The sequence below is a fragment of the Cnephaeus nilssonii genome (assembly GCF_951640355.1).
Source record: "Cnephaeus nilssonii genome assembly, chromosome: 11".
NCBI classification, from domain to species: Eukaryota; Metazoa; Chordata; class Mammalia; order Chiroptera; family Vespertilionidae; genus Cnephaeus; species Cnephaeus nilssonii.
In genome coordinates this window covers 33,108,957-33,250,968 of record NC_137082.1, presented here as the reverse complement: position 1 = coordinate 33,250,968, position 142,012 = coordinate 33,108,957, and the positions used below count along the sequence as shown (strand labels likewise).

At 50.1% G+C, this 142,012-nt stretch overlaps 3 protein-coding genes and 1 pseudogene across 6 annotated transcripts; 2 read left to right on the top strand and 2 right to left on the bottom strand.

The window, feature by feature from the left end:
• Positions 1 to 22,006: 22,006 nt before the first annotated feature.
• Positions 22,007 to 61,063, bottom strand: HM13 (histocompatibility minor 13). Of its 3 annotated transcripts, none has more exons than XR_013814190.1 (13): positions 60,772 to 61,063; positions 50,846 to 50,944; positions 45,730 to 45,812; positions 39,997 to 40,085; positions 37,885 to 37,970; positions 37,655 to 37,780; positions 36,911 to 36,968; positions 33,931 to 34,014; positions 31,650 to 31,686; positions 29,649 to 29,751; positions 25,076 to 25,161; positions 23,247 to 23,449; positions 22,007 to 22,424 (listed from the first exon to the last, which is right to left on the bottom strand). XR_013814190.1 is itself a non-coding variant. In XM_079784142.1 (13 exons), the coding sequence occupies exons 1-13, from the start codon at positions 60,997 to 60,999 to the stop codon at positions 22,325 to 22,327; spliced, it is 1,326 nt and encodes a 441-aa protein (XP_079640268.1). In that variant the 5' UTR covers positions 61,000 to 61,063; the 3' UTR covers positions 22,007 to 22,324. The 3 variants fall into 3 exon arrangements, 2 of the variants coding, with proteins under 2 accessions (XP_079640268.1, XP_079640267.1); XM_079784142.1 differs by having other exon boundaries at positions 23,303 to 23,449; XM_079784141.1 differs by lacking the exon at positions 23,247 to 23,449.
• On the top strand, positions 51,861 to 57,684 carry LOC307107404 (small ribosomal subunit protein uS15m-like; annotated as a pseudogene). The gene is made up of 4 exons: positions 51,861 to 51,896; positions 52,135 to 52,205; positions 56,102 to 56,181; positions 56,317 to 57,684. The product of its transcript is annotated as a small ribosomal subunit protein uS15m-like (transcript).
• Positions 61,064 to 89,510: 28,447 nt separating the features above from the next.
• On the bottom strand, positions 89,511 to 98,513 carry REM1 (RRAD and GEM like GTPase 1). Its single transcript, XM_079784996.1, has 5 exons — positions 98,404 to 98,513; positions 97,033 to 97,411; positions 95,931 to 96,013; positions 92,051 to 92,252; positions 89,511 to 90,852 (listed from the first exon to the last, which is right to left on the bottom strand). The coding sequence occupies exons 2-5, from the start codon at positions 97,373 to 97,375 to the stop codon at positions 90,581 to 90,583; spliced, it is 900 nt and encodes a 299-aa protein (XP_079641122.1). The 5' UTR covers positions 97,376 to 97,411; positions 98,404 to 98,513; the 3' UTR covers positions 89,511 to 90,580.
• Positions 98,514 to 101,995: 3,482 nt separating this feature from the next.
• On the top strand, positions 101,996 to 105,255 carry DEFB124 (defensin beta 124; the record flags this gene model as incomplete). Its single annotated transcript, XM_079784638.1, has 2 exons — positions 101,996 to 102,053; positions 105,098 to 105,255. The coding sequence occupies 2 exons, from the start codon at positions 101,996 to 101,998 to the stop codon at positions 105,253 to 105,255; spliced, it is 216 nt and encodes a 71-aa protein (XP_079640764.1).
• Positions 105,256 to 142,012: the final 36,757 nt, after the last annotated feature.

Below are 142,012 nucleotides of genomic sequence, written 5' to 3'. Positions count from 1 at the left end.
ATAATTATTTTGAGATTCATTCAAGTTCATTCATTTTATTGCTTAGTAGTAGTGTATGGGTATACCACAATTTGCTTATCCATTTACTTTGATAGACATCTAGGTTGTTTATTGTTTTTGGTTAGTACAAATAAAGCTGCTTTGAACAATTGTATACATGTGTTTATATGAATCTGTGCTTTCATTTCTCTTAGGCAAACAGTAGTGGAATGATTGGGTCACATAGTAGGTATTTATTTAATTTAATAAGAAACTATTCAAATGTTTTCCCAAGAGGGTGTATCAGCAGTGTGGAGAGCCTAGGTCCTCCACGTCCTCTCTAACGGCTGAGGTGGTCAGTCTTTTTCACCAATTCTAATAGATGTGTGTAGTATCTCGCTGTGGTTTTTTAAAAATATATATATATTTTATTGATATTTTACAGAAAGGAAGGGAGAAGGATAGAGAGTTAGAAACATTAATGAGAGAGAAACATCAATCAGCTGCCTCCTGCACACCTCCCACCGGGGATGTGCCCACAACCAAGGCACATGCCTTTGACCGGAATCGAACCTGGGACCTTTCAGTCTGCAGGCCAACACTCTATCCACTGAGCCAAACCGGCTACGGCTCTCGCTGTGGTTTTAATTTGTATTTTATTTTTTAATTTTTATTTTTATTGACTTTTAGAGAGAGAGGATGGGAGAGGGAGACAGAGTGAAATATCGATTGGCTGCCTCCTACACGCCCCCTTCTGGGGATGGAGCCTGCAACCTGGGCATGTGCCCTGACGGGGAGTTGATTTGGCAGCCTTTCAGTGCATGGGATGAAGCCCAGCCAACTGAGCCACACTGGCCAAGGCTTTAATTCGTATTTTCTGAATGACTAAAAATGTTCATCATCTTTGTATGTGCTTATATGTCATCCATATATCTTCCCTGGCAAAGTGTCATTCATTCTTTGCTCATTAAAAAATTAGTTTTAGATAATTGTAGATTCACGTGAAGTCATAAGAAATAATAGAGAAACCCCTTATATCCTTTACCCAGTTTCCCTAATGGAAGCATCCTGCATAAATATAGTGCAATATTACAAGAAGATTTCACATGAAATTCAGATTTCACCTGATTGGCATGCATCCATTTGTATGTGTATTTAGTTCTATGCAGTTCTATCACGTGTAGATTCCTGTGAGCACCACCAGAGTGAAGACACAGCACAGCTCCATCACAAGGATCCCTCGTGCTACCCTTTAATCTTTTGTCCATTTCTTTTCACTTGGTTGTTTGTTTTCTTATTGTTGAGTTTTGAGAGTTCTCTATGTTTTGAATACAAATTCTTTATCAGATATATGAGTTACAAATATTTTCTCCAGTGTGTCTCATCGTTTAATCTTCTTACTGGCGTCTTTCGACGAGCAAACGTTTTAAATTTTGATGAAGTCCAATTTATCAATTTTTAATATTATGAATCATGCTTTTCTTGTCATATCTAAGAAATCTCTACCTAATCCAAGATCACAAAGATTTTCTCCTATATTTTCCAGAAGTTTTATAGCTTAGGGTTTTTATAGTTTTAGGTCTCTGATCCAATATACATAGGTATTTCTTGAATACATTTCTTAAACAGAAGTGTATTCGTGAAATATTTTGTGTAATAAGAGCCAACTTTAAATGTTTAGTATCTCTCACTCTGGCCTGACTGATGGTTGGGATGAGGTGGAATGTCAAAGGCACTTTGCACACAAGTAGGAGAGAGGGTCAAGGAACAACTAGGACCCCCCAAATAACATTCGTGCGCATCCACCTCCTGCCAGGTCCTGTGCTAACTACGTCAAGACTCTATTATGGCCTGGCCAGTGTGGCTCAGTGGTTGAGCATCGACTTTTGAACCAGAAGGTCCCGGTTCAACTCCAGGTCCGGGCACATGCCTGGGTTGCAGGTTTGATCCCCAGTAGGGAGCGTGCAGGAGGCAGTCGATCAATGATTCTCTCTCATCATTGATGTTTCTCTCTCTCTCTCTCTCTAATAATCAGTTGGGAAAATATCCTCAGGTGAGGATTAACAACAACAACAACAAAATAAAAATAAATAAAAATACTTTATTAAAAAGAAGGATTCATTGAGATTAGGGTCCCAAAGCTCCTGTGATGGTCTTGAATGTAGTAGGTGCTCACTAAACAGTAGATAGGAATAGTGTCTGTTCAATTTCAGGCCAGGCCCCCAGAACCCGATATGGTTTGCAGTTTTACTTCTGGGTTTTTTTTAGCGAGCCATGTGAGATGAGCTTTCAGACCCCATGAAATTTTCCCTTCACAGGGTTCCCCTCAAACTTTCCAAGTGAAATAACGACACCCCCTATACACATACCCATCCTAGGTCTGTGGGGGAAAAAAGGCTTCATTTCATTCCAGAAAATGTTCAGTACTTCCAGACATGATTTTTATCTCTTACATTTTTAAGGCCTGACAAAGAATTTAAACAAAGACTGTCTATTTATCTTGTTGCCAAATAGGCATTTTTCTGGCCCTCTCTTGGGCAGTGTGAACTGAGTGAGCATTTGCCTCCCGGTCCTACCACCCCTCCTTTGGTGGCCAGGAAGTTTAGAGGTCTCTTTATTTTTATTTGATTATTATTTTTTTAAATATATTTTATTGATTTTTTACAGAGAGGGAGAGAGAGAGGGATAGAGAGTTGGAAACATCGATGAGAGAGAAACATCGATCAGCTGCCTCCTGAACACTCCCCACTGGGTATGTGCCCGCAACCAAGGTACGTGCCCGCAACCAAGGTACATGCCCTTGACGGGAATTGAACCTGGGACCCTTCAGTCCGCAGGCCAACGCTCTATCCACTGAGCCAAACCGGTCAGGACTATTTTTATTTTTTAAAATATACTTTTATTGATTTCAGAGAGAAAGGGAGAGGGAGAGAGAGATAGAAACATCGATGATGAGAATCATTGGTCAGCTGCCTCCTGCGCGCCCCCTCCTGGGGATCAAGCCTGCAACCCTGGCATGTGCCCTTGACCAGAATGGAACCTGGGACCCTTCCGTCTACAGGCCGATGCTCTATCCACTGAGCCAAACCGGCTAGGACTGGAGGACTCTTTAAATGGTCCTAAACCAGGATTCAAGCTAGGAGTCTCTTGGGAGGCCCTTGACACACACCTGGCACCATCTGATTTCCACAGCTGCTCCCTGACGCTGGGGGCAGCTGTATCATTATAGCGCACCATTTCACAGATGGGAATACTGGGGCCCAGAGAGAAAAACGGACCAGCCCTTGACACCTTCAAATCCCGGCTCCATCATCGACAAGCTGTACCTCAGTTTCCTCATCTGTAAACTGGAGTTGATGTTCATTGTTCTTTGTAGACCGGTTATGAGATCACATAAGCTATGCCAAGAGGTAACGGCAGCACCTGGTGATGAATGGACATGTCTTTTCATGATGTCTCTGTCACCACGTCACCTTTTCGGCCTTTACGAATAAGACCTCTCCTCTGGCCTCCAGGACGCAAGGCAAAGGCTCCCATGTTCTAAGTGCTCACTCTGTATCAGGCAGAGCTCCAAGCATTAACCTACGACTGGCAGTAATAGGTATGTTCCTTTTACAGTTGAGGCCACGGAGGCCCAGAGAAGTTGAGTGACTTGCTTCGGATCACACCGCGGGGATGTGGCATTGAACCCAGGCGGTCTGTCTCCCGAGGCAGTGGCTGTGTGGGGCGGAAGGCTTGTGTGCATGTGTGTCTGCACTGCGGAGTACATCCTTGTGGACGCGTATACATGTCCAGCATGTTCCCCACTGCCCCTCCCGGGAGTCTTGGCCTTGCAGGCTCCAGGGCGGGCCTGCCCTGTGCCACGTGACCCGTTCTGGCTGCTCTGGCCCTGGCCCGGCAGCTGCTCCCCAGATGTGCCCGCAGCGCGGTCTTCCAGCCGCCAGGCCGGCGCCTCTGGGCTGGGACTGCCGGAGCTGCGGGGGAGAGACCTTTGGCTCTGGCTGTTCCCACCCCCCCTTCCCGGCTCCTTGTAACAGGAGACCACAAGCGCCCCCTCCACACTCTACCCCAGAAGTCTGCGCTCAGCCAACACCGCCTCTCTGCCCATCACACCGAGAATAAAAGCCAAGCCCCTCCCCAGCCTGCAGCCTCTGTCCACACCGCCAGCCACATCTCCTGCCCTGCCTTTCTCTCACCAGCCATGTGGCCTCCCTTCCTAAACTAGCTGGGTCCCACCTCAGGGCCTTTGCCTTTGCTGTTCCCTCTGCACACTCATCCCAGGGCTTTCCAAGGCTTCTCATTCTTCAAGTCTCAGGTCAAATGTCACCTCCTCAGAGGTCTTCTTAGAACCTCCTTTGGCTATTTATTCACTTTCTTTCACATTCCCCTGGTCTTAATTATTTATAGAATTTATTACCATCTGAAAAGATCTTTGTTTCCTTGGAGAGTGTCCAATCCTCCTCCATCCCCATGCCTGTCCCCGGCTCCAGGAAGGCAGGAACCACGGCTCCTTTGGCCGCTGCTGTGTCCCTGGAGCTGAGCACAGGGCCTGGCCCAGAGCGGGTGAAGGACTTGCTCGAGCCTCAGAGATGGCAGCAGGATAGATAGTTTTGTGCCCTTCCGGGGGCCTCATTTTCTAACCCCCAACCCAGCAGAAGCCTGTATATGGGCACTTGAGGGGTGTGGAGGCTTCAAACGCTCTGTCCTTAACAAGCTGTGAGACCTCTGCCAAGTCTCTTATCCATTCTGGACCTCAGTTTCCCCATCTGTAAAATGGGGATGGTCACTGGTCCTCCATCTTAAGGGTTTTTTGATGGGCTCTTGGGTCATTTCAGGGAGTGTAGGGGGGTGCAGGCTTGGGTCCATCTTTTGCCTCTCATCCTGTTTTCCAAAGAAGGCCCAGAACAATGGACAGGGAGGCGGGAGCTGCAGGGTGGACCCCTCCCAGGGTTCCCTGCAGAGAGAGGGTGTGGGGCCTCAGTAAGGACCACTGCTGCCCTGGGCCTCAGGGGCCAAGGGGAAGGGCAGAGTCAGGGCCCAGGGGGCCTCCTTCTTAGGTCACTCAGCACAGGCCACACTTGAAAGTAACACACACACACACACACACACACACACACAAATGCACACACCTACACAGCCAACACAGCATATACATGTCAACTGACAACTGATGCATCTGCCAGCAACTTTAATACCCACACCCAGCAAAGCAGCTGTCCAAATGCACACCACAGCAATACACCATGACATACAACCCACACTGACATCCAGGTACACAACCCCGCCCCAAACGTGCACAGCCAACTCAACAACCAAAATACAGAGACCAAGGAGGCAACACATCAAAACACCGAATTGTCTCTCCTAACAGAACCACACACACTAAAGCTACAACAATCAACACAACACACAGATACAGTGCAATACACTGTAGTACACATTTACTGAACATAACACTTACACCCATATCAGTGCTGCTCACACAAAGATGAGACACACGTGCCCACATCCTTAGAGAAAACAACCAAATACAAACCAGCTTCCCCTATGCAACCCACCTTCACCAGCTCTAAGACTGCCTCCTACCACCTCTCAGTCTTTTTTTTTATATGCATTTTATTTTTATTTATTTTTTACAGAGAGGAAGGAAGAGGGATAGTTAGAAACATGGATGAGAGAGAAACATCGATCAGCTGCCTCCTGCACACCCCCTACTGGGGATGTGCCCGCAACCAAGGTACATGCCCTTGACCGGAATCGAACCTGGGACCCTTCAGTCTGCAGGCCGACGCTCTATCCACTGAGCCAAACCAGTCTGGGCTCAAAGTCTTTTTATATATAGAAATCACTCCACAACACACACAATTCAGAATCCTGTATAAGCCCCAAGGACTCACAACTACTCAACCACACCCATCCAGACCCCAGGAGCTCATGCCCAGAAATGCAGGCCTGAGCCCTGCCCAGGGCAGAGGTACAGGAGTTGGTCTGACTCTGGCAGCCCCAGAGGCTGATGGCACCAGCCAGGAAATCCCAAATCAGGGTGCTCTTCAGGGCCCAACAGAGAGCACCCCCATGCTACAAGGTCCATGACAGGGAAGGAGGGAGACTAGGCAAGAGGCCTCCTGAGGGGGTTTCCATGGTTTCCTCACACGCCCACTGGAGGTGGACAGGAGGCTCCTGAGGCCCCGCCCCTGCCTCCTGCCTGGTGCCCCATCCGGCCCTCCCTTGACTCACCTGCCTCCCTTACACCTGGCTCTCCCTTCTGCCCTGGGGCCCGGAAGGGGAACCAGCTGAGGGTGCATCTCTCAGGGCCTGCCCAGCTCCCAGCCCAGGAGCAGGGAGCAGGCCACACCCCCTTTGCTCACCCCAACCCTAAGCACTCTGTCACCAGGGGTGGCACCTCTAGCTGCACCCTTGCCTCAGGCCACAGGTGTGGCTGCTCTCCTCAAATACTATGACTCATGACACACTCTTTTAAAAAGTCTTCCATTTTTTGCTGATGCAAACGCAGGGCTGATCTAGTGAGAGGAAGTTGACAACTGAGAAACACTCCGTGAAGAAAGGGGTCTCTTTCCTAGAAGTCGGGAGAGCGAGGTTTCTCAGAGAGCCAACGAGTCCCGGGTTCTCGTCCGGTCCCCCGCCTCGGAGCCGTGTGAGTGTAAGTCACTCCATGGCCTCGTGTCTCAGTTTCCCCACCTGTGAAAGTGGGGAATGGTGGAGTTCCCATCTCTGTGAGGACGGAACGAGTTAAGTCACGCAGAGAGCTTAGAACAGTGCCCAGCGGAGTCAGTATTCAATAGACACCTCCAGCAATTATTACTATTCTTACGGTGACTGGCCGTTCCACCTCTCCTAAAGGTAACCCCTGTTAAATAACCGGATGCATGCTCCACCACTGAATTTCAGAACTTTGGAACCTTTAAAGGCCAGCTATTCACCCCGTAAACAATTAGTGCACCCCCACTTTGTACTAGGCACAGCGGTGACGGAACTAGAGGCGAGGCAGCCATTATCCGCTGGAAGTAACCAAGTGGGAACAGACAAACACCACTGGTCAGGGGGCTAGTCCCTGGAGACTCACTGCAGTCTGTGGGTTGCGGTCATCCCAAGGGGCACGTGTTTAGGAATTGGAGAGAGAAGCCCCTTACTCTGAGTAGATGCAATGCGCCTCCTAGGAACATGCTCGGTAGCACCTCCGTGTTCCCCACAGCGTGCTCAGTGGCCCTGCAAACAAGGTTGTTGCCCGAGGAGTTCCCTGTTACTAGGAAAGGCCATCACCCCCAGGTCCCCAGCGCTGTGGCCGAGAAGCTCGGGGATTGTGCGAGGCAGGGGTGGCGGGAGAGACCCTGTCCGCTAAGGGAGGGTCAGGAGGCCTTCCTGCAGGAGGAGGCGCTCCCAGCTGAGAGGAAGAAGCAGTGAGGAAGGGTGAGGCGGCGCTCCCGAGGCCCAGCACTGCACATCTGGATGCGCCAAGGACACAACGGCCACGTCGAACGAAAAGGACTTCAAAGCCTGCGAGTATACAACGTGGCGGGGCTGTGGGGAAATCAGCCGCCGCTGGTGAGTGTGCAAACTGGTACGGTCACCCGGGAGCTGGCTCAGTGTGGCGATACGGAGTAAAAGTGAACGCTGGATCACCCTGTGACCCCGCAATCCGCTCCCACGGTCAGACCCTGGAGGTCCTGCGGGCAGGAGCACCTCGCTGTGCCTGCGGCAGCAGCAGCCATCGGAAACCAGACAGCGGGACAGGGAGATAAACCGACGGGAGGTACAGCCGGTGTCAGGAATGAGCTAGACCTGGGCACACGCAAGAACAGGGAACGCAGAATCGTTTTTTAAAGTGCCAATTTGAAAACACACAAAGATGCTAATGCATTTATGTGTAGTAAACGTGTAAGAAAACATGGGTGGAAGGACACACGCCCAGGTGGGGGTGCATGAGTAGCAGGTGGTCTTGGAGCGAAGGCGGGGCACGGAGACAGAAGGCCGGCCTCGTGGGAAACGGTTTCTTCTCCAGAGGAAAGCTGGGAGGAGCGGCTCAGCAAACTGCCTGTGGCGTTAGGTCTGGGTGGTGCGAATATGGGACTAGGAATACAAAACAGTGTACTTTTAAAAATCATTTTAATGTTGCAAAATAAAAAATCAGGTTAGCAACGAGAAAAGGGCATTTCCAGGCGAAGGCCGAGCGAAATTAAAGGTCTGCGGGCCAGACATCCGGGGTGCGCAGGGGCCCCGCGGTGGCGGGTGCTGGAGGCCGAGGGGGGGCGGGAGATGGCAGGGGGGTGGGGGGGGGCCTGGGGAAGAGCGGGAGTTGGGTGGGGGTGGGTGGGGGTGGGGGTGGGGGGTACAGGGCCCCCTTCGCCAGGGCAGCCTGGGTCCTGTCTGTGGGCCCAGCCGGGTGGGGAGAGGGCCCGCACCCCGGGCTTTGTTCGGGGCGCGCACCCCTCTGAAAGACATTCCTGGGCTCGGTGTCCCGCCCCTGGGGGACGCCCGGCGGCTGGACCCGCTGCGCCGGACAGATGGGCGGCCCCGGTTTCCCGCGCCCGGCCCGTGGGAACCGAGCCCGGCGGGCGGGGGCGAGGGCGCCGGGAACCGCCCCCGGGAGCGGCGCACAGATGGGGCGGAGGCCGCGGGCGGCGGCAGATGGGTGCGAGGCCTGCCTGGGGCCGGGCGACAAAGGCTGGGGCAGATGTTCGCGGCCAGATGTTCGCCGGGTGGGGGGAGCCTGGGAAAACCCGGCGTGCTCTCCAGCCGCCGCCCTCCCCCGACGGCCGCGGGGGGCGGGGGGGCGGGCCGCGAGAAGGTGCCGCTGGCGGGGCCACGGCCGGGACTCGGGCAGCGGGGGACAGGGTCTAGCTGGTGGGAGCATTCCACCGCGTGCCGTTCCATCACCCACACCCCAGCCCCCCGCCCCCCCCCCCCTATTCCTGCTGGGAGGTACCAGAAAGAAAGGGAGAGCACCTTCCCGGCGCGAGAGCCTCCTCCCCCTGTGAGCACCCCCTGCCCCCTCCTCCCCCTGTGAGCACCCCCTGCCTCCTCCTCCCCCTGTGAGCACCCCCTGCCTCCTCCTCCCCCTGTGAGCACCCCCTGCCTCCTCCTCCCCCTGTGAGCACCCCCTGCCTCCTCCTCCCCCTGTGAGCACCCCCTGCCTCCTCCTCCCCCTGTGAGCACCCCCTGCCCCCTCCTCCCTGTGAGCACCCCCTGCCTCCTCCCCCCCCTGTGAGCACCCCCTGCCCCCTCCTCCCCCTGTGAGCACCCCCTGCCCCCTCCTCCCCCTGTGAGCACCCCCTGCCTCCTCCTCCCACTGTGAGCACCCCTTTCCTCCTCCTCCCTGTGAGCACCCCCTGCCTCCTCCCCCCCCTGTGAGCACCCCCTGCCCCCTCCTCCCCCTGTGAGCACCCCCTGCCCCCTCCTCCCCCTGTGAGCACCCCCTGCCCCCTCCTCCCCCTGTGAGCACCCCCTGCCTCCTCCTCCCCCTGTGAGCACCCCTTTCCTCCTCCTCCCTGTGAGCACCCCCTGCCTCCTCCCCCCACTGTGAGCACCCCCTGCCCCCTCCTCCCCCTGTGAGCACCCCCTGCCTCCTCCTCCCCCTGTGAGCACCCCCTGCCTCCTCTGACATCAGTGTGGAGCCCAGCGCGTGCGGGTGTCAGCACACACCCGCGTCTGCATCCCCACCGCCACCACCTGCAGCATCACAGCAGCGACGACGATGCTGGCTGACACTGGTTAGGCACCTAGCGGGGCTTTAAGTCCTCCTCGTTTCTCGCTCACGGCCGCCCTGTGCGGAGGAAGAAGCTCTCCCTGTCACTCCCGACTGAGGAACACGGAGCAGGGGAGGCCCAAGGACACGGACTCCTCCATGGTCACGGCAGAGCTAGGTGTGGTTTCCATGTCCTCCCCGCAGCTGCCTGTGTACGGAGGGCTTCGCACACCGTCCTCCTTCGTGCAGTCAACAGTACTCTCTCATCCGGTGGTAAACACTGGGCAAGCAGGAGTCAGGAAAGGAGGGGTAGGGAAGGTTAGCGTGGGGGTGGGTTGTAATATTTTATTTTTTAAAATACATTTTTATCGATTTCAGAGAGGAAGGGAGAGGGAGAGAGAAACATCAACGATGAGAGAGGATCATTGATCGGCTGGCTCCTGCACGCCCCACACTGGGGATGGAGCCCGCAACCCAGGCATGTGCCCCGACTGGGGATCACACCTGACCTCCTGCTTCAGAGGATCCAGGCCCAACCACTGACCCGGCGGCCTGGGCTGTAATCTTAAGGGGGTTTGAGGGCAGGTCAGCAAAGGCCTCTCTGAGAAGGTGATGTTTCAGTAAAGAACTTGTGCCGAAACCGGTTTGGCTCAGTAGGTAGAGCGTCGGCCTGCGGACTGAAAGGTCCCAGGTTCGATTCCGGTCAAGGGCATGTACCTTGGTTGCGAGCACATACCCGGTAAAGAGTGTACCGGAGGCAAGTTTCTGGCTTTCTATTCCCTCTCCCTTCCTCTCTGTAAAAAATCAATAAAATATATTAAAAAAAAAGAACTTGCGCTCTCACTTCCTTCAGCTCCTGGGGGAAGAGGTCTTAAGGCAGAAGTGTGTTAAAAAAATAAATAAATAAAGAAGTGTGCCTGGTGTGTTCAAGAGGCCAGAGTGACTTCAGCTGGGTGAACCAGGAGGAGGGGGCTAGGAAGTGAGGTCAGGGCGATGTGGGTGGGGGAAGGGCGTCACCAGGCCACAGAGAGGCCTTCGGCTCTTCCTCTGGGTGAGGCAGCAGCCCAGGAGGGTTCTGGCAGCGGGGACTCAGGGCCTGACCCTCAAGGTCATTCTCCCCCCTGTATGTGAGACACGGCCCTGCCAGCGTGGGCCTCGTGTCTCTCCATTTGTAGAACGACAGCAGTTCACTTAGACCAGAGTTCCTTAACTTGGAGGCTCCTGGGTGGGTTTCAAATTTGGGTGATTGGATGCATTTTTGGAGAGGGGGGTGGGAGAGAACCAACAGCGTCTAACGCATTGCCACAGGGGCCTGGGAGGAACAGAGGATGTGTTCACAGCAGCCTTCTCCCTCCCCCTCGTTACAGTCACCAGTTAGAAACAACCTAAATGTTCATCCAAAGCAGAATGGCTCAATCAACCAAATAAACCACATGGCCCTGGGAAATCATGAGATGGCACTTCCACTTTCAGAAATTTATACTAAAGATACCCTCAAACGCATGAAGTGATGCCGGCTGGGAAAAGCCTGTGTGTCCTTCCCGTGGGGACTGGTTGCAGGGAGGCCGTTTTCTCCGTGTAACAGAACACACGCAGCCAGGAAAGCGAACAAGGACGCTCCCTGCTACCCGGGTCTGCTAAGGTCTCCGCGGCACATTGTTAAGTGGGGAAAAAGCAAAACAAAACAAGTTGCGGGTGGTATACCTAGACTGCCATCACTTGTGTTTAAAACAGGAGAAACAGAAAAGAAAAAAGATCAGACACGCATTTGCTTGTATCTAAACAAACACTGGCCACCGGCTGCCTGTGAGGGGGACAAGCGAAATGCCTGTGCAGTTTAAATTTGGTTCCAGGAGCTTGTCTGACCTATTCAAAAGAGAAATTGAATTGGAATGAAAAGGAGAGAGGTCTGGACCCATAAAAGTTTAAGGGAGAGTGCGATGCCCTTGGGGCTTCCCCCGACCTGAGACCATGTGATTTCAGGAGGGGGGGAAACTCGCCTGGGTGCATGATGCGGCCTGAGAACTGCTCACCCTCATTGCCCCCTGGAAGAGGGAGCGGGCTTGGACGTGTGAGCACCCTGTCCCTGGGCGGGGAGCTCAGAGACAAGAGCATTTCTAGAATTTACTTTTTTTCTTTTTAACAGCTTTGAGATTCTTATTATATTGAGATATAATTCATATGTCATACAATCCACCCATTTAAGTATACCATTCACCCAAACAATGAGTTGTGCAATCATTACTACAATTAATTTTCGAGCATTTTCATCACTCCCCTCTCGCCCCCCCCCCCCAAAAAAAAAAGCCCACACCTATTAGTAGTCTCTATAGACTTCCCTATTCTGGACATTTCATATAAGTGGAATCATATAAAATATAGTTTGCTGTGACTGGCTTCTTTCAGGTAATCTAATGTGTTCAAGGTGTCTCTAAAACATACTTGTTAAATGCCCAGGACCCCAGCAAGCTGTAGTAGGGGTTACCTGTGGGGTGGGGGTGTGGGATCAGGTGGAGGATTCAGATGGATGGTGTATGTAGGATTTGCTTTTTTTGTAAAAATATATTCCTTGTATTAAAGCTGTGTAAACTGACAACACATTCATCACAGAGCATTTGGAAATATAGAAGGGTTCTAAACAAAATTTAAATACTCCTTAATTTTATCCCTATACCCATAAATGCATAGAGAAAGCCTCCATTTAAATATTTAAGGTGGGGGCTGGATTTGAACAAGGTGCAGGAGAGGAAACTTATACACTGGGGAGCAGCAGTGGTGGGGTGGGGGAACCTGTGATTTCCATGATTCCATTTAAAGAAGCAATGATCTGCCCAGCCTGTGTTGCTCAGTGGTTGAGCCTCGAACCTTGCTCCTAGAGATAGCCAGTTCGATTTCCACTCAGGGAACATGCCCGGGTTTCAGGCTCGATCCCCAGTAGGGGGCAGTGCAGGAGGCAGCGATTGATATTTCTATTTCTCTCTCCCTCTCCCTTCCTCTCTCTGAAATCAGTAAAAATATATTTTTAAAAAATAAAGCAGCAGTGACCCGTTTTCTGTTACTTGCTGTAATTGGTAAATATCCCTCTCCCCAGACACCTGCGGTGAATGCCTCCCTCTGCCTCTTCCCCAGCCCCTGTGACCTATCACAGGTGGAACTGTGTCTTATTAGGGGAGCATTTTGGTTCCCGGAGGCTATAAACCAATAGGAAAGAATCCCAGCTTCACTCAGTGAAAGAGTCAGCATGTGGTCAAAGTTTGAAGTCAGCCAGGCACAAGTCCTGGCAAACAGTAGGTGCCTCGGGCCGCAGTGTCTCCTTCTGCAAACGGGGTCCTAGCAGCGCCACCCTCGGGGTGTGGTGGGGACACACTGTGACGATGATGCAATGTGCTGCACCCTATGTGGTCCAGCAGGAAGCGGTGGTGATGACGGACAGCTTGTCATTGAGCTCACTCCCCAGGTGTCTGCAGAGGGCCTGTCACCACCGTTCCCTGTGGCATCCTCCCCGCCGCACTGCGACTCGGGGACCATCACCTCCATCTCGCAGACGAGGAAACGGAGGGTGCCGACTGCTGAGGATGGTTGGGGAGTCCAGGACAAGGGCGCTCTAACCGTCTGACTCCCAGGATCAGGGTGCAAGTGGGGCTGGGGGCTGGGCGGAAGGAGCTCTTCTCCCCCCTCCCTCCCTTCCCTGGGAAAATCCAACAGGTGGTGGGGCCGAGGCTGGGGGGCCATTGTGCGCTGGCCTGGGAGGGTCGGAGGGCTCAGTGTGTGTCTGGGAGAAGATGGATGCCTTCATTACCATGTGAATCCTGGGAAACTGCCGCTGGGGCTGGGTGGTGGGTGGGCGTGGGCTGCAGGGGGGTGGGGGAGGGCTCCGAGTTCTCAGGCCTGGACCACACAGCGCCTGGGATGGGGGTCCCGTGGAATCCTGAGGGACCCATTAAGAAAAACCAGATAATGGGATTTCCCCTCTTGTTTAATTTCTTATTTTAGTTCATCTCCATCCTTTGGGGCTCAAAAGAGACACAGATTGAAAACAAAAAGATTTTTTTCAAGGAAGAAAAACCCCTTTTCCCCCCTCTCAGTTGCAACTTTCCCACCGATTGCTCTGAACATTTGGGCCTGAACAGTTAAAGTCCCAGCTTTTCCCAGCCTGCACACTAATCAGCATCTCCATGGGGCATTTCCCAGCGCCATTTACTGAATGGCTTTTTCATTCGTGTAAAATATGTCCCAGGTAAATCCAGGGTGATTAGCAAATAGTTGCTGAAGTTGCTGAGCAAGTTGGGGGAAAACAGGTTTTAGACTTAAAACATAAAATTGTTATCAATTTAGTGGAGGAGAGAGGACTGGCCAGTGTTTACAAAGGAGGCAGGCGGCAGAAAGAGAATAAGAGTAATCTGAGTAACGACCATAACCAGTAACTAGGTACCCCCATTTTACAGATGAGAAACTGAGGCTTCAAGTTAGTCGGCTAAGGCCACACAGAGAGAATGGCCGAATTATAACTTCACACCCAGTTTCTCTAACTCTGGAGTCTGTGCTCTATCTGGAGTTTCCCCATGAAGCCAGAGAGCAGAGACACAGGGAGGCCCACGGAGACACCAGGACTGGGGAGTGACCGGGCAGAGGGGAGTACGGACCACAGAACGAGACCCGGGACACAGACTCACACACACACACACACACGTGGGCAGAAAGTCGAACAGCACACATTCACCTGCTCATATAAGCAAAGCCTTTCCAAACTCAAACACTGCCACACCAGATCTCCCTCTCACACACACGCCAGCGCAGGCACTCGCTCACAAATGTTCTCACAAACACACACGCTTAACGTATCAAGATAGATCCAGACACGTGGGCACACGTTCACAAACACAGCCAGGGAGAAACGCGTTGACGACACGCTCCCACGTAAGATTTCAAGACTCTGACACTTACCCCTACACTTGCACTTACACATTCTCACACACACACTCAGAACTGCACAGAGAGCCTCTCATGCAGAGAGGACCCGGGTCAAGCAGAAAGAGGCACGGCCCCTCCCAGCAACTCCACACCTTGGCAGCTGGCTTTCCAACCTGGGCCCCTGGGTTTTCTCTGCCCTCTGTGGCACGTGTGTCCAAGTGCTTTCAGCTCCCCTCCCCCACTCCAGGACCCCAGATGGACCCCCGAGTGGCCTGAGAGCAGGTGGGCAGCCAGCCCTTAGCAGCCAAGTGGGGCGGGGGTGGGTGTGTGCCTGCCGGGGACAGGCACGTGGAGGCCTGGAATGCAGCACCGGTGGCCTCAGTCTTCTCTGGGTCTTCTCCCCCATCCCCTCAGGGCTGGCACCAGGCGGGCACAGTGTTCTGCCCTCACAGCTTTGAGGATGGCAGGGCAAAGAGGGGAGGAAGGAAAGGCCCTCAGTAGACCCTGGCGGGCCTCATCGGCACGCAGAGGTCTGCCTTCTCGTGCAGATGGGCTGGTTGCTGTCCTTTCAAATGACAAAGCGGTTGGCTGCTATCTGGGTATTACAGGAGAGGACAACGGACCAAAATGGGAAGCGGAAGGTTGTTTGACTGTGAAAGCAAAATCAATATAAAATAATATGCACCATAGATGTGATTTGCATTAAAAAAAAAAAAAGCATGGTTGGTGTAAAAGAAAATCTGAAATCTATGTAAAATTGTTAACAGCAGTAATCTCTGGGTGGCAGGAATTTGCTGTTTTAGTTCCCTCCCCCTTTTTAAACACATATTCTAATTTTCTACAAGGCACAGATGTAGTTCCTGGATGATACGAAGTTTTTCTAGCCCTGGCAAGGTGGCGCATTGGCTGGAACATTGTCCTGTGCACCACAAGTTGCGGGGTCCATTCCCAGTATGGGCACATGTCTAGGATCCTTTGGGAGGCAACAGATGTTTCTCTCTCTCTCTCTCTCTCTCTCTCTCCTCTGCCCACCCTCCGCCCTTCCTCTCTCTCTAAAATCAATAAAGACATATCCTCAGGCGAGGATTTAAAAAATTAAAGTTTGTATAAATGAATATTTAATGCCATGAAAAATGACAAAGGGGGTGGTGGCCTCCTGTGAGCCCAGCGCTTGGGAAGGCTCTCGCTTGCTGTGTGGACAGGTCCCCTCTCTGTGTCCTTATTCCTTCATCTGAGTAATGGAGACTCATGGGGAGCGATGTGAGTATGAAGGATGCAACGCATGCAAACACTTGAACTAGTGCTTGGCACATAGTAAATGCTCCGTAATGGTGGCTGCTGTTCCTCGTTGTACAGATTGGACACCTCCCGCGTCCCTGCAGGGACGGGTCTGCACTGTGCAGTTCACATTCATGGAGGTCTGCGTTTGCGCGTGGGTGCCTCGTGCACACTGAAGTCTGTATGTTGCGTGAGGCAGATTGCACTTGCGTGGGGCATCAGGCACAAATGTGTGCAAACAGGATCGCGGGCACTTGGCTCTGAGAACAGCATTCTGGGCGGGGGCAATCTAGTCCTGTTTTCTACCCAGCACTCTCATCTCCCTGGTTCCTGTCAGCTCAAAACAGCTGGGAATTTAGGCTTCTTCCTGGCACCTGACCAGACCCAGGGACCTTGAGGGATCATAGGACATTTTAAAGGTTGTCAGTGGTATGGGTTAAACAGCCTCCAAAGAAGAGGAAATCAGTAAGTAGAATTGGGGCACCTGGGTTTGTGGCCCTGCCATGCTGCTGAGGGACGTCTGGGCCCGTGCTCTGGCCAGCTCGAGTCCTCAGTCTCTCTTGTCCATCCACCCCCATGGTCCTTGCCCTTTTATCACTCAGAGCATCACCATCAGTGGCCTGGAGCCCCCTCCCTGGCTTCCTGGTCTTCTCCATTTCTTTCTTTCCTTTTTAAAAAAAACAGTTTTTACTGATTTTAGAGAGAGAGAAAGAGAGAGGGGGAGAGAGAAACATTGATCAGTTGCTTCTCACATGCACCCTGACAGGGACCAAACTTGCAACCTGGGCATTTGACCAGGAACCAAACCAGTGACCTTTTGGTGCGCGGATGACACTCCACCAGCTGAGCCACCCTGGCCACGGCGGTCTTTCCCATTTCTAACGCTTAGAAAGGGCTGGTCAGAGTCCTTCCTCGGCTCCCCACGGCCTCCAGGATCAAACCCACGTTCCTTGCTTTGCCGTGTGGGGTCTGCTCACCTTTCCTCATCTCTTACTCTTCTTCACTCTGCTGGTCTCGTCCCTCAGCAGACTGCGAGGCCTGCTGGCAGCAATGATGAAGCGTAAATGATGAACCCTGGCTGGTTTGGCTCAGTGGATAGAGCCTCGGCCTGCGGACTGAGGGTCCTGGGTTCGATTCTGACCAAGGGCACATGCCTGGGTTGCAGGCTCGATCCCAAGTAGGGGGCATGCAGGAGGCAGCCAATCAATTGTTCTTTCTCGTCATTGATGTTTCTATATCTCTCTCCCTCTCCCTTCTTCTCTGAAATCAATAAAAATATATTTTAAAAAAAAGTAAATGAGAGAGGTGAACTTCTCCTCCTCACTCCTCTATATTTGATTGGGAGTCCAGCAAATTTGCATTCAGATCTCATCTTTGCCATTTCCAAGCTCTTTGTGACACTGGGCAGGTTTCAGCCCCTCCGAGTTTTACTAGGGGTACCGGTTAATAATGCGGATTTAAAAAACATAAGTGGAGTTACACATATGTTGATATATATATATACGATTTGATATGTATGCTATTTTGTTGTATTGCTCCTTCAGATTACCACTTGTTCCGATCGATGGCACACACACTTTCTGAGCAGCACTTCAAAACGTACAAAGAAGGGGAAAATTGGGTCTCTGAATGGTCTGCCTCAAAACAAGAAAAATTCTATTGGGACGGTATCCACAAATTACCTGAAAGATGGGGGAAATGTGTAGCTAGCATGGACATTACTTTGAATAAAGCACTTTGATGTTTCTCTTGAAATTATCGTGTTTTCTTTGATTACAAAATCCACATTACTGTTAATAGTGTGGATTAACTATTAACCGGTTAGTAATACAGATTTTGTAATCCAAAGAAAACATGATAATTTCAAGAGAAACATCATTTACGGTCACAATTCGATGCAAAAAAGACTTTCTTTCGTGCCGTTGAAGCAACATTTTACTGATGACTTTTAGGTTTTCCATTCGTCTTTCGTTCAGTTGATGTGGCACCCATTTTCCTTCCTTTAAAATCTTTCCCATTGCTTGTAAACGATCAGAAATTGTTTGCTGGGCAACGTTTAATCTTTCTGCAAGTTGTTTTTCAGTTTGACACACATCTTCATCCAATGCCTGTAATTGTCTTCAAACTTTTTCGGTTGACCTGTACGTTCTTTGTTCTTCACATCAAAATCATCACTTTTAAAGCGTTTAAACCAGTGTTCACAAGTGTCTTGAGATGGAGCATGTTCACCATAAGCTTTCCGAAGTATAAGACAATTTTCAGCAGCACTTTTCTTCAAAATAAAGCAATGAATTAAAACTTCCCGCAAATGGTCTTTTTTTGGCACGAAATTTGACATTTTTAAGCATAAAAATATCTAGGATATTAACACCTTCAGAAAATTTGACATATGAAGTTTTGAAGCTTGTTGTCAATACAACAAAATAGCATACTTATCAAATCGCATATATATCAATATATGTATAACTCCATCTATTGAAAAAAATCCGCATTATTAACTGGTACACCTAGTAGATGCCTCCTTTGCTAGATGGAAGTAAGTTAATATTTCTTTTTGCTAGAGGTGGATTCATTTTTATTTTCAATTGTATTTGTTTTTAAAAAATATGTTCACTTGGCTCAGAACTCTAGTGATATATACAAAAGATTACACATACAGCAAACATTTCTTCCCAAGACGCCCAGTTCCTTTGAGTCTTTCTTAGCCTCACATCTTTTACACATCTTGTACACGCTTCCATAAGTGTCATCTACCGAGGACCTATACTCTATGTGCTCTCCATGGATCTGTCACTCAGTGCTCACAGCCACCCATCAGGTAGATGAGGAAGTTGAGGCTCAGAGACGGGAAGCCACTTGCCCGAAGTCACACACTGGTAAGCAGTAGACCCAAGACAACGTGAGCGTGTCCATTTGTGAAGCGCCTACTATGTGCCAGGTCTCCAGGACTGTCCCAGACTTGGGACCTTCAGCAAATCCTTCAGCTGATAATGAGTGCCCTCCCTCACCTTTTGGGCACTCGGCTGGAGACAGCTCATCGCGGGAGCCATTTTCCGGGTAAGAAAACCAAGAGACAGAAGGGGAAAACCGCTCTGAAGTCACAGAGTGATAATCCGCCCGTTTCACCGGTGGGAGACGGGCACAGAGAGGGCAGTGACAGGCCCAAGGACACCCAGCCGGCAGAGGCAGAGCCTGATCGAAAAGCTCAGACGGCTACCCGGCCGGTTTCGGAGTGGCCCCGCCCCGTCGAGGGGCGTGACCAAACCTGGCCCCGCCCCGGCCGCCCCGCCGGCCGCGTTCCAGGCAGCCCGGGCCGCGTTTCCTGCCGGCACCGCTGGGCGGGCGGCCGGCCCATCTGGCGGCCCCACGGGGCGGCGCGGGGAGGCGGCCCAGACTCGCTGGAGCCAGGCGCGGGCCGGCCCCCCTGCCCGCCTGCGGAGCCCAGGTGTGGCCGCGGCGGGGGAGGGGGTGTGCCTTCCTTCCCGCTCGGCCCTTCCTGACGCACCCGGGCAGGATGCAGCCGCTCCCGCCCCTCCTCGGCCTCCGCCTCCCACAGCCCGGCCTGGGATCGTGGAGGGAATCCGAGCTCTGGGAGAGCGGCTGTCCACTCCGTGTGAGACCCCGGTCAAGGCTGGCCCCTCCTGCGGGGAGCTCAGTTTTCTCATTTGTGCAAGGACAGCTGGACTCTGACCTCCTGGGCTCTGGCCTCGCCCCTCAGGAACCCCAAACAGGATTGTGGGCGCTGGGGGCCGCTCTTCTGTCTTAGGGGTTGACATTATCCATTTATTCACCCATTTCAAGTCGGTCTCCCATCACAACTCCGCCCCACGCTGGCGCTTGGCCCGGGTTCCCTGCTGTGCCCAGCTCACACCTGGTGCCGAGGCTGGAAGGACAGCCCAGGGCTTGACCTCCCTAAGGTGGAGCCTGCCCGGAAGGGAGGTCCTCCATTTCACGGCCGAGGAAACAGGACCGAGTGGGCAGGCCCCTTCCGCTCCCATCGTGGCAGCCAGCCCTTCTGTCGGACTCGGACTTCCTTCTCCGATGTGCCCCCAAGATTGGAACCCAGAACCCAGTATCCTGTCAAAGAACACCTCTGGTGAACATCAATCGTGGTGATGGAAGCCAGGCACCCTGGGTTCAAGTCCCCCCTGGGAGCTCCATGTCTCGGCTTCAGCTCCTGTATGTGAAAACGGTGGCGCCTGCCTCCCAGGGTTGCTGTAACAACGTATTTCTGAAATACACAGCTTGATGCTAGACGCGGGGCAAACAGGAGGAGCGGCGCACTGGGGCTCTCAGCAGGGCTGGTCTTCCCCTTGCAGACTCCTCCTATCTCCCGCAGTTAAAGGAGACTGAGGCCACGGAGAGGGAGACCTAGCAAACCAGGGCAGAACGTGGGGGTTTCCGAGCCATTTCCCAAGAATCCACCCCCATCCTGGGGTGAGGCTGGAGCCAGGCCTGTCCAGGGCCCCGCCCAGACACCCACCCCTGCTTCTCGGCCTGCAGGCCCAATCTGTGCCCAGCCTGGTGCCATTTTTCCACGGGACTCTGGCGGTGGCAGCTCACATCTGGAGTCTAGACTCAGAGGCTCTGCGGGCCGGGCCTACCGCCCAGGCTGGGCCACCGCTGCCTGCTGTTTGCTCAGCTGAAGCTGGTTAATTGGAATTAGAGTGGCCTCTGCGGTGCCGGCTGGCCGGGCGGGCCCTGGATGGCCGCTGCCGAGGTCTGTGGAACATCTGGCCCGGCCAGGATGGTCATTAGGTGGCGGGCGCCCGGCGCCACTGCCACCTCAGCCTCCGCCGGGGGCCGGTGTGACTCAATGAGGCCTTTGTGGGCCCTGGGCCGCAGAGCCAACCGCACTGTGTGCCTGGGCTGCCTGCCCCGTATGCCGCCCTCAGAGGGGCCTTGTTCCAGGACCACACGGCCTTCCCTCCGGAGGCGGCTGGAGTCGGAAGAGATCCGAGAAGCCCCTGAAAGGGACCCCCTGGCCAGGAGAAGCCTTTGAGATTTCCTACCCTGGCTTCTCTTTCCATAGAATCCTAGGCCCCGAGAAGCTGGGTAGATGGCTCAGAGGTGCCCAGCGGACCAGCCAGTGACCCAGGCCCAGGAGGAGAGGAGCTGCACCGTCCTTAGGAACTTCGGAGGACTGTCTCAGTCCACTGGGCACCCCCTCTCATCTCAGGTTCTCTGTGACCCCACTCCTCACCTGGTCCCCTGGGGCTTTTCCTGCAGGCCATGGAAAAACCGTTCCTGGGAGCTGCAGCTCTTGGGCCTAGATGCCCTCTTAGGCACCGGGCCCAGCCCCTCCCCATGTTTCTCTAATGGCTCTGGCCCTTGTGTTGTGACCAGCATTGCTGTGGGGAAGGGGGTCGCTCCTAGATTCAGGATCCTTCTGGCCTTGCAGGAGTAATTTTGGGCAGAACCCCAGGAACGACAGTGCTGGGGCCTTGCTCTCCAGGACATGAGTCCAGGTGCTCTCCAGATGAGGCCAGGGGTGCTGGTTCCTGCCTGGCCGGCATGGCTCAGTGGTTGAGCGTCAACCTATGAACCAGGAGGTCATGGTTCGATTCCTGGTCAGGGCACATGCCTGGGTTGTGGGCTCGACCTCCAGTGTGGGGCGTGCAGAAGGTAGCCAATCAATGATTCTCATCACTGATGTTTCTCTCTCCCTTTCTGAAATAAAAATATATTTAAAAAGAATTAAAAAAGCAACTCTTCCCTGGGGACCAGGAGCCCCTGCCCATTTCTCTGCTTTACAGATACTGGTCCCTTTGCTGAGTGAGGTCAGCCTTTTGGTACCAACCCCTCCACTTCCCTTGATGGGGTGAGTGGTAGGTGCAACATCCAGCACCTGCCTATCCTGCTTGCTGCCCCCTAGTGTTGTGAGGACAGTGGTGAGGGAAACTGGATGGCTAGTGGGAAGGAGGGCTCGTGGGCACCCTCTGCTGGCCACATGGCATCCTTGGGGTTCGGAGCCAGGCACTGGGTAGGCATCCAGGATGGGACAGAGGGGCCCAGAGGTCAAGGCACCCCCCATGTTGCGACAGTCCAATCCCCAAGAAGGGGCTGCCAGGTCAGTTTCTGGGGGGAGAGAGCGAGCCAGCAGACCCACTGTAAGATGCTAGGAGCGCAGCGGTCTGCCTGGGCAGCGGGATGAGTTTTTAATGTGAGGCAAAGTCAGTTCATAATACAAAAATCTAAAAACCAGACCCATTTTCCCGCCTGGCACCTGGGGCAGAGGGGCGCTGGGGCTTCCTTGCCTGCAGGTGACAGGGAGGGGCAGAGGAAGGCCAGAGGAGGGGAAGAGGGAGCCGGGCACCGAGGCGTCACTGCGGGATCCGGCTGCCCCGCCCTCCGTGGGGCTGCCAGGCCTGCGGCACCCTCTGGCTGTGCGCGCCTGCGCCGGTCCATCCCCGCCCGCCTGATCCAGCCCTCAGAGGGTCAGGCACCAGCACATCATTTCTCCTTCTTCTCCAGCCCCTCTGATGCTGAGGCCTCTGCTCCCTCTTTGGATTCTGTCACGGCTGATGGATCCTTAGGATTTGACTCTTCATAACTGACAAAAAGCAAAACAATAAAAAGAAGACATTTAGAGGCGAGGGAAAGAACCTGTGCCCCGCCATCCCCCCATCCCAGGAAAACCCGGGGCTCAGAGCAATGCCAGCCCTCTACCCACTGCCCAGTGTGTGGCCCGCCCGCTCTGTGCCCTTCCCAGACAGGCGGCTCTGCTTCCCAGCGCCCGGTGGTGCCAAGAGGTGGCAAGGGCAGTGGCAAATGGAGGAGTGGTTGGGCTTGTGTGAACCAACTTTAAGCTTCTTGAACCTTCCGCTGGAGTCAGTGGGGGAACAAAGGGGCAGCCAGGATGCGGCTCTGGGAGATGGCTGACTCCCAGGCCACATGGCAGAAGTCAAAGAACTCAGCCCCAGGGGTGCGAGTGGGCAGAGGGCTGCTCTACTGGCAAGTGGCAAGGCACCACTCTCGAAGGCGGACACCCTGGCTTAACTCTTACTATGGGCTCCACTTATTGAGCAACCGAGTTCATGCCAAGGACAATGCCCACATTTCCTCACTAGATCACCCCGAGGCAGGAATATGCCCACTTACCGATGAAGAAAGAGGCTTTGAAAGGAGAAAGTGACTTGCCCAAGATTATATATGTACAGCGAGTAGTAACAGTATCTACTGCTGTATGACAGAGGTGTTGACACCCACTCTCTCAGGAGCCCCGTATTCTTGGTGAGGACACCGAGGTTCGGGCTGCCCGGTTCCCTGGCTCCATAGCTGGGTGCAGGGACTGCCTGATGGTTGTGGAGGAACAACCTTTTGCCCCTGGCAATGCTCCCTACCCCACTCACTGGGGCCGGGGTATGTGCCCTACCTTGGGCCCTGGGGCAGTGGGGGGAAGCGGGCAGGTGGGCACCCGCTGGGCATTACATGGCGCTGGGATTCTGCGGGCGCCGGCGGTGAGGGCCAGCTAGCTTCTGCTGCATGGAGTCGGCCAGACTGGCTGGGGAGCCCGAGATGGTGGGGAAGTGGGTGAGCCTCGGGGTATGAGGCAGGATTTCCGCTGAGGACTCGTAGCTGTGAGAGACAGACAGAGACAGAAAGGAGAGATGGCGAGGAAAAGACTAAAGGAGGACAGAGCCTTCTCTTCCAGGAGCAGCGAGCAGAACTGCCTTACTTTTACCTCTCTCTGCACGTTCAGCTTCTCTGGACAGAAGCCGGTGTTACTTGGAGAACAAAAAAGAAAAGATGTACGGATACAAGGGGATACATCTATGGGCTGCTGGAAGCATTTCTCTGATATGCTGCCGGGTGAAAAATCAAGATGCAGATGCTCCGAGATGCCACCGTCTGTGCAGGAACACGCACCCACACTTGCTCTTAGGTGCAGGGTGTCTCTGAGTGCAGACACTGTGACAGAGCGGGCCTGTGGGTGTCTGGGCGTTGAGGGTGTTGTCCCTCTCTGTTATGGAATTTTGTTAGCTATTTGAAAGTAAATAAATGAATGAAAAAAGGGGGGGCATAACAATAAAGGGAAAAGTAAAACAAAGGATAAGGTGGAGAATTAGGGAGAGGTGGACAGAAAGAGAAGAGAGAGACCCCCTCAGGGCTGGGGGTGGGAAGGGGGGGCTGAAAGCCTCTGTGGTGGAACTTTTAGGGAAACCAAGTATCAATGAGCGAAGGGACCCCCTCTGTTCTAGCTGGGGTGTTCAGTGGGACCGGAGAGGTTACCCCAAGGGGTGGGTGGGGGTTGAGATTGGACAAGAGCCAGAGGATGAGGGCAGGTGTTCAGCTCAGAGATCAGGTCCCACCTCTGCCCCCAAAGAGCCCCTAGATCTGTTCCCAAGTTCACCTGCAGTCTTGTCTCAAGAGTCCATAGACTTTACCAGGCCAAGAGATAAGGGCAGGCAGGCTGGAGCCTGAGGCTTCTAGGCAGGGCAGGCACGGGGGAGGGGTGAGTCACAGGCTCCCTTGGAGGCAGCCAGGTGCACGGAAGGCCCTGGCGGGCGCTCGAGGGACAACTTAGAGGCCAGGCAGGTGGAGCTGGGTGGAAGGCCCGAGTGGGCAGCTGGCAGCTATTTCTGGGTCCCTGGCAGGCAGGGTCAGTGGTGCTGAGGAGCAGACACCTGTGGGAGTCACGCAGGCCTTGGGGTGTGGGTGGGGCTGTGCATGGGCGTGGCTGGTGTGCAGATGGGACTGAGACAGAGAACCCCAGCTAGCTGTGGGTTACAGCTATAGGGGCGGCTGAACGAGGACTGACACTTGACTTCTAATCTGGGGCACTTGCCACCACACTGGACTCCTCCCTAATACTGTCTGTGGAGACTGAGGCCAGGGGAGGGGAAGGACATGCCTAGTCACACGGTGGCACAGCACAGGTGGCACGGCACAGCCCGTGGGAACGCAGGACTCCTGACGGTGAGGCAGCCTGGGGGAGAAATTCTACACCAGCCAGTCCCTTCTCAAGAGCAGCTGGCCTTTGGCTGTGGGAGCTGTCTGGAGAGGCCCAAGGCCTTGCCCTCCCCTGGCTCCGGCCCACAGAAAGGCTCTTGCGGTGCCCACAGGCCAGGCACCCACCTGCTGGTGGAAAGGGCGAGGGGTGGGGCTGGTGGTGGGAACAATGCTCCCCTGGAGACATGTACAAACAGCTCCACTGGCTGCCTGCAGGTGCACCTGTGCTAACGTCTGCTCCCTGCCCCTTACCTGAACATCTCTGTCACTTCTCCCTTAGCCAGTGCCACCAGGACGGGAAAGCCGATGCAGGCGGGGACCAAGTACAGGAGGGCAGGCTGCAAGAGGACACAGGCTGTGAGGCAATGCTGGGCAGACACCTTACCTTCTCAGGGCCACGCACCCTTTCCTGGGCAGGACAGGGACAGCTACTGCCCAGGTTCAGAGCCAGTCAGTGTCTGGGCCTGAATCCGGGCTCCTGGACTGGGGCTGCTCCTCCCTAGGAGGGAAGGCAAGAAACCCAAAGAAACTCAAGTTTGCAGGGCTTTAAGGGTGCCCAGGAGTCTGGCTGGCAGCATCCCAATCACCTAGGACTTTAGGTCAAACATGTAACCTCTTGGTTGGTCCTATTTCCAGAGACCCTCCTTCCCTAGGGTTAATTAAATTAAATAAAATATTTAATTAATAAAATTAAACAATCAAATAGTATATTGAATTAATATGTATAATTAAATCCTCACTTGAGGATGTTTTTATTGATTTTAGAGAGAGAGAGAGAGAGAGAGAAAGAAACATCGATGTGAGAGAGAAACATTGCTCGGTTGCCTCCTGTATGCACCCTGACTGGGAGTCGAACCCACAATCCTTCGGTGCAGGGATAATGTCCCAACCACCTGAGCTACTGGCCAGGGCCTGGGAGTTTGCATTTTGGGCACATGCTCCAGGAGATGCTGCTTCAGTAACAAGATGATGATGATGATGACACAGCTGCTATGGGTGAGCCCTTGCTGTGGCCTGTACTGAGGTCACCCAGAGAGTCGCTGGCTCTGCCAGGATTCACACCCTGGTAGTCTGGGCCCGAAGCCTGTGCTGAGACTCCAGGTGAACCTGGGTTTGGAGGACGGCCATTATTCTAAGAACCCTTGTTCATGGAACACCTTCTGTGCACACTGAGCTCAGGCCTCCCAGTCCATCTCCTCCTTCCCTATGAGTGTCCTCCTGGGCATAGAAGGCTGATGCTTTGGGAGGAGAGGGGGGACAGTCTAGGCCTCAGAGGTCTAAATAGTAAACGGGGATTGAGTATCGGGCATACTAGACTCTAAAGCCATTCTTTTCTCTGCAGCATCTGAAAGTTGGATGTCACTTTACTGTTCAACCCCCACAGCCCCCTATGCTCCCTTCTTCATTCTCCACCTTCGCCTGCCCTGTCCTGCTCTGGCCACACTGGCCTCATTTCAGTCCTCACACCACCTTCAGCCTCAGGACCTCTGTGTGTATAGTTGCTGCTCTTCCCCCTTTGCCTAGATCTCTCCTCCTCCTTCAGCGCTCAGCTCAGCTGTTACCTCCATGGGGAAGCCTTCACTCGCGTGGTCAGGTCCTCTTGTTGGACACGCTCAGGGACCCCTGGAATTCTCCACAGTTGCCTGCTCATGGCTGGACCCCTGGCACCCAGAAGAGGGCCTGGCAAATACTAAGCAAATAGTCTTCCTGGACGCTCACAGTCAGGAGGGTGCTTGGAGATGGCTGGGTGAGGGGACATCCTTCCTAAAGCCGAGCCAGCCCCTGACCAGAGAACAGGGCTCCACAGCCTGTGAGTCTGACCTGCAGATCATTTTTGGGCAGCCTTCCCGGGTGGGCTGTGAATCACACACACTTCACAATTATATTATCCTTGAATCCAATAACACCATAAATATTAGGATCTGAGTTTTATAGACGATGCTACTGAGGTTCAGATGGAGGTAATGACTTGCCCAAGTTAACACGGGGGGTCTATAAGTGGTTGAGCTTGGATTTGAACCTGGGAAGCTGAGCTTCTCCCACTGCATCAGGTCTCTGCTATGAGCTAGGCTTTGGGCCAAGAGCAATAGAAATCACAACAACAAAGGTCTACACCAGAACTTGTGAGGCAGCTAAAGCAGTACTCAGAGCCGATGGGAGTGGCTCCTTTGGGAGACAGGGAGTTCGAGATTATCAGGAGGTCACAAGTGTACTGTTTTCTTTCCTCTCAAGGCATCAGGGAACCTCTCCAGACAAAGTCAGTGCTGAAGAGGCTAGGGTGTACAAGCAGCTCAGGGCGGTGAGCAGGGGTTAGGATGCTAAGCCACGCCCCCCTCTCTCTGAACAATGAGGTCACTGATCATCTCCAAGGGCCTTTCTAGAAGGTGTCTGGACCCCTGGCTTAGTGTGGCTTTTTGGTAGAGGTTCAGTGGGTTGAAGACTGCTTAGGCAGAGGACACCCCTACCTAGGGAACCGCTGGCACTGGGACTGCCTGTGTCTGGGAGAGAGAGAGAGACCTCACAGAAAGGCCCCTTTTGTCCTGGATCCCTTTCTCAAGATTTTTAGGGAGATGCCCACATGGATGACCTGGGAGAATGGCTGGGCTGCTGCTGGGGAGTAATACAGGCCTGAGCCTAGGGGACAAAAGTCCAGGGTTCCAGCTGGGGCCCAGCTTGACTTGCTGTGTGACCCAGGAAAAGCTCCTTTTCTGTCTGGGCTACAGTGTCCCCCACAAAGAGAAGACCATTCTCCTGCCTCTGCTCAGCTGTGAGAGCTCCCAATGGAATCCTCTAGCCAAGGCTGAAGGCAAGCCTGCCACCTGGTGGCCGCCAGCGGAATAGCTCTGGGCTTGGAATCTAAGGTCTGGGAGAGGGAGAAGAGAAGTCCAAGCTCCTTCCCCAATCCAGGTTCAATCACTCTCTGCAACCTCCTTGCCAAGTGTAGGTCACTCTCAGCTTGCACAGACCCAAGGCTGTTTAGAGCAGAAGAGAATGAGAGATGGCTCCGCATTGGTTCTTGGTTTCTTCACCTATGGGGTAGAGGACCTTGGCTCTTGTGTAAAATAATACTAGTATCTACTTCATGCATACTGTACATATGCAAATACTATAACAACTAAACAAGTGAATGAGCGAAAGGGTTTAGGAGTGCCTGGCACAGAGGAACTGCTCAACAAACAGTTCTTGGCTGGTGCCCAGGAGGGTCAGGGAGGTGGGGACCAGCAACAATGACAGCTAATACTACGTGGGCCAGGCATGATTCTGAGCACGTTACTTATATTAACTCATTTAACTTCAAGCAACTCCAAGGCGGCTGCTACTATTTACCCTCATTTTCTGTTTTTATCCATCTACTAGTGGCCCGGTGCATGAAATTCGTGCATATTAAAAGGGAATTAATTAGAGGAAATATTTTAATATTGCTATTTGCCCTTTCTCTATAATAGAAGTGTCAGAGAAGAAAGAAAATTAGTAAAATGTATATGAAAATATTCCTCCTGTCAGAGTCTGGGGCGCACCGTGGGACACAGAGTCAAGTCCCCGCCTACCCGCATGCATGCGTCTAAATCGCGCGAGATCCAGACCCGGCTGGCCCCACCCGTCAAGCCCCACTGGGCAGGGGGCGCGACCTGAGGTCCCCCGGCCTGGCACTGGGGCAGGAGGCCCACCTTGAGGTCCCCCATCAAGCCCTACTGGGCAGGGGGTGTGGCCTGAGGTCCCCCGGTCTGGCATTGGGGTGGGGTATGTGGCCTGAGGTCCCCTGTCAAGCCCCGCTGGGCTGGGGGGCATAGCCTCAGGTCCCCTGGCCCGGTGCCACACAACCTCAGGTCCCTGCTGATCGCTAGTTACAGGAACCTCACCTCCGCTGTGGGTGCAGCCATCTTGTGATGGCATGAGGGTTAATTTGCATATCACCTCTTTATTATATAGGAGGATGAGGAAAATCAAGAATAAGTTCAGCAACCTGCCGGAGTCCCACAACCGCAGACGGTAGGGTCTAGATCCCCATCAGGGCTCCTTTAGCTCCTTTCCACACTGCCCTTCCCAGAGCTGGGGGCTCAGAGCCTGGGCTTGGTTTCCCCGTGACACAGGTTTGAATCTCAGCTCCACCACATACCTTCTGCCGGGCACCTGAACTCGTTTCATCTGTTCACAATGACCCTCATGAAGTGCCGAGCAGAGCCTGGCCCAAAGAAATCTCTCATTTCCAGTAAAGAGCACTGTCTGCCTGCTTTGCCTTCCCAGTCTCCCCCCTCTTCAGGTCACACGGACAATGGCTCCAGCCCCCACCCCACCCTGGTTCACTCTGTGGCAACTCAGTACCCATTTTGGTGGGACAAGGAGGCAGAGCCTGGCCAGGCTTGGGGTGTGAGGGAGGGGACCTCCAATACCCTATCACTCATCTGGCAGGGCGGGCTCTGGGCTGACACACCCAACACACGCCCCAACCCCATTCTCTGTCTCCCCCCACTGAGGCTGAGGAGTCACCCCCACTCTCAGACTCCCTGCAGCTGGGGCCACGTGACATGGATCTGGCCCAGGAGTGTGGGCAAGTCTGCTGGGAAGGTTCTGGGGAAGGTGTCGCCCTTCTGATGAAGGCAAACAGGCATGGCTGGTACTGTTTCCTCCTCCTCACCACTAACGTGTGTGCTGCCTGAAGCAGAGGCATCATCTTGCAAGAACCACAAGTGAAAGGCGGAGAATCAGACATGCTTGCTTTGACAGCAACGGGTAACGCTCACCTCTGGATACGACAAATACCCCCTATGACGGCCCCGTTACCTGCGTGAAGCATTCCCGATACACTGAGGCCGGCCCTGCTCACCTGGGCGTGCTTAAAGATGTGCATGATGAAGATGGTAAGGCCCAGGCCGAAGATATAGGCCGCAAAGCTGGTGTAGAAGTACGTGTGGGTGTTCTTCTTCAAGCTTCGGGAAAGGATGGGAGGAAGAGGGAGTGTTAGATGCAGCATCCTTTAAAACAGGAGCTGGGAAGACCCTGGAGGCGTTGGGGTGGCTGAGAGCTCTGGGCTGGGATTGTCCAGAAGTGGGTGCACCTCTGGAACTGCTCCAGCTGTGTCTTTGGACAAGCCACTTTCCTTCTCCCAACCTCAGTTTACTCATCTGCAAAATGGGGATCTATCTACCACAATCTATCTCCCTGATGGCTGTGAATATCAAATGCTATAATCTACGACAGTGGCTTAAGATTCTAGCCGGCCCAAAATCACCTGGAAACCTGGTAAAAAAAACACACAAAACACCACAAGAGTTCTAGGTCAAATTACCAAGGAGTCTGAGCTAATAGGTGTGGGGCAAGGTCCTGGAATCTGCATTTTGAAAAACCCAGGGGAATCTGATACAGGTGGACCATGCTTTTAGAGAAACTGTAAAACTATTTTAAGTGCAGTGCACATAATAATTCAGTTCCCTGTTGTGAATAATAGATGGTGACTGCATAGATAAAATGCCAGCGACTTCCTGGAGGGGATTCATCCAAGATCAGCTTCAGAACAGCTGAATCACAAGCAGCCTGGCATTGCCATGACAGGACTTTCCTTTCCAATGCCAGCTTGCGACCTCTGCGTGTCACCAGCACTTGGGACAATGCCTGGTAACATCTGTGAAACGAACGAGAACTTCTGACCCCCTTCTCTCCTTGCCTTGGCTGCTTCTAAGCCTTGAGCTGCAAGTACACTGAGAGCCACTCTGTTTGGAGGCCTGGGGAGCAACTGACTCCCTTTGGGAATGTTGCACAAATTCTGGAACCAGCTCTAAAGGGCTTGCTTATCCTGAAGTCCAGGCGAGGAGATCTGAGGTTACTGGCAGCTGAATGTGTGTCTCCAGCAAAGAGTCCAGGGACTTTTGTGGGTTTCTCTTTATGTCACCTCTGAACAGCCAAGAGTAGCTGGCTGACACAGACGTGCCTCAACTTACAAACTGGCCAGGTCCTTTCCAAAGGCTGGCTGTAAGTCTGTGTCCGTGAGGTCCAGAGGGGCACCACACCAACAGCCCAGATGTATGCGAGTGGGGAAGTGAAGTTTCACATGCAAACTGGATTTCAGTGATGCTGGTACTGAGTTTCTCATGACCACTGTTAACACAATTATTGCCTTTGCAATGACTGGGCATGAGGAAATGAAGAAAAGTTCATAAACCACCTCAAAATTACGGGCACACACTGCAAGCTCCCCACTGGGGTGACTGAATGCCACCTGCTGGCGGCAGGTCCAGCTGGCCAGGTGCATTATTAACTCAAGCGCGACCTTCCCTGTGTTTTAACTGGTGACTCAAGCGGGCCCCTATCTCCCCCTTGTGCTCACTTTCTACAATGGACTGAAAAAGTCTGAGAAGGTGAGGGTGGGGACAGCCGGAGCAGCTGGGCCATGGCGACCTGCCCCAGGCTGATAAACGCGAGGGCTGACTGCAGCTGGATCTTCCCGGGAGCTCCCGAGGTCAGACTGTGCCCAGCGCTCTCCAGATCTGCGATACTGAGGCAGAAACTTGTTTACCACTAACATAAGGATGAAGAACCTTAGCTCAAAAAGGTCAGGCCACTTGCCAAGGTCACAGTGGGAGAAAGCACAATGGGTTTAAATCCTCTGGCCTGTGATTCTTAACTTTTTTTTTTTGGTCACAGGCTCTTTGAACACTTAGAACCTCAAAATGCAAAAGGCAGATAAAATCAGAATTACTCTGGCTGCTGGGGGGATGGAGGGTCCCCTGAGGTCCCTTCTCTGGGCTCCTGAAAGGCGATGGAGAAGTCCCCGCTAGGGGAAGGCCCCTCACTCACGGAGCCGGATGGTTAGGGGTCCTAAGAAGCTTACCTGATGTCAAAACGCAGCAGCAAGGCAATGAAGATTCCTGTTGGGAGGAAGCTCGGGTTAGACAGCGGCAGGGAAGCCAGCACCCCAGAGCTGGAGCCCTCTGTCTTGGCCAGGGAGGAACGAACACACAACTGGGTCCCCAGCCTGGTGTTCCCAGCCACGGATAGTCACGGAGCGATCACTGGGACCCAGGGAGTGGCCAATACGCCAACTGCCAGCAGAAATCCTGCTTCCCTGCCATCAGGCCACTCAGACCCACGAGAAGGCCCCAGGACTTTGCTTTGGCTGGGACCACACTGATCTGGCACCTCGAGCACCATGCTGTGCCACACTGGCTCCTCTACCCAGTGTTGATCGAGGGCTGCTAGTACCAGGCACCACAGGCAAGAGAAGGGCAAGCAAAACCACCGCACCCCGAGTTCAGCCAAGGGGGCACGGGGTACACACTCTGCTCGCACAGAACCAGAGCCGATGTGAGATTAGAACAGTGAGAGGGCGCTTCCTGCCCCAGGGGAGGTGTATCAAGATGAGATCCAGGCTCGGGGGAGGGTGCGGGAGGGAGAGTTCTTTGAGGAAGTGACATTTGCCAGGGAGAGGGAACAACATGAGCAAAGACCCTGAGGAAAGAAGGCTCAGGGATGTGGCAGAGGGCAAGGACAGCCAGTAAGGCTGCAGCCAGAACAGGAGATGCAGGGGACAGACCAGGCATGCAGGGCCCACGGGGCACGAGGAGCTGGGTCTCTATCCTGAGTAAGGGAGCACACTGGAAGAGTTCCAAGTGGGAGAACAACTAAGCATATTTAGAAAAAGACCGTGCTCACAGGCTGCAGGGAGAGAGTGGATAAGCAGATCGTGAGGAGGCTCTGTGGGCACTCAGCAGAGGATGGTTAACTCTGTCCATCCACTGAGCTTCTATTTGTACTTGAAAACCCAGCCCAGACACCCTTAAGTCCCAGGACACACGGTCCACCTCTGTATGTTGAACACACACCACACCAGTTCGTGTCTGTCTCCCTGACTGGTCTTTGGGCTCATTCAGGGCAAGGGCTGAATCTCATTTAGTTGAGAGCAAACTCCCAGGAACCAAAACATTCTTTGCTAATCAGAAGCACCGACTGACAACATACACTTCATTTTAAAGAGGGAAATGAGTTAGTCCCCACTGTAGACTGTGTGAGTAGGGAGTTGGTGGGTAGAGAGCAAACAAATGTTGCCTTTCTGTAAGCAAAGTGGAGAACTCTGTAAGCAAAGTGGGGAACTCAGTGCCCCCTGGCGGCTGAATTCTGCAACTGCTGCAACTGTTCCCCAACTGACCCAGGGGTCAGAGCTTTGCCAAGAGCTTCCACTATTCCTAAAGCATCTGGTCCTCAAAACAATCCAGCGACCTGTTCTCTGAAGAATATCACCGGGCTCTGTGAGGGTACAACCACCTCCCGTTCACTGTGACTGCTGAAAGACAGGTGTCTGTGGGCACACACAGAAATGCAGCCATGTCCCTCCCTTGCAGGCCGCAAGCCCAGATTACAACCAGCACGGACACTGGGGGAGTCCGTGTGGGTGCCTGTGACAGGCCATGCTGCAGTGACCCGAGTGCTTTATGGACTCGATTCTCTGTCTACGGAGCTGCCTCGTCCCGGGAGGACGCCTCCCTGCCTAACAGCACTGCACGTTATGGAAACACTTGGGTTTAAGACCATGATCAGCTGCCTCCCACACGTGCCCCGGCCAGGGCCGGGGATCGAACCTGCAACCTAGGTACGTGTCGTTGACCAGGAATTGAACCCTCGACCCTTCAGTCTGTGGGCTCTAACCACTTAGCCACACAGGCATGTTCTGCTGGAGCCCTCCCAGCACTGGGAGCAGAGGACCACGGGGACTGTGGCGGTCCCAGCACCTCTTTAACACCTGCAAACATTGGTGAGGGGAGTGTAATGTGTGGGTGTGAAGGGTCAGGTTCTTTCACCACTGTCATGAAATGTGCCTTTTCAGTGTACAGTCAGTCTGTCATACACGTTTATTTTCGTAGCTCCTGAGTAACATCTGTTCACCAAGCCGAAGCTCAGCGAGGACGCTCTTGGCACTGCTGCCCCTCCAGTGCCCAGCCCAGGCCTGGCACCCGACTGGTGCTCCACCATGTGTGTTGAGGTGGATTCCTTCACCAAGCCCGGGGCTGAGCCAGGGCTGGGGAGGTGGGTCACCTTCCTCCTCTTTCCCACCGGGGAAGGCTGTTTCACAGTATTCCTCCTTGGTCCAGGGAACCCTCCCCACCCCCGCCTGGTACCTGGGATGACGATATCGCCGAGTCCTAGCATGGCGAAGTTGTCCGCCTCGAGGCCCTTCTCCAGCAGATCCTGGGGAAACACCACTGTAGGGGAGGCAGGGAGGCGAGGAGTTGGTGCTGGCCCAGCTCGCTGACTCCTAGCCCACCTCTGCTGTAGGAAACTCACACCTGCACTCTGGGTGGGGTGGGGTGGGGGCGGGGACGAGAGGATGCTGACAGGCTGATGGGCAATGTCTTCATCTGAGACCACAGCTGGTCAGAGCAGGATCATCTGGGTCAAAGGCTTAAGGCCCTCATGGAGTTACACAGCAATGGAACCCTTGGTTAAATGGGACTGACCCTCAGACAAGTAGGTAAAAGAGCCCACAGTGCTGAGGTGTGACAGGCTTCCCTTCTCACTACGACAGGGTGAGGGCAGATGGGTTTCTGTTCGAAAGCAGCGAGCCTGGGCTCTCGGCTCTTACTGTACCTGCTGAGGGAGAAAAGGTCACACACCTACACTTTCCGTGCTGAAAGCCTCCCACTCAAATCCCTCTATGGGCTTTTTTGGATAAATACAGATTGAGAGAAATGCCCCCCTCCCCGCCATGTCCAGTTATGTCTAGAGGCGCTGTAACTGGATTTTACCCTCAGGGCCGTGAGAGCAGAGCAGTTAGGTGTGAGCTTCAGGGTCAGAATCTTGGCTCTGATGTGTGACTTTGTACAGGTTACCTAACGGCTCTCTGCCTTAGTTTTCTCACCTGTGAAATGGGCGTGACAACAGAAGTGAGCCCATAGGGTTGTGGTGAGACTGAGATGATTGGCACACTGTTAACTGCTACCTCATGCCTTCTTTACGAACCCAGTCCGGCTTTGGGTGGGGCAGCCTTTCCAGGCGATGCATCAAGTGTGCTGTGGCCAAGATGACAGGACAATCCTGGTCCTTGAATTCCCGACTTCCCTTGCTGCTGGGGGTGGTCAAGTGCCCCAGCTCTGGGCAGTGATCCATAGGCAGAGGCACGCTGGGGGCTGTGGGCAAGCTTGTGCTCCCCTAATAAGTGTATAGACGCCCTTCCCTCCCTGCGGACTTCCTCCTGCTTTGAATGCAGCTACGATGATTTACAGATTTCCCCATTCACCCTTAGTCCTGGTACCATTCAGTTCTGAGTGGCACATGTGGAAACCAGGGCCCAGAGAGAAGTCTCTTTCCTAAGGCCTCTCAGCCAGCAGGTGTCAGATCTGGGATTCAAGTCCAGGCAGCCTGACTTCAGCACGTGTGCAGGCAACCCGTCTGCGATACTGCCTGAGCGCCACTCCCAGCAGGGGAGGAACCGCCTTCCCCCGCCGGAAAGCCACTCTAAGCACCAGAGACCAAACAGGACAGTCGTACCCCTGTTCGACTGTCATATTTCCCCTGCTGAGCAGCGTCCAAGTCCCTGGCACGATATCCTTGCTCTCCCCAAATCTGGCCTCTTTCCTGCTGCTCCCCTAACTCATCCCCTCCCTCCCAGGGCCCTCCATGCAGTTTGTCTCCAGCCCTTTGCTGAAGCTGTGCTCATCGACCTTTCGAATGCCCACACTGCCCCTGCATGCTTGGTAAAGGCACATTCCTCCTTCATGACGCAGGCAATCTTTTCCTAACACTTTGGCTGGTTCATCCATCAAAGCACGTGGGGAACTTCTCTGGGGAACTGTCCTCACCCACACCCTGGGTTCTGGGAGGCTGCTAACTAAAATACCTCCAGGAGGGCAGTGGCCCAGGCCTGTCCACCTGACCCTCCATCTTCCCAGCAGGAGTGCCTGGCTCAGGGGCCAGGGCAGGCTCCATACATTTACTCAAGCTAAAGCTGGGGGAAACGGGTTTTCCTCGGGCCCTGAGCTGGGACCAGGGCATTTAGAAGCGGCGTGTGGCCATGATTCCTTCTCTGGCTCACGCAGATGTCCTGTCTGCAGTAGTGGAGAATGAGACTGTGGGAAAGACAGTTCTTAACTGACTCTCTGAGGCCGACTTCACTCTGACTGCCGAGCCGATGCTTCCCATGGAGCCCACTCCGTGTTCGCGCCTTCCCCACGGGACCCCCCCTTCACCCTGCTGTCATGGCTGGTGCAGCAGCTTCCAGTGTGGGTCTCCTGATCCCCGGAGGTGACTCTTGAGTAGTCTAAGGCTTAAACTCTAAGCTAATCATGCTTTCTCTTGTCCCCCTTGCTGATGACTGGTTTGGATTTGGGCCGGTGACCCAGTTCTGGCCAGTGAAATATAAGGGAAGCTGCAGGGAAGATATGGGGAAAACATTCCTCTTTGATGAAAGAGAGACAAAACTCCCCCTTTCTGTCCCTGCACATGGCTGTGAGGAATCCACACTGGGAACTGTGGCAGCCACCTTGGGACCATGAAGGGATGAGCGTAAGGGACAGGCGGGCATGCTGAGAACGGTGGGTGGGAGGAATGCAGTCACCTTGGCTCTTGGTGACTCCACCGGGGTCATTAACCCAACCCCGAGACGCTCTACCACTGGGCTTGCCATAGTGCGCATTAACAAAATGTTCACATTGCTTAAAGATGCTTGCAGCTGGATTTTCTAATATTTATAAATGATGGGTATATGAAGAACACGGCCAGGCAGTGTGAGACACATGGGAGATGGTGCCCAATTGCTGGCACTAAAGGGATCGGCGAGGAGCTGCAGGTTTCTGGAATGCCCCTGTGTGCCCGCCACACATGCATGAGACCCCCCCTCTATGCTTACTTCCATGCCAGCCCACCCCACAGCACACTGCACGGTGACCAAGTGTCTAGAGGCCGGGCTTGGGCAGAGGTGGCCGGGTGAGAACACGGCCAGATGAACATGGAGACAAGGAAAGGAGGCTGGAGATGCAGGAGAGCTTGAGGAAGACCAGTTGTGTGGGGAGAGCTAACGGACCGGCATGACCAGAACAGGGACCACAGGGGAAGGGCCACTAGGGTGGGGGCGAAGGGACTCCCCTGTGGGTGGTCACTTACATTTTATTGGTGCTTCAAAGGACCTGGCCACTGTCACCATTACATTGGTGCCAAACACCTGGAAGGACAAGAAAGGAGTCTAGAAGGGCATGCGGGCGGGCGGGACAGAATGGCTGACCTCAGGCGCCTCAATGTCCTGCTGAGATCTGCAGGGAGTGGGCAGGGAGCTGGGAGGGGCTCCAGAGCAGAGGCGAAGTTGAGTAGGTGGCCCCCGAAACTGGCCCTGGGGACACTCCATGGGGCTCCTGGTTCTGGGCAATTCAAAGGTGTCGGAAAAGAGCCTCTGACGTCCCTGACCAGGCACCCTGTTTGCCCCTGCAGTATCACCCACTTAAGAGAAGAGGCTGCCTGAGGCTGGAGAGAGGGCACCTGCATCAGGCTGCCCACGACCCCACAGCAATGCCTCTCGGTGTCAGTGTGGCAGGTCTCAGCCCAGGGCTGTGTGCAGCCAGAGCCTTCAGTCAACAGCAGCCTCTGCTTCACAGATCAGTGCCCGTGCCAGGCCCGTGAATCAGCACTACCCACCCCTGCCAGGGCCACCATGAGAAAGAGACGAGGAGGGCTGCAGGCACCGGGCACAGGGTGGGCTCTCAGCCAGGGGGGACCTGCTCTCTGCTCTGTCATGGATGAAGGCAACTGAGCCCAAAGGGACCTTCTCTGAGGCCTTGACTTCCAGGCCACGCCTGCTGCCCTCCGTCAGATGACCGCTGCCCAGGAGACAAAGGGGAGCAGGGGGAGCCTTACCCAGAAGATGTCGTAGACGAAGAGGCCGCCCAGCAGGATGCAGCCAGTGCTGACGTTGTTCAGGTGCAGGAGCTCCACCCCGTTGAGGGAGAAGGCCAAGCCAAAGAGGTTGTTGGCAATCCAGTGCTGGGGGAAGGTGGGAGTGAGACCAGTTCGTGTGCCCCTTGCCCCGTCCCATCCAGCGCTGCCTCTGTCCCCCACGGACCGCATTTCAGGCCCTGGCTACTTACTTTCCTCAGCAGGTACCAGACGCCAACGATGCTGCTCAGGCCCAGGCACACCAGGTCCTTGGTGTCAAACTCATAATTGATGATCTCTGGGCAGAGAGGCCGGGTAAGTCCACTCCCCGGGGGCGGGGCTGCCCCTCCCACCTGTCAGCCCCTGGACGGAGGAGGGCATGGCTGTGGGCACTGTCAGAGGCTCAAGGGAGCCACCCCCAGTCTCTCCATTTTCCTAGAGGAGGGAATGGAGGCTCAGAGAGAACACAGGCCAGGCCTGTGCGGGGGCAATGGGCGGTGGCCGGAAGCACAGGTTCTACATTGTAGGTGGGTGACCCTCGGGGAGGCCCTTCCCTCTCTGAGCTTCAGTTTTCTTAGCTGTAAAATGAGGATCACATCACCTCCCTGATAGGCTGCTGTGGGGAGCAAGTGAGATGGCCCTTACGAAGCTCCCCGCACGGTGCCTGGCACACAGTGGGAGGGCAATCAATGCCAGCTGCCAGCAAGCCCAGGTCGTTAGCAAGGTCCCAGTTCTTTCAGGAACCTTTCTATTTTGCCGCCAAAGGAATCAGGAAGGTGGCTGGCAGCCCTACGTCACTAGGAAGGAGGAAGAGAGGAAGAGATGGCGCCTGGAGAAAAAGCAAGGGCGAGTCCCTGGGTCGGCTCCTGTGGGGAACCCTGTGGCAGAGACAGTCTCCATCACTTCAAGTTTCCTAACAAGGAAGCCCAGGCCACCGAGCACAGCCCTTGTTGCAGATTTCAGCGGGGAGGAGGCTGCTGCTGGGCCCCAATTTCCGCTTTCCTCTGTGGTGACAGCACCCTGATGATTTTTATCTGGACACCAGGCCAACCAGCTCCTGGCCACAGTTTCCAGCTTCCCCTGCTGCTGAATGGGACTGTGATACAGCTGCCTCTCCTTCCGTCTGGGGGGACTGGGGAGTGACGGTGCCATCGGAGACCCAAGGGTCACGGCATGAGGCAGAGCAAGAGACAGACAGCGCCTGGGACCCTGAAGATTGTGTGTGCAAGCTTAGCCTTTCCTTCTTCTTTTTTTTAAATCAACAGATGCACTAGGGATGCAAAAAAGTCACATAAAATTGCTGTTCTTTAGAAACAAGATAGAATGTGCTAGGCTCCAGTAGGAGAGCATGACATTCACAAACTCAGACTTTTACATGTGAGACACCTTCCATTTGGTCAAGCCATTGTAATCCTGTTACAACATTCGAACCCACAACCTAACGAATCCCCAAAACCCAGGCTTTCCCCAATTCCTTGCAGTTTTTACTTTCTTTTTAAAAAATGTTTTTATTTATTTATTTTTTAATAGAGAGAGGAAAGGAGAGGGAGAGAAAGACAGAAACATCAATTCGTAGGCTCTGGTTGCCTCCCACATGTTCCCTGACAGATCAAACCCGCAACCTGGGTATGTGCCTGACCAGGAATCCAACTGGCGGCCCTGCGGTGCATGGCATGACAATCAATCAACCAGCCACTCTGGCCAGGGCATAGTTTTCACTTTTTAAAAAGCCCTGGAGCCCTGGACAACAGTGTGGCTCAGTTGGTTGAGCGCCGTCCCATGCACCAAAAGGTGATGGGCTCAATTCCTGGTCAGGGCACATGCTCAGGTTTTGGGTCTGACTCTGGCCGGGGCACGTGGGAGGCAACCAATTGATGTTTCTCTCTCTCTGTCTCCTTTCCTTTCTCTCTTTAAAAAAAAAAAAAAGTCATGGAACCTCCCTTTCAAATCTTAGGTAGGAAAGTAATCATACTAAAAATAGCTACAACAGACAACTTTTACTGAGTGCTTACTACAGCCAGGCAGCGTGCTGAATGCTTCCCACGCATCTCCTACTTGCGTCCTAACAACATACCTAAGTGGGAGGTAATAGATCATCACTTTTATTTTACCGATAAAAAAACAAACAAACCCCCAACAAAAACACCCAAGGCTCAGAGAGGTAAAGGCGCTCACCCAGAGTGCCCCAAGCAGGCAGTGGCAGAGCTGGGCTGTGAACCCAGGCAGTGTGACCCAGAGCCCACCTTCTCCATCACTCGCTCTACCGAAGAGCCCCAGCATCGGAGAGACAAAGGGGAGTGGAGGAGGAAAGCGGCAGCACTGACCTTCCTTGTTCTCCCCAGAGCCCTGCGTGAAGAGCAGCTGGTACTGTCGGTTTGGGAAGTTGGCTGGAAAAAACTTACTCATGAAGGGGCTGGAAGAAAAGACAAAGCAGATTAGCAAACAGAGCCCCCGTGGGCAACCACAGACCCAACCACCCCAATCAAGCCCCCACTCACAGCTGTGATCTCCAGCAGCCTCACAGCTGTCCTGACAGGCAGGTGTTATTGTGCCCATTTTACACATTTGGAACCAGAGGCTCTCAGAGGGTAAGTGACTGCCCAGGGTCACACAGGGAGTCAGTCTCTGAGCTGAGATGTGAACCCTGGGCTCTGGTGCTTCCAGACTGCCTCTAGGCTGTCACCCAAGAAACACAAAGCAGCAGGCTTGCATGGAAATCGCAGTTTTAAGGAGAGCAATGGATCCCAAAGTCTGGTCCACGCACTGCCTGTATGAGTCCCTCGTCAAGAATGCATATTCCTGAACTCCTTTTCCGACCTACTAAGTTAGATGACCTGATGGTCATCCCACTCCCTTGACTTGTGAGGCCTGAGACTTTTATGAACTTGTTGGACTTGATCAGCCGGACAAATCACAGCCCCATGGGTGGCAATTCCCTCACGTTAACCCAGCATGGGCTTGGCCTCTTCTCTTGTAATCCAGCATACTCTGCTTCCTGGCCAGGCAGGGAACAGACGTTCTTTTCTGGATCACCCACAGAGCAAGATCAGCTAGCATATTAGGCCTCCTGGTGCAGCCTGGGGTGGCCACAAGCTTGGGTGGCCCAGCCCTGAAGCCTAATCTGCCACACACCAGCTGTGTGGCCCTGGGCGAGCCACTTCAGCGGCTCATCTCCTCAGCTGTGTGTGGGGATGCTACCATTTGTCTCAGGTGTTGCTGTGAAGATAGGAGAGAGGGCAGGGAGAAGCTAGGCCAGCAGTGCATCCACAGCTGGAATGTAAGAACTGTGAGTTTCCCTCATCATTGGAGCTTGTCTAGACCCTGAGCTCGAAAGCATTTGGCCATGCCAGACAGACTGACATACTAACGAGGTGGGCAAATCTAGAACGGTGCTCCCAATGGCAGGTAAATGGAGGCAGGCCAAGAGGCAACTAGGGCACAGTGGTAAAGGCAGGGGAAAGGGAGCCCTCTTTCTAAGACCCTGGGGCTTGGAGAAAGATGTGGCATTAAGAATGATCTCTGGGCTCAGTTTCCCCACTTGTCAAACAGCCAATCCCTCCCAGTCTGCAGGCTGTGGCATGAGGAGTGGCAGGCCCCAGGATGGAATCGGGAGTGGGCTTCCACAGCAGGCTCTGAGGAGGCGGAGGCGGAAGCTGGGCTGAGTGAGGATGATTCAGCTCAGTTTGCTGAATCACTTTTGGGAAAGTCTAAAGCCAGAGTGTTATGTGTGGAGGCAGAGAGAAGGCCCAAGGAACTAAGCCCTTCACTCCAGTCTGGCCTCTTCCTTAGAAGCTTGATGCTTGCCTTCTCAACCAGCAATTAAGAACATGGACTCTGGCCAAAACCGGTTTGGCTCAGTGGAGAGAGCGTCGGTCTGCGGACTGGAAGGTCCCAGGTTCGATTCCGATCAAGGGCATGTACATTGGTTGCGGGCACATCCCCCGGTGGGGGGTGTGCAGGAGGCAGCTGGTCGATGTCTCTCTCTCATCGATGTTTCTAGCTCTCTGTCCCTCTCCCTTCCTCTCTGTGAAAAATCAATAAAATATATTAAAAAAAATAAATAAATAAAAGATGGCCATTAAAAAAAAAAAAACGAACATGGACTCTGGAGGCAGACTTCCTGGGTTCAAATCCCAGCTCTGCCACTTATTAACCTTGGGCAAGTTACTTAATTGCTCTGTGCAACAGTTTCCTCACTTGGAACACTACAATATCTTCCTGATAGTCGCCTGGTACCAGGAGGCTGCTGGCAAATGCTTGCTTGAAGGCCTCCAAATGCAGACTATTGTTCGAGGCAGATTTTTTTCTGGTCCTCGATGGCTCACGTCAAAGCTAAAGGTCACTGCTTCCTGCAGGGAAACCACATCCTGCTGCCCTCTCCCCTGGGGGTGGAAAGCACAGGACAGAGAAACTGGTGACATGGCCTCCTGTTCCTAGAGTGGCAACGTTTGGCTTTCTGACTCCTTTTCTCCTCTAAAGGTGAGCTGGGTGGGGATGAACTCACAGGTGATACAAATAAGTCGAGCTTCCTTGGCAGAGAGGATTTTGGCATGGGCTCGAGTCTCAGTGATGGTGCAAGGTAAAGGCAGGCTGCAGGCCCTGCCTTCCCCCAAACCCTAACCTGCAGTTTCTTCCCGCACAGGACTGAGGTGGGCCAGGAAATGGTGGTGGAGATGGAAGGAATCTCACAAGCCTGGGCTGACAAGGCTCGGGCTCAGGTCTTATAGCCTTTCAGCAGGTCTCCTCTGCCAATCCCAAGACCGACCCCCTCTTTAAGCTCTCTTCCCCCTTTCATTCATCCCAGTTTCTGATCCATATCACATTTTTCAGAGAACAGCTTTGGCCCTATATGGTGAGAACACCTCTTCTGCCCATGGCTATCCATTGTTATTTTATTATTATTATTATTTTTTTGCCTGGCCAGTGTTACTCTGTGGTTGAGTGTCGACCCATGAACCAGGAAGGAGGTCATGGTTCAATTCTTGGTCAGTGCACATGTCCAGGTTTCAGATTCGACCCCCAGTAGGGGATGTGCAGAAGGCAGCTGATCGATGATTCTTTCTAATCACTGATGTTTCTATCTCTCTCCCTCTCTCTGAAATAAAAAACCACACGTCTTTAAAAACTTTTTAAAAAAATTGATTTAGAGAGAGAGGAAAGGAGAGAGAAAAATACCGAGTTGTTGTTCCACCCATCCTTGCATTCACTGGCTGACTCCTGCATGCGCCCCAATCGGGGATCAAACCCGCAACCCTGGCACATCAGGATGGTGCTTCAATCAACTGAGCCACCTGGCCAGGGCTTCATTGTTTTTATAAATTCTAATCTTCCCAGGTCATACTTTGTGCTCTAAATTTTATCAAGAAAAGGATTCTTCTTTATATATTGATTGATTTTAGAGAGATGAAGGGAGAGGGATAGAGATAGAAACATTGATGAGAGAGAAACATCGATAGGCTGCCTCCTGCAAACCTCCCACTGAGGATTGAGCGTGCAACCCGGGCATGTGCCTGACCAGGAATCCAACCACGACCTCCTGGTTAATGGGCTAAGACTCAACCACTGGACCACACTGGCCGGGCAAGAAAATGGTTCTTCTGATAATTTTTAGTCACTCACAAATTTTACCATGTGCAGTTTTAGCTGCTGTTGGTTCTATTTGCTGTTGATAATTTTTTATCAGTAAAAATTATGAATTCGTTAAAAGGCAGATGGATAACTGTTTCTTAAGATAATCCAGGACTAATTTGGGACCATGCTCCTCAGTTATTGTTCCAAAGGGAAAAAATGTCATTGTAAAAATGATATAGGTTCAAAATATTCTGTTTGGGCAGTTGGATGGAGCTCTCTCGCAGGGTTATTGAAATAAAAGTGAAATAATCAATGCCGCAGCACATGGCCTACCAGTGGCTTTCAAAATATAGTGTTCTTTTACTCTGTGATGGTGGTTGGGCTGTGGGTTTCAAGCTACTCAAAGACGCAGGGGTGGGATGGGTGAGAACTGGAACTGGAATGGGGTTTGGAGTGGGTAAGATGCTAATCAGGATGGGCCCAGTGTCTGGAAGTGACTTCCTAGACCCCACCCCACCCAGGGTCTACCAGGAAGGGAGAGTCTGTCTTTGAGGAAGAATAACTGGGTTTGCCACTATCTTGCTAGGGTCAAACTACAGAGGTGCCTTTGATTCTGTAGGATGGGGCTGGAGTAGAATCCTCCCCAGGTGCCTAGACAAGATTTTGTGGGTGAAGGTAGGTGTAGCTGAACAACACTGAACTCAGTTAAAAGACCAGAGTTCAAGCCCCTGCCAGTGTGGCTCAGTTGGAGGAGCATTGTCCTGTGCACCGACAGGTCGCTGGTTCGATTCCCTGCCAGGGCACATACCCAGGTTTCAGGTTCCATCCCGGTTGGGGTGTGTGTGGGAGGCAACTAATTTTTCTTACATTGGTGTTTCTTTCTCTCCCTCTCCCTTCCTCTCTAAAATCAATAAGGAAAAAAAAGAAAAAAGAAAAAAGACCAGAGTTCAAGTCCCAGCTATGATCTTGGGTTGGGAGCTCACTCATGGTGGGCTTGGCACTGTGCTCTAGGCATGTTACAGATTTGTAACATGCTAGATCTGTCCCACGCCCCTACCAGGAGTTACCTGGAGGATCTCCATCTTATAGGTGAAAAAGCTGGTGCTCAGAGAGCTGGAGTAGCTTACACAAATCATGGAGCCTGCAGAGCCAGGCCACCTGCCTCTTGAGCTCACAGTCTTCTGCTAACAACGTGCCTAGAGGAATGAGGGCAAACTCACCTTGGCTTTCAATGTCCCTGTGAGCAGATCCTTCTCTTTTTTTCTAGATTCTCTCCGACTGCTCGGGGAAGATTCTGACTACCCCCTCACCATGCACAGACCTTGCAGCTCCTGGCCTCTCCCTCCTTCACACCTCTGCCAGGTTTCCCACCTTCCAAGCTGAGTTCAAGTTGCGTTCTTTCCTTTTGGAAACTTTCCCTGGTCGGCTGCCCACCTCATGGTCTATCAGTGGTTCTCAGCCCGAGACACTGCCACTTCCAGGGGCCAGATGGAAACAGATGGGGATGCTCTCGTGGTTGGGCGGGGGGCACACTCCCATTTGGTAAGAGGGCGAGGACTGCCAAGTGTTTACAATGCACAGAGAACTGGCATGTCCCAAATGCCAGCAGCAGCGCCCCCTGCGGATCACTGTCCAGGCCCTTCATCACCAGTGACCTGACACCAGCGTGCGGCAATCTAAGCAGGTGACAGTGGGAAGAGGCTGGGCTCTGGGGCCACACAGACCTGGCTTTGGATCCTGGCTCTGCTGCTTATCAGCTGTGGGATCTTAGCAAATGTGTTAACCTCTGTGCGCTTCAGTTTCCAAATTAACACAGGATTAAAAGCAAAAGCTAACCGTATAAGGTTTTCTGGCAGGTTAGCGCAATAATAATAATAAGATTAGTAGTTGTTGGGCACAGTAAGTGCTCAGTAACAGATCCTGTGATAAAAGCTTTCCACACGACCCACGAGGAAGGGTACTAGTATTTCCCTACACATTCAGGTGAGGAAATGGAGGCCAGAGAGATGAAGTAACTTGCCCAAAGTCACAGGGATATTAAGTGGCAGAGTCTGGATTCAAAGCCAGGCAGTCAAATTCCAGAGCCTGCACGCCTACCTTCTCACTCACCGCCCTCCCTCATGAAACAAGATCACGTGCGAGGCGCCTTGCATAGTGCCCGGCGCAGCGGGCTCTAACAGCTGGCAGGGACACTGCTATTACCCGGCTCAGGACTGTGACAAGTAACATGACATCACTGCTCACAAATGCTACTTTCCCAGCAACCGGGGACACTCTCATCACTCCCGGTAAGGGAACTGTGGCCCAGAGAGGCTAGGATTCTTGTCCTAGGTCTCCCACGGGGTCACACGGGGAGAGATTCCCTTGGGTCTCTCAGCCAGGATTCAAACCTGGCTCTGAATGATGCCAAAGGTCAAGTTCTCATCCAGGAGCCTGTACTGGCTCCTGAAAAAGACGCTCCAAAGGCTGCAGAGATGCCTTCTGACCTGATGGTGTGGGACAGGGCCAGGATTCCAAGCACGAAGAAATACATGGACAGCAAGAGGTTGATGTACTCCTGGGAGAATATCTGAGGTGGAAATACAAAGAGAAACAGAAAGTCAGGGCTGCCGGCGGCTGGCAGGAAACCGGAGTCCGCACTTCTCTTCTGAAGGCTGGTCACACCCCTCTGGAGCTGGGGCACAGCATCGGGGAGAATCTGACAGTGTGGGGGACCTTTCAGTTTCTGTGGCCATGGGGGAAAAAGAGAGGACCACCAGATGCACCTCCAACGGAGCCTGTGCATTTGCATTTGGTGGCCCCATTACCTGGAGACAGGCAACATTAGGGTTGTGGTCTAGAGTCTTGCAGAGGAATCGTGGGGGAGGGAATGTGAGGTTCAGAGTCCCAAGAAGGCCATCTGGACCTAAGGAACTACCCTCCAGCTTCCTTCTCCACGGTCCTGAGACGCTCGTATGAGTCACCTGCGCCCTGCCCCACTCTCCCCATCACACCCTCTGGACAGCTCCTCCATGGTGATGCCCGAGTCATGGCAGCCAGCGCTGACAGCTGCTTCTTGGTCTTATGGTGTCAGTGACCCTGAGAAGCTTCTCTCTCACAGTGCTCCAAAGCCAACGGTCACATGCTGCTCATTCTAGACTTTGGGAAGGCTCTGCCATGTTCTGCCCCGTTCACGGCACCGTCTTCTGAATTTGTTATTAGGAAGGTCTCTACCTGGGAGGCAATAATGTGCTGTCGTGTGGGCCACAGGGACACTGGGCTCTCCCAAGCGGGGCTGTTCTGGAATCTGTTCAAACCTGCCCATCTGATCATGGTGCTCCCTGCTCACAGCCTCTCAGCAGCAGCTTCCCTTTGCTCTCACAGCTCAAGGCCTCCATCCTCACCGTGGCCTCAGGCCCTCATGGTGACCACTGCAGACTGCTCTGCTGCAGCCCACACCACGCCTGCTCTTGCTCTACATGCCGCCTGGATGATCTCCTCCTTTCACCTAGGCCAGTGGTTGGCAAACACATTAGTCAACAGAGCCAAATATCAAAAGTACAACGATTGAAATTTCTTTAGAGAGCCAAATTTTTTAAACTTAAACTTCTTCTAACGCCACTTCTTCAAAATAGACTCGCCCAGGCCATGGTATTTTGTGGAAGAGCCACACTCAAGGGGCCAAAGAGCCGCATGTGGCCGTGAGCCGCAGTTTGCCGACCACGGACCTAGGCCAACACTACTCACCGTTCTGCTCTCAGCTCAGAGCAGCTTTCCTTGACATGGCAAGGAAATTCCTCATTAATTCAGCTCATGTTTACTGCCTCCTACGTACAGGGCACCATGCTAACCACTGGGATTCAGCGAGGAATAAGGCAGAAAAGTAAGTCCCTGCCTCATGGAGTTCATGTGCCAGTGAGGGAGAAAGAATCTCAAAAGAAACCCATGTGCACTATAACGTCAGGTGGTGCTGGGAGCCAAGAAGAAAAGCTAGCAGGGCAAGCAGATGGAGAGAGAAGTGGGGAGAGCTGGTATTTAGACAGGTGGCCAGGGAAAGCCCCCCTAACAGGACAACACTCACTTCTTTTGGGATAGAACCCTTAATGAAGGGAACAGCTGTGAGGATATTTGGGGGAAGAGCATTCGAGGTAGAAGGAAGGGTGAGTGCAAAGGTCCTGAGGTGGGTACATGCTTATGTGTGCAGGGAATAGTGAGGGCCCGAGTGTGGAGCTGAGAGAGCAAGGGAAGATTGTCAGGGGATGAGGCTGGAAGGCAGGAGGGAGACACACTCTGCAGGGCTGTGGCAAGGCTGTGGATTCATCCGGGTGAGACAGGCTGGAGCTGGAGGGCTATGGTGTGAGGGCCTGGGAGGATCCCTCTGCTGCCGTGGGGAAGACAGTCTAGAGCGTGAAAGTGGAAGTAGAGCCTGTGAGGAGGGCACTGCATTATCCCGCGGGGGGAGGATGGTGCCTGGGCTGGATGGAGGGAAGGGAGCAGCAGTGGTCAGATGCAGATCTGTTCTAGAACTGCAGGTGCAGGATGTGCCGAGGGGCTGGCTATGAGGCTGAGAAGCAGGGAGCAAGATGGCTCCCGGGGGTTTTGGCTGAGTGGCGATGTGTTTGGAGGTGCTGCTGTCTAACATGGAGGGTCTGGGCAGGAGCAGGGGTTCACTCCAGGATGGTTCTGTGCTTCCCTGGTGCTACAGACCTTGACTTCACAGACCTGTCCTGTTCCCAGGACTCACCTCCCATTTACCTATGTGATCACGTCTGAGTGTCTGTCTCCACCGCTTGACAAGAAACTCCTCGAGGGCAGGGATGGGTTGAAGGTTTTTCTCACTCTGGTGTCCCCAGCACCTAGCACAGGGCCTGGTGTGTAGCAGGTGCTCTATCGATGTTTATAGATTGAGTGGATGGATGGGCGAATCAGTGCCCTACATTGTGAACACTATGAGAAACAGACCTATGAACACAGACACGTGGATTGTGTTCTACTTGACGATGTGGTGTGCCTCTCACATTGAAATATATGCTTTCAATGGGGGCCCTTGGGAAAATGTCTCTCTGGCTGCACCTTCGAGCTTCTGGTTGGCCTGTCTGTGTGGACTAGGAATTGTGCACCAAGTCTCGCTTTCTTTGTGCGCTGGCTGCCAGAAAGTTTAATTGTCATGAGCTGCCTCAAAGCAATCAGTTTTGGATGAGATGGGATCAAGTAAATTTCATGATTTGAGAAATGTTATAAACTCCAGTGCCCCACTCAGGAGAGGAGGAAAGGGGCAGAGAGACAGCCACTGTTAAACAGACCAACCAACCAGCTGGCGGTCTGGAGCTCGGGAGGAGGCTGGGGGCTGTGTGTCCAGTCAGAAATGTCCACGTGGACGCGGAGACATGGGGAAGAGGTTTACTGTGCCCTCTGGCACTAGGCTGGCTGGGGCTTGCCCGGGGAGGAGGACAGGCATCCAGAGCCTTAAATAAAAATGCGCGTGCCTCTGCTGCCGGAACCCCTTCCTGGGAATCTGCCTAAGGAAGGAATCCTAAGTGCTAAAAACGTTAGAAGGTCTTGAGGCAAGGCCCTGGATGTGTATTCCTGGCACTTAGCACAACAGAGACCTGAGAAATGATCTGCTAAAAGCAAAGTCAGAGGCAACGGGCTAAATGTACACAGAGCCCCAGAGGGATCTCAAAGGTCCAGGGGAAGCAAAAGGAAACGGAGGGAGATGTACTGCACAGCTCTATTTATGGAAACCAGACCCTCATCAATACACAATGATGCACCAACACCATGTATTTTACAAGGAGACACACATCTAAGGACACAAATCAAACCATTAGAGCAGGTACCTCTGGCAGAAAGAGAAATGGAGGTGGAAAATGGAGGTGGGCACCAGGGGTACAGGGGAGTGGGGGTGGGGCGGACAAAGAGGGGAACCTGGCATGGATTGATGCTGTTGTGCTGTGAACCAAAGCATTTGATAAATGCTTCACCTGAGGTCCAGGAAAAAAAGAAAGAAAAAACACACAAAAAACAAATACAAAAATGGATGAATACCTATTGTTACTCGATTCACTCTTATTTATTGGTAAGAGTAAAAATCCAAATGATTTTTTCTGTTTAAAGTGAGGGGGATGATACAAGTCATCCATGGCGGATAGGCTTGGGGGGGATATTCTAAAACCCTTAAGAAGAGTAGTTCTGATCCAGCAATGCCGGAGCAATGGACCAGGAAACAGGCTTTAGCAATTCCATTTTACTGGTAAAAACAAAGACTCTGGCTGCGACCCAATGCAGGAGAGGGTACAGGGAAGCCAGCACGCTTGGGACTGTGGGAGGGAATGTAAACATGGCACAACCTCTTTGGGTGGATGTGGCACTATCTGTCCAAATTACAAACAGAGATGCTATTTGACCTGGTAACCCTACTGCAGACACCCTTGTCAATACACGCACGTGCCACGATATGTGCACGAAGGTGTTCCCGGCAGCACTGCAGGGATGCCCCAGCACTCAGCGCGCCTCAGGACACACCCACAAAACAGAACCACAAGCAGCTGTTACAAAGAATGAGGCAGATTTGATTGTCTTGATACAAAAATATCTCCATGATAAAAATCGTATTAGGTTTGAAACATATTTGTTTTTAAATTTTAACATAAATATAGAGCTATACAATCTTTTATGTAAAGATTCATAAGGAACTATATTGAGGAGAGGATTATGGCTCATTTACACCTTCTCTGAGATTGAAAGAGATTTTTAACCATAGACATGGTATTTTGAAATTGTAAGTTAAAGGTTGTCCTTGAGGAATTTTCACTGATCAGGCAAAAAGTGCTTGTGATGTACTATTAAAAAATATGCTTATCAGAAGCCTGAAAGGAGACAGGCTAAAATGTCAAAAGGGATTACATTTGTGTATTTCTCTTGATATTTTCCCCTCCTTTTCTTTAAGTTTTCTATTTATATTACTTTTATAATTAGAAAATAAGTTATGTTATATTAAATATAGTTTAAGGAGAGTTTGCAGTAACATGAGGAAATGCTTATGATGTTATTAATGGGAAGTGAAAAAAGCAGCTACGAGACTGAATACACCACATGGTCACAGTTACGGCCAAACCACACACGGAGAAACAGTGGAAGGACACACCTCAAAAGGGACTCTGTGAGTGTCTCTGGAAGAGGGGTTTTGGATGACTGATGTTTTTCCCTTTTTACTTTTCTGTGTTTTCCAGGTTTTCAACACTGAGCCTGTGTAACTTTTATTAGGAAAATAAACCTCGATAAATTAAAAAAAAAAAAAAAAAAGCAATTAGTATGGTAGAGGTATGTCTGAGACACAAGCTATACCCCATCCCAACATAAAGAGCACCATGAAACCAAACGGGTATCATGCACAAAACCCCAGAAAGCTTCACGCAGAAAAGAAGTCAAGATTGGTGGGAAACAGTCCCAAAGGATATGTGGCTGTCTCTGGGAAGTGGCTCTAGGGGAGAATTTTAAGGATTTTTTCCTGCTCTTCATTTTCTACAAACGAACATGCACGTCTCCTGGGATGGAAAAAAATAAAACAAAAGGAAATCAAGTTACTGAAATCAAATGGCACAACAGGTGGCAAAGACTTACTTTGAAAAAGAGGTAGAGCCCCAAGAGCGTGCAGCTGGCGATGATGGGGAAGCGGGCGGCGTCCCGGCTGGTGATGGTCTCGGGCATGTCGGAGGCATTCTAGAGGAGAGAACGAAGGCGCCCACTGAGCAGGGTGTGGTTCTGGCCTCCTAGGGCGGGACGCTGGCGAGGAGCTGATGCCCCAGGAGCTCATTAACCTCCCTCCCCCTCCCTGCCCCCCCCCTCCGCCCCCGCTCAATTAGGTGCTGCAGGAGCCCCGTGTTTTCTTAACTCCAGGCTCTGTTAAGGCTGTTCCCTCTGCCAGGGCTGCTGCCCAGCCACTCTGGGGCAAGATGCTCTGGTGCCACTATTTTGCCATTGAGGAAATCTGGACCCTGACAGGGAAGGCCCAGGGAGGACCTGTGCAACATGTAGCTTCTCGGGTAGAAGATCTATGGCAGAGGCAGCCACTGGGAATGTAATAACTGAAAAACAACAAGAACAAAAACCAAAAACCTTGGGAACTGGTGACAACAGAGTTGTCCTAGAACGCATGAGAACGATTTCCAATTTTCTTATGGATTAGCTAAGAGGTAAATAGGATTCATCTCTTATCCTGCAGGTAGTGAACACTGAGTGGAAATAAACCAACAACCAACAAAACGGACAATGGGAAGGCACCAACAGTGAGAAGAATCTTTTTTTTGTGTGTGGTAATCCTCACTGGAGGATATTTTCCCATTGATTATTCTTAGAGAGAATGAATGGAAGGGAGGGGGATAGCCAGAGAGAAACATCGATGTGAGAGAGACATAGATTGGTTGCTTCCTGCTTGAGCTCTGAGTGGGGCAGGAGCCTGCAACCAAGGTATGTGCCCTTGACCGAATGGAACCCAGGACTCTTCAGTCCGCGAGCTGACGCCCTATGCACTGAGCCAAACCGGCCAGGGTGAGAAGCCAATCTTGACAGCACTTAAAACTTAAGAAATTTGGGAAAACCGAATCTGGTAAGAGTGAAAGCCGCAACTAAACTTACAATGGCAGATGCCGTAGTTGGCAAGAATGTGATCTGGGTAAAGAGCTGACAGAGGATAAATGTTTACATGAAAAAGAACTGAATGCAATAAAAATAATTTCAGTATTATAAATATGGAAAAATTGGAAATGGAGTAATAGTGCAACACAGGAATTAAACAGCTCTGTAGAATTCATACCAAAAGACTCTCTAATGAAAACTCATCAATAGTAGAATATTAAAAACACAAAGTGAGAAGCGTTCTGAATCACGATGTTCTCCATGCCCTCTGCTAGGCAAAACCCCCAATCTTCAAGGACCCAGCGAATGTCCCTGCCATGAAGCTTCTCCAGATTCCCCCACTGGGGTAAGCCAGCTTCACAACTGCAACTCTCACTGCACTTTATGCCTAATTCTATTTTATATCATAGCGACGGAAGGTCCTAGCAACACCAGATTAGACTTCTGCTCATGCCAAAGAGAAGTTCTCTCCACGAGAGCCACACTCATCAGGGTGCCTGAGATTCCACCATCACGTCCATCCTGTGACTAAGGCACCAGAATCCCTAAGAGAAGGGATCATGTTCAGCTGCAGTCTCATTTATATTTTGGCTCACAGCTGCCTCTTAAAAACCAACAGGACAGCCCTGGCCGGTTGGGCTCAGTGGATAGAGTGTTGGCCTGGGGACTGAAGGGTCCCAGGTTCGATTCCGGTCAAGGGCATGTACCTTGGTTGCGGGCACATCCCCAGTAGGGGGTGTGCAGGAGGCAGTTGATCGATGCTTCTCTTTCATCGATGTTTCTAACTTTCTCTCCCTCTCCCTTCCTCTCTGTAAAAAAAATCAATAAAATATATTAAAAAAACCCCCCAAAAAACCCCAACAGGACAAAACAAGCTGAGGGGGAAGCTGCCTGGAGAGGTATCTGGCCCACGGAGGCCCTCACGCATCACGGTGGAAGGTTTCAGAAGGCGAAGGAGATTGGGGCATAGAGCAGGAAGCCCATGAAATGATCACTAGGAGATGGAGGGGTGCTGAACTGGGATGCTTACATGTCCCTCATTTGTGTACAAACTGGTCCTCTGGGGGAGGGCCACTGGGCAGGTTTGTCAAATTGTAACCTGCACATGCTCAAGATACAAAGAGAAGATCCACAGATCAGGAACTACAAATGGTTCTTAATCACAGGAAAGATGTTCATCTTTACTCTTTTGGTTTTTTTTTAAATCCTCACCTGAGGATATTTTTCCATTGATTTTTAAAGAGAGAGGGAAAGACAGAGAGAAACATCAATGTGAGAGAAACACATTGATCGGTTGCCTCCTGCATGAGCCCTGATCAGGGCCTGGTCTGGGGAGGAGCCTGCAACTTAGATATGTGCCCTTGACCGGAATCTAACCTGGGACCCTTCAGTCCACTGAGCCCAACTGGCAAGGGCCATCTCCACTCTTAATAAGAGAAGCTCAAATTACAGTACACTGAGAGTCCATTTTTCATCATCAGAATGGCAAAATCCACGTTTGATAATACACTGAGTTGGTGAGGCTATGGGGAAAACAGGCTGACCCACACTACTGACAGGTCTTCCCGTAGAGAGCACACTGGCCAATAGCTGCCAAAAGCACAAATGCACATACCCTTTGACCAAGCAATTCCACTTCTGGGAATTTCCCGCCCAGTTATTATTCATACATGTGCAAAATGATGCATATGAAGTATAGCCAAGGTATTCATTGCTCTCTTAATGGCTTGCTGGGTGACTGAGACAAATCACTTACCCATCTGTCAAACTTACTTCTAAAAGGGGCAAGGGGCTTAAACCAAATGAGATATGGGATGTGTCAGAGCCTGGCAAACTGTAAAGTGCTGTGAACACGAGGAGCTGCGATTATCAGGGAGGCCCCCTTCATCCAACCCCCACACAGGCATGGCTGAGAGCCCAGGCACAGGGCTAGAAGGAAGAAGCCTCCCTCTGGAGCCCCCAGAGGCAGCTCTGTGGGAGTCACTCTCTGGCAGCCTTCCTGCGGGGGGAGGGAGGGTGAGCAACACTGGCACTGAGAGGCAGGGTTATCTTCCCTCCCTCTTCTCTCTCAGCCCTTGGTTTCTGCTTTTGGCAGGGGTGTGCTTGGGGACTTGGCCAAGTTCCTCACCCGCTCTGTGTACCTCCACAAATTGTTTCCTGTGTAGCAGTAGTGTGAGCACACACTCAAAAAAACAACCCCCTCCACCCCCCCAAACTAGCTCCTGACCTCAGAGTTCACAGGCAAGTTGGCCAAGACCTTGGCAGCACACAGAATATCACCATACACGGTGACACGTGACAAAATAAGACACGTATACGGGTCTGATACATGGCACGTATGCCAAATAGTTGAGAGGGCTCTGATGTCAGAAAGCCCAGTCTGCTTCCTGCTCTGCCTCCCCAGCTGTGGGACCTTGGGAGTTCCTCTCTCAGAGCCTCAACTTCCTCAGCTGTAGTATGACTTGTCAGGAGACTAGGATTTTTGCACTGGAAGTATTCAGTGCTGAGCCTTGAGCATGTCACTCAAGCTGTCTAAACGCTTTGTAGTATTATACACAAGGGGATCGTGAGAAAGCAAACAGGACACTACTTCTGCATGGAAGTAGGGGCGTATCAGAAGTGGTTGGAGCAGATGCCACTTAAGCAAGGCCTTGAAGGCCAAGCACACTGGTGTGAAAGTATCCAGGGGACTCTGGCTTCGCCTACCAACGTTAGGGCTCATTTCCACATATTCCTTTCATTTCAGCCCAGTATCCTGGGCGGGAAGAGGCTTAATATTATTTGATGACAAACCAAGGTTGAACAGATGCTCCACCATACAAAGGAATTAGGTCTCCTCCGTGGGTGACTGTTATAAATAACCCATGCCGTAACGCTGAGTCAGAATGGGAGACTTGAAATTCGACTGACAGTAACAGTAATAAGGATAACATTTACTGAGAGCTTTCTAGGGGCCAAGCACTGTTCTAGGCATTTTACATGACTTCATCCTCACAAAATCCCTACAAAGCAGGTACGCTTAGTAGCTCCATTGTACAGATGAGGAAACTGAGGCTCAGAGAGGTGAAATGACTTGCTTTGAGGTCATAGAGCTGGCAAGCAGCAGAGCCAGGATTCACACTGGGGCCATCTGGTTCCAGAGCCCAAACTCTTAGCTATTACTCCCTAGGTACCCTCTACCTTTCCTATCTAGAAATTTCTGCTGGAAAGTTGTGACAAGATGCTCAGGGAGCCTGAGACCTTTCTGAGGAACAGATGCTGGCAACAGAACAGTTAAACCTCATAGTTACAAAAACACTAAATGTTGTTAGGATTCTCTCCTAATTCAATTTGGATTTTTTTAGACCAGACACTCCTGTACGAATGCAATAGCTCCTGACACATGAAACGTTAGAGTGGGGGGAACGCGGACACAAGTAGCAGACATAATTTTAGTTTCCAGTGACATTCTGGACGTTCAGTTATCAGGGTGGAAGCAAGAGCAGCGAGGAAAGACAGATGCCCGGCTTCCAGCCATTGGTTCAGCTCAGGCTCTGGGATACAGCTGCCAGCCAGGCCCTAGAGACGCTCTGGAACTCGTGGACCCTTCTGTGACTCTGCCGCTCCAGCTGGAGACCGAGGGTCTTCTCTCCTCGTTACAACGTCCACTCACCCACCCTGCCACAATTCTGCTTCCTCAGCATTTCCCGAACTAACCCCTCACCCCAATCCTTTGCCTCCAACCACCTCACCAGCCTCTTTCCTTTCTCCCTCCTGCCGATGACTGCCCTGCCAGGAGCGCTTTCTGAAGCTTAGACCTGATTGTATCACATACCTGCGCAAACATCTCCGCTAACGGACACTTGGCAGTCATTACACAGGAATCCAGGATATTGGTGGTGGGAGTCTAAACTGGTATAACCCCTCTGGTGGATAATTTGGTAAACTTAAAACACTTTGCCTTTGACCCAGCAAATCCATTTCAAGGAATTTATCCTACAAATACACTGGCAAGTGTGAAATGACTGCACGAGATTGATTCCAGCCTGGCTTATAACAGCAAAGGACCGACACAACCTCAATGAACCACGGAGGACTCTGAGTCAGGGTTCTCACACTTCAACACACACCAGATCCACCAGGAGGGCTTGTGAAAGCAGACTGCTGGGCCCACCTGAGTTTCTCATTCTGCATTTGCATTTCTCAGCCCATGTAACCGGCCTGCACTGCGAAGGCCACAGCGCAGCTGCCCGCTGGGGGCAGAAGCCACCATGCTGAGGGCGGCGTGGAGCGTGCCCGTTCCATTCTGCCCCAGGCCCCAGCCCTTGGGCTGCTGGGTGGAGGTGCGCCTGACTTCCATCTGACCCGGGGTCCTCCCCTCGCCTCCCCAAGGTCTTGTCTGCCAGCCGCCTGCGGATATGCCATCTAGAAACTAGTCTGGCCCAGCCAAGACGACCTGCCCCTTCCACGCTGCTCAGATTACCAGAACGTCCTGGAATTGAGAAGGCTGATGTCGAGAAAAGAGTCTTGTCTTTGGAAAAGGTGAACTGGAAGGAGAAGCTAAAAATCAAGCAACAACAAAAATCACACACACACAAAAGTCAAGCAAGAGCAACTGATGGACAAGGTTGTGGCAAACCCTGAGGACACCAGCTCCCTGGAGGCCCGAAGCGTTGCCTTGCCTGTCAGGATCCACAATTATGAAGAACACATGTAGAAACATTGAAGGGACACAGCCCACAAGTGCTATCTGCTGATGAGCATTGCTCAGAGGAAAAAGATGCTCAAAAACCTCCCCAAGACCTACTATGTCTTTGAGAAGATGTGCAAGGAGCTGGGGATTGAGTACACCTTTCCCCTCTGTACTACCGAAAAGCCCACTGCAGCTGGGTGACCAAGAAGGCTCTGTGCAGTTGGGTTTACCAGGAGGTTTAAAAGCTGAAGAAGCAACCAAGGGCTTTAAAAGCAGCAGCAGCCCGGAAACGAGGCCAGAGGAACCAAAAAGCTCTTCCAGAGTCCATCAAGGAAAACCAATACATTTTGTTCAAGTTATAAAAGAATTTGCATTTCTCACAAATCCTCAGGTGATGCTGAGTCATGCTTTTGGCATGCAGGCAGGACCACCATTCCATAGGTACTGATACATTTATCACCAATACATATTTAATGAAAAAAAGAAAGGTGCAAAAAAGTGCATATGTAATAAAATATAACAGTTATATAGCAAAAGTGGGGAAAAGCATGTTTATTTGTAAAGGCACAGACTCTCCTGGAAACAGGTAACAGGTCTGCCTCTGGGGAGGGAATGTGGGCCACTGGCTATGCACCCCTCTGCTCTTCTGGAATTCTATACCATGGGCGTGCATTACCCACCCTCCTTGCCGCAGGACAATGAGGTAGATCCATGCGTACTGACATAGGAAAACGACCGAGACATTGTTAAAGAAAACACACACACACACACACACACACACACATACACACACATACACAATTAAGTTGCAGAGCATTATGCCCTATAAATCCTAATTTTTAGAAAAATAAATTTACATATGGATATACACATGGGCACACACATGTCTGTATAAACACAGAAAAAGTTCTGGAAGGTTACCCACCAAACAGCCAACTGGGTTACTTCCAAGGAGTGGTACTGAGAAGCCCTTTCCTTTCATTTCTGCATGGTTGAATTTCCCCCCCAAGAGCTACTGTGTAGGAAGATTAACTGTTGCATTGTCTTCAGGATTCAGTACCTCAGAAAGCCTGTAGGCTCCCTAAGCATCTTCTTGTCCCCCATCCAAGCCCCTGCACCGGGCTCACGTCACACTACTCCCCATCTCCCCTGTGGTCCCAGGCCTCCCTCTCTTCCTGTACCTCCTGCTGAACTCTTACCCTCCACACACAGACAACTGCTGTCAATTCTAGAGGCACATCAGCATTCCGTTTAGTGGGCTGGTCGCACATCTGTTTCTCTTTGGTGACTGCGCACTGTGAGGGCAGGGCTTGGCCTTCTTTGTTCTGGCACCACTGGTACCCAGCCCAGGGCCTTGCACAGAGAGGAGCCCAGTTCAGTTGGCTGAGGGGCTCCTCGGAGTCACAGGCTAAGCGTTTTTGAAGGAATCTGCTGTGCAGCTATGGCTGGGCCTGGGATCTGCTCTTTTGTGGGAATGCAGGTCTCTGACAGGGATGGGCACGCATGCCTACTTCGTCCTAACACCCTCCTGGTTGCCCCACTTTCTCCTCCTCCTCATTTCATTAATTTGCCCTGCCTGCTATGGACAAGTTGGTCTCAGGGAGAATTTTGTCCTCACATGCCCTCTCTCAGCTGGCTTTGGGGTTTAACACTGATGGGAAATCAAAACTCTTGAGCCCCCATATTGACTTTCCTCTCTTCCTGCCAAATGACGGGGGAAGCATGACTCAGGGCAGAAAAAGGAAGTCATTTGGCCAGTCCTTTCTCTCGGCCAAAATGCCACTTGTGTATCATTTAGGGGCACCTACATGGGATTCTATATTTAGGGGCACCCGTGTATCAAGGAGAGGGCCCCAGACGAGGACTAGCAGCACCCGGTTCTGTCACTATTTGGCAGAGTGATCTTGAGAAGCCATTTCTTTGATCCTCAGCTTCTTTCTCTGTACAATGGGATAATAAACCTGGCCTTGCTCACCATACTCAGTCGCAGGGAGAATAATAGAGGGTGAAGGCCTGGTAAACTTTAGAATATCCTAGTGGTGGGAGGCTACTAAGTCAGGATCAGGCCCTTTACAACTTCATGCACTGTCTTCCAACCCCTGCTGTCCCGCAGGAGATGCTGGGGGGAGGTATTTGAGGCGACAGTGGATCTAAAGCTCTCTTCTATCCAGACCCTCTGCTCCAGCCACACCATCTTCTAAACTGCTTCGCACCCCTACTTACCTGGATTCCTCATTCCTAGAATGTCTTCTCAGCACAAAACCGCCCTGCCCCACGTGTGCCCAGCCTTTCTCCTTAAACCCTGAGCTCTACCTGTAGTGCAGTCACAGAGCTAGTTATTCCTCCCTTATCCAGACACCTGAACTCCCCGGTGACAGGGCTCAGAACCACTCATCTCGGCAGCATCCCCACACCCTAGACCAGTGATGGGCAACCTTTTGAGCTTGGTGTGTCAGACTTCGCCAAAAAATAGAGCATAACTCGGGTCGTGTGTCACTTTGAGGAAAAAACATTATTTCGCAAATGTTTCATCCTCAGGAGCAGCAAATGTTTCATCCTTGGCATGCGGCCGCTGCATGTCATCAGAAATGGCTATGCGTGTCAGTGCTGACACGCGTGTCATAGGTTCGCCATCACTGCCCTAGACAATGGTGGAAGTTCAGGAAATTTTGTTGCCTGGAAGGTGTTTTCTGGAGAGATGAGTGATCCCTATGCAGAGAAGCTGCCAAGAATTACTCGGTTTTGGGAGCCCCTCAGATAAACTGCCCAGCGTACACATGCTGCCCCTCACCTCCTTGGTCCTGGTCTATTTCAGAACTTCTCCCTGCACCAAAGTGTCTGCCAGAAGGTATTGGGGGGGGGGGGGGGCTGAAGGCCACCTGAACTCTGCTTCAAAGGTAAATGGGGCCAACCTTCCTGCCTATTCCCCTCGGCATCTGACCACAGAGAACCAGCAGCTGAGTCCTTGCATCTTGGGGAAGCAAGGTGGCAGGCTTCACCACTGCTCCAGCTGGGTGATGTTTCAAGAAGGCGGGTATGAGCAGTTTCAAAAGTGGCAGTTGCTTTGTGGGCCTCTGGGGTAAGGCAGCTTCCGCTTAGGTTCAACTTCAGGTGTGGGTGGGGAGGAGCGGCGGGAGCTGCAGAGCGGGAGGCTGTGGAGGAGGGGGCTGGGTGCCAGGAAGTGAGAAGCCATTGGTACGGTGGGCTAGAGAGGGCTTAATTTAGGGAAGGGTGGGGGCAGGAAGAGGAGAGGTGGAAGGTGCTGGGTTGTCGTTGGTATCCAAGGGGACAGGTGCTGAGGAAAGCCAGGGACGTGGTCTGGCCAGTCTCACCCGGGCGGGGGGGGGGGGGGGGGGGAGGTCAACAGCAGCGCAGTTACTCAGCAGGTAGGCCATTTGGTGGAGGGACTGTCTTGGGTGCATAAAGAGAAAGGCTACTTTGAGGGAGGGTCTAGGCTCAGGTAAGACAAGGTTAGCTGGTTGTCAGGGAGAGGAAACCAGTCAAATAAGGTGTCTACACCTGGTTAAACAGGGAGGCACCAAGTTGCCAGGTACCGAGGGGCTGGCCGACTGAAATTGGTTCCAGAAAGTGATGTGAAAAACTGTAAGCTGGGGCTATACTCCTAGGTTTTTAAAATAATAATAATAATACTAATTATTATTATGATATATTTTTTGAGGCAGGGACAAGGGCCTGATCTGGAGATTCTGGGAGAGCACACTACAAGCCACGGATTCCAGTTGGACAGGTGTCCGAGTCCAGGGCTGGGCCTGGATGGCAGACAATGCCCTGGGATGGGGTGTGGCAGGGCTCCTGACAGGGGGATGACACGAGACTGTACCACTCACGAGTCCTCAGGACCGGCGCCCCACCAGGGACAGGGCGGGGTGATGCGGAGCCGGGACGGGGTGACTGTCTCAGGTGGGAAGAACAGCCAGAGCAGAGGCTGGGCTGGGTCTAGTCGGCTCAGAACAATCAGGACCGCAATCAGAGTGAGGGTCGGCTGACAGCGCTAGCACCCAGGCCCTGTGCGGGGAAGGGCCAGCAGCCGGATCGCGGGTCGGGGCCCCGAGGTTGCAGCGCCCAAGGCCAGGGCGGGAGGTGGGCCAGGGGTGGGGAGAGGTGGGGATCAGGCGCAGGGAAAGGAGGTGTCTGTCTCTTCTACGGCGGGCGGGGCGGGCCCATGTCAGCCGCCTCCCGGGTGGGGGTGGAAAGCACCCGGTTTTGCCGCCGACCCTACCTTGCCGCGGGCGCAGCGCACGGAGCGCAGGGCGCCGAAGAAGATGGGCAGCAGCGCCATGAGCAGGAGGCTGCCGTAGGCCAGCGCGATGCCCTCGGGCGTGGAGGGCGGCCGTGCGGTGCCGTTGGCCGGGCTGCCAGCCTCGGCGCTGGCGTTATGCGGGTCACTGAGGGCTGAGTCCATAACGAAGCTGCGCTCCGGGTCCGATTCCAGTTCCGGCCGCTGCATCAGGAGATGGGCACTGCGGGGAAAGCCACGTTCCCCTAAAGAAACAGGAAGTGACGTGCCTCCCGCGCCGTCAGGGCCGCGCACGCGTGCACGTCTCTCCGCCCGAGCGCCCTCTAGCGGGGGCGGAGGGCCCGGCGGCCGGTTGCTAAGCAACTTGCTAGACGCGGTCAAGAAAGGATCACTAGACCCCTGCGGTGGGCATCCACCCTGAGAGACCAGGGTATCCTATTCTCAGTCTCAGTGGACTTCCTCAGTCGACCAGACTGTCCCAAAGGTCCTAATCTTCATAACTAAAAATTTATTTACTCACTCATGCATTCATCAATATTCCATTGTTCCTTCACTCCTTAAATATCTGAATATCCCATTATGTGCCAGGCACTGTCGTAGGCTCTGAGGACACAGAAGGAATAATGTTAGGGGAAAAAATAGAATATTGGGGACTAGCTATAGTTATAAGGAATTATTAATCTTGCTCTGTTAACCGTGATGGCTTTGTTCTGATTAAAGAAAAGACGTTCTAACCTGACTGGGAGTTGTACGTCCCCGGGACCTGGGAGTCAACTTTAGACCTGGCAGTCAACCTTGGACCTGGGAACCAACTTGGAATGTGGTCCCTTCTCATTCAAGAACTACCTAATATCTTGGAAGGATTAATGACCTTGTTGCCCAAACAATGGGGTCCCACCCCAGCCCAAATTGCATACTTTTCCACGTGTGTAATCCCTACTTCCCCATGTAATCTTTGCCCTTCTACCCAATATAAGCAGCTGGCTTATGGAAGGTTGCAGAGCAGATTTTTGTGGATGACCTGCTGCGCTCCCATACTGCCGGCAGTATCGGAATAAACATTCATATATGATTCAACCCTGTCTCTGCTTAATTGGCTCATGTAGTGACAGGCAGCCTGTGCCCATTGGTTGTCCGGTTTCAATAATACAGGCAAATGTCTGTCCCTGCCCTCATTAAGCTTGCATTTTTAGTTTGGTGGAATGGGGGTGGGGGGTGGTGGTGTTGGGAAAACAATATATAACATGGACAAAATAAATGAAATAGGAAGTCTATAAGATGCTAGTGTTTAGTTATATGTTACATAGCATGCTAATGGAGATAAGTAACTTAGAGAGGCCTCCCTCTCTGGAACCTACTACACGTCTGTATAGGGCTTGGGCCAGGGTGGTTCCAGACAGTTCCACAGGATGGAGTTCAGGTGGCTGTCTCTGTAGACGAACAGCCCTGTGGGGCTCCCGGTGTGTGTGTGTCCAGGGATGAGGAGCGGGTGTGGGCCTGGACTTGGTTGCAGGCCTATGCTGTCTGGGGCTCCCGGCTGTGTCACTGCTGCCCTAGTTAAGAGCTGGAGACAGTGTGCCAGACAAACGGGAGAAAGCTGCAACCTGCAGGCACTTAGCACTGGCGAAACGTTGAGCCAAGCAGCGGGGAAGAAAGCACGCTTTCCAGAACCCGGCAAATGAGCCACCTAGAACCAGGAAGGGAAGATCCGTTCTCCTCCAGGGCCTTCTAGTATACTCTACTGGAAAGGTGTATCGTGCCCGCTGGCAAAGGAGAAATCTTTTTTTTTTTTTTTTACTGTAAGAGAACATTTATTTGGTAAATTACAGAGGTAGAAGTAATTCCTGGTGGAAGCCGGTAACCGGAACGGTGAGCCGAGGTATTTTCCCCCGGGGTCGTGTCTCGAGACACCGAAGAATGAGCTCCGTGGACCAGAAGATTTAAGCAGAAGTGTGGGAAATTATTACAAGCCGATTCAGACTCCCCAGTAATGGGCTGTCCATTAAAGCTTTGTAGTCCAGGGGTAGATACCGTATTTTCCGACGTATAAGACGACTTTTTAACCCAGGAAAATCTCAAAAGTCGGGGGTCGTCTTATACGCCGGGTGTCATCTTATAGGGCGGGTATATCCCAAACTCTATATTTTAAGTGGAAAAGTTGGGGGTCGCCTTATACGCCCAGTCGTCTTATACGCCGGAAAATACGGTATTTGCTACAAGCCTGTTTCTGTATCCATGTCATCACCTGACTGAGTCCCTCAGTTGTTCTTGCCCAGCAACGGACCTGAACTTTCCCTGTTTCTGTGTGTTCTTTCTCTGTCCCTAAGCTGAACTTTCTCTGTTTCTATGCCTTCGTACACCTCATTGTTGCAGGCCCTCCCTTGGTTCCCCTTGCCTCCCGCTTTGAGTCCAGAAACATTTTGTTACTCCTGCTTGGTTGGTTTCTGTGACTGGGCTGCTCAAACGGCCGTGTCTGCCCCGGCCTGTGTCCCACCTGCCTTTGTTTCCCACTGGACCCCTGCCCTGTCTGCCTGCGTTTCAAGTTAACCCTCTCAAAATGGGCTTAGGAAATGAGTTATGGAGGTCAAGGAGGGCCCTTGGAGCTTGGGAGAGAGGAAGCTAAAGGGGATGTGCCTGGGGGAAGGGAAGAGGGGGCGGGGAGGGGAGAGGGAAAGGCGCGGGCGGGCCTGCTCCTGGGAGGGAGGGAGAGCACCCAAAGGAGAAGTCTTTACAAGGCTCAGCTCCAGTATCACAGAGCTGGCAGAAACGTGGGTTTAAAGCTGAGAGGCAATGGATTGATAGGCGGCACGGATGGTGTAAAATCACACGGCTTGGTCCAAGCTTAGCAGGTGGTGAGGAGGGGCTGGAGCACGGGTTCATGGTGAGGGGAGACAAAGGCAAGGAGCCAGACCATAAAAGGCTGAATAGTAGGGTTGTTTGCCGAGTATTTTCCAGGCACTGTACTGGTAACTATATGGGTATCGTCTTTGATCCCAATAATGCTAGTAAGGGATGATTGGTCCACTTTTATAGATGACTCAACTAAGCCTCACAGAGGTAAACTAGCTAGTCCAGGTCATACAGTCAGCAGTGGGAGAGGAGAGACTTGGACTCAGGTCTGTAAGACTCCAAAGACTTTGCTTTTTCCAACATTTTAGCTACACAGAAGGCGAAGAAGTTTGGACCAGAGTAGCTTAGTTCTGGGCAGATGGTGTCAATAAGCTGGACGTACCTCAGTGAATGGGAGAAGGCAGTGTGCCTGATGAATGCATTCATCAATAATTCAGGCAACTGGCCCTCATGGCTCTGAGCCTCCTCATCGGAGAGCATACAATCGGAAATCAGAGACACCCCGGCTTCGCGCTAGGCCGAGCACTGGATTTCGTTTGGCCCAGGGCAGATCTGGCCATCTCCCTTTACACTCCAGGGTGGGAGATTGTGAATACGACCCAGGGAACTGACGGGTTGACCCAGGTTCAGAAAGCTCCTGTCAAGGGTTGGGTTTCCGGCTTGGGTCTGCCTGTCTTGATATTTTCCAGAGATAGGGATAAGACAGTCTGAGGGTGGGTGCCTCCTGCATAAGGCTGCTTTTCCCGAGGAGATCTGAGCTGACATCAAGAATGGAGGTTGTTTAGAGTCTGGGATAGATAAATTACCAAATATTTGTTCCAAAGGACAAATGCAGTCCTTCCCCCACCTCTTTTCACTTATTATTATACTAAGCTACTCAGCAGGTAGGCCATTGAAAATTCATGCACTCGGGGCGGAGGCATCCCTCAGCCTGGCCTGCACCCTCTCGCTGTCTGGGACCCCTCAGGGGATGTCCACCTGCTGGCTTAGGCCCGCTCCCCGGGAGATAAGGCCTAAGCTAGCAGTCAGACATCCCTCTGGCAGCCCTGGGGGGACATCCTTAGTGCTGCCGAGGAGGCGGGAGAGGCTCCTGCTACTGCTGCTGCACTTGCAGCCATCAGCCAGGGCTTGAGGCTGAGCCGAGCTCCCCCTGTGGGAGCGCACTGACCACCAGGGGGCAGCTCCTGCATTGAGCGTCTGCCCCCTGGTGGTCAGTGCGTGTCATAGTGATTGGTCATTCCTGGTCATTCGGCCTTTAGGGTCAATTTGCATATTACCCTTTTATTATATAGGATTCAGTCACTATGAATGCATATACAACTTTAAAATTTTTTCCTCACACACACACACACACACACACACACACACACACTTGGCACACAGTATTGCATGCTTGAATAGTTCTGAAAATAAGAAGCAAGGATCATCAATGGATACTAAAACTATTGAGAGAAAGGCTGTTAAGGAACAGGATATTCATACCATTTTAAAGTGCTGCCCCACGGATTACTTATTAATTATAAAAGGAAGACGTTTCCTTGACATGGAGTGATCTGGTGGGCACTCCCCTAACAAAAGGATCAAACTTAGCATCACCAGGTAGGATGGAACACAATGGCAAGATGGAACAAAATGCAATGCAATGTGGGGTCACCACCTGTGTAATCTTGCCAAACATGTGTAAACTGCATCTACTCATGAGGAAACCAGAAAAGTCAGGATTATGGCACATTCTACAAGACAGCTTGGACTCAAAAAATGCCAGTGCTGCCCTAACCGGTTTGGCTCGGTGGATAGAGCGTCGGCCTGCGGACTGAAAGGTCCCAGGTTCGATTCTGGTCAAGGGCATGTACCTTGGTTGCGGGCACATCCCCAGTAGGGAGTGTGCAGGAGGCAGCTGATTGATGTTTCTCTCTCATCAATGTTTCTAACTCTCTATCCCTCTCCCTTCCTCTCTGTAAAAAATCAATAAAATATATATTTAAAAAAAAAATGCCAGTGCCGCCCGCTGGTGTGGCTCAGTGGTTGACCCATGAACCAGGAGGTCACAGTTCCATTCCTGGTCAGGGCACATGTCTGGGTTTCGGGCTCGATCCCCAGAAGGGGCTGTGCAGGAGGCAGCCAATCAATGAATCTCTCCCATTATTGATGCGCCTATCGCTCTCTCCCTCTTCCTTCCTCTCTCTGAAATCAATAAAAATATATTTTAAAAAAAAGTCAGTGCCATGAAAGAAAAAAACAATCCATGTGATTGTTGTGGATGAAAGGAGACTAAAGAAAGGGGAAAACCAAGTGTGATGTATCCTTCTCGATGGCACCATTTTTCTGAAGAAAATGCTCAGGCAAGTGGGGAAGTTTGAATATGGATTGTTTGGATGGGATAACGGTATTGTGGTTCTGCACCCCTTTTTAATCCAGGCGTGGGCCCCAGATCAGCAGCATCAGCGTCACCTGGGAGCCTATGCAGAATCTCAGGTCCCCCCGAGACCTACCAGGTCTCCAGATGAGCCACACGCACTTTTAGCCTGAGAAGTGCTCGTGTCGGAGAACTTCCTTAATTCATAGAAGGTATATCCTCTCAGGAGCCAGGTGTGCTGGGTTTTTGATCCTTGTGAGAGAATGGGCTTGACAGCAGTATAAATGTTTACTGTTCTTATTATCTGTTGAGACCACAGGGCCTTTACCTAAATGTGCTCAACAAATATTTGTATAAATGAATGAATACATTGTTTCCTCCGCGAAACCTTTTTCTCACCCCACAACCCTGGTCAGCCCTGACTCATCCCCCAGAGCTGAGTCAAATGTCATCTCCTTAGGGGACCTCGGGGGCTCCTGTCTTTCTAGCAGGTGGAGCTCCCGCTAAACGCCACCGGGGCTTTACGGAGGCAGAAGAAACGGGGAGAAACCTGTGTCCCGTGCCTCCTCGCATTAGGGCTGGACTTCTCACTTGGGAAACATTTTTGGAGGCCAAAATAGCTCATGTGAATTGTGTCTTTAGCTCCACAATCCCAGAGAAATTCTCAAACAAGTCTACTAGGGGACCTGCCCTAGGATTTCTCTGCAGTTTTGCTGTTGTTGTTTGTTAGTAGCAGCAAGTTAGAGCAAACCTAGGTGTGTGTCACCGGGGAACAAGTAGACAGAAGGTGCTGGATGTATCCTGTGGGATATTAGGCGGCCACGGGCGGCAACAAGCCACGTGCATGTCGGTTAGTGCATGTCCTGGTTTGGGCAGGATGGCCATGGTTTCTGCCCTTCATCCTGGCTCCGTTAGTCATAGAACCCCTGGCCCTCTTAAAAGCATCCAGCTTCGATGATAATGTATGGTCACCGCCAGAGGTCAGATTCCCTAGAAGCAGAGCCTATAGGGGGATTCTTGTTTAAGTGATTTTGGGGAAAGTGTACTTAGGAGGAAGTGAATGAGGGAAGAAAAGGCTAAGGAAGTAAAAGGATAAGTGAGGAGGGGGTCTCCGCTGGAGACTCACTTCAGCCTGAGCCCCAGGGGAGCTCTGGGCACACGCTGCAGGGCTGCAGCGCCGAGATGTTCCCGCCTTGAGGCTAGGCCCTTGCACCCCTGGATCTCTCAGGCCTTGGCCACAGTCTAGGGAAGGGGGTGGGGTTGTGCCCCTGGCTAGTAGGCTTCTGTTTGGCAGTTCTCCAGAGGTGACAGCTGTGAGTGGCTTTTAGCCACCACTCAACGACAGCTGGGGGTCATGCCACTATGTCACTAAAGGGCATCTGGTTGATGCACTAAATTCATCTCTTACAATCCCCCTAACATGAGTAGATCTTTAAAACGTAGAGCTGAGCATGAAGAAAAATATACGATATGATTTATATAAATTTTTATTTATTTATATAAAAGTACATATTAGCCCCTGGCTGGGTGGTTCAGTTGGTTGGGCATTGTCTTGTACACCCAAAGGTTGAGGGTTCAATTCCCAGTCAGGGCACATACCTAGGTTGTGGGTTCGATCCCTAGTGGGGGTGTGTACAGGAGGCAGCCAATCTATTTCTCTCTCACATCAATGTTTCTCTCGCTCTCTTTCCCTTCCTCTCTCTCTGAAATCAATAAAAACAAATCCTCAGGTGAGGATTTAAAAAATAGTACATATCACATGGCAACATTGCAAAGCTGACAATAATATTTACATATTAAAGAATACATATCAAGTACATTAGAATGGTTGCCTATAGAGGGATGGGAATGAGCGTGGAAACTGGTAATTAAAACAAAAAAAATGTACCTAAGTAAAATGAAACAGAGGCTATAGGGAAAATGGGGATGACAGTCTACCAAGAAGGAATGAGTACGATGGACACATCCCTCTGCTCCTGGCATGCAAAAAAGGAAATAAAAGAGCTTTGAAGACTTCTACACAAAGGCGTCATTTCAGAGTTCCCTTTGTTCTTTGTTGATCGGGGACAGGCTGGACTTGCAAAGGGAATGGCAAGTGTCGTCCGACAGTGAGGCAGGGCTCTCCGGTTTGCAGGGGCTGGAAGCCCAGCTCAGAGCACGTTAGGCAGGAATGTATAGGCTCATGAACTCCAGGGAAGAGGTGAATAACAAGTCCCTGCAAAGGACAGGCAGGGACAGCGCTGGGCCTCAGTTACCCCCAAACCATGGCGTCCATGCTGTCAGCATCCTCTCACTGCTTGTCTTCTGCTTTTCTCAGCGTATCATCTTTATTCTCTTTCACAGCTACAAATGCGTGCTACAAACGGCAGCCTTCAGGAGCTGAGTTAACAGGGTAGGGTTTGTCTCCGGAACCCTGAGGCTCCTGTGTGCGTGAGCCTCCTTGGCTCAGCGTGGTCAGGGTGTCCAGCTCTCCTGTCACAGGCCTCTGGGTGGGTGAAACTTCCATTACGTGGTTTGAGTCTGGAGTTAGTGAGGATTTCTATAATCTTGGGCCAATCCACAGGATGTTGGAATGATGGTAGATGTTAGTATCATAATGTCTTCAAGGGTGAAAATGTTACTGCCTTGTCATTGGTATTTTTTCTAGGAAGGAATTGTATATATATCCTAATATATAAAAACCCTGGGTCCATCACGACCGGAGGCTTGACCAACTGGAAGTCAGTCCTGCAGTCAGTGCTGGGTTGCTGTGGCGACCCAGCACTGACTGCTATGACAGCAAGCTTGGTGACCCAGCACTGACTGCTGAGGGGGCTGCGAATCAGGCCTGGAGAGAGGCCTGAAGAGAGAAGCAGGGTCTGATCTGTAGTCTCTGTGGCAGCTGTTGATCAGCACTTGCCTCTCTCTTTCTCTCTGGGCCTGGCCAGTAGTCACACCTCCATTTCTCTCCAGGCCTCCACCAGGGCTGCTGATGAGCCCCACCTTTCTGATCAGGCCCCGTTGATAGGCCCAGAGATGCTGACTGGCATAGAAACCGACCAATCAGAACCAAATTGGCTGGCAGAGGAGGGCAGTTGGGGGCAAGATCAGGCCAGCAGAGGAGGGTAGTTGGGGGCGAGATCAGGCTGGCAGGGGAGGGCAACTGGGGGTGACCAGGCTTGCAGGGGAGGGCAGTTGGGGGCAATTGTGCCAGCAGGGGAGCAGTTAGATGTTAATCAGGCCAGCAGGGGAGCAGTTAGAGGGTGATCAGGTTGGCAGGCAGAAGCGGTTAAGAGCCAGCAATCTCAGATTGTGAGAGGAATGTCCGACTGCTGGTTTAGGCCTGATCCCCCAAGGGGTCCCATATTGGAGAGGGTGCAAGCTGGGCTGAGGGACACCCCCCAAATGCATGAATTTCATGCACCGGGCCTCTAGTGTGCATGTATATACATATATATATCTGGCTAATATGCAAGGTGTCCCCGTGAGAGTTCAACCAGGAGACCAGGAGTTATATTGCTCGCTATGACGTGCACTGACAACCAGGGGGCAGCACGGAATGAAGGGAGGCTCCAGCCATCAGCTGGCAGCCAGGGAAGGAAGGCCCTGATTGCTGGCCAGGCCTAGGTACCCTACTCGTGCACCAATTTCATGTACTGGGCCTCTAGTACATATCTATGTATGTTATATATGTATGTATACACATATATGTATGTGTTTGTTTGTATATCATGGGAAGATTAGAGGCCCGGTGCACAAATTCGTGTACCAGTGGGGTCCCTCAGCCTGGCCTGTGGGATCAGGCTGAAACTGGCTCTCCGACATCTCCTGAGGGGTCCCGGATTGTGAGAGGGCACAGGCCAGGCCAAGGGACCCCACTGGTGCACGATCAGGGCTGGGGAGGTATGCGGGAGGTTAGCCAGCTGGGGAGGGACCGAGGGAGGGTTCCAGGGTGTGTCTGGCCCATCTCACTCAGTCCCAGCAGCAAGCTAACCTACTAGTTGGAGTGTCTGCCCTCTGGTGGTCAGTGCATGTCATAGGGAGCAGTTGAGCGGCCTTAGCATATAATTCATATTACGCTTCGATTGGTTGAACTGACAACCAGACAACCAGACACTTAGCATATTAGGCTTTTATTATATAGGACAATGACAATCTGCTTGAGGGCAATGTGAAACCTTAAGAACTCTGGGTGGTAGATGCCAAAGAAACAGAAATGGTCAATCTGCTTTGCATTAGAAATTAACAGGGATTTGTGGGAGGGGGAGAATGAGACAGACACAAACGAAGGAGGATAGAGGAAGGAGAGGAGCCAGTGAGATGGTGTGAGGCTGGGACACCACATGGAGAGAGGAGTGGGGAGGCCAAGTGCCTGCTTGTGAGGCTCTGAGGTGAGCTCTCCTGTTCTCCCGCATCTTCGTAGTTTTCCACACCTGCAGAGAGCCCTGGGTAGGTGGGCCTGTGTGTATATTTGGTCCAACAGTGGTTGATATGAGGAGTTATAAACTGAGGAGAAAGGATTGTGGAATCATAGGATGTCAGGAGCATTCTGACTGCGGAGCGGGAATTGGATTGGCCAGGACAAGAGTAAAAGTGAAAAAATAGAGCAAAGAAGAGATGGTGGTGGCTTTGGCTAGGGTGGAGCCTGTGGGAATGGGGAGAGTGGATGGGATTAATAGATATTGAGGAAATTTATGATTTATTATTTTATTTAAAAAATAGAATCAGCAGGACTCCCTGATGCAGAGGAGAAACTGAGTCCTTGGTTTCTGAATTGAGCTACTGGATGACGGAGATGCCATTAACTGAGCCGGGGAAGATTGGTGGGAGACAGGCATCCTCCCTCTTTCAATCTGGAATTGGGAGGAGGGCCCTCTTTTGCCAGCAGAGGGCAGCCTAGACCAGTCAACAGGCAGCCCTGGTGGTCTAAGATGGGCCCAGGCACACTGGCCATGGGAAGGCTACTGCATGGCTATGGAAAGCATCAGGTCTGCTCTGCGGCTTCGATCCAGCCTTTGACATAGAGTTCAATCAAGACACTGAAATCTGGGGCTATCTATGCCCAAGGCTGCTGGCCCTCCAGGCCACATGGTCTCTCCTTTTCAACAGCTTCTCAACTCATCTCCAGGAGTCAGCTCCACATCACACCACTCAGCTTGAAACCCTCCAATGGCTCCACATTGCCCTCAAGGTAATTTTATGGTCTTCACCACGGTCTTCGAGGCCCCTCGCGAGCTGCATCTGCCTAGATGTCCAGCTCATCCGTTACTGCTTGCCTCTTCGGCACCAAGCTCTTTCCTGCCTCAGGCCCTTTACATGAGCAGCTCCTCCCTGACTGGTTTTCTTTCTCCCTGATGTGTTTTTGTTTTTTTCTTCATTAAATATTTTAATTTTTAAAAATTAAAAACATATATTTTGGAATGCTCTTCTGTATCTCCCTGATGTTTTTGTTGAGCTAGCTCCTTCCCCTGGGTCTCAGCTTAAATGTCACCTTCCCTAACCACCTTCCTACTCTTTATCTCAGTTACTTATAAAAAAGTCCTCATAGCACATAGCACTTCAACGTGCAATGCGCCATCTACCAGGATAATTTGATATATTTATTTGCATTTTCTCCTGCCCTTTCTGTATCTATTGCCTAGGGGGGTTTGGTCATGGGTTCAAAGCAAAGACGGCCTCCAAGAATCTTTCCTTTCTGGCTTCCATTTTTGATACATTTCAACAGAGGAGATATTGCAAACCGCCAGTTTCATGGGCCCAATCCTGCTCACAGATGTGTTTTGTATGACCTTCACCAAGGTTTAACAACTGTTTTCACTCAGTTGCCAATGTTAAAAAAAAAAGAGCAATTTCAAAATAAAAAGTTGGCTATCGGACCTCTTTTGAATATTTAGAGGATCTGGCCATCTCAGCCTGCGTTTTCATGTGAGGGGTGCTGATACTTACTGAGTACCGACCAGTGTCAGGCACCATTCGAAGGGCTTTCTCACATGAAGTCACACGGATAGGAACAGGTATGACTCTTTTTCAGGGTTAAGAAAACTGGCACAGAGTGGATACGTGACTTGCCTAAGAACTCACAGACAGTAAAGAGCAACCCCAGAATTTGAACCCAGGCAGCATAGCTCTAGAAGATGGTCTTCTAACCATTAGGCAACACTGCCTGATGGCATCTGGGTGAGCTGAGCTGGGCTGTCCCCTCTTTGTGGATCATGTGCGTTCTGGTCACCAAGTCTCAACGTTTTGTTAACTATGTGGGTCCTGGAGACTGAGTTTGCCGACGCTTGGTGTAGAGAGGGAAGGACACGGGGAGAGAAAGGAGCTCTTGGAGGTTCTGCAGAGAAGGAAGGAGGAAGGAGTCTGGGATTGGGGGGATCTTCCTGTCTCTTTCTGGGCAGTGCCCCAAGAGGCGGCCAGACTCTGTGGGGATGAATGGAAAGTGTACCTGGGAGGCTGGACCCAGGCTTCCAGCAAGACTCCCTCTCTTGGCTTGGAAGTGGGGCTGCTGGACTTCAGGGGCAGTTGAGGGTTTGGACGCTGTGGTTAGAGGCCTCCCATGGTCCAGTGCCAGGGAGAGACCCTGGTTTTCCTCCTTGTCCCCTGGCAGGTGAGGATGGAGAGTGAATTTCCCTCCAGTCCAGAAGGGTGGAGGATAGGAACAGAATTTAATTTTTTAAAAATTTAAATTCTTTATTGTTTAAAGTATTACATATGTCTCCTCCCCCCCCCATTGACCTCTCCCCAGCCATTCCCACCCCCCAGCATATGCCCTCACCCCCGTACTGTCTGTGGATGCTCATATGCATGCATACAAGTCCTTTGGTTGATCTCTTTCCCACCCTCCTCCCCTGCCTTCCCTCCGAGGTTGGATGGTCTGTTCGATGCTTCTGGCTCTATTTTTGTTCATCAGTTTATGTTGTTCATTATATTCCACAAATGAGTGAGATCATGAGATATTCATCTTTCTCCAATTGGCTTATTTCGCTTAGCCTAATGCTCTCCAGGTCCATCCATGCTGTTGCAAATGGTAAGAGTTCCTTCTTTTTTAGCACAGTATAGTATTCCACTGTGTAGATGTACCACAGTTTTTTAATTCTCTCATCTGCTGATGGGCACTTAGGCTGTGTCCAAATCTTAACTATGGTAAATTGTGCTGCTATGAACATAGGGGTGCATATGTCTTTTCTGATTGGTGTTTCTGTTTTCTTGGGATATAATCCTAGGAGTGGGATCACTGGGTCAAATAGGAGTTCCATTTTTAGTTTTTTGAGGAAACTCCATACTGTTTTCCACAGTGGCTGCACCAGTCTGCATTCCCACCAGCAGTGCAGGAGGGTTCCTTTTTTTAATTTGTTTTTTGAGAAAATAAAGAAATGAATGTTTTTTGCACACCTGAGTTGGGCGGGGCGGGGGGGGGGGAGGGTGATTAAGATTTACATTTGATGCAACAATTTGTAATTATTTTTATTATTTCTGTTTTTTTTTGAAGTTGGTCTTTTTAAGTTTTTTTCTCCCCTATTAGATGTGAGCCCCTTGAGTACAATGTTCACATGGTACCTGTACTGTCAAGAGGGCATCAGGCACATAGTAGATGTTCAATAATCATCATGATAATTACAATGTACATTCATGGAGAACTTAATCCCATGCAGGGTGCTTAACATTTACATGTATTAATTCATCTTACCCTCACACCACCTATGTATGGGTAGGCATCTTTTCTTCCTCATTTTGCTTTCATTTTTTTAAATTCTCACCTGAGGAGTGAAGGTATTTTTTCCATTGATTTTTAGAGACTGTGGAAGGGAGGGGGAGGGAGGGAGAGAGAGAGAGAAAAATATTGATCTGAGAGAGACACATCAATTGGTTGCCTCCCGCTCTCGCCCTGACTGGGGCCGGGGATTGAACCTGCAACTGAGGTATGTGCTTTGACCAGGAATCGAACCTGAGACCTCTCCATCCACAGGCCAACATTCTAACCACTGAACCAAACCAGCCAGGACTCCTCCTCATTTTACACATGAGGAATCTGAGGTACAGAGAGGCTAAATAATTTGTCCAAGGTCACGCAGCTTGGATTGTATCTAATAAAAATATTCATTGAATGACCGGAGGAGTGAATGATTTCCTGGCATGCACCATGTTTTCTTGCCACCAGGCTGTCCCTCATCCTACACAGTGGAATGCCGCAGTATTAAAATTACATGGGTCAGGCAGGAGGCTGTCTCAGAGCCTTCAGTGAGTCCCTGAGGCCCATGGGGCAATGTCCTCACCCCTGGGATTTGATGATTACTCTCTCTTCTAGCTTACTCTCTCTTCCTCCCCAGCATTACATCCTACACTTCAGTGCACTAGTTACTCATAGGTCCCTAGATTCTTCTCAGCCTCCCTGCTTTTGCTTAAGCTCTTCATCGTGTAGGGACCACCCTTTCAATCCTGAGGTTCCATTATTCTAAAAGGAGGTACCAGAGAGGTAGGCCGGTTCTTTAAACCACAGCCCTCCCTTGTTTAATAATACTAAAATGCTAGATTGTATCTGGTCGCCAGCGGCCTTATGATGGTGGTGGTGAGGGGCCGGTTATAGAACTGTGTTCTCATCCCCATCTCTCTAGTGGGATACAGAGTCCCAGAGAGAAGAAGGGACTTGATAAAAGCAAAACGTTTGCCCTGGGTGGTGTTTTTCAGTGGTTAGCGTATTGTCCCGTGCACAGAAGGGTTATGGGTCTGATGCCTGGTAGGGCGTGTGCATGGGACAACCCATCAATGTTTCTCTCTCACATAGATGTTTCTCTCTCTTGAAAAAACATGCACTTGGGTGAGGATTAAAACAAACGAGCACTTTTGATCAGATTTAGTGGGGCCCAAATCCAGGCCATTGGCCTCCTAGCCCAGAGCCTGTTCACAATGGGCAGCTGCTCTCGTTGACGTCGCACAGAGAACAGGGCCTGACCGCCAAAGAGAGCCTCAAGCCTGCGCTCACCGTGCTTGAAGGCCCACCATGGGAGATGACTGCCTTTGGAGGTAAAGAGTGTTGAGGGCTTTCTGGTCCTCAGGGAGTCTCAGCTGATGATGGAAACCCCTGCAACGAGTCCGCCGTTCAGTTCACGTCGGCCGTTCCCAGGAGGATGAACTGGCTGACAGGCAGCCAAGGGTGAGATGCCGTGGGAAGGAGGTCCTGCATGAGGGCTGGAGGAATGTGGGAAGCACCAAGGCAGGCAGAGGGATGGGGGCAGGGAAGTCAGCCATGGACGGGGTGGGGCTGCTGTGAGAGCCCTGGGCTGGGGAGGCTGGGCTTCCCCACCACTTGCTGTGTGGTGCTGGGCGAGTCTCTTTCCTACCGGGAGCTCTGATCTGGGTCAGTGCTATGGAACAGACTTGTTTCTGGGTTTATCTTAAGGCTCTTGGTGTCAGGAAGTTGGCACCCCCCACCTCCCAGGGGTGGTCACCATGACAACTATCTCTGTGGAACCAGTGACCAAGGTGGTTGTTGCTAGGACTACAATTACAAGGTACAAGGGCCACGTGATTGGCTATCAGTTCTGCCTTCAGACAGGTTCCTCCCCTTCACCTCCTTCAATCGCCCACTGAAGCTCAGTGTGTGGGGCCCGATGCGTTGACACCCAAGGGAAGTGTCAGGTGTCAAGGACCTGTGTTCTAATGTCTGTTCTTATACAGACAGGCACTGAGACCTTGGGCAAGTCTCTGCTTTTCTCTGGGCCTTAGTGTCCTCATCTGGAAAAGTAAAAGGCTGCACAAGGCCCTTTCACTTCTAAATTTCTACCAATTTGCCTTTCAACAAAGGCAGTTTTAAGCCAAAGGGTTGTTTCCAAGAGTAATAGGAAAATATTTACAACCCAGCCGGTGTGGCTCAGTGGTTGAGCGTTGACCTATGAACCAAGAGGTTACCATTCAATTCCCGGTCAGGGCATATGCCCGGGTTGCTGGAGTTGCGGGCTCGATCCCCAGTGTGAGGCGTGCAGGAGGCAGCTGATCAATGATTCTCTCTCATCATTGATGTTTCTCTCTCTCTCTCTCTCTCTCTCTCTCTCTCTCTCTCTCTCTCTCTCCCCCCCCCCTCTTCCCTTCCTCTCTGAAATCAATAAAAATATATTTAAAAATATTAACAGCTGTTATGACTGTCATTCACCAATCTACCCACAGGACCTGGACTACGCTGCTGTGGCAGGTGTTAATCTTTCAGTGCCTGTAAGTGAGGAGGTCTGGGTGGTCCCAGAGGGAGGGACTGCAGTGGCCTTTATGCTTGGAGGGTACTTGGAGGGAAGTTGGGACCGGGCTTATTAACAACCAGTTAGAACGTATCTAAATGTTTTGATGACTGGCACGGCCATGCCTTTCCATGCTGAGCACCAGCCTTGTGTGTATGGATGGTGGTGGGATACAGGCACTGTGAGCAGTGAAGGGAGGTTTTCTGGGCCGAGGGTCCCACTGATATCCCAGAGCTCTGGCTGCTGATGAAGCCGATGGATCGCGTTCAAGGCAGCTCTGGTCACGATCTCCGAGTGTAGGATCAATCCTCCTTCCTGGCCACTGCGCCTCCCTGAGTCAGCCGTGCACAGTCCCCAGAGAGTCAGATTTGCCAGCGTCTCAATTCCAGGATGGCCGATGCCCAGACAAGTGGGCAGGGCACAGCAGGAGCTGCCAGCGCGGGGGAGCCCAAGGAGGAAGCAGGAAGCTGGGGAGGCCTGCTCCTCCTCTCCCGGGAGACCAGGCCTTGGGCAGATGCCAGATCCTCAGCCTCCCAGAGCTATTCCTCTCCCCCCACTCCAGGCCCAGCACCCCCCACCCCCACCCCCCACTTACCCCCCTTGCCTCTTTCAGCAGGACTTTGCAAACAGCTTCCCCGGATGGATGGGGCTGCCGCCTCCTCCCTGCACACTTTCCATTCCCAGCCCTGAGCCTCCGCCAGGGTTCCTCAGGAAAATTGGCTGAAAGAGACATTTTCCATGCTCTTGACTCCTCTGCCGGGTGGCTGTCCCTGCCTCCACTCCTGCAGCCTCTTCTCCAGCGGGTCACCCAGACCCAGGAAGGAAAATATTTGGTCCACTGGTTGCTGCTCACTCACCATTTGACTTAGTATGTAATGTTATCTCTCTGGGCCTCAGTTTCTTAATCGATGAAATGAGCTAGCTACCCTGGGAAGCATGCTGGGGAGGCAGACATTTTTTATTTAGGCCTTAGCTCTGCTGATGACTGTGTGACTTTGGACATGATACTTACCATCTTAGAGCCTCGGTTTTCCTCGTCTGTAAGACGACGTTGTCTCTTACTGTTGTGAGGATTAAAGAAATGATCTGAGACAAGGGCTTAACTCAGTGTTCTGCATGTGCTTACTGAATACTTTTTTAAAAAAAAAAGCCAGTTGACTTCTTTTTAAAAAATATACTTTTATTGATTTCAGAGAGGAAGGAAGAGGGAGAGAGAGATAGGAACATCAATGATGAGAGAGAATCATCGATTAAGTGCCTCCTATACACTCTCCACTGGGGATCAAACCCACAAACTGGGATATATGCCCTGACCAGGAATCGAACCATGACCTCCTGGTTTAGAGGTTGATGCTCAACCACCGAGTCCTGCCAGCTGGACTGAATACCTATTTTTTTTAAAAATTAACTTGTTATATTAGTATCTGCTAGGTGCCAGATGCTGTGCTAGGCGCTTTACATACCTGCTTTCTAATCCATCTAACACCTGTGCAAAATGTTTGTCATCCATTTTGTAAAGCTGAGGCTCCAAAGGTTCAGAGAGGCTAAGTAACTTGCCCTCAGTCACACAGCTGTCAAAATGGCTGAGCCAGAGGGAGTCCAACTCAGGTTTGGCTGATTCCAGACTCCCTGTTCTAACCAAGGCTCTGGTAACTGGAAGAAAAAAACACATCCCTCTATTCTAGGCAGATAATGAAGAGTGGAATAGCTTAGGCCCTAGGCTAATAATTTAATCCAGCCCTAGCCGGTTTGGCCCGGTGGATAGAGCATTGGCCTGCGGACTGATTCTGGTCAAGGGCACATGACTGGGTTGCGGGCTCGATCTCCAGTGGGGGGCGTGCAGGAGGCAGCCGATCAATGATTCTCTCTCATCATTGATGTTTCTATCTTTCTCTCCCTCTTCCTTCCTTTCTGAAATCAATAAAAATATATTTTAAAAAAAGAATTTAATCCAGCCCTTGGGAACTGTAATTTCAAAGCTTCACTGGAGTTTTGGGCAGCTAAGGGCACAGTCATTGAGAGAAATATTGCTCAACTTTGTTATAATTAGGGAAATACAAAGTAAGCAATGAGACACTTTCTTTCCCAAGAGAATATCAAATGAGAAAAGATTGGTCTTTTGGTGTCCTGAACTCAATTCCGGTACGTGTGTGTGTGTGTGTGTGTGTGTGTGTGTGTGTGTGTGTGTGTGTGTGTTTCCCCAGACTAACAAGCAATTCTCAGACTATCTACCTGGAGATAGCATCAGACTCCACAGGTAAAGGGCTCAGTCCCACAAGACTGCCCTCCAATTCAGACTCCAATTGCAAGCTGAGGTTGTTACCTGTGCTTCTGACTGATCAACTACAGACAGGAGGTTCCAATGACCCCCTGCAACTCAGGATGCCAGTCGCAAGTCCAGCGCGTTATCTGTACTTCTGACCAACTGGCTAAACATCAGAGGTTCTCAGGACCCTCTCTTTGCATTTGATTAATTTGCTAGAATGGCTCACAGAACGCAGGGAAACCCTTTACCAACAAAATAGTTGATTTATTAAAAAAAGATATTAAAGGGTACAAATCAATAGCCAGACGGTGAGGTCCCAAACAAAGGAGCGTCTGTCCTGGTGAAGCTTGGGGCCCTGTGCGCTGGCTCGTGGGCGTGTTCTGATTCTCCAACCGGGAGGGTCTCTGTACCCGTTGGAGGCTGCATTATGTAAGCATGATTGAGTAACTCATTGGCCATGGGTGGTTGACTCACCTCTAAGCCTCTCTCTCCTCCCCGGAAGTCAGGGGGTGGAACTGGAAGTTCCACACCTCTATTCATGGTGGGTTCCTTGGCAGCCAGACCTGTCCTTAGGTGCTTTCCAAAAATCACTTTCACTAACATAAATCCAGTTGTAGTGGAAAGGGGCTTGTTATGAATAATAAGACCAAATATTACATCAAAAGATGCTCCCATTGCCTTATCATTCAGGAAATTTCAAGGATTTTGGAAGCTGTGAGCCAGGAATTGTATGGGTGAAGACCAGATATATCTGAGAAATATATTTTGATCATCTGAGTGATCACACATGTATATTTCTTATCCTATCTAATAATAGAGTAACATGTAAATTACCATCACTCCGCTACGCCCATGATTGGGCGGCGGGAGGCTGGGGGGCGGGACTCGGGGTGGCCTATCCGGCCATTGAGAGGCACGGATCCACGGCCGCTGAGGGGGGCTACCCTGCTGTTGAGAGGCGCAGGGGGCGGGACTCCCGCCCCCTGTGCCTCTCAACGGCCAGATCCAGATCTGCGGCCGCTGAGGGGGCCTGCCGTGGACACCTGGCTGCGCCTCTCAACGGCAGGGTAGCCAGGTGTCCACGGCAGCCCCCCTCAGCGGCCATTGAGAGGCGCAGGGGGCGGGAGCCCTGCCCCCTGCGCCTCTCAACAGCAGGGTAGCCCCCCTCAGCGGCCGCAGACCATCAAAAGTGGGGGAGCTGGGTGCCTGTCTGCTCCGGCACCAGGACTTTCAGAAGCTTCCGCCGAGCCGGAGGCTTCTGAAAGGCCTGGTGCACCAGCGGACAGGCACCCAGCTCCACCGCGAAAAGCGAAAGCGTGTAGGGGACCCTACACGTGCATGATTCAATCATGCACTGGGCCTCTAGTAAATTATAATATTGTAACTAGTGATAGCTAATGTGGATCCTGGTGTGGGGAACTGGGCACTATTGGTGTGAATATAAGCAAAACCAGTCCTTTTGGAGGGCCATTTGGTAGTGTCTGTCAAAATGTAAAATGTACATGCCCTTTGACCTAGTAATTTTGAATTTGGTAATTTCTCCTATGTGTGCAAGAATATTCAGTGCACACTATAAGGGCAAACCATTTACAATAACCTTAATGTCCTTCAATGGGGGAAATATTTATATCCATACTGAGGAATATTTTGCAGCAATGAAAAAGAACAAGGAAAAGAAAAAATGGACAGACCAAAAGGAGATTTCAACACTCCTTTCTCAGCAACGGATAAGACAAGTAGGCATAAAATCATTTTGGATATGGAACACTTGAACAGCATTATCAATAATATTGACCTGATCGACATTTTTAGAACTCTATAACCAACAATGGCTGAATGCATATTATTTTCAAGTGCACACGGAACATGGATCATGAAAGACCACATGTTGAACTATAGAACAAGTCTCAAATTTGCAATAGAGTTAAATTATAAATCAATAACAAAAAGACATATAGAACTCCCACCCCAAATATTTGGAAATTTAAACACTACATATCACTATACGTCTGAAATCACAGGGGAAATTAGAAAATATTTTAAACTGAATTATAATGAAGATACAACACACCAGAATTTGTGGGATGTATCTAGAGCAGTACTTAGAGGGAAATTTAGAGCTTTATATAACTTACATAGCTTTTTTCTAATATAGAGTTAAATGCATATATTAAAAAAAGAAGAACGTTCTCAAAGGGTTTAAAAAAGAACAAAATAACTGTCAAAATAACGAGGTACATTTGTATGTATTGGCTTGCATAGAAAATCAGAATAAATTGAACAAAAAAGCAAATTACATCCAATATTTACAGTGTCATGGCAGAGATATATTGCTTGCTGCCCTTCAATGTCTGTCCTATCGTTCCTTGAACATTAAATCCCTGATTTTGAGTTGATACATGGCTATTCAGAATAAAATACCCTAGGCACCTTTGCAATGAAGTGTGGTGATGTGACTAATGAGATGTAAGCAGTGGTAATGTGTGCATCTTCTGAGAGGCGGGCCTTTTCAGGCTCCTCACCACTTCCTGCTGCTGGAGTTTAGGATGTGATGGCTGCAGCTTGAGCAGCATGTGGGATGGAAGATGGACCCAAAAGATAGAAGGAGCCAGGGTCGTGCACTGTGGAATGCATGCCAGCCTTGGACTGCCTGCTTCTGAACTTCCTTTCCGTGAGAGGGAAATATACTCCTATCTTGTTTTGATCACTGCTATTTTGAGTTTCATCCTTTGCAACTAAATGTCAGTCCTAACGCATATAAGTGTGATCCCATTTATGTGAAAAAAAGTAAAGAAAGCCCAGCTGGCATGGGCATATGAATCAAGAGGTCACAGTTTGATTCTGGTCAGGGCACATGCCCGGGTTGTGGGCTCGATCCCCAGTGTGGGGCATGCAGGAGGCAGCCAAACAATGATTCTCATCATTGATGTTTCTATCTCTCTCCCTTCTTCCCTCTCCCTTTCTCTCTGAAATAAGTAAATAAATATATTTTAAACAAGCAAGTTAAACCTGTATACGTCAGATGATTTTGACTTTGGTACAGAAATCCTCAAGATAATTTGCTTCGGCACTGAAAACATATTCTCTGACATAGCAATAGGTTCAGAGGTGGGGCTGCCTCAGGAATGGTTGAGTCCGTGGCTGGACTTCATTGTTAGTGACTTCGGTACTTCCCATCTTCCTACTTTGCTATTATTCTCTGACTAGATTCCGTCATAATTTCAAGATGTTGGCTACAGTTCCAGGCATCACTCGCATACATCTCAATGACCAGTAGAAGAAAAGGGACGGTCCCTTTCTGCGGAAGCTCTTTTTTTGTTTGTGTCTTAGCACTTTTGTGAGAGCAAAGAAACTTTTTCTAGAACCTTCCAGCCAACTTCCCTCACACCTCATTGACCACGGCTGGATGGCAGTCCATCTTTAAGCCGATCTCTGGCTTAGAGCAATCAGGCTTATTCTTGACCCATGAAAAAGAGAAGAACAGCACAATCGTAGCCCCGACAGCGTGGAAGAAAAGAAAAATTGCCAGATGTCTGCTCCAGCGTATATGGAAGTAGGCAAAAACATCTGGAAGGGTACATCATAAAATGCCAATGGTGGGTAACTCCAGGGAGAAGAGTGGAACTGGGGGAAGAATACAAGGAGTTCTGTGACAAATGCCAAATCCACCCATTCAACGACTCATAACCACTTCTCCGTTGCTCCCCAAAGCCATCTTGTTAGGGCAGCAAGGGGTGAATTGTAATTGGCCCACGCCAGGTGAGGCAATCCCATTCATTTGTGCCAAACAGTTGCTCTCCCAGCCTCTCTTGCAGCTAGAGGTGGCCGTGAGACTCCGTCTGGACAGTGAGATATAAAGGGAAACTGCTGGGAGAACAGCTTCCTCCTTGGTAAAAAGAAAACGTCTTTCTGACCTTTCCCCTTCCGTTCTGACTTGGGATATGGTGTGAGGATGTGATGTTTGGAGCTGTGGCAGCCATATTGCAGCCATGAAGAAAAAGCCTAGAGAATTATGCAGCTGCACACTCAGTGTCCTGGGATTTTCAGGCCGATGAATCAACCTTAAAACTGCCTACCTCTGGACTCTTGTTAGAAAATATCCTTATAAGGATTTCTATCATGTGTAGCTGAGAGCAGCTTAACAGACAAATGCATCTATTTTCTATTGTTTTGACATACCCTCATAATTAAAATCTATTATTTCTGTCATTCAAAGTTCAATTTAAAAAATATACCACCGGGCCTGGGCACCTTTGATATCCCAACGGGCCTGGAGAGGCATCCGTGGAAAGGGGACTGAGAGGAGTTGAACAAAAGGAACAAGCTAGCCCTGACCGGTTTGGCTCAGTGGATAGAGCGTCAGCCTGCGGACTCAAGGGTCCCAGGTTCGATTCCGGTCAAGGGCATGTACCTTGGTTGCGGGCACATTCCCAGTAGGGGGTGTGCAGGAGGCAGGTGATTGATGTTTCTCATCGATGTTTCTAACTCCCTCTCCCTTCCTCTCTGTAAAAAATCAATAAAATATATTAAAAAAAAAAAAAAAAGGAACAAGCTGTTCTTTATAATCTGGCAGGAGGGGTGACCTTGCAGGCCGGGGGTGACTGAGACTACATTTCTCTATCACTATCTGGGTTTGGATCAGAGGTTACAAACTGTCAGCCTCTGGTCAGAATTTGGCTGGTGGACATATTTTGTTTCTCCTGTCTAGGGTTTTTAAAAATTGGAATTAGCAATAATGATTTAAGAATTGAGCCCTAGCCAGTTTGGCTCAATGCATAGAGGGTCAGCCTGCGGACTGAGGGGTCCCAGGTTTGATGCCAGTCAAGGGCACATGCCCGGGTTGTGGGCTCGATCCCCAGGAGAGGCTGTGCAGGAGGCAGCCAATCAATGATTCTCTCTCATCATTGATGTTTCTATCTCTCTCTCCCTCTCCCTTCCTCTACGAAATCAATAAAAACGTAAAAAAAAAAAAAAAAAAAAGAGAATTGAGATACTTCACACAAATATCTGGATTGCTGGCTTTTGTGGAAAAAAAAGAAGAAGAAATATTTGGCAACACGGGGTTCGTATCCTAACAGCAGTAATAGGCAGTTTAGTTGTGTCCCTCCCCGAGGGGCAGGACAGGTGCTTCCAATTTGCCACAGACCTTGATGCTCCTTAATGTCCTTCGCCCAGTCTGCTTCACTGATTTACATTCCCTTTCTGATACAGTGAGCGTTAGAGTTAGTGCAGTTGTGTGTGATATCCAACAATTACTTTCCAGGCAATTGGCCATGTAAAATGGTCACCACCTCATGCACACAGGTGGGCAAACCTTGAAGAGACCTGGATGTGGAGTGTCACCCTCTGGACTGTCCTGTAAGACTAGAAGAACTAAGAACACCCTTGATTGTCCTGCCGGGGCACTTGGAGCCTTAATCTACCCCCAATACCTCGGACTTCTGAAGATGTACTGCTCGGGAGGGAGATAATTCGGAGGCAAGACTTACATTGGTGGGTAGGGAGCAGGGTTTTCTAAAAGGCAGGTGGAGATTTGCCCCCTGAAGGTTTGAAGAAGCTGGAGCTCTTGAAGAGAAGCATGGACTTGAGGAAGAAGAGTAAGGCCAGACTCTGGGGACAGCATCCCAGAGCTCCTGACATTCCACTAGGAGGCTACCCCTTTAATGCAGGGCCTCTCCATTCATTAGAACACGGTGGACTGTGTATGTGCAGACAGAGAGAGAGAAGACCAGCCACGCCTTTCCCCCTCCCTCACTCTCTCCTGTTAGGGTAGGCAGAACAGCAGCTCCTCGAAATGTCCATGTCCTCGAATCCCTGGCAAAGGCGGATTAAGGTCAGAAATGGAATTCAGGTTGCTAATACACTGACTGTTAAAATAGGCAGGTTATCCTGAATCATTCGGGTGAGCTCAGTGTAATCACAAGGTGGAAGAAGGAGGCAAGAGTGGAAGAACCAGAGAAACGGCAGCAGGAAGCAGACTTGTCCCGACCTTGTTGGCTTTGAAGATGGAGGAAGAGGTCATGAGCCAGGGAAAGTGGGCGGCCCCTAGACGTGGAAGAGCAAGGATATAGATTCTTCCCCGGAGCCTCCAGAAAGAAATGCAACCGTGTGGACACCTTGGTTTTAGCTCAGCAAGACCCATGTTGGACTTGTATTCTACAGAACTGTAAAGTGATACATGTGTGCTGCTTTAAGCCATCACGTGTATGGTCATTTGTTATAGCGGCCATAGGAAGCAAACGCACCAGGCCACGAGTAGGTGACATTCCAGCGCCTGCCAGTAGCACCCTCCAGACATGTGAGTGATGACACCAGGCCTGTGAGAGAAATCTAGTCACTCCGGTCCCCGAGCTGCCCCGATGAGGCCCCAGAGAGAAGCTGTACGCGTTTTGCCCAGATTCCTGACTCACAAAATATGTCCATATAATAAAACGACTGTTTTTATGCCACTGAGCTTCGGGGTGGTGTGTTTGGCAGCACAGTAACTGGAACCGCCTTCTCTTCCAGCCTTGAACTTGAACCAGATGGGACTGGGGAAAGCTGCACACACTGCTGAACCCAGAGCTCCCATTCCATCATCCGTATTATTTTTAACTGAACCCTGAACTGAACAGAAGGGAACACGGCTGAAATTGAAACTGAACTTGTATATTTTTTCAAGCTGTGGAACTAGAGTATTCAGATATTCTCGAGACAGCATCACATAGAGGGTTCTACCTTAACCCCTTCACTCTGTGTATTTTTATTCGCCTGAGGTCACACGCTCATGGCAGAGCCGAGAGATTCATACTCTTTATAAACAGCCCGCGGTGACCCTCTCTACCCGCCTTCCCTTCCCTTGTCAAGGTTTGCTGAAGGAAGGACTGAATTGCCCCAGGAGACGTGAATTTCCCACCATCCAAGGACAGGGAGTCCCAACCTGACCCGGATTCCTTGGGGGTCCCTGAGTGGAAGCTTTGTGTCCCTGGCTGAGATACTGGAACTTTCCATGAAGGTCAGTGATCCTCACATCTGAGCAGCCCGGCTGGGGTGTGTCAGGATCCAGGTGGCCTTCATCTCGTCTGGAGCAGGCCGGCACAGTTTGTGGCAAGGGGGGTGGGGCTCTGAGGAAACTTGGGGCCCCTGGGAGACGTTCATCTTTCCAGAGCTTTATCATTTTTTCCATAACACCACCCTCCCTTAAGGTGGAAAGTCCCAGCTGTCAGCTGAGGATACTCTCAATGTGCTTTTGTTCTCCACCCTGCCCCCAGCCCAGGCAGCAGGGTGCTGGCAAAGGACACCTCCCTCTTTATACCAGGCTGCTCCAGACTCACTGTACTGACAGACAGTGCAATAACACCACGGGACTACATTTCTCTGGTTCAAATCTTGGCTCTGCTATTTGCTCACTGTGCAATCTTGGCAGGGTATGGAACTTCTCTATGCTATAGTTTCTCTATCTGAAAACTGGCATGGTGATAATATTGACCAGTTTTTAAAAAATATTTTTTTATTGATTTCAGATAGAGACATCAATGATGAGAGAATCATTGATCGGCTGCCTCCTGCATACCCCCTACTGAGGATCGTGCCAGCAACCCCATCATGTGCCCTGACCGGGAATCAGAACTGTGACCTCCTGGTTCATAGGTTCAACCACTGAGTCACCGGTGGCAGCTGGGCAATACTGACAGTTTTGAGGATTTAATATATGAAAAGCACTTAGCACAGCACCTGATACATAATAAGAGTGATATAATTGTTTGCTCTTATTATTACACTAGAGGCCTGGTGCAAGAATTTCGTGCACGGGTAGGGTCCCTAGGCCTGGCCAGCGATCAGGGCCGATCTGTGAGGTGACCAGCAGGGCAATTGGGGTAGGTGGGGGCCCTTGCTGGCACCTGCTTGGCTGGGCCCTGTGGGTTAGGGGCAGCTCCTGCGTTGAGCATCTGCCCCCTGGTGGTCAGTGTGCGTTATAGAGACCAGTCGTTCCGCTATTTGGTCGATTTGCATATTAGGCTTTTATTATATAGGATGACCTTGGGCAATTCATCTCCTTTCTCTGGGCCTCAGTTTCCCCAATTGTACAATGAAGACAGCAGTTTCTTCTAGTCTTAGAGTAAATCCTGAATGCCCTTTCCTGCTGGGTGGTCTTGGACAAATTTTTTTGGGTTCTCTTAACCTCAATATGCTCATCTTTAAATGGTACATACTAAGTAGGTGGTTATGGTGATGATGAGAAAATGCGTAGCAAGCACATAGCACGGGGCCTAGCACACAGAAAGTACTAAAACAAAGTTAGCATCTCCCCCCCCCCCCCCCCCCCCCCCCCGCAAACACCAGTTTGTTTTTATGGATGAGAAAGAACTTTCTAGACTATAACTGGCCGTGTCCCTGGGAGGAATATTGTGGTTTTCTCATAGGCTTTCCCACCCATACCTTCTTCACAGACTCCTAGAATCAGAGAGGTCAGGATTGGAAGGGCCATTGTACAGATCAGCTAATTAATCCACTAAACAAATATTTACCGATTGCCTATTAAGAGCCAGGCGCTGCTGTAGGTGCTCGGGAGAGAGCAGCGTTGAGGGCCCTGCCCTCACGGGGCCTTCATTCCTGTGGGGGAGGCAGACAGTAAACACGGGTACATGAATATGTAATACAAGTTCAGATTCAATCCCTTTATTTTATGTGTGGGGAAACTGAGGCTCAAGAGGGGAAGACATTTTCCTAAAGTTCTCCAGTGTTATAGCAGGGCAAGGACTTCAAGCAAATCTTCACAATCTCAGAATACCCTACCCTCAAGAAACCCTGGTTTCCCCAAGGTTTTATTATATAACTAGAGGCCTCATGCACGAATTCGTGCACCAGTGGGGTCCCTTGGCCTGGCCTGCGGGAATCAGGCCGAAATCGGCTCTCCGACATCCCCCAAGGGGTCCCAAGAGTGTGAGAGGGTGCAGGCCAGGCTGAGGGACCCCATCAGTGCACAATCGGGGCCAGGGAGGGACCGAGGGAGAGCTCCAGGGTGTGTCCGGCTTGTCTCACCCCGTCCCGATCAGCAGGACCCCAGCAGCAAGCTAACCTACCAGTCAGGGCGTCTGCCCCCTGGTGGTCAGTACATGTTGCAGCAACTGGTCAAATGGTCGAAAGGGCGGAGGGACAATTAGCATATTAGGCTTATATATATATAGATAAACAGGAACCAACATTTACTGACTCTTCCTAGCTGTGGGAACTGCTTTAAGTACTTTACACATCATAAGTAATTTAATCCTCACATCAACTCCGAGGGAAGGAATTGGCATAAATCCTATTTTATAGATGGGGAAACTAAGGCACACAGAGGTGTAGGAGAGTAGGGTTTGAACACAGACCCCCTGGTTCAGGGTCCTTGACCTCAAACATGGTGCTGGCTGCATACTATCCCCCCCCCCCCCAACATTGGTTTGCACTATTTCTTTCTTCCCTTCCTTTCCACTGCTCCCCCGCCCCCCCGCCCCCAAATCTTGGGCTCAATGATTTCTTTCTCACTCCCAGGAGCCTCAGGTAAGCCCTCTCCCTCTCTGGCCCTCAGCTGCCCCACCTATGAGTTGAGTGGATTGGACTGGATTGTCTTTAGAGCCCTCAATGACCACCCTGACTTTTAGCTCCTTCTAAGTTTGTAATTATTTTATTCACTTGTTTTCCATCTGCTCGCCCCCCCCCCCCCCCCCCCGCCACCGCCGCCTTGTCTGTGAGCTCCAGGAACAGCGTCCTACTCATTCTATTCATTGCCATCTCCCCAGAGCCTGGCACTGTGTCCTGCACTTAGTAGGCCCTTGGTAAGTATTAGCGGATGAAGGAAAGAATGAGAGGATAGTCCTCAGTTTTCTCAGAAATAGCTCCTGTGCTCTCTCCCTGGCCCCTCTTCCTTTCTCAGCCTGTGGGGCCCCCTCCCTCCCTCTCTTCTGCCCTCCCTCCTTCTCACCTCCCAGGGCCGACTCAGGCCCTCCATCCGGCCTGCATTTTTCCGGGTTTGATATCATTTTTTCCACTCTCCCGGCTGCTGCCGGCTGCCTCTGCCAACTTTCCACAACTACAGCCCCTCCCCCATGACCACAGGCTGGGGACAGCTTGGGTGGGGGAAGACCCTCCTCCCTTCCCTTCCCCAGGCTGGAGTTGGGACGGGGAAATCAGTGCCATCGGTGCCTGGCTGGCAAGATGGTGGGGGTGGGGGGTGAATGTTACAGCTGGAGGCTATGGCTTGCCTGCCTCTGCTTTACTCTTCCTTGGCACCCTGTTCCTGGTGGCACGGACAGGGCCCACGTGGGGCGGGGGCGGGGCTGAGGCATCTGGAAGGGCAGCTGTTTGGGGGCAGTGGTGTCGGGAATCAGGGACACGTGGTCCAAACTGTTTATATCTTGTTCTCTTTTCCAATTAGTGACACCCCTTCACCTTAAGCTGGAAACTCCTGACCTGACCCCAAGACCCCGTCCTCAGCCAGAAGCCTCACTGCCTCCTACTTCCCGCACAGACATAGGAGGAGGCTGGGCCCTGGGGTCTCGACCTCACCCTCCCTGGCTGGGTGACTCTGGGGTGTTCACTTCCCCTCTCTGGGCTTCAGTTTCTACATTCTGAAAAATGAATGAGTGGGACTAAATTGGGGGTCCATCCTGGGGATAAGTGGATTGAGTTTCATGGAGTCTACTCCCCTTCCTTCCTTAAATTGTGTGCAAAATTGTGTTTGAAAGTCCATTTCCCGGGGGCTTTATAGCTTTTTTTTTCTTTTTAATATATTTTATTGATTTAAATTTTTTTTTATTGATTTCAGAGAGGAAGGGAGAGGGAGAGAGAGATAGAAACATCAATCAATGGTGAGAGAGAATCATTGATTGGCTGCCTCCTGCACGACCCCCAGTGGGGATCAAGCCTGCAACCTGGGCATATGCCCTGACCGGGAATCAAACCGGTGACCTCCTGGTTCCTGGGATGACACTCAACCGCTGAGCTACACCCGGCTGGGCTATTTTATGGATTTTTTACAGAGAGGAAGGGAGAGGGGTAGAGAGTTAGAAACAATGATGAGAGAGAAACATCGATCAGCTGCCTCCTGCACACCCCCCTACTGGGAACGTGCCTGCAACCAAGGTACATGCCCTTGACCGGAATCGAACCTGGGACCCTTCAGTCCGCAGGCTGACGCTCCATCCACTGAGCCAAACCGGCTACGGCTCTATAGCTTTTTAACACATTCTCCAAGAGGACTGGATAATTGGGTACAGACTAGACTGACAAGATGGAAATCCTGGCCACTTCACGAATAGCAGTTGTGTGATCCTGAGCAGGAGCCTTCACCGGCCTGTGCCTCGGTTTTCTAATTATTGAACGGGGGTTGTGAAGATTAGTTAATAGCTGTGACGTCTTAGTACACAGACAGTTCCCAACAAACACCAGCTATTCTATTGCCAGGATGCGTGCTAAACTTCTTTCCAGATAATATTTTATGACTCTATCATCTATAAAAACGGGCTAATGAGAAACTAAGAGGTCACCACACTTGACTGTGGTTGTACGCCACTGTGTCTCCCTCAAAGACTGGGGTCCGGGTTGTGCCCAGTGGCTGGGAGAAGACCTGAACGCACAGTAGTTCCAATGACTTTATTGACTGACCCTGACACAGGTCAGCAGGTAACCCCGTCTGGAGCCAGTGCAGATGGGAGAGCAGGAGGTGGAGATGCCCGGATGAACCCCAAAGAAGTCTGGGCATCAGACGGGACATCCTTGTAGTCTGTGGTGTTTCTTTGGGGGCGGGGGGTGGGAAGATGGGGGTAGTGTTTCTGAGGGTTGGCCAGAGCCCGAGGATAAAGGTTTTGTTTTTTACAAAAAGACACAAATCGTGTAAAAAAAAAAAAATCCCCTACTGTGTGCCGAGCTTGGCCTTCGGGCCCCGTAGTCTGAACATCGCTTCCCGTGGCGGAGGGGCCCCTGAAGCTGTGGCTCCGGGGGATGCTCTGGCCCGCAGGGCCGCGGGCAGGGCAGGCCCACGACGCGCACTCCAGGTCACTGCGCCTTGGCCCCGCGGTGGCCCCTCCCTCGGTGGCGTCGGCAGAGCGTCGTGCACCCCAGTGTTCACCACCCTGGGCGGGCGGGCGGGCGGCCTCAGAGCACCGCCAGGTTGTGGCAGGACTTGGAGCGGGCCTTGAGGGCCCGGCGGCGGGCGCTGCGGGCTGTCAGGCGCGCCAAGAAGCGCCGAGCTCGCTGGCCGAAGCTCGCCCGCCGTCGTGGCGCGGGGGAGTCCCGGGCGCTGCCGTCCTGGCGGCGCAGGCGCAGCTGGCGCACCACGCCCTCGAAGAGCTCGGCCACGTTGTGCTGCAGGGTGGCCGAGGTCTCGATGAACTTGCAGTCGAACACTACAGCGCAGGCGCGTCCCTCTGGGAGGCGGGGACAGGCGGGCGTGGAGGAGGAGATAAAGGTAGGAAGCGGAGTGTTCAGTCTGGACGGAAAGCAGTTTTTTTTCTTTCCCACAACATTGTGCCAGGGCACTCAGAAATAAGTCAGATCTGGCTCGGAGGAAGTAGTTCAGAGGCTAGGGACTGAGACTGGTGGCAGAGTGGGGTTGGGAAGACAGGGGAGCTGGGACTAGGTAGGGAAGCGTCTTGAATGCCAGGGAAGGAGTCTAATTTGTGCATCAGAATGATCGGGGAGAGATTCTGATTCCGTAGGTTTGGGATGTGCTCTGGGAACCTGCATTTTAACAGAATCTCCTGGGATTGTGTTGCGGAGTTTGGGGGTCTGCTCACAAAGCATATGGTCTTCTATCTCCAGGATGCCCCTGGGCTGGGAGGCAGGGACCTGAGTTCTAGTCCTCAGTGGCTGGTGACCCAGTGGAACTGGCTTCTTCTCTCTCTGGGTCTCAGATTCCATAGTTTTTAGATTGTTCCCTGTTAGTAGGGCCATTTTTAGATCTTTATGAGTCCCATCTGATATGTCAAACATTAAAATATTCCCCACCTCACTTTAAGTACTATTTATATATACTAGTAACTTACACGTTTTGGTTGGCAGTTGCTGGATGGCACAATATCATGTTTTATAGACAATTAAAGCTTTCTGAATTTTGAATTTATAAATTCTCGCTCTATTTTGCTGCCAATAAATGGAATTTTCAGGTCTCAATAGTTGAAAAGCCTGTAGGACTAGGCCTATCAGGCCTGGTGGATAAAGTGTCTCTGCCGAAGGGCATGGGAGAGCAAACGGGAATTTTTAAGCAAAGAAGTGACAAGGTCAGATCTGGTTCTGGGAAGCTTCGGCAGCTGTTGAGGAGAACTGATTGAGTGGGGATATAGAATTAGGGTGGGGGCTGGCCCAGGCTAAAGTGGAAATAGCGGAATGAGTCAGAGGCTATGGGAATGAGGTGAAGGGACTGTGGGGTTAAGGGAGGATTTTGGGACTGGTTTGGGGGAGTGCGAGAGGAGACAGGAATGGTTCCTAACTTTCAGGCAGAGGCAAGGAGATGCAGAATGAGGGTGGTAGGTGGCAGGCAGTCCCTGAGATGAAGACACTGGAGGAGGAACAGTGACAGTGGGGCTGAGAGGAATATGGAGAAGGAGGGTGGACCAGAGGGCTCACCTTCCACGGAGACTTCCCGGCAGCGTGCCAGGTCCGCCTTGTTGCCCACCAGGATGATGGGCACATGGTCCGCCTGATGTGTGCGCCTTAGCTGAATGCGGAGCTCAGAGGCGCTCTCGAAGCTGCCTCTGTCTGCGATGGAGTACACGATGACGTAGGCACTGCCCACCTGCAGGCAGGACTCCTGGCCCCAGCTTTCATCCTGTAGGGGAGGGACCCCAGGCCCATCCTCAGAGGTTACTAGGCCTTGGCTGAGAAAGGGGCTGGGATGGTTTAATGGGCGGGATGGAGCTAAGGTCTATACTTTGGACAGGTTTGAGGGACAAATTCTGCCATAATTCCCTGTTCTTCTCTCAAAGTAGTGATATGCTGATCCTCTGTGAGCCTGTTTCTCTGCTTGAAAAATTGGGCTAATGACACTACCTCACTACATTCTCTCATTCATTGGTTCCTTCTGTAGGCTGGGCACTAGAGACAAAAAAAAAAAGAAAAAAAAAAGTTGGTTCCTCTTTCTGCTAAGGAGGGTTTGCTGTTCAGCTGTCCTGGCTTTGCCTGTTTAATGGGTTCAGGCATATTAGACAGTTCTTTTGGTCTTCTGCAGTCTCCTCAAAAGAGAAAAAAGGAAGGGAGAGAAGTGAGGATGGAGGCTGATTTCAAGGGAAGGCCTTTTCAGGACGGTTCTAAAGAGATGAAGGAGCAACTGTGGGGTGTCAGGATAGGGGGTGGGAGAGGCACAGGCCATTTTAGAAAGTGGAGAACTTGCAAGTTTTTTGACCAAGGAAAGGAAAGAACTGGAATGATTTTGATACTCCATTTTGGATGGTGATCTGTTGTCAGGGACAGCACTCAGACTGGACCACCTGGGTAACAACCTTATAAGGCACAGTTCTTGCCCTCCGAAAGCTCATGTCTGGAAGGGAGGCTATGGAAATGGAGCATTATAGTGCGCTGTGAGGAGTACACCTATGAAAGTAGCTGGGGAAGCCGTGGGGGTGGGCGAGGGAGGCCAGAAGAACTCCACCTGGCGGAGTGTGGGAGGGTCTCAGTGGACCTGTGAGTGGGATTTGAAAGGATGAGCAGGTGGAGCCGGAGAGGAGAGTGGGCCAGGAGTGGGAAATAGTGAGTGTGGTGGAGGAATTGTTTGTGAGGGGGAAAGAAGCCAGAAAAGTTATCTGATAACCAAGTAAGATAGATGAATAGAAAAGCATCAGATCCATCGTCAACAGCATTGTCAAAGGGGGTGAGTTTTCAAGAGCCATATCGATCCTTCCTCAGGTCAAATAACGGTGGGCTGAGTCAATGGTTGAAGGTGCTCATTCTGGGTTTTCAACCTTGACTATGGACAGGTCCCTTCCTCCCTCTGGGTCTCAGTTTTCTCATCTGTTGAATGAGATGGTGAGTCTTGGCCATTCATTCATTCATTGCAGAAATATTTATGAAGAATTTGCTCTATGGTTAGGATCACAAAAGCCAGTTGCTGCATGGCTTGGTGGGTAAGAATCTCTTGGGATGTGATTTTAAAATATAGATTCCAGGATTCTACTTATACAGGTTCTTATTCATGAGGTCTGGGGTGAGGCCTGAGAATCTGATTTTTAATTCTCTCTCCAGGTGACCCTGAGGGTTAGATACTAGTAAGTGAGTGCACTACTGGATGAGCCAAAGGTTTACCCAGTTCTTTCAGATTCTGCCTCTCTGCTAGCCCAACGATGGCAGGAATGGAAGCTTATCCCAACAAGGCTGCTACTGTATGGGCCCTGTTTGGGAGCTGCCTTCACAGTCACTGACCAGGGACACTGGTTCAGTTTTCTTATTTCACTTGTAGGAAAACCAAGGGCCAGAGAAGAGAAAACTGTCTCATGGCCCAGCAGAGAGCTGGGCACACAATCCCAGTCCCTGCTTCTAGGCCAGTACTCTTCCTCCTCTGTCTCCCAAATGGAACTCCCATGCTGATCACTCTTAATCCACTGGACGCTGCCCCATAGGATCCTCAAAGTAGCCCCTCCCTTACCAGCATCCAAAAAAATAGCCCCTCCCTTAGCAGCCGGTGAGCTCCATGGGGCCAGAAAACATGTCTACCTTATTCACTGCTGGGTCTCCAGTGTCCTGGCCAATGATATATACCCAGCAAGTGCTTTTGCTTGTTTTGTTTTTTTGTTTTGTTTTTATCCTCACTGGAGGATATTTTTCCATTGATTTTTAGAGAGAGAGTGGAAGAGCGAGGGAAAGACAGAGAAATACTGATGTGAGGCCGAAACCGGTTTGGCTCAGTGGATAGAGCGTCGGCCTGCGGACTCAAGGGTCCCAGGTTCGATTCCAGTCAAGGGCATGTACCTTGGTTGCGGGCACATCCCCAGTAGGGGGTGTGCAAGAGGCAGCTGATCGATGTTTCTCTCTCATCGATGTTTCTAACCCTCTATCCCTCTCTCTTCCTCTCTGTAAAAAAAAAAAAAAAAAAAGAAAAAAAAAAAAGAAAAAAAAAAAAGAAAGAAATACTGATGTGAGGGAAACACATAGTTGGTTGCCTCCTGCACGTGACCAGAATCGAACCGGGGACCCTTTGGTCCACAGGCCGGTGCTCTATCCACTGAACCAAACCGGCTAGGGCAGCAAGGGTTTCTTAATGAACAAATGGGTGAAGGAGTGGAACCTCAGCTGGAGGTTCAGAAGGTGATGCTCCCAGGGGAGATGGAGGGGCTCTCCTAGTGCATGAAAGTGCAGGCTGTGGGTTCTCACCGATCTGGGTTTGAATCTCACTTGCTGAGGACTTTGGGCACATTACGTAACCTCTCTGAGCTTCCATTTCCTCATCATACAATAGGGATCAGAAGAACACTCACTGTATAATTTTTGTCTTGGCTGAATGTCATAATATAAGTCCAGTGTTTAGCACAGGGGCTGACACTTATGTAGAAGAGGGTGCTACATAAATGTCAGCTGCTGTTAAGAGCAGCAGCAGCATCATTATGCTCATTTGGACCTGGGTTTCCTTTTATGCTTGTTAAAAAGAATTGGCTGCACAGCTCCTTCATCCCCAGCCTTTGGGCCTGTCACTAGAGCTGTCAGCCATTTTTGTCAGTCACCCGACACTGCCCTCCTAAACCCTCTGTGGCCAGGCCCTCCCTGAGTTTTAGGCGGGGAACCTACTCCTTAGAGAGATGGAATCTCGGGTGATTTTTAGATCCTTCTCTTTGCTTGGTTGTATTTCTCCGGAGTTCTATAGTGAGCATGTACTACTTGTACAGCAAGAAAAACAGAAAACTCAAACCAGGTAAGAAAACCGGAACAGGGACATGCCCCTGCCTGCTGCTCTCTTCCCGCTCGAGAAGGGGCTGGGAAGGACTCCCTTCGGTTTCCTTTCCCCCAGCTACTAAATTACAATCAACAAGACTTGTCATTATTTATGATGCTTCATCCATGTTCAGCATGTGTTCGCGCTCAAAACTGCTCAACTCTCTGAAGTTGCATAAGAACTTAAAGAAAACAAACGGTTGGTAAAGAAGGCAGGAATGACCGACCCATTTATCAGGTGAGAAAACTGAAGCTCAGAGCAGGTAAGTCAACTGCTCAAAGCCACACAACTGGTAAAAAAAAGAAAGGGGGTTGAACCCCAGACATTTCGATGCTAAATTCAGCGTTCCTTCCTCTGCACAAGGTAGGCGAGTGGAGTGGGATGAGGGGGCTAAAACGAGGGGGAGGCTTGCAGGGGAAGACGCACATCCTGGGATGGCTGTGGAGAGGGGGCCAGAGGAGTGAGAAAAGGAGGTGAAGGTCATGAGGTTCTGTCTTTGGTGGGAAAGGCTGCGTAGGAGCTGTGGGTTTAGGAGGGGTCTGGTACGAGGCTCAGCACCCATCTCCCCAAATCCTGCTTGTGCCATACCAGTTTCTCAGCCTCCCAGGTGTCCATGACCAGCAGTGTGGTGTCTTCTCCATCCACTGTGAGGGTCCTCTCATACACGTCTTCTGTAATGGAGGGAAGAGCTGGATCTTAGGAGGAAGAGCAGGCCTGGGGAGGATGTGGCTCCCTAGCCCCTCTTTATGGTCCCTGCACCCCTTCTACTTCTCCTTGAAGTGTTCACCACACTCGTGTGGTGCCTGTTTCTCCTGATAGGTCAAGAAGCTCCAGGAGGAGGAGCCCATGTCTCCCCAGCTGCCAGCATAGGATGAGGCGCACAGTAGGTGCTGAGACAGCGTTGGTGGTGGTTGTTATTGCTGACTGGACGAGTGTGGGGTGGTGGGGTTAAAGTTGGGCTGGGAATTCTCCAGTCCTGCTCTGTCCCTGGCTTACTGTATACTTCAGGCAGGTCATGTTACCCTCTCTGGGCCTCAGTCTCTCCATTTGTCACACTTACAGGTGCACATATGCACACCTCTCGCATGGGTTCTCACTCTTAGAGAGGCAAAGCCTGGAGAAAGGGCCTGGCTAGTGTCCCCACCTTCTCTCTGCTTTTAACCAACTCCCCACCCCACTTACCCTAGTCCTCTCCGCCAGTCCGGCAAACACCTTCATTTCCCCTGTCCTTTCCCCATCCCCCATCATCCTAGGGCCTCTGCTCTTGGGAATACAGGAACCCAGGGCCCAGAACTTGGCGTCTGAGAGTCTCCATTTTGGGCAGGATTTTAGTTTTGCCACAGGGGTGGTTATCTAGGGAGCTGGGGTGATCCAAGAGTCAGGGGAGAGCCGAGGCTAGGGGTTTCTAAGCGAGGTGGAAGTCCACTATTTCTTTATACTTGAGTCTCAATCCCACATCTGTCACCCATGAACACTGGCAAAATTCTCACTATTCAAGGCATCCCTCTCCCATAGCCATTGTGCAGGCTGTGCCCTGCGTGACTCTGGGGGGCATATGCACGTCATCGTCTGTGTGAATGACACCCCATGAGCTGAGCAGGGCCTGAGCTGTACAACTGTTCCCGGCAGCCCGGTGCCCCTGGTCACTCCTTTGGCCACAGCCCAGCCCAGCCCAGCCCAGCGTCCCTACCTCCCAGCTGTTCGTGGAGCTCCCGCTCCGGCCTCCCCGCGAAGAGGCTGGCCAGGCTGGTCTTCCCCACGCCGGGGTCTCCCAGCAGCACCACGCGGTAGAGGGCCTCCCAGGAGCCTTCAGAGTCGCTGGATTCAGAGGACCAGCCGTCGGGGGCAGGTGACGGTTGCTGGGGGGGAGGGTTGAGGGAGGCCGACTGGCCCAGCCGTGGGTGCCGGGGTTGTGTGGAAGCGGAAGGTGCGGCGCACAGGCCCGGCTGGCGGCCCCGGGAGGACAGGGGCAGCGGGGTGCTGGCTCGCCGTCGCAGGGGCGTCTTTGCTTCTTGCTGGGTGTTTAGGGTCATCCTTGGGAGGGGGCCGTGGCTCCTTCCTTCCTCCTTCTGTGAGGAAGAAGGGGGGTGGGCGGTGAGCACGTGCTGCGAGCCCCTTCTGCAGGGCCCTGAGCTAGCTTCCTCCAGCCCCTCTGGTCCAAATGGGAGGAGCGGGCCCTCCCTCCTTGGGGCGGGGGCTTTCCGGCTTCAGGCCCAGGGTCTGCCTGGGTCAGGCTGGGAGGGTGAGTGTGCAAGCTGTGCACACACATGTATGCACCCCCAGAGGCCGTGATCCCCTCCCCCAAGACACACGGACAGCAGAGGGGCAGCAGCGAGGGGATGTCCCCACGAGCACGCACACACTGTGTGCACGGACCTGCTCTCCCACTCAGAACACGAGCCCCACGTTCGGAAAGGACGTGAATTGCCCGGTGCGCCCCTTCCCACAGGTCTCTGCCCCGCGGTTGGGAGATTGGGGGGATGGGGGAGGGGTAAGGGCCCCCGGGGAGGGGTCACTTCCGCCGCCCCGCCTCCAGAGGGCTGAGGCAGAGGCAGGAGTGGGTGGGCTGGGACTCGGAAGCGCACGGGGGTCTGGGGGTGCCCTGCGCGGTAACCCGAGCGCCCCGGTGCCATGGGAACGGCGTGCCCGGCCCGCCCCCTACGTGAAAAATTCAGCAGCGGCTGGCACTGCCTCCAGGGGCTGTCGGGGGGCGGGGGCTCCGGGGCTGCGGGGGCCAGGCTCGGTGACAGGACAGGGTCCCGGCGGGGGGCGGAGAGGGGACCTCCGGGGGGGGGGGGGGGCCGGGAGCGCCTGTGCCATTCTCCGAGTCCGAGTCCCAACTTGCCCAGCCCCGGGCCCTGGTGGTGAGTCCCCTGATCCGGGCGGGGGTCTTGTCCGGGGCTACCCAGCCCTCTGGGCCCCAGCTGGAAGGACCCTCACCCCTGGGATGCGAGTTCGAGGCCCCCCTCGCCCCGCCTGCCCGCAGAACCCCCCCACGCAGGCGCCGGGCGAACTCCGCTCCAACTTGGCTAAGTTGGCGGCGCGCTGCGCGGGCCTTTACCTCGGCTTGGGGAGGGGTCCGGGGTCCCCGGCCCGCAGCTGCCGGGCGCTCCAGGCTGTACCACCGCCGCGGCGCGCAGCCCCTCCGGCCCGTCCCGCCCCGCCGCCCCGGCGGGGGAGGAGCCGCGACCCCGCCCCGTCCAGCCCCGCCCCAGCGGGACAGCCCCGGGGTCCCCGCCCCGAGGCCTTGGCCGCGGAGGGACTCCACGCAGGGGTCAGCTGGCCCGCCCCCTCACGGCCTCTGTCTAGGGTGGCCGTGTCGGGGTGGGGGCCAGGAGAGGAAGGAAGTGGGTCTGGATCATCTGTGCACCCACAGCTACCCACTCCAGCAATGGGGCGCCAAAAACCGCTTGGGGAGCTTGTTGAATGTTCAGAACCCCAGGCCCCACCCCGGGCAGATTCCGCAGTCCGGGGAGGGGTTCGGGGATCTGCGCTTTAAACAGGGGCCCAAGCGATCCTGGTGCAGAGGTCGCGGACTCCGCTTCCAGAAACTCTCTGCTTTGCACGGACGGAGAATTAATTTTGGAAGGCGGCGTGAGGGCGGAGGGGAGTCCAGGAAGCCTGCGCTGGGGAGTTCTGAATACCTTATTTTTGCATCATTCACTCACTCACCAAATTCTAGGTGCAGCACCCTCGGAAGCTAGGGCTGTCCTGTACCTGGAAGAATGGCTGTCCACTCTCCCGTTCATATTTATTGAGCCCTGTGCCGTGCCTGGCCTGGTCTGAGCACCCTGCCTGGATTCGTACCGCATTTAATGCCCAGGCAACACTGAGGGTGAACATACCCAGGCTTACCTGGGCCTGCGACTCAGGAGCCTCTCAGCCTCCTGTTCCTTTCCATCACGGGTCCATAGCTTTTTTTTTTTTTTAATCTTTTCTTTTCCCAGGCATGTAGGCGGAGGAAAGAGACACTGTGGTCTTGGTTATAGAAGAGAAGTTGGCTGTAGGGAAGGGAGTTTGGCCATCCGTGGGCCAGGATCTAAGCTCTTGGGGAGGGTGCTTCCGTTTAGGTCATGAGGGACTGGAGCAGGTATGTAGGTGAGGCCCCGGGGGACTGGCTGTACCTGTGGGTGGGGCGCGTTGTCATGGCTGAAGGGGTCCAAGTGTCCAGCTCAGGCCAACTCCCACAGCAGCGGGGCCTTTCACGCCTGGCTTCCTTCTGTGGCTTGGCCCTCTCAGCTCTCCTTCCCCACCTCCCAGACGGGCTGGGAGCGGTGCAGTCATACGTTGTCTGGGAGTGAGGCAAGTTTAAGTCCCAGCTCCACCTCTGTTCTTTGGATTTTGGTTTCTTTCTTTCTCTTTTTAATTCTCACCTGAGGTGGGGGTGGGGTGGGGAGACCCTCACCCAAGGATATTTTTTTCCATTGATTTCCAGAAAGACTGGAAGGGAGGGAGGAGGGGGAGAGAGAGAGAGAGAGAAACATCAACGTGAGAGAGACACATTGACTGGTTGCCTCCCACAGGTGCTCCCACAGGAGCTGGGGGACCCTCAACTGAGGTGCATGCCCTTGACTGGAATCAAACCCTCTACTCTTTGCCAGTGCTCTAACCACTGAGCAACCTGCCAGGGCTGGATTTCTGTTTCTTTATTTAAAACTCAAATCTGCAAGTATTTGGTGACAGAAGATGATTTGACTTCGGGTGGTAGACACACAATGCAATATACAGATCATGTATCATGGAAATGTATACTTGAAGCTTATATGATCATATTAACCAATGTCACCCCAATAAATTTAATAAAAAATAAATAAATTAAAGCCCTAGCCAGTTTTGCTCAGTGGATAGAGTGTCAGCCTTCGGACTGAAGAGTCCCGGATTCAATTCTGGTCAAGGACACATGCCCGGTTTGCCGGCTTAATCCCCACTAGGGGGCGTGCAGGAGGCAGCCGATCAATGATTTTCTTTCATCATTGATGTTTCTATCGCTCTCTCCCTCTCCTTTTCTCTCTGAAATCAATTTAATATATATATATATATATATATATATATATATATATATATATATATATACATATATATAATAAAAAATAAAAGGAAAAAATAAAACTGAAATCTAAACAGGTTACACCTTTGCTACAAAACTTGCAACTGTCTACAATAGAAAAGCCTGACCTGGGTATTCAGGGCCCATTGTAAATAAAAGCAGGGCAAGGGGTTAGCGTAGTGGTGCAGGTGGGGTGGTGGGAGAGGTGAAAGGTCTCGAAAAAGTTTAAAAAATTTTTTATTTCAAATGTACATGACAGTGAAAGAATAATACAAGAAACGACCCGAGCTTTTAAAAAACATTGTATTATGGAAAAATGGAAACATGCAAACATACAGCACAGTGTAATGGTGTGAGTTTTAAAAAGAGACTGTCCTTTCAGAGTCATTTCCAATCTCTTCTCAACAAATTCCTTGCTCTGGCCATCCCCACACTTCAGGCACATGGTGTTTCTTCTGCCTGGATACTTTCCTCTCCTCATCTTTCAAGATGCAACTCAGATGCCTGTGTCCCAGACGCTGTTCTAAGCTCTGTACACACATGATCGATCTCCGGGGTTCTCAAACTTCAGCAGTATGCTCGAATCAGTCGGAGGGCTTCTTATGCCACAGCTTGCTGAGACCCACTCCGAGCTTTTGATTCAGTAGGTTTGGGTAGAGCTTGAGAATTTTCACTTTTAACAAGCCCCAGGTATTTCCTGCTGCTGCTTGCGGGTCTGGGTGCCACACTTTGTATTATTACTATTTTAAATATATTTTTATTAATTTCAGAGAGGAAGGGAGAGAGAGAGAGAGAGAGAGAGAGAGAGAGAGAGAGAGAGAGAGAGAAACATTAATACTGAGAATCATTGATTGGCTGTCTTTTGCACACCCCACACTGCGGATCAAGCCTGCAACCTGGGCATGTGCCCTGACCGGGAATTGAACTGTGACCTCCTGGTTCATAGGTTGACGCTCAACCACTGAGCAACACCAGCCGGGCCACACTTTGTATTATTTTGTTTAATCTTCTAATGAGTTAGGTAACAATGACTCTCTGTTTGGGGGGAGCTATTACTCTTCTCACTTCCTGCATAGGCCTGAATGCATGCTGTTAGGACAGCTCAGTGGGTTCTGGTTTCACCTCCTTGGCTTCAGGAAGGGAATCCTCCATGCAGTTAGCTTTGCAAGGGGGGCTTATGATCTTTCCTAGGTGATAGCCTGGGGCTCAGAGAGGCTAAGTGACTTGTCCCAGGTGTCACAGCCGTTAGAGGGAGTCGCTGGCATTGAAGCAGGTCTCTCTCAAGCCAAGGCTCTCCCTCCCCTCTCAGGTGGGGAAGCTGTCCAGTTTCTGACCCCAGACTCGCTTCAGGAAACTCTGTCCCCAGTTTCAGAGCTCAGCAACCTCTGGAAGGTGTGTCCAGCCAGGTCCCCACATAGCTGGCTGAGGTCCCAGCTGCACCCTTGAGACCACAAGGCCTCAGACTCCCACTTAAGTCTCCTGCGGCCCACACTCGGCCTTGATCTGCAGTTGAATAAAGGCTGGGCCCCCGGCAGCCAGGGTGGGTGGGCTTGGCTCCTCTCCTCTTGTGTTCTCTCCCCAGTGGCCTCCCAGGAGCCCTGTGGCCATGACACAGCTGCTTCTGCTCATTGTGTTTCTCCTGGTCCTGGGTCATGTGCCTCCAGGTAACATCGTGAACATTGTGTGTGTGTGTGTGTGTGTGTGTGTGTGTGTGTAGAAACAAGGAGTAGGTTCTCAGCGCCTGGGGAACAGAGGAGGCCTGGACCAGTGTTTAAATTCTGGCCCCATCACTGGCTTTCTGGGCAGCTTAGAATGGGCTGCTAGGTCAGCCTGTACCTCAGTTTCCTAATCTTTAAAATGGGATTCACACAACAAATGTTCATTTGAAAAATATTTACTGTGTGCCAGGCACTATTACAGTGCTGTGGATCCAGTAGTGAGAGAAAGCATGGCGTTGATATTTTAGTTAGTGGAGTCAGAAAATAACCAAATAAACATATACTATTTCAGGTGGTCATAAGAGCTAAGAAGAACAAACACAGGGCAAGGGGTTAGTGTGGTGTGTGTGCATGGGGTGGTGGAAGAGCTGAAAGGCCTCTGATAAGTTCTTTTTTTAAGTTTTTAGTTCAAATGTATCTGAAAGTAGACAGAATAATATAAGGAACAAGTGAGCTTTAAAAAACCTTTTATTATGGAAAAATGTAAGCATGCAAAAATAGAGAATAACGTAATGATGTGAGTTTTAAAAAGAAATCCTTTTATTTGAGAAAGCTTCAAACCTAAACTTAAAAACACGGTATAGAAAACTCCCCGTATCCACTACTCAACCTCAACAGTTATCAACTTGAACCAATCTTGTTTTGTTGACACAGCAGGCTTCTGATTAATGTTGTTTGGTTATAAGGCTGATGAGGTGCTTGTATATATCAATTAGCCTGTGGTAAACGTGGGGTTTTTATATATACACTAGAGGCCCAGTGCATGATTGAATCATGCACGTGTAGAGGGGGAGCTGGGTGCCTGCCGCTGGTGCACCAGGCCTTTCAGAAGCTTCTGGCCGGCGGAGGCTTCTGAAAGGCCTGGTGCCTGAGCGGACAGGCACCCAGCTCCCCCGCTTTTGATGGTGTGCGGTGGGACGTGAGCTCACTGCCCCAGAGGCCCCTTCTGTGCTGCAGCACAGCCATGGCACAGACGCTGAGCTTGAGCTGCTGCTGGCGACTCGAGCTCAGCGTCCCGCCGGCCCAATCGGCCACCCCGGCCACCCCAAGTCCCGCCCCCCCGCACCTCCTGGCCAATTGCGGGCATAGTGAAGGTATGGCCAACTTGCATATTTGTCTATTATTAGGTAGGATTTCATGTAAAGTCACAGAACCTATTGATGATGTTAAGTGAGGACTTACTATATAAGGATGATCATTCCAGACAGAGGGAACAGCAAGGATGAAGGAGGCAGGAGGGCGATAGATGATAAATAGGAAGAGAGAGAGAGAGAGAGAGAGAGAGAGAGAGAGAGAGAGAGAGAGGGGTTCCAGGAGCAGCGAGGAGGCCAGTGTGGCTGGAGTGGGAGCACAGAAGAAAAGTGGAGGGAGATGAAGTCAAAGGAAGGGATAGCAGATCATGTCGGAGAAAATAGCGGCTGTACCTCAGGGTGGTTGGAAGATTGAAATGCGATGATGTGTTAACAGTAGTTGTTGTAGGAACTGCCTTCACCTGGGAGTCAGGGTCTTGGGTTCTGGTACCAGCCCCACCTCTTACTGGGTCAGAGAAGTTGGGCAAATCCCTTCCTTTCTTTATCTGTAAAATGAGAGGCTTGGCCTAGAATGAGCCTTGGTTGCTTGAACTCGCTAAGCTGTCATTCTGATAAACTCACTTGGCATTTATTGAGTATTTACTACCTGCCAGCCACTGTGCTAAAACGATTAAAGCCCCCATCACTGCCCTCTGAGGAGGATGCACAGATGAGGAATCTGAGGCCCAGGCCACGCGGCTGGGAAATGGCAGAGCTGGAATTTGGACTCAGGGGTCTGAGCTGGGTGCACACCACACTGTTAATCAGCATACTACAGATCCTCTTCGGCGTGTGGGTTCTCTGCCTCATAGAGACGTTGAGATCAGCTCTGTATCATTCTAAGTTCTCTACCTTGGCAAGATAAAAGGATGGGCTGGCCGACAGGGCTGAATAACACCATGGGTGTCGTGTGAAGATCCTGTGGAATCTCTTTTAACTCAGGGAGCGGCACTGCTCCCCTCCACCTCCCATTCAGCCCCAGTTCTTCTGAGTTGCCGGGTCACAGGTGTAGAAATATCGCTGTAACAGACAGGCCTTGTAGAAGCGGTCCTCCTCCCTCCCCACTTCCCCACACCCGCCCTAATTGGCAATTCGGCACCCCTTCCTTCCTTCCGGGCACTCACCACCTCTACTGCCGGTGCCTCCTGTTTGCTGAATGAATAAAGTCAGATGTTTCCCCACCCCCTGCTGTGACCAAAGACCCGCAGAGAGGGTACAGGACCTAGTCCCCCAAAGCCTTACCATTTATGGAAACTCTTTCACTGAATTTTAATATTAAACAGAGTGTGTGAGGCAGGTAATGTTAAAGGCTATGAGTTTGGATTCTGGAGCCAGATTGCCTGAGTTTGAATCCTCGCTCTGCTCCTTAATGGCCGTGTAACCGTGGGAAAAGTTGTTAATCTTTCTGTGTCTCAGTTTCCTTAACTGTATGACAGGGGTTGTTATACAGTTAAGGAAAGACCAACTACAATCATACAAGTGTTATTTTGAAAAGTGCTTATAGTATACCTGGGGTGTGGATTAATCTGGACAAGAAATTGGTCTCTAACTTATAACCAGTGGTCTAACTTGTGACCTGTGGGCTAACCTGAACTGAGATCTGTGATCTAAATTGTAACTAGTTGTCTCTGGTAGTCTAGCCTGTTACCTCTAGTCTAACCCGTGACCTGTGGTCAGAGCTCATGTACTGGGGCCTAACTTAGGACCTGTGGGCTGCTCTATGGCCAGTCATCTAACAAATGACTAGAAAGCGAACTGGTAACTTATGATCTAACCTGGGCCCTTTGCACTAACTTGTGGTCCGTGGTCTCACCTGTGACCTGTGGCCTCACCTTGGATCCGTAGTTATGTATGTGAACAGTGGCCTAACCTGTGACCCCCGGGCTCTTCTTCTGTGACCTGTGGCCTTCATCTTCACAGGGAGAAGTGAATTCAAGCGGTGCTGGAATGGCCAAGGAGCCTGCCGGACTTACTGCACCAGGCACGAAACCTTCATGCACCTGTGCCCGGATGCCTCCCTGTGCTGTATCCCCTACGGCATCAAGCCTGCAGCGCCCCATAAGCCGCAGAATGTGTAGCTGGTTCTGGGGCCGGCACACCTGCTCTTCATAAAATACATGCTGCCCGTTGTCTCCTCTTGCTGCTTGCTCACCACCCTCTGCCCCCACCTCCTCCAGGGCTGGGGAGGGGAGAGCGGGGCGGCCCACGATATAGATGGTTGGTGGAAGGAGTGAAGTGCCCAGGAGAGAGGGCATTAATGACCATTGGAAATGGTGCTGGTCTTGCCTGTATCACATTTGCTCTGTCCAACTTGGGAAAAAATTGCTCAGTTTCCCTCAGCCTCCCCAGGCTTCTTGTCCATAAAGTGGGGATAATTATAATATCAGGAGATTAGAACTTTATAGAAGGATTGCAAGAAGAAAGGTGGAGTTCATAATAGGAATTAATGGTCATCGCAAGAACTAACAAGAAAGTGAGTTAATTATAATAAGAATTATTAATAGAGTTAAAACCACATTTCTGGCATGCAGAACGAGGTGGTGCATTAGGCTTGACAGGTAGATCCTACTGAGAGGGAAAGGACTTTTCTATGTTCCTTTATCTCCTGCCTTGGCATTTTAAGAGCCTGCCTGCCCAGGTAGAAAATAAGGATTTTATGAGAGCAGAGTTTTCATAGAAACAGGGAGGAGCAATAGAGGAAAACGCTGCCCTCCTAGGCCCAGGGAACTGTGGGGACAGCAAGTCAGGGAGAAGCCATGAGCAGAGTCGGGGAGGTGGGTGGACAGACACGCATTCTAACCTTCCTGTATCAGGATTGTGTTTGGCTGAAAAAACAGAAAAACTTCTTTTTCTCACATAAAAAATCTGGAGGAGGAGGAGCCCTGGCTGGGTGGCTCCATTGGTTGAAGCGCTGTCCCTACACCAAAAGGTTGAAGGTTCAATTCCCAGTACTGGAGGCAACCGATAGATGTTTCTCTCTCTGTCCTTCTCTCTCTCTCTTCTCTCTCTCTCTCTCTCTCTCTCTCTCTCTCTCTCTCTCTCTCTCTCTCTCCCCCCCCTTCCTCCCTCTAAAACATATCCTCACATGAGGATTAAAAATAAAATCTGGAGGTAGGTAGCAACCATGTCAGGGCAAGCATCTTTGGGGTCCTCTCGGGTCACATAACTTCAGGCCTCATATCATTGTTTAACTTGAAAGCAAGAAGTGGGGGGAGGGTTGGCACGGGGTAGTTTCTCACTTTTATCTGGGAAACAAAAGCTTGCCCTGGAAGCTCCCTCACAGACTTCTCCTTACCTCCCATGGGCCAGCCTGTGTCACAGGGCTGCTCCTGACGCAGGGAAGGCCGGGGAGGGAAGGGTTTAGCTGTTCCAGCCTCCAGCATAGACTTCAGCTTGGGAGGAAGGCAGTTGAGGGACCCTCAGTGTTGGCCCATCTTCACCCTGAGATGGAGCCCAGAAGGGGGCACGCGTGTGGGATACGTTGAGAGGAACCCCAAGGGCGGAGAGGCGGTTGTCCACTGTCCTCCGAGACTTTTCAGAGAAGCCTGGGGTAGAGGTGGAGTAAGAGAAGGGACGCTGCGTGGCCAGGCTGCGAAAGGAGCAAAGGAGAGGGGGAGTTCAAAATACCCAACATCAGACCATCCGAAGGGGTGCTGAGCAGAGTCTTGGAGGCGACCTGCTGTGCCAGGTGTTAACCCTTTGGTTTCTGGTATGAGAGGGACCTGGGGATATGCCAGAGGCAGCTGGAGCGGAGGAGGAGAGACCGCAGCTCTTTCCCAGCCAGCGGGGAGCGTTCCATGAACCTAATAACAAAGCGTGGACCTGCATCTCAGTCCTGCTCTTGAACCTCCCTTAGGTTCTGAAGACGTTGACCTGGGAGCCACGAGGCCTGTTTTAGGACCCAACCTGGTGGGGGCAAGGTGGACGTGGTCCAAGGTGGTCAAAGCCTAGAAACAGGACAAGATCAGAACCCCAGAGATGACCACAGAGTCACAGAGAGCCGCTCTCTCCACTAGGCCTCAGGGAGCCCGCAGGAGGCCAGACCAGCTCACCAGTGACCAGCCATCACTGAAAGCCAGTGACTGGCTCAAGCCACCTAGATCCCCGCAGATGCCAGCTGCACCCAACCATTGAGTCTCCCCACCCTGACCAGCCTTCACATTGGGAGGAGCAGGGGGAGGAGAGGAGGCATCTGAAAGACAGAGCAATTATACCAGAGACCAAGTTTCTCCGAACTCAAGAAACCTCAAGAGAATATTTAAATTGTCGAATTAGACCAAGTTTTCAACTGGATTGAACTAAATTTAGCTCTGCCCTCTGACCCTTCCCTCTCAGTTGTTTTACAGAGAGTGATGAAGCTAGGTTTCCTTTGCACAGTCTCAGATGTAGTTTGAGGGAATTTGTGACCTTGTTGCAGAGAAGATGGTGATGATTCCTGGGAGCGAGGAGTCAGACAGACTCAAGGTCAGACTCCAGCTCTGCCACGTACAGGCCACAGGCCGTGTGATCAGGGCAAGTCCCTTCCTGTGTCTGATGTCAGGATTCTTCTCTGCAAAATGGGCTCCATGACAGCTGTTAATGGGGCAGCGGAGGGGTCAGATGAGATCATCTGGCACTTTGTAAGTCCCAGTAAAAGAAATGCTACAACCGCTACCACTTCTGCTGAGCAAGAGGAGCGCCACTAGCCTCCTTCTCCACACGATTTCGGACTTACCGGAGATCTGTAAGAGCAGTCCAAAGAATTCCCATAGACCCTTCACCCAGGTTTTTCAAATATTGACAAATATTGGCCTGGCCGGCGTGGCTCAGTGGTTGAGTGTCGACCTATGAACCAGGAGGTCACGGTTCTATTCTCGGTCAGGGCACATGCCGGGGTTGTGGGCTCCATCCCCATTAGGGGCTGTGCAGAAGGCAGCCAATCAGTGATTCTCTCTCATCATTGATGTTTTTTATCTCTCTCTCCTTCTCCCTTTCTCTCTCTGAAATCAATAAAAATATATATTAAAAAACCCACACAAAAAACCTAAAATTGACTTTCACCTTACCATTTCTCTCGCTCTTTTTTTCTGCTTACTTTATTGTATGAATACAGTATATAATACATATAACATTTAAGAAAGTGTTAATTGTTTACGTTTTAGTAAGACTTCTGGTGAACAGTAGTTAAGTTTGGGGGGAGTCAAAAGTTATATATGAATTTTTTACTGAAAATTTTACTGTGTGTGTATATATATATATATTTTAAACTTACAAACTAGTGTGTATGTATGTGTATGTATAATATATCCATATGATTATAGGTATCTATATATTTGATATAGCTATATTATATATAGATATCTTTCTATGGACATATTGAATATGTATAATTTATATAAATCTATATGCACTTTTCACATGCATTGAGATTCTCCTGTTGGAGTAGAGGTTAGCAGAGCTTCTCATTCTGCTGACCAGGTGGCTCCCTTTGGGCTTACAAGAAAACAAGGGAGTTACAACGATGGCTATTGTAGGAGGTCAGGTATGATATGGTGGCTCCTCACTCTCTTTCCCACTCAGGTTGTTGTTTTTTGTTTTTGGTTCATCTCACCAGAGGATATTTTTTCCTTTTTTAAAATTTTATTTTAATTTAATTTAATTTTATTTTTTGAGAGAGAGTGGAAGAGAGGAAGGAAGAGGGAGAGACAGAGAAACATCAATGTGAAAGAGACACCTCAGTTGGTTGCCTCCTGCATGCTCAGATCCAACCTGCAACCCGGTACATGCCCTTGGCAGGATTCAAATCCGAGACTCAAAAAGCACTCAGAAATGTGCCTTCATGGAGACAGACAAACACAGCAAGTTTTTCTCGATCAATGGAACACATTAAAGCAAAGGAACTGATTGGTTATGTTTAGGGGCCATTTTTACGAAAAATAAATATCTCTCTACAGTGGGATCCCACAATGCAGTGTGATGCCTTCATTGCCAGGTGCTTTTGCTGCAACTGAAACCGAGACAATTCTCATCTCCACTCAGGCACTGGCTCAAGGAGGGATTCCTTTGGCTTCTTTGGACTGTGATTATTCATATTTGCTATCTATCTATCTATCTATCTATCTATCTATCTATCTATCTATCCATCCATCCATCCATCCATCCATCCAACAAAGGACTCATTTCTAGAATGTATGAAGAACTCATAATCAGTAAGAAAAAGACAGCTCAATAATAGAGTGGGCAAATATTTGATCAGACATTTTACAAAAGGAGGTATGTGAGTAGCAAATAAGCCCATGAAAAGATTCTCAAAATCATTAGCCTTCAGGGAAGAGCAAATTAAAACCACAGTGGGATCCAGTACACACCTACCAGAATGATTAAAACAAAGAGCAAGGCTGACCACGGCAAGTCCTGGTGAGGATATGGAGCAGCTGGGATGCAAACACATTGCGATGGGAATGTAATGTGGACAGCCACTTTGGAAAAACAGTTGCAGAGTTACTTTAAAATTAAATAGAAATATGCACATATAAATATTTCTCTATTAATGCTTATAGCAGCTTTATTTATAATGTCCCATAACTGGAAACAACTCAAAGGTCCAATAAGTAAATGGATACATTGAGTTACATCCATATGGTACAATCCTATTCAATAAACAATAATAATTTACTGATACACACATGAATTAATCTAAAAAACTAGGTTAAGGCAAAGAAGTCAAACACAAAGGTGTACACACTAAATGACTCCATTTATATGAAGTTTAAGAAAGACAAAACTACGCTGGCTGGTGTGCCCAGTGATGAGAGCGTTGGCCTGCGCCCCAGAGTCGGGGTTTGATTCCTGACTCGACCCCCTGGTAGGTATATGGATGTTTCTCTCCCCTTCCCCTTCCTCTTTTTCTGTCTCTCTAAAAATCAATGGAGAAAATATCCTCGGGTGAGAATTAACAAACGAACGAACAACAACAAAACAGAAAGGCAAAACTAACTTGATTTAAAAAGTGAGAAAAAAAAGTTTCAAAAAAATCCCTGCAAACCTTATTTCTCTCTGTTTTTATGAGCACATGTGGTTTAATTTGGGGAAGTGACCTGTGCTTGTGATGCAGGCTGCACTTGTCTCAGAAAGAAGATAATCCAGGAAGGGAACTCTGCTACTGGCTAGATCAAAGGAGAGATACTGCCCTCTAGGGGTTGTTTTGGGAACTTGCTGGTGGCATTATTATTATTACTTTTTTCAATTATCAAAATTAATGGGGCCACTACTGGAATTTAGTAGGTTGGGGACTCAGGATAATTCTCCGGCCTAGAATCAAAGGCTGTTTTGTATTATCAAGGGATGGTTATACTTTGTTCTGGTTAGCACTTTGCCCAAAATGTTCACCATTTTGGAAAGTCAGGACACAGACAGCAAATGCTTTGGGTAGTATTTGAGGTGTACACTCAGCACACCCGTTTATGCCTGCATTTGTAGCTGTTACACTCATGCTGTGTACGGTACAAGATCTGACTATTTTATTAGGTCTTAAAATGCCATAATACATATTATTGTAAAAGTTTCTTCTATCCTCCTTTATATTATAGTTAGCTCTTAATTTGATTTTTCTTGAAATTATGTGAGTAGATAGGTTATAATACTTATGAATATATTAAAAAAACACCTCACTCAAAGATATTTTTTTCATTGATTTTCAGAGAGACTGTAAGGGAGGGAGGAGGGGGAGAGACAGAGAGAAACATTGATATGAGAGAGACACATCAATTGGTTGCCTTTCGCATGCACCTGTACCAGGGCTGGGGAATCTGCAACTGAGGTATGTGCTCTTGACCAGGAATCGAACCTGCCACCCTCTGGTCCGTGGGCTGATGCCACTGAGTCAAACTGGCCAGGGCAGATATTTATGAATCTTATTTTAAGGACAAAAAGGGGGCATTGCAAAATATTTATTACTAGTAGCCCTGCGCACGAATCCATGCCCCAGTAGCTCTCTGCAGGGCCTGGCCACTCAGTGCCCACTGCCCAGAGGCTCTCCGTGGCCCAGAGGCCCATCCGTGGCCAGGCGTGGAACGCTTACATCGTCGCCAGGGCAACGAAGCAAACATTCTGCCAGGCCGCTCATGCTGCCCGCTCTCAGCTGCTGCCTCCCAGGACTAGGGGGACTCCGGCGGGGCTGAGAGGACTGGGCACCGCCATCTTGTGGCTATGGGCGCTGCCATCTGTGCGGCGGAGTGACAGTTAATTTGCATATTACCCTTTTATTAGATAGGATAAAAAGGAAGCATTTGGTCCAATAGGATCCAGTGAAAATCAAGCTCTCACCAACAGATTATGGGACCTCACGAGGAGATGGAGAGAGGAGCTGTCCCCTTCCTCAGACTTTCACCAAGAAGGCCCATGTTTTATTGATGTTCATTTCCCTCTAAGCATAGGAGCTCAGGGTTTCATGAGGCGAGGGGCGACATATTCTTTCCTATAGAAGCTCATTGCAAAGATACACGGAAAAGTGAATACATGGGAGACTGTGCATGTCCCTCCAATTTATACTCTTCTAGCCCTGCAAACAGCCTTGGGTGAAATGACAGGTATATGCAGACCAGGAAGCTACTCTCCCCTATGCCCCAGACGCAGCTGATTGGACAAGAGGTGGGCACTTCCCCAAACCAAGCTAATTCCGTAGCCTGGCCAGCAACCCACACACGAGATGGGTTGGTAAAAAATGTTGAACTGGATCAATCAAATTCTCTGTTACAAGGATTTGAATTGGGAAATATAGGGAATAAAGTAATTCATAATTGGAGTTGAAGCTGAAAAGTTACCTTAATAAAAGTCAAGAGTGCTGTGGGTTGTGGGAGGAAGGGTGGAGAAAGCATAATTTGAGGAAGCAGAGCAATGAGTAAATAGACACAATTGGAGGGAAGGCAGACGTCCTCTACTTTAATACATAATGTAGTAAATGTTTAAATCCAAACATCAGTGTTGTGGGGGCTACCACACTGTCTACCTCATCTTGGATCTCTCTTTTCTTGTACACCAGGATTTAGCCACATGTCATTCTTTACGTCTCTGGAACAAGCCTCTTGCCTCCTAAAAGGCCTGTGCACATGCTATCTACCTGGAATATTCTGTAAACTCCCTCTCAACTATTTGCAAACATGAGTTCTCATCCTGCAGATCCCAGGTCAAATGCCACCTCCTCAGAGAGAGGGTTACCCTGATAGCTCTCTCATAATCCCCCACACCCATTCTCAATTATTATACTCTTCATAGCCTTTCCATCGTATGTGATTATGAAAGTATTTCTTTTGTTATTTTTATTTTTTTAAAATATATTTTTATTGGTTTCAGAGAGGAAGGGAGAGGGAGAGAGAGAGAGAAACATCAATGATGAGAGAGAATCATTGATTGGCTGCCTCCTGCATGCACCCTACTGGGGATTGAGCCTGCAACCTGGGCATGTGCCCTTATCTGGAATGGAACTGTGACCTCTAGGTTCACAGGTCAACATTCAACCACTGAGCCACGCTGGTTGGACTGAAATTATTTCTTGCTTAATGCTTTTTCCTCCACAGTTTGTAGACTCCCCACAATGGCAAAGCCCATGTTTGTTTTATTTAATATTGTATAACTAGAGACTAGCCTGGTGCCTGTCAAATAGCTGATCAACAGATATTTGTATATGACTAAATGGACAAATGAATATATGTTTTTAAGGAATTATGGTTCAGTAGATCTAAGACATGGTAAAAAAATTCTTAGCTTCACAATAGTCGTGCATTCATTACGGATGGGGTTATGTTCTGAGAAATGTATTGTTAGATGATTTCATCAAGTGCAGTTATGGTTAGAACGTATGGTACATTGAACTCCCTAGGAAACTGCCCAATTGTTTGCAAGTAGTGGTACTATTTCACATTCCCACCAGCAGCATATGGGAGTTCCAATTGATAATACTTGTTCCTCGTCAACAATTGCTGTGGCCAATTGCTTTAACTTTAGACATTCTGATATGTGTGCAGTAATATTATATTGTAACTAGAGGCCCGGTGCACAAAATTTGTGCACAGAGGGGGGATTCCCTCAACTCAACCTGCACCCTTTCCAATTGGGGACCCCTTGCGGGATGTCCGACTGCCATTTTAGGCCTGGTCCCAGGGATCGGGCCTAAACCTGCAGTCAGACATCCCTCTCACAATCTGGGACCACTGGCTCCTAACTGCTCACCTGCCTGCCTGCCTGATTGCCCCTAACTGCTTCTGCCTGCTAGCCTGATCACCCCTAACTGCCCTCTCCTGCAGGCCTGATGTCACCCCCAACTGCCCTCCTCTGCTGGCCAATTTGGTTCTGATTGGTCGGTTCCTATGCCAGTGTCAAAAGCTTCACCTCCTAGGCAGCCATTGGCTCCCCACAGCACCCAGATTTGGTTCTCATTGTTCGGTTCCTATGCCAGTCAGCGTCAGAAGCTCTGCCTCCTAGGCAGCCATTGGTTCCCCACAGCACCCACCTTTGGTTCTGATTGGTCAGTTCCTATGCCAGTCAGTGTCAGAAGCTCCACCTCCTAGGCAGCCATTGGCTCCCCACAGCACCCACCTTTGGTTCTCATTGGTCAGTTCCTATGCTAGTCAGCGTCAGAAGCTCCGCCTCCTAAGCAGCCATTGGCTCCCCACAGCACCCACCTTTGTTTCTCATTGGTCAGTTCCTATGCCAGTCAGTGTCAGAAGCTCCACCTCCTAGGCAGCCATTGGCTCCCCACAGCACCCACATTTGGTTCTCATTGGTCAGTTCCTATGCTAGTCAGCGTCAGAAGCTCCGCCTCCTAGGCAGCCATTGGTTCCCCACAGCACCCACCTTTGGTTCTGATTGGTTGATTCCTATGCCAGTCAGCATCTCCAGGCCTATCTCTAGGCCTGATCAAAGAGGTGGGGCTTAACGGCAGCCCCCATGGAGGCCGGGAGAGAAAGAAAAGCCTGGCTGCTGGCGAAGATCAGAAAGAAAGAGGGAGAGAGAGAGGTAAGTACACTGATCAACAGCTTCCACTGAGGCTGCAGATCAGACCCTTACTCACTTTCTGGGTCTCAGCCACCTGAGCAGTCAGTATTGGGTCGCCAAGCTGCAGCTGGGCAATCCAGTGCTGACTTCTGGATGGTCTGCGTTTGGTCGCAGGCTCGGCCCCTTCCCAAGCCCCAGGGTTTAGGCTTGGGAAGCGCCCCCCCCCCTCCGCCCCACCCCTCCAATCACAGGCTCGGCTCCTCCGATGGCCGGCTGGGAGTGACCTGGGTGCCAAGGAGGTTCCCGGGACCCAGGTATGTATGCAAATTAACCTCCATCTTTGTTGGGTTAATTTGCATACTCATTCTGATTGGCTGTGGGCGTAGCGGAGGTACGGTCAATTTTACATGTTTCTCTATTATTAGGTAAGATTTTAATTTGCGTTTCTCCAATATTTATAAATTTTCATGTTTTTATTTGCTACATACATAGCTTTTTTGGTGAAGTGTCAGTTCAACTCTTTGCTTATTTTGTTACTGGGTTGTTTGCTTTTTTTTTTTTTAATTGGATCTTGAGAGTTCTTTACATATTTTGAAAAAAAATCTTGTATAAGATGTGTAATTTTCAAATATTTTCTTTTCTAGGCCTTTTTGACTGATTTAGCTTTTTCATTTTTTTTCTGGTCTTACAATTCTTAAGGCACTTAGTGTTCATAGCTTTTATCTCTCTTTTTTATTTTTATTTATTTATATTTCTTAAATTTCTTTATTGATTATGGTATCACATAATTGTCCTCATCCCCCTATTCCCATCCCAAACCCCTCCCCACGTATGCCCCCACCCCCCTGTTGTCCATGACCATTAGTTAGGCTTATATGCATGCATACAAGTCCTTTGGTTCATCTCTCCCCCTTCCCCCCACTCTCCCCTGCCTTCCCTCCAAGGTCCGTATCTCTCTTTTTTTAAAAGCTTGATTTTTATATATTGAGAACACAAAAATACTTAAAAAATATAAAAGTATAAAAACAATGATAAAAATATCTCTATTTCTACCAACCTGATTAAAAAAATAGAATATCAGCATCACTTCTTCCAATTTCTATATTCTTAGAGTTAGCCATTAACTTACATTTGTGCTTTATTGATAGTTTTGTCATCTATGTCTATGTCTCTAACAAAATATTTGTTTATATGTGCACAATTTTGATTAAATTCTGGGGGAAATTTTTTAAAAAAGATTTTGGTTTGAATTTAATAGAATCTAGGAAACAATTGGTATAGCATTGACATCTCTAAGATATTGAGTCTTCTAATTCATGAACATGGTATACCTCTCTATTAATTTTGGCTTTCTATAAGGGCTTCTAATTTTCTGCATAAAATTTTGAACATCTTTTGTTTGAAATAGTAACAAGTATTGTGATATAGGGTAGGGGAAGGGTAGACTGACAGGCTAACACAGGAATTAGCTGGAGGTGTTTATTGATAGAATTCAGGAATCCTTGGGGTTCAGACTCAGAATAGCTTCATCTGCATTTTTATGGCTTTAGGCTTCAGAGAACTCAAAATAACCAGGGCTGATGTTTTGGCTGATGCTTGGGCTTCACACAGCATGGTTTATTATTTGTGCAGTAAACATAGATCCTTTCATTCTTGGAGCATGTGTGGCGGCATTTGCCAAGAAGATTCCAGCATTTTTGGGTGCCACCTGACACAAAAAATGAAAGAAGAATGGAAACAATGTCAGTCCTAAGAAGAGATAGGTTCTGGATTTGAACGGTTTATAAAAAGGATTAAAACAGATGTGATAGCGAAGATCCTCAGTTTCCCCTGCTGTCCTTTCTCTTTACTTCTTTCCCTTCCTTTAAAAAAATTGTGGTAAAGTACAAATAATATAAAATGCACCAGTTTCAGCATTTTAAACTGTACAGTTCAGGGGCATTAAGTACATTCACAGTGTTGTACAACCATCATCACCATCTAGTTCCAGAACTTTCAAAATCATCCCAAACAGAAACCCTGCATCTATGTATGCTTATTTCCCCTCCCCCCAGCCCTGGGCAACCACCAATTTGCCCTCCTCTCTATAGATTTGCCTACTCTGGATATTTTATGCCAATGGGATGATATAATAAAATATGTGGCCTGTTGTGTCTGGCTTCTTTCACTTAGCATGATGCTTTTAAGGTTCATCCATATTGTTTGTTTGTCTTTTCCATATTGTTTTTTTTATTTGTTTGTTTTCTTTTGTTAACATTCCATCACTCTCTTCATAATTTAATTTTTATTTTGTTTTGTTTTTGCCAAGGCACCTCATCAAGAAGGTGGCTGTACTTAGTTTTATTTTTAATTGTGGTAAAATACACTTACCATAAAATTTACCATCTTAACCATTTTTAAGTGTACAGTTCAGTGGTATTAAATACATTCACATTGTTTTGCATCCACCATTATCATCCATCCCCATAAGTAAAACTGAAACTTGTGGAGGAAAGGGGCCACATGCTGACCTGACAAGCTCAGGGGAGGCCTGCATGGCAGTCTTGCAAACTCAGAGACCTAAAGTAACCACAAAGGATGGTCTGAAATTAAACTTTAACTAAACGCAGTTATGGTGGGCAGTTATGTCCTAGGCCAGTGTCTTCACTGACAAGGTCAACCTTTACCTTAACTGAGCCTATCTGTCTTTTTGCATCTATGATAACATACCTTTGAAATGTCTCAGTAACTTGTAACTTCCCTTTTTCTGGAGCTCCTGGGGCACAACCAAATGTGACACTGTGGCAGCCTCAGGACCAGCTTTTACGTCCCAAGTGACTCAACAAGATCTCTCCCGAGACTTCACCAACCAGTTCCTTGGGGAAATCATGCTGCTGCACCCCTCGTCCAGCACGGAAAACAGTACTTGTTTTTGGCTCACCTACCCCATGGCTCCTATGCAGGTGTTCGCCAACCAGAAGGTGGGAGAGATCTATCTGGCATTGAATTCAGAACCTAACACCAGAATCCTTGAGACCCTGGGTAGACACCCCTAACGACGCCCCATCTCAGCTGGAAGTAGTTACAGAAGATGGACCTTCACCCCCTGACCTTGCCCGGACTCTCAATTTTTTAAAAATATTAACAAAAGCCTGGAATGATAGATCCTCCCTTCCCCCAACTGATGGACAGAGTATGACGTAAACTCCACCTGCAGCCTGAATATTCCTGAACACCTTATACGGACTATACATTGAACCACCAATCAGCACCTGCCAAATACCCTAAGCCCCCGATTCCTAAGTCCCTAGGTCCCTAATCATGTGCCTTACATGAAACCACCAATCAGCGTGTGCTGAGTGCCCTAAGCCCCGTCCCCTCCTTTCCTCCCCTCAAAAGGCGCTTTCACCCCAGCACGCCCTCTTTTTCTCCTCTGGAAAGTAGCCGGCAGGGTCTTCTCCTCCAATAAAGCCTGTTTCCTGGTCCCTGGTCTCCGGCCCTCTGTTTCATCTTTCAGTGTTGGGGTGGGATTGTACCAATGGAGTCAACCACGAGGCACAAAAATCCGGAACAGTTCCCAACTATTCCAACCACAAGTTTTGCAGCAGTCAAAGATGAAATCTGCTCCTTGAGCCAAACAATGACATTATCCCTCTCTTCCTTATTTTATAAAAACTCCAAGCCAGCTCAGAGTTGGGTTCCAAGTGCTCCCTGATGTCCGTCAGTGGAATAAAGCCTGTAACCTCTATTTGTCTCAGCTGAATTATTTTCTTTAGACAGTTTGGTGCCATTACCACTCTCTATTTCATTAATTTATAATTTACTCTTTGTTGTTTCCCTTTTTCTGCTAAAGGTTTAGGCCAGATTTATTTTGTGATCAAGAATAAGTTTCCTTTGAGATTATCTTTGGCCAATATGGGGGAAATTTGTGCTCAATGAAAAACTATGAGTTATCTGGAGCAGTGCTTTCAACTGGGGGATTTTGCCCCCCAGGGGGTGTTTGGCAATGAGATATCTGGAGACATTTTTATTTGTCACACCGGTGGTGGTGGTATTGGGGTTACTATGGCAATTACTGGGTAGAGGCCAAGGATTCTTCTAAGCATCCTTCCATGTACACTACAGCAACAACAAAGAATTATCCAGCCCCAAATGCCAATAATTGCCAATAGTGTCAACAGTCCCTGGTCTAGATAGATCACAACCTTCAGAGCTAGCTGATTTCCATCATGAGGAAGTTATTTTACAACTCTATGAGCTTGTTTGTCTTTCCCAATTCTCAAAAAAGCCAAACTAAAGTGACAGAATGTAGATAAGTGGTCGCTGGTGCCTAGGAGAGGGGGGGGCGGGGGGGGGGGAAGGGGAGTTAACTGATTGCAAAGGGGCATGGTGGAAATGTATTATACCGGTTGTGGTAGTGGTTACATGAATGTATACATTTGTTGAAGCTGACATTTTACACTTAAAACTAGAGGCCCAATGCACAAAATTCATGCAAGAGTAGGCCTTCCTTCCCCGGCTGCCAGCACCGACTTCCCTCTGGCACCCGGGACCCGGGCTTCCCTTGCAGCCCCGGCTTCGTCTGGAAGGTCATCCAGTCTAATTAGCATATTATACTTTTATTATTATAGATGTGGGCATTTTATTGTATGTAAATTTGAATTCAGTAAAAATGATAAAGAAATAAGAGAAAAATTCAATAGAAATTGACCACCATTCAAGACAGGCAAAGGAGATTCAACATAGAGACAAGAAGAGAGCTTGAGGGGAAAAAAGCAGAGCAAGATATCAAAAAATACACTATAATTCAAGATGTTCTTTAAATAACAGATGACTTGAAAAGCTGAAGTTGAAGAAGTACACAGTGTATCTGAGAATGTTGGTGTGGAAGAAGGAAAATACAGAAGGAATATGGAATATTTTGACTACAAATCCTGTAGTCCTCACTTTGAATAGAAAGTATCAATATGAATTCATGAGGTATTTTATATACATTTAAATGTGTTGATTTTCCCTCCTAGCTCTGTCTACTGAAAAGAAAAAGGAAAGACCAACTTAGTAGCATTGAATATCTCTAACACTAGATCATAGTTCTGAAATACCATTTTCCTATTTTAAAAAATCAGAGCTTAAAGAAACGGCTTTCATGATCTGCAGCAGGAGTGTACAAGATGAGCCTAGAATATCCTGTCATGCCAGATAACCAGATAAATTCTAAAGACAAGAAAGGGATGAAGATGTAACCAGTACATTAAATAATCTTAAGGGATATCAGATTTTTAAAGTGGACATGACAAAAATAGGATGTCTAGGGATGCATCATTAGCAATGAAACCATAAAGATATGCAAAGACTTGAATGCTATAAAAGTCAAGATTTTGCTTAATTTGGGGAAGGGAGATAGTTGTGATGGGGGGCAGGTGGGGTTTTTGTGGGTGTCAATGTTCTATTTATTGATCTGGATTGTGGTTACTAGGTTGTGTGCTTTATAACAATTCATTAAGCTGTGCATTCATTTTATGTGGGCTCATAATCTGTAATTCTGTGTTTTATTTTACAACGCCCCCCAACCATTGCAATAAAATCTCAATTTTAAATTCAAGAGTGTCAAGATGAACTGTTGGTGAGAGTGAGAGGAAAGACAGTCTCATACACTTTGTTTTGGCTTCCTTGGAGGCGAATTAGCAATGACTCACACACTTTAATATTAGGCACAGGATTTACCCAGCAATTTTCTTTCTAGATGTCTATCCTAGAGAAATACTCACATAGATAGATTGAGAATATATTTGTATGGGAGATACAACTAGAAACAAGTTAGAGATAGACACTGCCTAGAATTTCCAGTCTAGTGGTGGTGGTGGTGGTGGTGGGGATAGCCATTAAAGAAATAACTTCCCAGATATTTGATTGACTAGAGTTGTAATGAATGTTATAAAGGAAGAACTCTGGGTGCTATGAGGAGGTGTAATGGAAAAGTAGGCGACATGTCCCACCTACATCTAATATCTGTTGGGTTCTCAGGCTTCATAGATATGTCCAAAATTTCCACAACTAACCTAACTTTAATAGTTTGAAAATATTAAAGTAATATGTATTTCATTCTTCTTTAATTTTGGTTGCCAAAAAAGCAGAATTAAGCTGTTCTTGGGCTTTAGAGAAATAGTAAAGAACAGTTAGAATGACAAAGTCATTGCTCAGCTTAAATGAGATGAGTAGTTTTAGTTCATAGCAAGACAATGGTTTTAAGAACCAAAATTTATCCAGAACACTCAGGATTTCCAATTTCAAAGAGCTCCTTTACATATTATTAAGTGAGCTTGATAGATTCAGATAATACTACCTTACCATGAGCCATAGGAGGCAAAGGCTGAGGGTCTGGCTAAAGAAACTCCCATTCAGTCTTTGCCACCATCACACCCAACAGAAAGTAGACGGGAAATGCTCTCCCTAGGAGAAAGTGGGCACTTAAATCCACTTCTTGCAGCAACAGCAGCAGCTACAGGCCTGAGACTCCCACTAAAACCTCATATTTCACCTCGGCCAGCCAAGCTGATGGTGACCTATCAGCAAGCTAGAATCCAAGGCTTTCCACCCCTTCCCGACTATTGGCCTGCTGGTTAACCTAGGACACAGAGACAACTAATTTGGGAAAAGTAGGGGCAAGAGAATCTTTTGCTATAAACACCCAGATTGGTCTGGACAAACGGCCAGCATTCCTTGCCTGAGCATGGCCCAGTTATTGCTAACCGACTGGACACAGCACATCATGGCGCCACCTGGAGGAGGATTAGAAGTGGCTGAGCATCTCCCTCTGCTTTCCTGTGGCATAAAATAGACCAGAAGGTCCCTAATTCTCTGTGTTTCTGGTTAAGAAAACCAGTGAGAAGCTAAGAGCCTGTGGGACTTATCAAGAGTAGACCTCTATGCATAAGGCAGTGGGAAGGGGTGTGAACAGACTAAACCCAAGGGCCAGATGGAAGATTTGGCTGAGATAAAGGGCTGAGCCAGTGGGGCTCTGCCAGGATTGAGATCTTATCAGCCATGGGATCCAGTAGCAAGTGCCAGCAGGACACTCACTGACCATAAACAATGAAGGACATCGTCCTAAAAGCCGGTGAAGGTTCAGTATAGGGCCCTATCCCAATTCCTTATGCTCCTGACATAGGGCTTTTGCACCCCCAGATTGACTGTTCTACCCCACAAACCCACATGACTTATCCCTTATCCTCCCTCAGGTCACAATGAGCCAGTCCATGAGCACACCTTTAAAATGGCAAATCCACCCCTCTCATATTTGCTATCCCCCTTTCCTGTCTATTCTGTTCATTATATTCATCATTTGACATTCCACATGTTTCATTTACTTACATTTTTTTTCTGTCTCCTTCAATAGAATGTAAGCTCCAGGACAGAGATTTTGCTTATCTTGCTTTGTTCTGATTGGTTCGCTGCTCTTTCTCTTGTATCTATCACATTGCCTGGAACATTAAATCTATCCAACCATGTTTACTGACTGAACCAATGAATGAAATCATGATATATCAAGTGACTTTCTCTTAAACCCAATTCGATTCTGGGAAGGAGAAGGGGAGCATAAGAAAGGAGAAATGCTGAAAGACTGAATATTTATTCAAAGGGACAGAATGAACTTGGTGACCAGTTTAAGCCAGAAAGGCTGAATATTTAACTGCCGAGTTTAGGCACAGCTCCTATGCTCCATCTCCCTCCCAACTGTCCCACCAGCATGATGGAAGTTCCAGGGGGAATTCAGATGAGTTACACAAAATAGAGAAGCGACATGTTTTTGATCACCAAAATTTCAGTGTGTTCATTGCTGTTCCCTCCACCTGGCATTGCTACACGGGCACTGTTGTAGCAGCTCAAGAAAGGAGGACATTGGAACTGAGCAGCCGGGCTGCTTGCTAGGGGTTCCAGTGTGAGAAAAAGCTGGGCAGTTTCTAACCGGGTTCTGGGGTTCTCCTCTCTACCCCAGGCGAGCCGTGTCAGGCATCTTCCCACAGGCAGACACAAGGGCTGAGGTCAGCGTGTTTGAGGAAATTCACACGTTCCCACACCTGGGAAGGTTAGGGGTCAGCCTGGGGGTGGGCATAGCTCCACAGCGGAGCAGGCGGGGCCCGGTGGCTCAGGCTGGAGTGGGTGGAACGGGCAGGTCTGATGATGGCCCTTCTCTCCGTGAGCCTTCCCAGGGCTCCCTCCCCGGCATTCCAGGCCCAGCCTCAGTCTTACCCCTGGCCCCGCCCCTCACCCCCCCCCCCCCCACCCCCGCCTCCAGTTGTGCCAGTTCCCTAAAGGCACATCTGGACCTCCGCAGAAGGTGATTTCTGCCGGGCACCTTTTCGACTTCCACCTCTTTTCCTTCCCCTTCTAACTTCTGCACATTTTTCAGGACGTGGGCGGAGCCCTCTGGGAGGGTTCCCCTGGCCCTCAGGCTGGGCTGGTCCTCCCCCACTCCCCCAGGTGCACCCCAGCCGCCTGGCTCCCTTTATCACAGCTGGAGTCACTCTGGGTTGTACATGGCATTTGTCATCGCCCCCAGGGCCATGCCATTTGCCTCTGTGACCCTGGCTCCCCACCCAGGCTCTGGCGCAGAGACAGCAAGAGGAAACAGGAGCTTTTCTCCCCTGTTACCGGGGCTGTGACCTTTACTCAGCCGGAGTATTCTGGGGGCTGTTTTGCGAAAGGGTCACCACTGTCCTCTGCTCTTCCTGCTTCTCTTGCCCACCCCTCCCATGCCCTCTCATGGTGCTGGGCCGCCTGGCCATGCTCCCTGGGAGCAGTGATGGCGTGGCCGAGATCTGCACCTGCTGGTGAGGTGGCCGCTCCAGCCGGCTCTGAAAGGTGACCTACCTGGAGTGAGCAGGGACAGGAGCAGCAGGGCCGCCACGGTCAGCAAAAGGAGCTTCATGGCTGGAAGTGGCCCAAGGTGGAGCTGCAAGTCCCAGGCCAAGGCAAAGCTACCGGGGGAGAGCTCCGGCCTCTCCGGCTTGCGCTCCCTTTGACCAATGGGAACAGCTGCCGCCCACACGTGCCCTCAGCCGCCCACAGGCACAGCCCCCGCGCCCCCTGAGCCGCAGCGTGCAGCCACGCACTCGGCTGGCGCCGCCTTTGGTCTTTTAGGTCAGCAGGGAGAGCTCGGGCATCAACAAGGCCCTCGGTCCAAGACTTGCACGCGTCCTTCCACCCAGCTCTAAACGAAGGGACCACAAGGGGGCGCCAGGTACACGGAATCCTCCAGGCTGCGTGTGGGGTAGACTTCACAGAGAAGGTGACACTGAGCAGGGTCATTACCAGGCAGATGAGCCCCAATGGTGCTCCAGGCAGAGGAAAGGCTGCACAAAGGCGTATGTTGGTGTTGAAAATGAGAAGCACGACGTCCCTGGAGCTAAAACTGGAAGGAAAATGATAGTAAGAGATGAAGGTCCCGGCACCAGCCTGGCTGTGCCCTCTCAGACTTGCCAGCAGCCACGGCCCCCTGCCCTCTGAGTACCAACCACGCACGAGGCCTTACCCACAGGCTCCTGCCTCTGGGCACCGGGCTGTGCCCCTTCTCAGAGACCCAAGAACCAGCTATTTGGGGTTTCTCCTCTGAACTCTTAGGTTTTGCCCCAACGACACCTGCAAACTCAGGGCTTTGCTGGCCTAGAGGTGAGAGGGAGAGAATTCAAAGGCCAGGCCCACTCCGGGTAAAGTTCAGTAAGAGATTCTGTCCTCACATTAAGCTGGGACTACAGCGGTCCGTACATCGAGAGTAAGGGTGAGCCACACGTGAACCCGCTACCCCTCTCAGATGTTCTTGTTGTTGCTGTTAAGCAGAGCAAGACACTAGAAAAGTCATTAGGCTGTTGTACCTACAAGCTAATCTTCAAGTGTTTTTGTAGCTCAACTATAGTACCAACTGAACTGTAAAACAAAACAAAACAAAAAATCCCAAGCTTTCGAGTTATGATTTTATTTGAAGACTAGTAGCCCGTTTGCACGAAGATTCGTGCAATAGACCTTCATTCACCTGGCTGCCTGCACCAGTTTTCTGCCGGCACCAGGGACCCAGGCCTTGGCTGTGGCCACCGCCTTCTGCCTTTTTCAGGGCCGGGGCTTGGCCCCGGGCGGTGGCCTTGGGCTCGGCGGCACCCAACATCCTTGCTAAGGATCGCAGGAGCCGACCCCCAGTGGTTTCCTGCGATCCGTGCAGGCTGCCCACTGGTGCCCAAGGCCGGGAAAGCCTCCGCCCCAGGCTTTCCTGGCCTTGGGCTCGCCGCACCCAGCGTCCCTGCTACCGATCACAGGAGCCGACCCCCAGTGGTTTCCTGCGATCAGTGCAGGCTCCCCGCTGGTGCCCAAGGCCCGGAAAGCCTCGGCCCCTGGGACCCCCGGGAGGGGCGGGAGGGGCCGGGCCATGCCCCCCCAGGTGGCCCATCGACCCCCGGACCCCCGGGAGGGGCAGGACCGTGCCCTCCCAGGTGGACGATCAACCCCGGGACCCCCGGGAGGGGCGGGAGGGGCCCGGACACGCCCCCCTAGGTGGCCGATCGCCCCAGGCACCCCCCGGGAGCGGCGGCATGGGCCCGGCCACGCCCCCCCGGGGTGCCGATCGCCCCAGGCACCCCCCGGAGCTGCGGCATGGGCCCGGCCACGCCCCCCGGGGTGCCGATGGGCTCGGCCACGACCCCCGGGGTGCCGATCGCCCCAGGCACCCCCGGGAGCGGCGGCATGGCCCGGCCACGCCCCCCCGGGGTGCTGATCGCCCCAGGCACCCCTGGGAGCGGCAGCATGGGCCTGGCCACTTGGCACCGCCATCTTGAACTTCTCAATGGCGGATATGCCACCCGGAGTCCCGCCCCCAGCCTCCTGCCGGCCCAATCGTGGGCATAGCGGAGGTGTGGTCAATTTGCATGTTTCTCTATTATAAGGTAAGATGTTCCCAGCCCTACTGGCATGGCTCAGTGGTTGAGCGTCGACCTATGAAACAAGAGGTCATGGTTCGATTCTCAGCCAGGGCACCTGCCCAGGTTGTGGGCTTGATCCCCAGTGTTGGGTGTGCAGGAGGCAGCCAATCAATGATTCTCTCTCACCATTGATGTTTCTATCTCTCTCTCTCTCCCTTCCTCTCAGAAATAAATAAAAATATGAAGAAAAAAGAGAAGGAGAGAGAGAGAGAAAATGTTCCCAAACTGGAAATGTTTCAGGCATTTGACAGAAGCAAAAGTGAATGCTCTCTAAAGGAAGGCAAGGTCATCTAGACTCCCAAGAAACCACAAATAAATTCAAGGACAATTAATAGTACATATGCAAGATTATGAAGCACACAGAGAAACAAGGCACCATCAACAAGAACCATAAGAACTACACCTACAAAACTTCAGTTGTTAGAATTATCAGTGTGTGTGTGTGTGTGTGTGTGTGTGTGTGTGTGTGTGATGTTTAATATAACATTTAATCAGACTTCCAGAGGAGAGGAGAGAAAATGGTTTCCAGGTTATTTCAGAGAGTTAATGGTGGAGAATTTTCTAGAACTGATAAAATATATAAATTCACAGATTCAAGAAGCTCAATGAATCTCAAGCAGAATAAATAAAAAGAAAACAACCTTTAGACATGTCATACTAAAATCGTAGAACACACACACATGCAAACACACACGTGATAAAAATACCTTAAAAGTAGCCAGACAGAAAAGACAGATTAAACCCTAAGAAGCGGCAGTTATGCTGACAGTTGACTTTTTAAAAATAATAATATTGGAACACAGAAGAAAATAGAATGATATTTTCAGTGTGCTAGATGACATATTTGGCCATATAACCAGAAAAAGGTTTTATAAGAACCAGGGTGAAATAAAGACATTTCTCAGCAAATAAAAATTGATCAAGACTGGTACCAACATACTAAAAGAAACATTAAAGGATGTACTTTATGCAGAAGGAAAAATAATTCTATGTGAAAGGTCTTAGGTGCAAGAAGAAATGATTAGCAAATAAAGTGATATGTATAAGAATAAACCTAAACAATATGGAAGCAGCCTATCTGTCCATTAACAGACAATTGGATAAAGAAGATGTGGTACATATACACAATAGAATATTACTCAGCCATAAAAAGAAGAAATCTTGCCATTTGCAACAATATGGGTGGACCTAAATTTATTTCATTTATTATGCTAAGTGAAATAAACCAGACAGAGAAGAACAAATACCATATGATTTCACTTATATGTGGAATCTAAAGAACAAAACAAATGAGTAAGCAAAACAAAACTGAGCAGACTTACAGGAAACCGATGGTTGCCAGAAGACAAGAGGACAGGGGGAAGGGTGAAAAAAGTGCAATATTTTTAAAAATATGCTTTTTAAAAATTGATTTTAGAGAGAAAGGAAGGGAGAAGGAGAGAGAGATAGAAACATTGATGAGAGAGAAACAACAACATCGATGATCGGCTGCCTCCTGCACACCCGTACCAGGATTGAGCCCACAACCCGAGCATATGTCCTGACCAGGAATTGAACCAGCGACCTCTTAGTGCAAGGGTTCGATGCTCAACCACTGAGCCACACCGGCCAGACAAAAAGGTACAATCTTAGACACAATATTGACCAAAAAAATATCCAGAAATATGTAAAAATGTTAACATTTTGTGACTAAAGTGGGTTGAGATCCAGAAATGTTGATTTGATTTCAAATGAATTGTTTTGGGTTAAAAAATCAAACACAGAAATTAATAGCCTCTTTAGGCACCAGAAATAAAAAGAGAATATAATTTTTTAAAACACACCATTGAGCTTTTCGTTAAAAATGGTGGGTTAAATACACACACTTTTTAGGCATTCAGTTCCCAAGTTGCACTTAAACTATAGCAACTGCAGAGATTTTTAAAAGTTATAATACAATAAGTAAGAGGAGAATGAGATGGACAACACAATAACCATTTGGAATCTTGAAAGCAGATAGACGGATGGAAATAAATTAGCAGACTAAAGAAAATGGAATTAAAGCTGGCAGTAAGGAAAATTAAGACCCAGCCCAATCTAAGCCACAGAATAAATACGAGCTGGGAATCTGGTGGCACCAGGCACATATAGAAATAAGGAGAAACATGGAGGAGTTGAAATAGTGAGGTTTAATTAAAAAAATATTTAAGAACCAAATCCTTAGATACTCAGCCTCTTCTCCCTTTTAGGTAGAGAGCTATCACCTTAGACTTACAATATGCAAAACTCTAATATGACAAAAAACTTAAAGACTTTCTCTAGCAAGGGGATCCAAAGCATCATTGAAAGTAAGTTTAATAAACAGAAAATATGAGGATTAATTGAACCATGTGCTGGGAAACCATTTAGGTACCAGCCTTCATTCCCATCCTAACCCCTAAAATTCCTAGTTGAGAAGGAGAAAGTATTTAAAGATACTGAAAAGGCATTTCTCACTAAATTGCCCAGCCAAATCACTTCACTGTCAATGTCATAATTGGCAAACCCCCTTCATATGAGCTTCAATCGGCATTTTAGTACCTCACTTTTATTTATTTTTATTGAATTTATTGGGGTGACATTGGTTAATAAAATTATATAGGTTTCAGGTGTACAATTCTATAATATGTCATCTATACTAATAATAGAGGAATATGCAAATTGTCCAGGATGCCGTCACAGTAACAGTAATTACCAGCAGGCTTCCTGGGGCGACAAGGCCGGCAGAGGGGGTTAGTGACGGATGCCCAAACAACTGAACAGCAGGCTGCATGGAGCGACCAGGCCGGCGGGGGGGGGGGGGCAGTTGGGGGCGACCAGGCCAGCGGGGGGGGGGGGGAGGGCAGTTAGGGGCGACCAGGCCAGCAGAGGGGGCCAGTTGGGGGAGACAAAGCCAGCAGGGGGGCAGTTGGGGGCAACCAGGTTGTTGGGGGGGCAGTTGGGGGCAACCAGTCCAGCAGAGGGGGCCAGTTGGGGGTGACCAGGCCAGCAGGGGGAGCAGTAAGGGGTGACCAGGCTGGCAGGGGGCAGTTAGGGGTGACCAGGCCAGCAGAGGGGGCAGTTGGGGTGACCAGGCTGGCGGGGGGGGGCAGTTAGGGGTGACCAGTTGGCAGAGGGGGGGCATTGGGGGAGACAAGGCCTACACGGGGGCAGTTGGGGGTGATCAGGAAGGCAGGCAGGTGAGCAGTTAGGAGCCAGCGGTCCTGGATTGTGAGAGGGATGTCCGACTGCCAGTTTAGGCCCAATCCCCAGGATCAGGTCTAAACAGGCAGTCAGATATCCCCTAAGGGGTCCCGGATTGGAGAGGGTGCAGGCTGGGCTGAGGGGACCCTCCCACCTGTGTGCACAAATTTCGTGCACTGGGCCTCTAGTCTGTATATAGTATTATGTGTTCACCACCCAAAGTCAAGTTTCCTTCCATCACCATTTATCCCCCCTTAACCCTCTTCTACCTCCCTCCAGCCCCCTTTTGTCTGGTAATCACCATACTGTTGTCTGTGTCTATGAGTTGTTATAATTATTACTAGAGGCCCGGTGCATGAATTCATGCATGGGTGGGGTCTGACCAGCTGGGGGGAGGGACTGCGGGTGGTTGGCTGGCCAGCCCCACCCCAATCAGGGTGTGGAGGGCTGATCAGGGCCACAGTGCGCATCAAAGCAACTGGTCATTCCGGTTGTTCCAGTCTTTCCAGCGTTCCGGTTGCTTGGCTTTTATAGAGAGAGATTTTTTTTTGCTTAATTCCTTCACCTTTTCCTCCCAGCTCCCAAGCCCCCTCTCCCCTAACAGCTGCCAGTCTGTTCTCCATATCTATGAGTCTGTTTATACATTGTTAGCTTATTTTGTTCATTAGATCCCACATGACTCTAGTATGCTCTACTCTCCCTTTCCTGGAATCCAGATGAGTGGCTGTGAATGAGATTTTGTGTATTGGCCCTTTAAGAGGGCTCCTGTGTCTCTCCCTGGCAGACAGAATCACCACTGATTTTCACAACCAGATGTTATGTAGGCGCCTCTTCCCTGCTTTGGTGCTCTGGGCTGGGGAGCCTGGCATGGGTTTGAGACCCCAGCTCCTCAGGGGGAACCTATACAGCTGAGCTATCTTCCTGAGAGTGGGGCCAGCCCTTTTCACACCTCCGCCCTTCCTGCCAGTCTCAGGGTGGCTTCTGTGAACCCTCGGTTATAAGACTTCTGATCAGCTAGTCTTCAGTTGGTTATACAGGTTCATGGTTCTATATTTTAGTTGTAATTCCAGTTTGGTCCTGGGAGGGAGTGAGTGTAACACTACCATCTTAGATCCTCCTCACTTTTAAATACTAACAAATACATACTAGCATCCAAGTCTCTCATAAGAAATAGACATCAAAACCAAATTGAACAAAGCACTCATGGAGTTTCTAATAAACTTTGCAGTGTACACCCTTAAATATGAGTTCCTAGTTAAGGATCACGAGTCATGTGATCCTTGATTAGAGAAAAAGATCTCATTTAAAACAGACCAACCAACGATACATAGAAAATAGATTATGTAGGGAGGAAAATATCATTCAAATCCTCAGAGAAACTTGAGAAGTACTGCAATCATGAAACAAGAATAGGATGTTATAAAAAGGAAAAATCAAGGAATAACTGAGAACTCATCTATATTATAAAAAGCCAGTGGCCATAATGCTGGAATGACCAAATGACTGGTCACCAGGAGGTGCATTGATGGGTCCTGCGGAGGCGGCGGGAGGGACTCTAGGTCTTGCGTGATTTCACGCTCTGGGCCTCTAGTAGAGTATAAAAGTATGATAGCATAAAATAGAAAGTAAAGATTAATAGAAGGGTTGGAAGATACATTTGTTAAAATTTCTCAGAAACTAGAGGGGAAAAACCAAAGGAATGGAAAGTAGGACATAAAATTAAAAAAAAAAATTAAAGAATCAGTCCGAGGAGCTCAACATCTGAAAAATAAAAATTCCAGAAATAGCAAACAGAAAAATTAGACAAAGAAGAAGAAATGCCAAAGAAATAATGTAGAACAATGGACAAAAAATATAAACAGACAATTCACACAAAAATAATAAAGGCACTTAAAGATATGAAAAGATGTTCAATTTCACTCCTAATAGGACTTCTTAAATATATATTTTTATTGATTTCCAAGAGGAAGGGAGAGGGAGAGAGAAGAAACATTAATGATGAGAGAGAAACATTGATTGGCTGCCTCCTGCATGCCCCATGCTGGGGATCAGTTCGCAACCTCAGCATGTGCCCTGACCAGGAATCGAAATGTGACCTCCTGGTTCATAGGTCAATGCTCAACCACTGAGTCATGCCAGCCAGGCCCTAATAGGAATTTAAAAAAACCATCTGTTGTAGGTTGAATTATATGTCCCCCTAAAAGATATTTCACATCCTAATCCCAAGTAATGGTAATGTGACTTATCTGGAAATAGGATCTTACCATGTAAGAACAGGGTCTTCTATGATTCCTCATCTGTATCCCATGGACCCTATCCCGAAATAGTCTGGTGTGGTGAGACCCATTCAAGGATCCTGGAGAGAATATTAATGGAGAGAATATTAAGGCTTTATCATAACCAGAGCAAATCTCTGTGCACTGACTACACAGGGAGCAGGCCCAGAGTGGGACTGTGGTTTGCAAATGCCATATAGCATACTGGATGTCAGGAACAAGGGGAGTCCTCTGACTCCAGTGTGTAAAGAGAGTTGGAGCCTGCTGAGGGCACCTTGAGAATCCTTAGGTGTAAACTCAATTAGCCTGGCCTGTGTTGGTGGCAAAAATGCACAGCACTCCACATTCTGTGCCTTTTCAGCATCCAGAGAACCATATCATACTACAGCCCATCTGTTCCAATCTGCTCACTGGTGCAGTTAAAGCCCAGAGAGGGAAAGTGACTTTCCTAAGGTCACACAGCAAGTGAGTGGCACAGCCAGCAGAAGGAGCTGAATATTTTCAACTCTTCCCTCTCTCATTCTCAATGACAAAATCCTTCCTGAAACTGAACATTTTAGACAGTGGGGACTTTTCTCTTAGAGAGAAAAGAATCAGATAGTCACATTCTTCCCAAGGTCTGAATGGGTGTCGTTCTTTCTCTACTCCTCTGCTCTCAAAATGGAAAATTAAATTCCAAAAAGGAGTTTGCCTAACTTACATTAAAAGCGCAATAACGGTGGATCTCTAGACCAGATAAGGTAGGGCTTTGTAGGGCATAGTAGAGATTGTGCTTTTTTTCCCCTTTTCTTTAATGTGTGATGTGGAGTCTTGGAGGATTTTGAGTTATAACAAGGGCTGACATCTATTTTTTTAAAAATCCTTCTGGCTGTTGTATGACTTCTTCCTGCTGGTCCCTAAAAGGTGAAGATGGATAAAAGGAGACAGATGAGCTCAGCGGTGTGAGTGGGGGGTGCGGGGGCCTTGAGATAGTGACTGAGAAGTGTGGGGGAGGCAGGCTGTTTCAGGGCAGACTGTACCCGTGGGCAGCCGAGGGCACGTGTAAGTGACCCAGTTGATCATGTCCTAGTTGACGAGAGCGAGCAGAAGAGTCTAGAGCTCTCATCCACTTGCTTGTCAGCTCTCGAGACCCAAGACGACTCCTTGGGCTACGCGAAGACATGACGCCTCTCATGCTCACTGTGACTGTGCTGGTGCTCTTGTCCCAGGCCATCCCAGGTAATCTAGACCTCTCCAGGGCGGGGTGGGGGTGCAGAGGGGCTCTCGGTCAGGGCACTCCAGGGTCTGGGAGGACGGGCTGGTAGGTGGCAATGTGTAACACCACTTATCTGGGGAAGAGGGAAGAGCCCCCAAGTACTGGGTTCGACCCTGCCCCACCATTTATTAGCTCTGTGATGTCCCCAGAAATGACGTGGCTCCAGTTGGTTTCAATGTACTCATTTGTCCATTTGAAAGAATAAACCAGGTTGTGGAATCAACATGAACACACTGGAATTTTGGTGTGTTACAAATGCAGCTTCTTTATTTTTTAAGCCCACCGAAGAGGGGACCTGGCACCCAGACAGCCATCCTTGCCAGGAACAGGTGGCAGCTCTTAGGAACCAGCTGTAACCCCCAAACTGTTCCCTCAGGGGAGGGCAGTTGTGGGGGACCAGCCACCCTCTCAGACCCCCTTTCTTTGGTCAGCTCCAGGGATCAGGGACAGGAGGTCTGTTGCTCGAGGAGGAGTGGGGCCGGGCAGGGGAAACAGGAAAGAGTGGAGGCAACAGTGACCCTTTCTGCCAGCGGTCGCTGGAATTACTTGGATTTTGCACTGTTCACAGCTGCCTCAAGGCAGCCTGTCAGTACCAGTCCCTGCACCAAAGCCATGGACCAGCTTTAAGTAGAGAAGGGCCCTCATCAAACTTGCCCAGGCCAAGGTGCCAGCACCATCCCCTCAACAGAGAGGAGCTTGCTCCCCCTGCCCCATCCCCCACCCCACCCAGCATCTCTCTAACTTTCCACAGGCCAGGATGTGAGTGGATTGCTTGGAAACACTGCCTCACACTTTGTGCCAGACACAGGCATGGAACACCATCCACCTCCAAATCCTGGTTTAGAACCCACTCCATCAGTTTTTAGCTCTATGGCACCCGACAAGCCATTTGGCTGCTCTGAGTTCCAGTGTACTCATTTCTCAATCCTATATAATAAAGAGGTAATATGCAAATTGACATTCACTCCAACACACAAGATGGCTGCCCCCATGTGGTCAAAGATGGCCACCCCTATGTGGACACAAGACGGCCACCACAAGATGGCCAGCAGGGGAGGGCAGTTGTGGGGGAGCAGGCCTGCAGGGGAGGGCAGTTGTGGGAGACCAGGCCTGCTGGGGAGGACAGTTGGGAGGGACCAGGCCTGCAAGGGAGGGCAGTTGGGGGGGACCAGGCCTGCAGGGGAGGGCAGTTGGGGGGACCAGGCCTTTAGGGGAGGGCAGTTGGGGGTGACCAGGCCAGCAGAGGAGGGCAGTTGGGGGCCATCAGGCCTGCAGGGGAGGGCAGTTAGGGGTGACCAAGCTGGCAGAGGAGGGCAGTTGGGGGTGACCAGGTTGCAGGCGAGGGCAGTTGTGGGGACCAGGCCTGCAGGGGAGGGCAGTTGGGGGGGACCAGGCCGGCAGGGGAGGGCAGTTAGGGGCAACCAGGCTGGCAAGGGAGGGCAGTTAGCGGTGACCAGGCCTGCAGGGAAGGGCAGTTGGAGGCGACCAGGCTGGCAGGGGAGGACAGTTTGGGGTGACCAGGCTGGCAGGGGAGGGCAGTTAGGGGCAATCAGGCCAGCAGGGGAGCAGTTAGGTGTTGATCAGGCTGGCAGGGGAGTGGTTAGGGGGTGATCAGGCTGGCAGGCAGAAGCGGTTAGGGGCAATTAGGCAGGTAGGCAGGCGAGCAGTTGGGAGCCAGTAGTCCTGGATTGTGAGAGGGATGTCCAACTGTCCGTTTAGCAGTTGGTCGGACATCCCTCGAGGGGTCCCAGATTGGAGAGGGTGCAGGCTGGGCTGAGGGACAACCTCCCCCACCCCCCGTGCACAAATTTCGTGCACCGCTAGTGTGGAATAATATGTTAGCTTGAGGAGTCAATATTGGGGAAAATTTAGTGAATGCAGTTTGTAGTATTCTGTTGCCTTGACTTTATTTCTTCTTTGGTGCTTCCTGTTATTTGTATGTTGGAGTTCTTTTGCTTATCATCAATATTTGTAACTTTCTATTGATTTGTTTTTTACCTCTTTCTTCCTTTCTTTTAAAAAAAATACATTTTAATTGATTTCAGAGAGAGAAAGGAAGAGGGAGAGATAGAAACATCAATAATGAGAGAGAATCATTGATTGGCTACCTCCTGCATGCCCCTTATTGGGGAATCAAGCCTGCGACCTGGGATGTGCCCTTGCCCAGAATGGAACCCGGGCCCCTTCAGTCTGCAGGCCAATGCTCTATCCACTGAGCCAAAATGGCCAGGGCATTTCTTCCTTTCCTTTTGACGAACATATCCTCTTTTTCACCTTGTGTTTCTCACAAGCCATGATCTGTTGCATTTATTTGCTCATGTGTTCCTTCTAGTTTAATCTCTACTTATGGAATGGTTTATAAAATGTATAATTATTTTTGAGGTCCTATCATGATTTATGGACTTTATTTAATGGTTTTTATAGACCATTTCATTTAATCCCCACAACAACTCTCTGAGGCAGGTGCTATATCTTCTTTTTAGAAAAAAAGAAAAAAGAAATTGATGCTCTGAGAAGGGTAATAGCCTGCCCAAGGTCTCCCAGTTGGTTTGTGGTGTAGACAGATTTAAAATCAGGTGTGTGGGTCTCCATGTTCCTAGCCGTTAGGACCCATGGAACCTGTGAGAGAACTTTCAGGAAGGGATGGACTTGAAATGGGGTGTCCAGAAAGGATGCAAGACTCTACCACCTTATAAATCTAGGGGTGTCTCCTCCAGCATCTATGCCCCCCTCTTTCAGCCTGATGGTTAGCCTTCTCAAGCCAGGACTCATTTCGCCTCGGGACTGATTTTGGCTCCCTTCTCTTTTTCTCTTTGTAGCAGGCAGCACTGAAAAATGCTGGAATCTTCATGGCAACTGCCGTGAGGAATGCCATAAGGATGAAAAAGTCTTTATTTTCTGCCCGAGCGGCAAACTGTGCTGTGTGAAGCCCAAGTTCCAGCCAAAGATAATACGGCAGTGAATTAGTGGTTGAAGCCGGAGGGCGCAACAATGAAGAAAACCCTGCCCTGTGTCTGAGCACGGAGATTCCTGAGTTTTATTAAAACACCTTTGGCTGACTTCTGTGTGTGTCTCTTAGTAAACCTAATCAAACTGAAGCAGAGGAGGTGTAGGTAAGGAAGTATTTATAGGAGAGGAAACGGGACTTACACATATCTTACCTCATCCAGTCCTTTCAACTAACCTAACAAGTAGACTGTGTCATCACTTTTATTTTATGGATGAGGCTTGGACTGGTGAGTCATTTTATCCAACGTCACATAACTAACCTGCGGAGGTTGCTGGGATTAAATGTCGGTCCGCATATAAATTTGCAATTAGCTCCTTGCCTCCTGGACTATTGCTATTATAAATAGAAATGCGTATTATGTTCATTAGAATCTCTCAAAAGCCAGGGATAGACAGTGTTACACTGGGGTCCGGTTTTCTGGGATTGTTATGGAAGCTGAAGAGTTAGGCAGAAAACTGTGTTTATCCCTCGGCCTACTCCATACTCCGTTGTTTTTCTCTCTATATATTATTCTAATTTTTTAATATTTAGTTTAAATTTTCATCAAAACAATACATCCACATGGTTTTAAGAGTCAACTTTGAATAAGAGAGGATAATAAACTATTGGAGTCACCCATTTCCCCTTTTCCATTTCTTGCTTTCCAAAGAAAACCGTTTTCACATCTTTTGGTTGTTTCTTTGGATTTTACTTCCATATCTATAAACAATATGCTAACTTATATGGTTAATTCATAATTTTTATTTTTCAGTTTTACTAGTAGGTATTACCCATTAAACTCCTACTACCAGTATGGAAGGTGAGAATTTGATTCTTTTATCTCCAGTGAATATGTTCAGAATCATTAGGGATTTATCAGTTTTATCCTCTTGGAGAATTCTCTTCTTGGGCACTTGGACCTGCTCCACTCTGAACTGGTTGTCTCTACACCTGGTGACCTGCTGCCGTCCTAGATCTCCATTCACACCCTCTGGGGGAATCTTTTTTATAGTCTCTGAGATAAATGCCCTGCTTCCTGGATCCTGGGTCTCCCTCCCTCCCTTCTTCCTTCTTCTTCTTCTTCTTCTTCTTCTTCTTCTTCTTCTTCTTCTTCTTCTTCTTCTTCTTCTTCTTCTCTCTCTCTCTCTCTCTCTCTCTCTCTCTCTCTCTCTCTCTCTCTCTTTCATTTTTCTTTTTTGTTAATCCTCACCTGAGGATATTTTTTCCCCATTGATTTTTAGAGAAAGTGGAGGGGGGGGGAGAGAGAGAGAGAGAGAAACATTGATGTGAGAGAGACACATTTACCAGTTGCCTCCCACACACAACCCGCTAGAGAGCAGGGAGTGAACCGGCAAGCCAGCACATGCCCTTGACTGGGACTCAAACCCGAGATCCTTTGGTGCTCCAACCACTGAGCAACACTGTCCAGGGCGGGTCTTTCTTGATATACTCTTTTATTTTGGCAGAGGACCTCCTGGTAGTGAAAATGTCTGACCTCATTGTACTAATCTTACAGTTGGTTAGTATGTAGTTTGGTTGCTTATTCCATATTATAAATTACTTTCTCTCAGTTTTAAGGTCATTGTCCCATTGTCTTTCAACATCTAGTGTCACTCTGAAGAAATCTAGCCATTCTGAATCTTGTCTCTCTGTGTGTGACCTGTTATTTCTCTCTGAAAGCTTGTAAGACGTTTCTCTTTGTTTACAGGGTGTTTGAAATTTCATGATGGATGTGCTTAAATTTACTGAAGGTTTATTTTAATCAATTTCACTGAGCACTCAATGGGCCCTGTCAATCTGGAAACTTATGTCCTTCACTTCTAGGACTTTTTTCTTTTTTTTCATTTTTTTATTAAGGTATTATAAGTGTACATATCTTACCATTGTCTAGGACTTTTTTCACCCTTGGATTTATTTCTTTAACGATAGATATCCTGCCCTTTGTTTTTCCTGTTTCCTTTCTCTGGAATTCTTATTTTTAAAATGTTAAGTTCCCCGACAGATTCTCTTATTTCCTTCTATTTTCTCTACTGCATTTATCTCTATCATTTTATTCTATTTTTTTAGAAATTGCATCTTTTTACTTTTATTCTCTAAAGTATTTCTCATTCCTTACTTTTCTTATTTTCTTTTTGAAAATAGCATCCTGTTCTTGTTTCATGCTTACAATAGCTTCTCTTATTTTTCTGAGAATTTTGATAATTTTCTAATGATAGTATCCTCTGCATAATCTATTTCATTTTAGTTGCATTTATTTATCTATTTATTTATTTTTAGTGTTAGAAGCTTTCCTTATCTGGTTAGTAGTTCTTGGCCATATGCTTATAGTTTGGAGTGGGCCACGACTAACTGGTTTATTTTATCAGAGAGCATGCAGTGCCCGTGTCTTTAGTTTTTTTTTTCTCTTGGACTGGTCACATTTTTCTGGGAAGAATCCTCCACAAGCCTTTTAGAGGGAATGTTTGTGCCTCCCAAATTTATATGTTGAAATCCCAATTCCCAATGTATTAGGAAGTGGGGTTTTTGGGCGGTGATCAGGTGATGTGGGTGGGATCCTGATGAATGGGATTAGTGCCCTTCTAAAAAAGACCCACAGAGCTCGTCTCTTCCAGAAAGTGAGGAGACAGTGAGATGAACCAGGAAGTGGGCTCTCACCAGACACTGACTCTGCTGGTGCCCTGATCTCGGACTTCCTGGGCTCCAGACTGTGAGAAATGAATGTTTATGGTTTCACCCACACCGTCTGTGGTAGTTTGTTACAGCACAAACAGACAAAGACATACGGTATCTGTGTCGTCAGGTATTTCCTTTGAGATTGGCTGGATTTCCCTGGGAAGAATCCTTCACAATCCTGCTTGTCACTGTCCTCAAAGCTGAGATGGCAAAGAAGGCTGGGTCTTAACATTAAGTTTATAAAACGTCACTTAACTCTCCCACTGGCATCCTGTCCCTTGTCCCAGAGACCCTTTGTACTAGTCTCCTGAGACAATGAAGCTCTAGCTAGCTATCTGCTGGGAAAGGAGAAGGATGATCACGGGGGGAATCTGCTGGGCTCGACTACACAAGATCTGACAGAGATGGAGAAGGGAGAGAGGGCTTACAGCAACCAATGCTCAGACCTTGGTGGACCACATCCCTGATTGCAACATAGCCTCGGCAGGAATCTCAGCTGTCAACTCTACCCATCTGCAGAGCTGAGCTGGGGACCCCGTCTGGCTGAGAGCTCAGTTGGCAGATTTGAGTCCCCAGACAATGAACTGTGACGCCCATTTAATGGCTGCCCAGACAGGAAAGCAGATGTGCAGTCCTGCACAGCTGCTGAGGATAGCCTGAGTCCTGCTGACCAGGCCACCTGCTCAGGGAACATGGGCAGCCACAGAAATCCTGGCAGCCCAGCCGACTGCCCTGCCTAGCTGTTACGTATAGCCTCTGGCCCTGCGTAACTGGAGGGCCTGAACAGTGATCCCGCGCAGCCTTGGAAATCAACCTGTGGTCCCATCCAACAGTGGAACTCAGTGCTCAGCCTGCCCTGGAGCCCAGCCCAGCCTATGGCCTTGCCCAATTGCTGAACACAGCCTGCTGCCTCACCCTGGCCAGGAACCCAGCCAGTGACCCCACCCAATCACAGAGAACAGCCTGTAGCCCCACAAGGGAGCCCGAACAGGAACCCCACCCAACCATGGAGCACTGTCTCTGGTCCCACCCAGCTGTGGCGTACATCTGGAGGCCTCTCCTGACCAGAGGACTTGGTCAGTAACCTTGCCTGACGCTGGCGCACAGCCAGTGGCCTACCTGATTGTGAAGTTGATAGCTCCACTCAACTTCGGGGCACAGCCTACAGCCCTGCTTGACTTGCAGTAGTTTCATTGTTTCCATGTGGCTTACAAACATTTCTGCCACCACTCCTCCATTCACACTGCTCTCCGAACTGGAATATGCTCTCACATCCTCCCCCTCTCTGCCATTTCTCTGAAGTCTATCTTCCTTCAAGTTTCCGAGAAGGTCCTCCATGCAACCTTCTCTGACCCACCCTGGCCTTTGGTGATTGTACCCACACTTCATTCTACTACAGTATGTTTTGTTTTTAAAAAAATATATTTTATTGATTTTTTTACAGAAAGGAAGGGAGAAGGATAGAGAGTTAGAAACATCGATGAGTGAGAAACATCGATCAGCTGCCTCCTGCACACCCCCTACTGGGGATGTGCCCGCAACCAAAGTACATGCCCTTGACCGGAGTCAAACCTGGGACCCTTCAGTCCACAGGCCGACGCTCTATCCACTGATCCAAACTGGTTAGGGCTACAATATGTTTTTTTTTATTTTGATGAATCACAGGCTACTTTGAATTGTTTTTATTCATGTGGCCACTCTGCCTGACCACTATACTTGTCTTTTTGGAGGCCATTAAGGCTATTCATCAAATATTTCTGGCTTTCTGGGTTCTAGGCCTGTGGTAGAATTACACTTCTTGCCCTCTTGTGGTGGAATGGGGCCATGTCACCATTGTAGCCAGTAAGTTATGAGCTACACGTCCCTTCCAAGGTCAGGACATATACGATGGCCAGTTCAAGACCCGCCAGAACTCTCTTCTTCTGCTGTGATGATGAGCAGCAACTGAGTGGCCATTCAGCCAGTCTGGATGAGGAGATTCGGGCAGCGTCTCCAGCCAACCTGCAATGACGCTGCAGCTTGTGTGAAGAGTAAACCTTTGTTCTTATAACCCACCGAGATTCCTTCTTTGTTACTGCTTCATAACGGGGTTTATCCTATTAGGGGACTGTACCCTATCATGCTCTGTATTTCTTGTGCTCAATAGACTATGGACACATAGTAGATACTTACTCAAGATCCGATTTCTTTGGCAAACATTTCTTGAGTTTTTTGGGAGGATATAAAGCTTATTTAAAAATTCGTGCTTTTCCTTTTCCTAAGGAAGCCGTAAGAATTTCAAGGGCAGAAACCCTTTAGACAGTGAATCTGCCACTACCTCAGTCCTCGATCCACAGGAAACTTAAAAGGCCTGGGTGGTTTTGGAAGTGGAGGGGGAGGTGAGAGAAGGCATTCTAGGAGGGATGGAAACATGACCAACAGGGATGGAGCAATGGCTGGTTCCTGGGAAAGTAGACACATTAAACGAAGGACTGGGGGAAAGAACCGCTTCTGGTAAGTTTAGGCAACAGCAGAGACAAGAAGCCGGGAAGACATCCTGGGAGGCACAAGGAGAGCTAGGACAGCGATAAGCTGGAAACACGCTCCCATACAAAGCTGGGGCCTTCTTTACCATCTCTCACCAGAGCTCAAACAGAGTTACATTGTGTGCACGACAGGCACAGAGGAGCGGGGTCTGTCCTTGAGCTTGGATTCGGGGTAAGCATGCTGGCTCTCAGAGTTGAGACCCAAAGTTTTAAAATGTTCAACTTTGACTCGAAGAAACACAGTGAGCAAAGAAGTCTCTGAATCGCTGACCACCCTGGTTCCTTTTCTTGAATATTGACCATGTTGACATGCAAGGAGGGTCAGGAGAGCTTCAGGGAGGAAAGGGGTCAATAGTCAAATGCCCCAAAGGCGAGGAGGGTGAGTTCATAGTTAACACCAGCAGCGACCCGGCACCAGGGGCTTCCCCGGCAGTGCACTGCCCCATGCAATCTTCACAGCGAATCTCTGTGTCGGCAGGATTGTCTCCATGAGAGAGAAGGAAAAACTGAAGTCCAGAGACATTGTTCAGGGTCACTTAATTAATAGTGGCCAGGTGATGGTTTTAATCCAGATGTTTGGCTTCAAAGCTTATGTCCTTTGGTGATAGATTGCTAAACATCATTTCAAATAACTTGAAGAAAAAGCCTCAGCATGGCCATCACCACGAGCCAGAGAGCTGGAACGTAATAGAAACCAGGAAAATCTCCAAGCTTATTTGGGCCAGTAGCTTCGTCCTCTTTTCTCACCACCCTTCCCGCCCCATGTCCCCACTCCAAAGCCTATAGAGAAGTGGCCTGTAGCTGCATTTCCTTTCCTGAGCCCGGGAATCGAACCCGGGACCCTTCAGTATGCATGCCAACACTCCATCCACTGAGCCAAACCGGCCAGGGCCAATTCTGTAATCTTGTCTGAAAACCACACATTCCCTCCCCAATTCTTTATCCTTTTCTTATTTTTCTTGCTCTGCTTTCATAACTTCCTTTGCTCTTTTTCTGTTCTTAATGACAGGTGCCTATTTCATGCCTGGCAACAAAGAAAAGCTCAAATTTGCAGATATCAGTAAGGGAGATGGTGCCATAGTTTTCTGAACCTTTGACAAAGGTTTACCTAATGTATTAGCTAATGAATCAGATTCTTTGTAGCCAATCGATTCTTTTCTTGGAGAGCTCTGAATGAGAGCCATGGCAAAGTAGTTGGCTATGAATAGAAGCAGAAGTGTGGAGGTGGAGATGCTAAATCTTAAGACACCCCAAAGATGCAGATCAATCTGGCTCGGGTGTGGGGGAAGCCCTTTTTAGCTTGGAGAGCAACCAGGGCAATTTGTCTTGCAGCACCTTGTGCCAGAGGGGAAGGAGTCTCCTCTACTAGGTAAAACCACTGGGGATTCTGCTAAAGAATGCACGTGATGGAAGCAGGTCACCCCCTCCTCAGGCCACTTTACTCTGGTCATCAGCACCCACCAGAGGCAAACATGCAGAGCTGTGATGGAGCTCTGTACTGGAGGGGAAGTGGATGCCCGAATAGGAGTTCAGTGTAGGAGAACCTGGGGTCACTAAGGGTCCTTTGGGTGTGCGAAGGAGTCCCTTGCAGACGAAGGCTGCTGCAGGAATAGCGCTCCTCTGAGTTGCTGTCTTCTCTCTCTCCAGCCGGTCAGGACTCTCAGCCCAACACCCTAATCTGCTAATTAGAAAAACTCTCCTTCCTCAAGAGTGGGTGAAGTTGTGCCCTCTGGCCTTGCCCTGGGCGTGTAAGCTCCAATGGCCCATTCAGGTTTGTTTTCTGCCGCCCTGCCCTGTCAGGAAGGCGAGGGAATGAGTTCCAGCCCACAGGCCTGGTTTCCTCACTAGCAAGCTTGGAGGTGAGCCCCTGGCCAATAGAGCAGTTTGTTTTCTTTCTTTTTAGTCTTCTGTTGCCAGGGGTTGAGTTAATTATTTATGACAAATTTGTCTTTATTGGTCTTATGCAAAGTCTCTCTCTTGTTTTATTTTGCTGATTTAT

What these genes read in the sequence shown, in the direction of transcription:
- HM13 (XM_079784142.1), bottom strand. Translation starts at nt 60,999, where the DNA reads ATGCAGCGGCCGGAACTGGAATCGGACCCGGAGCGCAGCTTCGTTATG. An exon ending in GGCTCTACCTCTTTTTCAAA is followed by an intron (nt 45,813 to 50,845) that starts GTAAGTCTTTGC and finishes TTTCCACCTCAG; the next exon opens with ATATTCTCCCAGGAGTACAT. An exon ending in CGGCGATATCGTCATCCCAG is followed by an intron (nt 31,687 to 33,930) that starts GTACCAGGCGGG and finishes TCCTCCCAACAG; the next exon opens with GAATCTTCATTGCCTTGCTG.
- REM1 (XM_079784996.1), bottom strand. Translation starts at nt 97,375, where the DNA reads ATGACCCTAAACACCCAGCAAGAAGCAAAGACGCCCCTGCGACGGCGA. An exon ending in GCTCCACGAACAGCTGGGAG is followed by an intron (nt 96,014 to 97,032) that starts GTAGGGACGCTG and finishes CCTCCATTACAG; the next exon opens with AAGACGTGTATGAGAGGACC. An exon ending in CCGGGAAGTCTCCGTGGAAG is followed by an intron (nt 90,853 to 92,050) that starts GTGAGCCCTCTG and finishes CCCGCCTCCCAG; the next exon opens with AGGGACGCGCCTGCGCTGTA.